The sequence below is a fragment of the Myodes glareolus genome, chromosome 12 (assembly GCF_982192425.1).
Source record: "Myodes glareolus chromosome 12, mMyoGla1.1, whole genome shotgun sequence".
Lineage (NCBI taxonomy): Eukaryota > Metazoa > Chordata > Mammalia > Rodentia > Cricetidae > Myodes > Myodes glareolus.
The window spans coordinates 32,570,869-32,715,047 of NC_142037.1; the positions used below are offsets into that span (position 1 = coordinate 32,570,869).

The 144,179-nt window shown below is 43.1% G+C and overlaps 2 protein-coding genes and 1 non-coding gene across 4 annotated transcripts; 1 reads left to right on the plus strand and 2 right to left on the minus strand.

Annotated features, from left to right (window-relative positions):
• The first annotated feature begins 2,193 nt into the window (after nucleotides 1-2,193).
• On the plus strand, nucleotides 2,194-2,311 carry LOC125392518 (small nucleolar RNA SNORA17). Its single transcript, XR_007229571.3, has one exon. It is a non-coding gene; the product is annotated as a small nucleolar RNA SNORA17 (small nucleolar RNA).
• A 32,220-nt stretch (nucleotides 2,312-34,531) lies between these two features.
• Nucleotides 34,532-56,519, minus strand: Bnip3l (BCL2 interacting protein 3 like). 2 transcript variants are annotated; one of them, XM_048421742.3, is made up of 6 exons: nucleotides 56,333-56,519; nucleotides 47,350-47,533; nucleotides 43,551-43,623; nucleotides 38,717-38,820; nucleotides 38,449-38,598; nucleotides 34,532-37,111 (listed from the first exon to the last, which is right to left on the minus strand). In XM_048421742.3, exons 1-6 carry the CDS (start codon nucleotides 56,427-56,429, stop codon nucleotides 37,063-37,065), a joined length of 657 nt encoding a protein of 218 aa, XP_048277699.2. In that variant the 5' UTR covers nucleotides 56,430-56,519; the 3' UTR covers nucleotides 34,532-37,062. The 2 variants fall into 2 exon arrangements, with proteins under 2 accessions (XP_048277699.2, XP_048277700.2); XM_048421743.3 differs by lacking the exon at nucleotides 56,333-56,519 and adding an exon at nucleotides 48,223-48,358.
• A 9,106-nt stretch (nucleotides 56,520-65,625) lies between these two features.
• Nucleotides 65,626-121,238, minus strand: Ppp2r2a (protein phosphatase 2 regulatory subunit Balpha). Its single transcript, XM_048421820.3, has 10 exons — nucleotides 120,920-121,238; nucleotides 119,114-119,188; nucleotides 90,059-90,156; nucleotides 79,482-79,647; nucleotides 73,847-73,959; nucleotides 72,948-73,125; nucleotides 72,175-72,339; nucleotides 71,090-71,259; nucleotides 68,495-68,586; nucleotides 65,626-66,608 (listed from the first exon to the last, which is right to left on the minus strand). Exons 1-10 carry the CDS (start codon nucleotides 120,924-120,926, stop codon nucleotides 66,329-66,331), a joined length of 1,344 nt encoding a protein of 447 aa, XP_048277777.1. The 5' UTR covers nucleotides 120,927-121,238; the 3' UTR covers nucleotides 65,626-66,328.
• Nucleotides 121,239-144,179: the final 22,941 nt, after the last annotated feature.

Here is a 144,179-nt window from a genome sequence, read left to right on the forward strand (position 1 = left end):
GGATTGTCAGGGCAGTGGAACAACTCTGTATGATGCTGCAACGGTAACACTGGTCAAGATCCAGAGAACTTGCACAACGCAGCAGGAATCTCATGTAAACGACACATTTCAAATAACAGTGTGTTGATACTGGCCCAGAAATGGAAAACAAGGTACAAGATGTTAGTAAAAGGCCAAGGAGAAGGACATTTGCGCAGATTCCCAACCTCTGAGGAGTCAGAAAGATCAGTGGTGCTCAGGAGTTCAAATCCAGCCTGAGCAACACAGTGAGAGAGAAAAAATGTCCGGCAAGATAGCTCAGCAGGTAAAGGTGCCGGCCACCATGCCTGGGGAAAGGATTCATTCTCTCTCATTGTCACTGCATGTGTGTTCGGTGTGCACACCATGCCATGGCACACAATGGGAGGTCAGAGGCTGACTTTCCAATGTCAGGTCTCTCCTCCTGCAGGTACTAAGGACTGAGCATCACACTGGCCTGCCTTCCAGGCTTTTACAGGGGAAGCTGGTGTTTCCCTCTGCAACTCCGCATAGTGTAACTGCTTTGCACTCTGGCATCTGGACTCTGGTATGTCATGGGGGCGCTCTCTGGTGAGATCTGGGTTCTAAACGCCTCTATTTGGGCATCCACTTGTTGTCTAGCCTGGAAAGTTACCTGCTCTAACTTTACCGAACAGATTCTGGTCTCGGGTTTAAGCACAGCTCCTGTCAGCTGGTTTCTTTCTTTGGTTTCTTCATGGCGTCTCAATTTCTTTTCTGTACTGACACATGAATTCTGTATGTCCTCATCTTTGTCTTCCATTCCTGATACTCCTTCTTCTGCTTGGTTCAGTGCGTTGGAGATATTTCCTACCACGAGTGGGTTTCTTTTGTTTTAGCTTTGGCTTTATCATTTTTTAAGTTTTTCATTTCCAATGTTTCTATTTCGTTTTCAAAATCTCAAGTTCCTTGTTGAATTTTCCTGTCATGCTGTTGATGTCTGTACCCATGCTGGTGACCGTCTCACCCATTTTGCTGACATTTTCCTCTGTATGGCTGACCGTCTTCTCTGGGTCCTGGAGTAAATCCATCTGTTGCTGAATCATCTGGAGTCACTGGTCAGTTTTACTAGTAAACTTCTGAGTCTTTCTGTATCTTGCCTGCCTTAGTGTCTTCAAAAATCAGTGGCTGGGGAGTTAGGCTCTTTATTTTCCCCTTCCCTGGAACTCACTCTGTAGATCCGGCTGACCTCTGACTCCTGAGTGCTGCAATTAAAGGCACGCACCACCACCATCTGGTGAGTTAGGTCATGGTCATGTTGCCTGGCTCTTCCACATTTCAGTGTTGCGGTTTGTGCATTTGTTAGGGAGACCTCTCTTCCAGGATTTCTGGGGAGGGAAGGTCTTCCTGTGAGTAGCCTAGTCTAGAGGGCTCGATCCCCAACACAGTTCAGAGAGAAGAAAACAACAGCAGAAAGCCTACAACACAGAGAACCGACTGAAAACCAGTGAAAGCCACTCCTATGCCGACACTGACCTACGCCAGAAACGTCCAAATGAATGCAGAATGTGAAAGTTTAGAAATTTAGAATAAATGTGAAGACAGTGAATGAGAAGAAAAGACACAGAGAGAAGGAAGTGGGGACAACAGGAGAGGAAAATGAGAGGAGGCAAGGGGGAAGGAGGAGAGAAATGTCATGAAAAGGAAGGGAAAAAAGAGGAAAAAAACAGAAAAAGCAAATACCAACAAAGGTTTCTCAGTAATAATAGAAGTTTAAAAACAAAGTTATATTAATGTAAGAAGGGGAATAAAAAGTAAAAATAGGGCTGGAGAGATGGCTCGGTGGTTAAGAGCACTGACTGTTCTTCCAGAGGATCTAGGTTCAATTCCCAGCACCCACATAGGAGCTCAGAACTGTCTATAAAAAAGTAAAAATGCCAGATCCCTTTTAAAAAATAAAACTAATAAGGTAAGTCAAAACAGCAGTAAAACTGAGAAAAAGGGAGGGCCATCAAAGTGGCTCAGCGGGAAGGGGGCTTGCCACCAAGCCTGATGGCGTGAGTTCAATTCCTGGGATCCACAGGATAGAAGGAGAGCCTTGTCTTCTGAAGGGAGTCCTCTGACCTCCACACTTACGCAGTGACACACACACACAAAACCAATGTAAACAAACTTCAGAAGTGGAGACACAAAAGAAGCAAAACGTTTTGACGAAGTATTGCCCTTAGCGGCACTGAAGGTGTGGCTGCCGGGTGGCAGCGCCTGGCAGGGAGAAGAGACCCTGTGTGCCTGAGTCCTGCCCTGTGAACATCGGAATGATCAATAGCTTGACATTCTCTGAAGCCTAACTGTGGGGTCACCTCTCTTACAGCTGTTGGCTGGCCTAAGGCATTTAACAGCCCTGCACGGACTCTGTAGGCCAGGCTGGCCTCGAACTCGGGCACCAGCCTTCCTCTGCCTCTTAAAGGTGTGAGCCACCACCGCCCACCTAAGCCCTGCTCATACTCAATAGGACATAGAAGAGGAGACATCAGGAAGAGGTGTGACTGAGGCTGCTCATAGTGTGACCAGCCACAGCCCAGGTGAGATCCAGAAGCCAGAAGAACCGAAGCTTGTGCCCTGTAGTTGGTCCGGACAGCTGCAGATCCAATCCCGGGCCATGAGTCTCACGGGAAGGGCTACTGTTACCCAACCACAGACCTGAGGAACCGTTCACGCAAGCGTCTTCCCTTGGAGGCCCAGGCTCTGGCTGTACCATGCTTTTCATCCTAGCAGCCCGGGTCCTAAAGGTGAATCATATTTGAACTGGCCTGGGTTTGACTGTTCTATCCGAGAGGAGTGTAAGGAGGCCTCAATAATCAACAGAATGTGTATCGGTTAAGTACCAAGGGATTGATGGGCCATCCAAGATTCCACTCAACACGGGCATGCGGTCTCAGAAGTGAGAACCGTGTCAGAGGTAGAAACGGACTGCAGATATTGCAGCAAGGGAGCCAAATAAACTTCTTTATTCAAGAAGTAATTGAGGAGGATAGGAAAAAAGGAAAAAAAAATGCCCGATCACAAGAAAAAATGCAAGAGGATCGGAGAGATGGCTCAGTGGTTAAGACTACTTGCTGCTCTTCCAGAGGACCTGGGTTCGATTCCCAGCACCCACATGGCAGCTCACAACTATCTGTAACTCCAGTTGCAGAAAATCTGACATCCTCTCTGGTCTCCAGAGTCAACAGGCCTGGGTGTGATCCACAGACATACATGCAAGCCAAACATCCACACACATGAAATAAAAAGGATCTTTTTAATTTGAAAAAAAAAAGGTCCAAAGAATGGATAAGGAAAATGTGGTACATTTACACAATGGAGTACTACACAGCAGAAAAAAATAACGACATCTTGAATTTTGCAGGCAAATGGATAGAGCTAGAAAACATCATTTTGAGTGAGGTAACCCAGACCCAAAAAGACAATTATCACGTGTACTCACTCATACATGGTTTTTAAACATAAAGCAAAGAAAACCAGCCCACAAATCACAATCCCAGAGAAGCTAGACAACACTGAGGACCCTAAGAGACACATAGATAGATCTAATCTACATTGGGAAGTAGAAAAAGACAAAATCTTCTGAGTAAATTGGTAAATGGGGACCATGGGAGAGGGTAAAAGGGGAGGGGAGAGTCAAGGAGGGGAGTAGAGAAAAATGTAGAGTTCAATAAAAATTTTAAAAAAGAAAAGAATAAGGAGAAAACACAGTAACAAAATTAATCTAGAAAAGGGCATAAAGAATAAAAACATAAAACCTTTTCATTGTTCTTAACACAATAAAATGAGACGACGAATAAAATTAGTAAAAAACAAAATGGGAGAAGAGAAGGAGGAAGAGGAGAGTGAAGAGTGTGGGTTGAACTGGCTCCTGCCCTTCCTAGAATCCACAGAGGCTCTACCCAGCAGGTGCCTGATGGCTCCTGGAGCAGCCTCCTCTTTAGGGCTTCCCTTCTTTGTATACTAGGGGCCTCTGCTGGCCGCACTTAGCTTTGCAGTGTGTGAGCTGTGCAGGCTGCCTGGGCTCCCAGACTCCCTGGACTGCAGCCCCTGGGGTGGCTACCATTCTAGCTGTGGGGTGTCTCCCGAGTGCATTACAGCGGAAAAGCAACCACCGTGCTGAGCTATGCTTACGTCGGCAGAGATCTTATCCTCACAGTGTATAGCTCCCCAAGTGCTGATCTCCCTGGGGCGAGATCAAGCTGTAGTGTAGAGTATTATATTGCACAAGGGTGGCTCCAGAGGTTGCCCACCTGCTAACCTCTGGCTCAGGGTTGTCAGACCGCAGAGTTTTCTCAGTTCGCTAAGATCTCTGTGCCTCCTGGCCCCAGGCTTTCAGCCTAGCTTCTTTTCAGTGGGTTATCCACTCTCCTTTTCTTCTCTCCTTTTGACCATCTTCCATATGTACTTCCCCCAGCGCGTCCCTGCTATTCCTTTACTACCTATGGTAATTCCCAAAGCGCTTTCTTGTTCTCCCTTTAGAATGGAGTCTCATTTCTTTTATCTCTCTGTGTATGCACACGTGTGTATGTGTATGCATGTTCATGTGTGGGGTGTGCATGGATGTGCTACAGTGCATTGTAGAGGTCAGAAAACAGTCACGGGGGGTGGGTCACACCTTCCACATTGTGTGAGACAGAATGTCTGCTTGCTGCTGACTAGACAACCCTCACACTTCCAGGGATTCTCTTGTGGCTGCCTCCATCTTGCCTAGGGATTCTGAAACTGCGCTATGGTGCCCTGCTTTATGTGTGTGCTGGGGATCTAAACTCAAGTCTTCATGCTTACACACCTCCCCAGCTAGAGCAGCATCTGTTCTTTCTCTGCCTAACTCCTCCCCGTACCTAGGTCCCACAGGGATGGCTTCCAGCACTGTGATTCAGGACAGGGCACCTATGAAAATCTTGCTCTAGGGGAGCTGTCGGTGCGGCTCCTTGTGCATGGACGAAGGTCTAACCTGACAGATGCTTTCTGTGATGAAGTAGTTTACTTCCTCCTCAATGTAAAGCAAAGGCCTTGCCCCCAAACATCCCCACCAGCAGGAGGCGCTAACTCCTGTCTGGATGTGGAGCAAGCACGTCATGCTGCTTCATTCTTCCTGACTGGATCAGTGGTGGGTCGGCAGGTTCTTCTGGATACTCTCTGCCGCAGCAAACAAAGTTTCGTCTCATTTCACTGCTGTTTAGACCTTTGCTCAGGATTGTCCTTTTTTTACATTTTAGCCAGCTTGGCTGCTTCCTACACTGTGCATCCCAGGCTACATGTGTGCCCTGGCTACTGCTTTGCCTTACACCGAGGTCTTGATATGTAACAACTTTTGTTACTTTATTTCTAAGTAATCAGCTTTAAGGCTTTCTTCCTGACAACTAGAAAGAGCTTATTTTGATATTATTTGTTGTTTTATATACTTGTTAATTTAAACAACTCAAAATTAATACTCAACAATAAAAAATCAAGCAAATATCTCATTCATGTGACTACATATAAAATTTTCATGTTTATCTACAACTCTTTTTCCAAGAAGTAATCACTATAGTCACCAATAGGTTTATTCATAAATTCCTCTGACATTTGCATTATTATTATTTACTCTTACTGTCGTTTTGTTGTGGTCATCCTGCATTTTTGGAATTAAAATTTTCTCTGTTATCTGTTGGCTATTATCTTTAAGAAAAGATTTAGTTTTATTTATGTATATGTGTGTGTGCATGTGTGCGTCTGTGTGTGTGTGTGTGTGTGTAAGAGATGGGGGGGGGAGAGAGAGAGAGAGAGAGAGATACCAGTTCCAGAGAAGCAAAGACAACTGGATCCCCTGGCCGACCAACCTAAGCTAATTAGTGAGCCTCCGCCCAGTGATAGACTGTGTTAAAACACAAAATGGATAAGTTCTGAGGTATGATCCCTGAGGTTGACCTCTGATCTTCCTATCAGATCACATGCATATAGACAGGCAGACAAGCATACACACACACACACACACACACACACACACACACACACACACCAGCCCACAAAGGACCAAACTTGCCCTCTGCCATCTTTTGTCTAGAAACACATCCCAGTAGGGATGCTGCCCTGCCTCTCTGCTTCCACGCTGTGTGCAAAGTCATATAAGAACAAATGTCTGCAAAAGGTGTTTTTAACTAGCGAATGTACAAGGAAAATCTCACAAAGATGGGCAACTTCTATCCCACAAAACATTCACACTCAGCAGCCCATCTCCATTTTGATGAAGGAAATAACAAAAAGAACTGAGCTAGTTCTGAAAAGTCCAGCTGGCTGCTCCTCCATGTGCTCAAACCCACTTCTCACTGACTGCCGGAGCCAGCTCCCCCTGCTGAGAGCTTCCAGAAGAAGCAGAGAAGAGGCTGCCAGGCCTGCAGAAGGGACACATACAGGCCAGCAGAGAGCATGGCCCTCGCAGCCTCCTCCTCAGCCAAGTCCAGCTGAGACATTAAACAGAGTTCACGGCGACAGGAAGCCAGGGCTGTTTGAGAGCCAGCATCTGACCTCACTGAAAACAACAAGTGGTATCTTCTGAATGCCTGAGCTGCCACTGTCCCTCCCTCTCGGCAGCTGTACTTCAGCGTGAAGACACTCTGAAGCCTAGGACGGCAGAGACTCAGGGAGGGCAGGAGCAAGGAGGGTGCCATTCATGCCTTCTGGGCTTCCTGTCGTGTGGCCAGAGTTATGATGGTTGGAGCCTGGGCCTGGTAGCTCTAACAAGCGAGGCTCAGCCATCTGTCATCAACAGGTCAACTAAAGACAGAGTTAACAGTAAAACGCAGAGAAATGAGAAGACTTCAACATGACCCAGTCAGCAAGAGGCTGGAGCGATGGCTCAGTGATCAAGAGTGTTTGCTGCTCTTCCAGAGGAGTCCAGTTTCCCAGCACCGACATTGGCCGATTACAGCCACCTTAACTCCGGCTCCGAGGGATCCAAATTCCTCTTCCAGCTTCCTCAAGTGAGTATGCACACACAAACACATGCATACACCACACACACACACACACACACATACACACACTGCATACACTCACATAGACACACACATACATGAATAAAAACACATTTTTTTTTATTTTTTAAAATCAACTAAAATGAGCAAAGACTCAGTGACACCCCAACAAAAGCCCACCTTTGGGACCCTGACATGAGGTTTAGGTTTAAATAGAAGGCATGAGGTATGTGTAGTTAAGTAATCCTGGTCAGGGCTTGGTCCCACCCATTGTCACACCATGCAGCCCCTGTCTCCCCAGCAGGTGGTGTGAACTCTCCTTCCCAGAGACAAGCTCCCTTCTGGCCAGCATTCCTCTCCCCACAGGAGATTTCTTGTGAAATTCTAATTTCTTGGGGCCCATTGTTCAATCATCTGGTAGCCAAAGGGGAGGGGCACAGCAGTTTTTTTTTTTTTTTTAGAATATCTTCATCCCTGCCAAGATGGTTACACTCAGGAGAGGTTTTGCGTTCTAAGCCATTTCATAACCACCGCTGCAGGTCACCCCCGTGCCCAGCATGGGGCAAGGGACCCTGACACGTGCAAACATTAAGCCCGGGCTTTGTCCTCCCAGAAGATCACTCACAAGACCCAACAAAGAGGAATGAGTCCCAGAGGGAAACAGCAGAGGCCACACATCCCATCCCAAAGCAGCCATGGCTAGCCGGTTCTTGGACTGGGCGGCAGAGGGCTGCGGGCTCAGAAATAGATACCCCGTCTCCACCCTCAGGTCGGTGGGGATCCCAGGAAGGAATGCAAACAAACACTCCCCCCTCCCCAGCAGGCTGCGCACTGAGCAGAATCTTGTTAAGGACAGAAATAAGAGGTGGCACCCGAGGCGGGTCAGGAAGCAGAGGAGGCTACAGATGTCTACAAGAGCACAGTGAGGGCTGGAACTGGGGCTTGAAGCAGCAGTTAGCAAAGGCCAAGAGGAAAGAAAGGGTGTTGGGCACAAATACAGAGGTGAGAGGGCACTATCGGGTCACAGAGACCAGGGGTGAGGCTACCTGGAAAGCCCGGTGAGGAGATGAGAAGTAGGGGGTTTACTACCTCAGGCTGACTTATTCTTCACCCCACCTGAGAACTCTCTTGGGCTACATGACGTTCTACTCGGCGGCAGGCAGTACCCACTAGAGATGGCCATTCCTACCGTCATGGAACCATCGTGGAGTCTGGTTCCTATAAGTGGCCGGCAGAGCGGGCCTCAGTGGTTCCAGAAGCTCAGAGACTTCCAGGAGAGGCACCACTGGTGGTTCTGTGCCTCCCTCACTGTTGTGTCCTCCAAGTCATGGAAACTTTAGAACTTGGGTCACTGGGGTGGGGCGAGCCTTGAGGTCCTAAGCCCTTCCTCCATCTTCTGCGCTCTCTTTCTCTCTCTCTCTCTCCTTCCCTGCTGCAGAGGCAGTGTGACCAGCAGCCCCCCACTTCTGCCACCGCCTTCTCTGCTATGATGGACAGGGTCCCTCCTTAATCTGGGAGCCAATCCTCTCAGGTATCCGATTAGAGATAAGAAAAGCGATACACTGAGCCATGGATCTGCTCTGCTGTCTGAGCCTGCTCCAACTAGAAACGCAGCTGTCTCAGCAGCCTCGGCTGAACCAAGCAGAGGGAAACAAACCCTGGACCATGTTAGTCCTGAAAGCCTTGTGCATAAAGACAGATGTAGCATCCTCCTCCCTCAGCCCAAGGGATGACTCAGCTGGTGGAGTGTACTCACACCAACCTGACACCCCGAGTCCTGTCCTTGGATCCCACAAGGTGGCAGGAGAGAACTGACTTCTGACCTCTACTGCACGCTTGCACAGATGTGCACATACGTGAAATATCTTCCCCCTCCACTGGGCATTAGCAAATGGTGGCTGTGGAGGCCGTTTCCAGAACACCACTCTCAATCGGCTGAAGGTGGAAGCAACTCCACCAGTGAATGGCTTAGGAAAATATTGTCCCCCAGAGGTTATCCAGCCTTCACCAGGAATGTGATCACTTCCTGCCACCATGTGAGTGAACGTGAGTGAATCCTGAGAACTTTATTCTAAATGAAAGGAGACAGCCACAAATGCACAGACCCTGGAGAATTCCCCTTCCCTCAGGCTCCTGAGGCGTCAGATTCCTAAGCAGAACAGAGAGTGGAGGGTGCTGGACCTGAACAAAAGTTCTTTAATGGTGTCAAGCAACAGCAGTTCTGAATGGTGGGAAGGGATGGCAGGGAAGCTCACACAGCGACGTGAGGGCGATTGCAAAAATGGTTAAAATAGCTGAGTGTGGGCTCATCTGTGATCCTAGCCTGAGCTACATAACAACATCCTACCTTTAGATTAAAACGGTTAAAATAGCTGAGTGTGGTCGCATCTGTGATCCTAGCCTAGGCTACATAACGACATCCTACCTTTAGATTTGCACGGCATTTATCTGTTTAGTGCATGAGTGAAGGTCAGAGAACAACTCTGGAGGCTTCTCCTTCTACCACGTGGGTCTCAGGAATTGAACTCAGGTCAGCAGTTTTGGCAGCAAGTGCCTTTACCTGGTGAGCCATCTGGCCAGCCCACAAGAGTCACAAGAGTCTACCTAAAAACCAAACCAAACCAAACCAAAAAACTAAAGAAAATAAAGTGGTTAAAACGCAAACGTGAAATGTTATGTTATGTATGTTCTGCTGCAACATTCCAAAAGGAAGGTTTTCAGGCGGTGTTAGCAAAGACAGCAATCTTTGGCCTTTGGTTAGACTTGGGCCTTCTGGGTCTGCAGTCTGTTTCCATGGTAACCGCAACAGGCCGATGCGTGCCTGGCAGGCAGGATGTCATCATCAAACTAAGAGTCACTGCACTGCGCTGGCCTCCCGCCCAGCCATTCTCCTCTCTAAGTTGCCACTCTGAGGAAGCCCTGGTGTCAGCCTCTGGCCTCTGTGCCTCCTCAGGTCAGCGACTCCGAAGCTCAGGTGCTACGCTCACTGGCTTCCTGTGGTCTCGTGCCTGGACCTGCACTCTTCCCTCTTCTGTAGAAAAGGCTGGTGTGAGCTTTGGAGCTGCTGGGTTAGAGGATGCAATACACTTCTGTGATTTTCCTGTTTGGTGGCTCTTGTCTGTTTTGTTCTGCCTGCGGTGCTGCGGACCTAACCCAGGGCCTGGCATCTCTCCCCGGTTGACATTCATAAACGTGTACACCTTTCCTCCTCCGCAGCTGCTCCCCTTATTCATTCCTTCAGACCGTCAGAGGATAAAGGGGAGATTTCCGGGTACCCCAACAGGGCTCCACCCACACTTCCTGACTTTCCAGAGTAGCAGCCTCCTCCCAAGGAAAGACAGTCATGGGACAAACATCAGCGAGGATGAGGCTTTCAGTCAAGGGTGGCATGTCCAGGTGACTTTGTTTGGACTAGAGGAGCTTGTGGGCATGGACTTGGAACTCAGAACCTGTAGGATAGGTCACCCAGCTGGCCTCAGCAGCTGTGGAAGTGACGTAACAGAGCTGAGTGGCTCTTTCTTCCCTGTGGGCTGCTGGCATATTTCCTAACCCATCAGGATGGTGAAACGAGGAGGGAAGGGCCCTCATCTCAGGAGCCTACAGCCACACCCCACATCACATCCCTGCCCTGCTTTTCCAGACACCAGTGGATTCCACTTCTCCCCCAATTCATTTCCCAGCTTGCAATCCAAGCATCTTCCCAGACAGAGCACACAAGGAGTAGACCCCATTGGCTGATAAAGTTTACGGGATGTCAGATCACTTTTCTCATTGCTGGGACAAGGCACCTGATGCAAATCGATGTAAGAAATGGCTTGTTTTGGCTCACAGTTGGAGCATACACATCCTCACTGTGGAGAAATCATAGCAGCGGGGCTCTGAGGCAGCTGGTCACATGACACCTGCAGTCAGGAAGCAGAGACAAGGCTGGGGCTCAGCTCCCTTTCTCCTTTTCATTCAGTCCAGGGGGCCCCAGCCTAGGGAATGGTGCCACCCACACTTAGGGTGGGTCTTCCCACCTCCATTGACTAGAAACTCTCTCACAGACACGGTCAGTAATCTGTCATCTAGGTGATTCTAAAACCCAACAAGTTGACGGCCAAGATTAACCATCAGCGGGACTGTTACTATTTGAATTTAAAAAAAAAAAATTGTCTCCAAAGTCTCGTGTGTTAAGGGATTGTTGCTAACTTGTGTCTTTTGAGAGGTGATTAGGTTATGAGGGCTGTAACTTCATCAGTGAGTTGATCTGTTGAAGAATTTCGAGATGGATAAACAATGGCCATCTGGCGCTCCTGCTTTTCGGCCTGTGGCAAAGCAGAAATACCTTTGGAGGAAAACTGCTTGCCTCAGGTCAGACAGGAAGCAGAGGGCAGGAAGGCAAAGGACAGGATGCTCCTTCAAAGGGCTGTCCACCCAGGGAACTACTTCTTGGCTGCTTTGTTCCAGCCCCAGGAGGTCTCATCCAGGGCTTTCTCCAGTGTGCTAACCTGTGCAGCATCCGTTCCTCCTTAGGAACCATCCACACCCGGCCTCACGGCTGCAAGGCCTACTTGTCCCCTCTTGAAACACTGTCCGCCCATGCCAGTTCCGCACACAACTCCTTTATGACCCCAACCTAACAGACTGCATTCCTTGTTAAGTGCAGCTTTGTGTGCACACGTATTCAAATTTATTTTTAATTTTGGCTTTATTAGTATATAACAGGCATATATACTAATACATATAAAGTGTACACTTGGGGCTGGGGCTGCAGCTCATTGGTGGAGTGCTAGCCTTACATTTAGGATGCCCTAGGTGATATCTGGAACTGCAACAAAAAAGAAAAAGAAAAAAGAAAAAAAGAATAAGTGTACACTTGAGTTACAGTTGGTCATGAGCCACCATTTGGGTGCTGGGAACCCAACCCAGGTCCTCTGAAAAAGTAGCCAGTCCTCTTAACCACTGAGTCATCTTGTCTACCCCCTATTACTATTTTTTAGTGTTAAAAAAAAAGACAGTAAAATAACAAGTAATCTAATCAACAAGTGGACAATGGCCTAATCACTTTTCAGAAGACAAAACAAGAAAGTATGCTCACAATTTTCAGTCAACTAAAAAATGAAGATTTGTTGAACTGCCATGAGGTCAGGACAACGCACTTGCCAGATGTCCCTTGAAAGCAAGAGGATATGGAGAGTTATGGCAGAATAATGCTACCTTTGAAGGACCCCTCGTTTTAACCATAGTTATACTGTTTTGCAAAGGATTCACAGTAACAAGCTCAGCTCAGGGCCTCCGGAATGCTGAGCAAATAACAAGCTTAATTCAGGGCCTCCGGAATGCTGAGCAGCAAAGATACCTGAGGTTAGAGCAAGGACAGCCTTATCTGGCTGCAAGACAGGGATTTATGGACTGGCCATAGAAACAAAGAAAGAGAGGATTGCGAGGCCTGAGTCACGTATAAAGCGGGGCTCTCACGAGTCAGGGGCTGTGCAATCAGACATCTGGTCGCCAGCCAGGAAAGGGGGGGGCAGGATAGGAGGAACAGTAAACCGCTGAGTAGTCCCCTCATTGTTACTTAGGTTAAAAATTTACCACCCTGCATCTTGCTTCTGTAAACCTCGCTTTTTGCTCTCCTATAAGAACCCCTCACCCCCAACCTGCAGGCGCGCAAGTCCTCCGAGAGACTTGGTCGCCCCAGGTACCTGCGTATCCAATAAACCTCTTGCAGTTTGCATCCGGCTGCGTGTTTTCGACTGATCTTTGGGCATGGGGTCTCTCCCGAGGGAAGGCGTCCACGGGAGTCTTTCACCTTCACACTCCACCATGTATTTCCTTAGTCAGGCATCTTCCCATTTATCTTCTTGGGGAAAAAGTTCAATAAGTAACATATAAAAAAGCTGATTTTTGCCAGGCAGGGATGGCACACACCTTTAATCCCAGCACTCCGGAGGCAGGGGCAGATGGATCTCTGTGAGTTGGAGGCCAGCCTGGTCTACAAGAGCTAGTTCTACAATATGGAGCACAAGGTTGAAACTTTTCCTGGTGTGTATAAGCAGCTCACAGGCAAGGATGTTAATTTTGAATTCCCAGAGTTTCAATTGCAAAGAAAATTACTGAATAAAGTGTCATTCATAGTGAAAAAAAAAAAGAGCGAGTTCTAATATAGGCTTCAAAGCTACAGAGAAACTCTGTCTCAAAAAAAAAAAAAAAAGAAAAGAAAAGAAAAGAAAGGAAAAAGAAAAGAAAAGAAAAAAGTGCCTTTTTTTTCCAGTAAGAAAAGAGCAAACATTACAGAATGGTGTCTTACACGCTATGTATTTTGTAATTAAAGCTGAAGCAGTGTAAGATAGCTAAGAATAAAGACTCTGCACCCTGTTTCAAGAATAAGCTGAGTTCTTTGCTGTTCCTCGTGTTGGTCTCTGTGGTCTCCTTGACCCCAACTTTTCAAAGGAAGAAGCAAATCAAAACTACCCCAAGATTACATTTCAACCCAGTCAGAATAACTATCATAAAACAAAGAAGTTCCTGTACTGGAAGGTGACTGGACTGCCCAAGCCCTGGTCATTGATACTACAGGGACAGTCAAAAGCTGTTCCCTGTGTTTGGAATGTCCACTCCTGTCCTTGCCAAAATACGGTGATTTGTTTGTATGTTTCTTGAGACAGGGTTTCTCTGTGCATGGTCCTGGCTGTCTTCAAACTCAGTGAGCTCCGCCTGCTTCTGCATCCCTAGAGCTGGGGTCAAAGGTTGGCACGGTCACCATGGTGACCCAGCAACCCTGGTGCTTTTAACACATCTTCCTTCTCACAGCCTCGTTTGTGTCCTGGCTGCTGGCACCAGGCTCGCTGGGTGCCTTCTACCAGCGCTGGGCACTGTCCTCACAGACTTATGGAAGACATTTACGCACACCACAGGGCCGAGGAACGGACAGTGTGACCAGCACAGAAAGTGAAACTGGAGAAGCTGCCCAGGGCATCACGGAACAGCTTCTCACTGCGCTGAGTAGTTGGCTCCGGGATGGGAGGCTCGAGCTACCAAGTCCTGACACCAGCACCTCAGCAGCTGTGTCCTGGCCCCTTGTCCATCTGCTAGTGCCTGGAAAGACCACAGTGACAAGAGCTTTCCCGTTGGATTTGCTGCTAACTTTTCTGCTACCTCCCAATAACTATGCAGGAGACCTCATAGATTAAAAAAAAAATCTCACAACAACAAAAATAAACAAATGATAAATTCTAGCAAGGGTAGAATAAAACAGAAAGAACACACATACAATGCTGATGGGAGGTAAGCTACTCTGGCTGTCATGGAAGTCTTTAACAAATTAGAAACATATGACCTAGCTATACCACTCCTGGGTATATACCCAAAAAACTCCAGGATTTTTCCTACAGTGACCATACACTTATGTTGATCTCTGGTGCATCCTAACAGCCAAAGCGAATGGACTCAGCTAATCAGTCTAGTGATCTCTCTCTCTTTCTCTCTCTCTCTCTCTCTCTCTCTCTCTCTCTCTCTCTCTCTGTCTGTCTTACACACACAAAAAGGAATATTGTTGATCCATAAAGAATGAAATTATGGCATCTGCAGGAAAAAATGAACGGATGGACCTGGAAATCATCATGCTAGACAAGATTAGCCAGATTCAGAAAGATAGGTGTAGCCAGGCACAGTGAGTGGTACACACCTTTAACCCCAGTATGCAGAAGGCAGAGGCAGGTGGATCGTCTCTGTGAATCTGAGGCCAGCCTGGTTTACATAGTGAGTTCCAGGCCAGTCAGGATTATATAGGCAGGACTTGTGTCAAGAAAAAATAGAAAAAAGAGAAAATCGAGTGTCATGCTTCCTTTCACCTGTGGGATCTGGGAAGGAAGGAACAAAAGTAGAAGGGACACGAGGAGAGAGAAAGATGAGAAGGAAGGGGGGCAGACAAGAATGAGACAAAGATACCAGCAAAGCCTGCTGTGTGTGAGCAAGGATGACATGCCAGAAGGGAACTCACTGTTTTGTACATTTAATGCACACTAATTAAAACGAAAGCTGGCGGTGAGATATCCCTGGCATTCAGTCTACGGCTTTAAGCGTGTTTCAGTGTACAATTCCGAGGCATTAAGAACTGTGGGGGAGGAAACAGCTTCTGTCCTACCGTTCACAGTTCTTAGATGGGCAGGGCTTTGCAACAACAGACAAACTAAAGCAAAGTCAACAGAAGCTTTAATAAGGTGTATACCTCACAGACACAGGAAGGGGCCCAGTGAAGGATTTAGCCATGAAGAAGCAGCTTAGAAAAATCAGCCTTGTTGGACTGAGATACAGCTCACAACTGCCTGAAACTCCAGCTCTAGGGGATACAAGAGGCCTCTTCTGGCCTCCACTGGCACTGTATTCAAATGCACACACACACACACACACACACACACACACACACACACACACACACACACAAAATAAATAAATAAATAAATAAATAAATAAATAAATAAATAAATAAATAAAAAATAATCTTAAAAAAAGAAAACCCAGGGGCTGGAGAGATGGCTCAGAGGTTAAGAGCATTGCCTGCTCTTCCAAAGGTCCTGAGTTCAATTCCCAGCAACCACATGGTGGCTCACAACCATCTGTAATGGGGTCTGGTGCCCTCTTCTGGCCTGCAGTCATACACACAGACAGAATGACAGAATATTGTATACATAATAAATAAATAAATAAATATTTAAAAAAAAAAAGAAAAGAAAACCCAGCTTATAAGGAAGTCAGGAAAGTGCAGAGAATGTTCAACAGAATGGGGCTCCTTGGTTTGGGTCATGCAGATGCCCCACTCTGACCTAGCAACCTGCAAGCAACCCCACCCACCTTGAGCTGCATGCACAGCCATGCGGAACAGCTGAGGTGTCTCCTCCCCTCACATCCATCAAACTCAGCTTGTATCACATCATACTCCACTTCTGTCTGGCAGGGAGGCAGGGATGGGCTGCCATACCGGGCTGCGTCAGGGTTTTTATTAATTGCCTTTTAGTGACTACATCTCATCGCATAAAGCAGCACCTCACACATTAGGCACTTAAACTTTAAAAAGGGGCATGTGAAATTAGTGGTCTGACCTGTGTGAATGAAGGCGTGAGCCCACACCCAGGCACAACCTCGACAGCTCTACACCTGTCCTCAGGAAGCCAGGCTCCTCGCCAGGCTGGTGAGTCGGGGACGAGCTGATTTGCCTGGACCTGAGGAAATCAGACACTCCCCTACTTGGGTTTGCCACCCTTGCCTCAGCCTGCTATATCATGGGAGGCCGGGCCCTGCCATCCCTGGGTGAGTAATCAAACAGTAACCCTGGGAGGTGTAGCTGAGGAATTCCTTCCTCAGGGACATGTGAGGCCTACTCATTGCGTGCCACACCGTCCTGCAGCGATGCCACCATCAGCTGCCAGTCAGCTGACTCTGCCAGCTGACCCCTGAGCAGCATTGGGATGTGTCTGCTCCTTGTGAACATCTGCTTTTAGGGGGGTCTTGATGTGGGGTGTCCTGTATGTGTGTTGCTTTTGTTGGTTGATGAATAAAGCTGTTTGGGCTTAGCAGAGTAAAGCCAGGCGGGAAATCAGAACAGAGATAGAGAGTAGGCAGAGTCAAACAGACACCACGTAGCTGCCAAAGGAAACGGTTGCCAAAACCTTACCTGGTAAGCCATAGCCTCGAGGTGATATACAGAGTAATAGATATGGGTTATTTTAAGATATAAGAACTAGCCAATAAGAAGCCCAAGCTATTGGCCAAGCACTGTTGTAATTAATATAGTTTCTGTGATTATTCGGGTTTGAGCTGTCGGGAAACAGAAGTGGTCTCCGTCTACAGGGTTTCACTGTATAGCCCAGACTGACCCAAATTCTGGACTCTCCGTCAGCCTCCTCAGGGCTGAGATGACAGTGGGTGATCTTGCCTATCTAGGATAAGCTTTTCACATCACACAACCCCAACAGAAGAGCCACGCTACCAGAACCGGAATGTTTCCATCAGTTGCTGTTCCATTCTTACATATTTAACTTGGTACAGAGACAGACAGCTGTTTCCGTGGAGTCCTGGCCAACCTGGAACTCACTCTGTAGACCAGGCTGGCCTAGAACCAGTGATTCGCCTGTTTTGAGTGCTAGGACTAAAGGTGTACACCACCACTACCAGGTCAGATGGCAGCTTTCTTAATTAAGAGCCATCATGGATATGCTGGAGGAAACATATGATCCCCCCAACATTCAAGAAGCTGAGGCAGGAGGATCATAGGTTCTAGGCCAGCCTGAGCTACACAGTGAGACTCTGTCCCAAAATAAGAACGAAACCAAAGAGGAGGAGGAGGAGGAAAAGGAGAGGGAAGAAGGGTGGTATACACTGTTAGTACTCAGAAGGACAAGGGAACGGGACCATGAATTCCAGGTCTGCCAGGGCTACATGAGATCTTTCAAAAAAAAAAAAACACAAAGAATGAGAGACTGACATTGCCTCTGATTGCCTGCAGCCCTGGCCCACATCCATGTGTTTCCTATACCCCTGATCCCGAGAATATGAATGCCACTTGTGGTGGCAGTGGGAACACTGAGGAAGTGCTACATTACTTGTGCGGTTCTCATAGCCACTGCCCTCCAGGGAAACCACCAGGGGATATCAGTCTTCTCTGACCTGACCTCAGTGTCTCCATCCAAGCCACTGGCCAAGTCCTAGAGAAGCAGGAATCCAGAGGGCTCTGGAGTGGATGCCAAAGTCCCTCCTCACCTCAAGAGGGTAAAAAGTATGTTTACACACAGAGAGAGAAGACACGGCTTCCTGTAAAGTGTCAGGCCCCAGGCCGAGTACGGGGCAATGTGAAGCTCCCCAGAATCAGGACACAAGCAGAGAAGGACCGAGTGTGCAGCAGTGACAGGGCCCAGAGGCGGGCGTCACAATGACAGCTGCTTCCTGAGAACCCTGAGCAGCCACTCTGTGATACTGTGATTTACAGAGACACAACCACCACGCCATTCCCAGCACAGCGCTCATCCCATGCTTGGAATTCTCTAAATTGTCCATAATAAGCCCTTTCCACCCCAGGGTATGCTAATGAGCTGACTCTGAGGAGGATGGAGCTGGGTCCTGGGAACCCAAGTGTGACCAGAAGGCTGGAAGGTCCAGCCCCACCCATGACTGGGGAGGTGGAGGCAGGCCCTTTGAGTCAACTTCCAGGGGCCAAGAAGCTCATGACTCATGCCCAGGGACTAAGTCTCCCTAAAGGAGAGGTTCGGCTTCCACAGAGATGAACAGATGGAGTGTTGGCAGGATGGAACCCCGGAGGAGAGGCAGTGCTGTGCCCCTCAACTGCTAAGCAATCATCTAATGGCTGAAATGCGAATTCACAGACCTTTCCGAAAAACAATTTTCCATTGTGTACACACATATTCGTGGCAGTCAGAAGACAACTCGTGAGAGCTGGGTCTCTCCTTCAACCACATGGGTCTCAGGACCAAACTCAAGCTGGTTAGCAGGCACCTTCCCTGATAAGCCATCTCACTAGCGTCCCCTCCCCGAGACAGGGTATGAGAAAGAGACAGAGAGAGAGGCTGCGAGAGACACATACAGAGAAGGGGCAGAGTAAGAAAGAGGCAGCGAGAGAGGCACAGAGCCAGGGAGGCAGAGAGAGAGAGAGAGAGAGAGAGAGGGAGGGAGGGAGGGAGGGAGGGAGGGAGGGAGAGAGAGACAGAGAGAGAGAGAGAGAGAGAGAGAGAGAGACAGAGACAGAGAGAGAGGCAGAGAGAAGCAGAGAAAGGGCTGAGGGGCTGAGTTCTGTGGGTGTTCTGGGAACCTCTGATTTGTAGCCAGTCAGGAGGGGAAACTGAGCTGTGAACTAGGGGCAGACTACTGGGATCCGTGTCAACTGTCCGTAGTACAGAGCTGATTTCCATCACAAGTTGCCCGGCTGGTACTGGAAAAGGAGTCACAGTGGGGAAGACCACCCCACACAGGGGCTGACACAGGACAGAGAGACACAGGCTGTTTCCTCTACAAATTTAAGCGCAGCTCTTCTGCAAAGGCTCTGTAAATAGGACAAAACCACCAGCAGCCCAACCACAGTACCCTCGCAGCGGCCACTGCCACCACCCCAGTGCTGAGGATGCAGCCCATGGCCTCCACAATGCTAGCCAAGTCCTGCCATTGTGATGCATCGGCAAACCCACAGAGACATTCCTAAGCAGTGTATTTCTTTTGAAGTAGCTCGGGTTCACAATCAAGCTCAGGAGCCCTTCCCACCCACACACCTTCTTTCAGAATGACTGGATATCATCAGAATAAAGTCTTGGTTGGTCCTGTGGCTTGCTTAACTTAGTACAGTGGTTCTCAACCTTGCTGATGCTGTGACCCTTTAATACAGTTTCTCATGTTGTGGTGACCCCCATAAAATTACTTTCATGGCTACTCTGTAACTGTAATTTTGCTACTGTTATGAATTGTAGTGTGAATATCTGTGTTTTCTGATGGTCTTAGGTGACCCCTGTAAAAGGGTCATTCGATACCCCAAAGGGGTTGTGAACCATGGGCTGTGACCACTGACTTAATGGACACAGGAGTCAGAACCTTGTATAAATCCCTGGCAATAAGAGGCCTCGTGGTGTCTGGCTTTCTGCAGTCATGCTGAGGGGAGCTGACGGCATCTGAGGATGAGTGCTGGGGCCTTCAGTTGAGGACCAGTATCTACTGTCTTCCCCTGCGGAGTTCCCATCAGACAAAGTAGCGGCAAAAGGGCCCTGACCACCAGCTATGTGACCAAAAGGGGTGGAGTCATCAGATTTGGGGGTGGGGTTAGTAGACTGAAGATCTCATTTGTTAAAACTGATCCTTCTGTCTAGCTAGCTCTAATGAGGTATCCTTACCTAGGGTCTCAATCCTTTTCTACTCCATAAAACGACTTGTGATTCGTATAGGGCAGAGGCCAGGATACGAGGAAGGGGTAAAGACCCCCAGCCAGACTTGGAGAAGTGGCGGAAGAGAATCTCACACACCATCATTATAGTTCTAAGTTCTGGGTGGGAGCCAGACGTACCTAACATCCCTTGGGGTACTTCAGGAGTAGAAAGACGGCACTTGGTACCCCTGTCACTAGGAAACAAGAGTCTCCAGATAAGGTCCATAAATCTGGAACAATGATGACCGTGTGTAAGTCACAGGGTGACTGGACATTCTGGAGCTCACGCAGACATCCTTGGGGTATTAGGGAAGGAATGAGTTGGGAGGAGGGCTGGAGCAGGACCCTGAAAACAGAAAGGACTTATTAGGGTGGGGGTCCCTTAGTGTGGTCATGGAGAGAACAAAGTGTGGGGCTGGGGTGGGAAGACTCCACCGTCACTTACCTCATCCAACCCTGCCTGATTCCATGACCTCAGAGCCAACACTAGCAAGGCCTGCTTGGGTAAAGCTGTAGGGAAAACACAGGACCTCTAGGGAAATGTGTCTGTCACCAAAGTAGGGCCCATGAGAAGCAGGGACCGAGGTGAGGCCTGGTCTAGAAGGGCCTTGCTGACACTTGGTTTAGGAGACCAGTGGCTCTGTCCTGACTGTTCCATCAAGCAGGTGACTTACTGGCTTCCGCACACAGCTCCATGCTCAGCCCCATATGAGGCATCACTTGGCCAGTGTTCTCACCAGGCCACAGACACGCTGCTCTTGGGGAAGATCCCGTCAGGAAAGCTCTCTGGGAAGCCACCTTTCCTCAGCCCTTCTCCTCCACTCCCTTTGAGGGTGCCTGGTCCCCTGACAGTTTCCTGGTTCTTCCTGTCATCTCCTCAGTGCCTAGGGGTCGAGTGGAGATGCGCACTCCTTACAGGACACAGAAAGGAAGAACACCCCCACCTATCAACTCTTCAACTCAGGAGCGGTTATCTTAGGCTGCACCTGCCCTAAGGAACGACAAACAGCCAATGTCCTTATTTACATGTGGAGAGGCTGAGTCAAGGCGCTGACTTACCAAGGCATCCTCGACGCTCCAGTGACTCGGTGCAGTTAACATGCCACCAAACCCAAAAGACAACTTCGTGCCTTCGGGCCCTGCTGTGTGCATGGATACGGGGCCTCGGCAGAGCCAACATTTCCGGCTGTGGTCCTACCTGAATGCGGCCCAGCATCATGAGGCTAATAACGCTGGAATCCCAGTTAAGTGCGGTGGTTCAGGGCTGTAATTATAGTATTCAAGTTTAGGCAAGAGGATCTGGAGTCCAGGCAAGCCAGGGCGACACAGCAAGTTACAGGTCAGCCTTTTTCTAAAACAAACAGACAGAAACAGCAAGGGGTATGATGTTGCCTGGGATATTGTTTAGAGTCCCTGCACAGGATGCAAGACCCAGGGTTAAATCTTCTGGACACACAGACAGACAGACAGACAGACAGACAGACGATAGATAGATAGATAGATAGATAGATAGATAGATAGATAGATAGATAGATAGACAGACAGATAGACAGACAGACAGACAGATAGAAGACAGATAGATACTTTTTATAGGCAACAGACTTGCTAACACACGTCTGTGGATTCTATAGTTTTATTTCCCTGAGAGACACAGCACCAAGTGAGTCTGTCCATTTTGTTACAACTGTTAAGTACAACCTCTTTTATGGCGAAGCATCCCTAACAGGGCTCTGTAGAGTTAAAAGTGGGTGCTTGGCAACCCGAGCTTCAATCCAGAATAATCTTCTTTAAAAAAAAAAACATTAATTCTGAGGTATCAACAGGCTGAAACTTCCAGTCTCGCTGCAGATTCGGCCTGAAAAGGACAGACACCCAACCCTAGGCGCCAGGGCCAGGCTCTCCTTGGCTTCCTCATCCCGTCACCCAGGACACCGCCCCACCCACCCATCCATCTTCACTACTCAGCTCCAGCAGCAGCGGAAGCTCATGCGGCAGCTGTGAAGAGCGGTTTGGGAGTGAAGGGCCTAGAAGCATGCAGCGCCCGGCTCCCGGCGCGCCCTGGAAGTCTAGCGCGAGTGCACACACGTTCAGTTTTTATAAGACTCGTAATGAGTGAGGGAGCAGTGTTTACTCCCATGGCTCGTTTGCTCCTATGCTTCCTTCCCATCCCGATAAATACCTTTTCATCTTTTCTCCCTCTTCCTCTTCCTTCTTACTCTGTGGGATCAGGGATCGAATCTAGCCTCACACATGCTAAGCAGACGCTATCCTGGGACGTATCTCCAGCCTGCTGTACTCACCTATAACACATCAGGGTCACTCTGGAGAGGAGTAAGAAGGAAGCAGGACGAGGGACAGGAGGAGGAAGTCAGGGAGGGAGATGAGAGGAAAAACACCGTGGAAACTGGAAATGTACCTGACAATCACATTACAAAACTACATTTAGCATCACCATGGGGATCCCGCTGCGTATAACCAGCAACATCTACATTTCTACTTTCTTTAATAAACACACATCCTGGCTGGTGAGATGGTGCCGCGGGTACAGGTACTGCTGCCTGGTGACCCAAGTTCAGTTCCCAGAAGCCACATGGTAGAAGGAATGAACTGACTCTCTCAGGTTGTACACACACACACACACACAGAGAGAGAGAGAGAGAGAGAGAGAGAGAGAGAGAGAGAGAGAGAGAGAGAGAGAGAGATCCCAGTGAGGATAAACAGAAGTTGAACTCCATACACGGCTAGGGAAAAAGTAAAACAGAGGACCTACTATGACAAACAACCAGGAGAAAGTGAGGCAGAATTGCTGTATGACCCAGGACCAGAAACACCGTAGCTGAGTGGACACTCAGAGGAACTACACGCGTGATCTCCAAGCGGTATCTCAGCACAGCCACTGTCTCTACAGCAGCCGAGTGGGCACAGAAGTCACTACCAGATAAAGTGCTCACTACCCTTCCCTTCATCCACAAAACCTGGACAAAGAGTGTCTCAGACGCAGGGTGTTTGGGGTTTGGAAAGACTTTCAGGGATTTCACTGATGGAACATCTTCAGTCTGGATCAGACACCCCACACACGGGCCAGGAAGATGGCTCGCGGGGGAAGCACTTGCTATCAAGTCTGACAACCTGAGTTCTATCTGAGTCCCACATGGTGGAAGGACCCTGACCTCCACATGCACACTGTGGAGCACACGCACGCACGCGCACACACACACGCACACACACACACACCCCACAGAGAAAGGTCAAACAGTGGGCTGGAAGCTGCCTCCACAGGACCCAGGGAAAAGTCACAACGAGTTAAAACAAAAGGTGGGACTTGGGGAAAATCCCAAAGGCGGTGCCAGCACAGCCCAGAAGCGCAGAGAGAAAGGTGGGTGAACCAAAGGGAAGGAAGCCAACCAAGCACAACTCCAGACACGGCTCCCTGGCAGGGGAGAAGCAGAGGCCACATTCAAAAGGAAAGCCAGGAAACCCTGATAGAGGCTGGCAGTCCACCCTCAGTACAGCCCAGCCCAACAAACCCCAGGTCCTACTGTGAGCTTTGGTGAGACAGTAATTCCTCGAGCTAATGGATCCCATCCTATGGGCAGGAGCCACCTTGAGAGGGAGCCTACTATTTAAAACCGAGCTATCCTGGGGGCCTGGAACAAGAAACCACCACAGGCCAGGGAGATGGACTCTAACCTGTCACAGCTGGTTAGAGTGTTTGGGGCAAGCAGCCCCAGGAGACAGCTGTGTGGAGAATGCAGGGCTAGACACCAGCACGTCAACAGTGCAGGTGGCAAGAGACTCTGCTCAGGCCAGAGGAGGAAAAGGGGGCCTTGATCTTAGTGCCTGGGAGCAGACTCCATCAGCTGAGGAGAACTCTGGGGTCTGAGCCCAAGGCCAGCAGGATCAACCTCTGGAGCCTGACAACTTGGAAACCCCAGGGAAACACTTGGCACCCGTCGCTGACCCCTCCAGCAGGAAGCCTGACATTTAGGAGGTTTGGATATAGGAAGTGAGGCCCTCCACTTGTACACATTACAACATTCTGGCTACTTCCTCCCTCTAAAAACCTTGAAAGAACCCTTTAGTTGTGACATCAGAACCCAGATGGTAGGGTCTGGAGAGTTTCGGGACAAAATCTGATAGAGAAAGGAAGCTACCAAAGTGAAGACCACTCTAGCATCTGATGAGATGCCAGGCCAGTGAAGACCGCTCTAGCATCTGATGAGATGCCAGGCCAGTGAAGACCACTCTAGCATCTGATGAGATGCCAATCCAGTGAAGGCTCAGCACCAACACAAAACTCGGGAAAGGGCAAGAGCCTATACAACTTCCTTCCCCTCCCTGTGTATCTAACTGGCAGTCTCCAATTTCCGAGGGCCCAGAAACCTGCTCCAACAATATTAAAAGCTGTAAGAGGAAAACATCAAATCACTGACAAAAGAAAATATAATCTCGGATTTCTAATCAGCAATGCTATAAATCAGGAGAGCACGCAACAATGGTTCAAAAACAAAAGCCTTGAAAGTCAGCAACTATCAACCAAGGCTGAACGTCCAGCAAAGCTGCTGCTTATAACGTCATGAGACTGGCACTCTGCCCACTGTGCCCAGAGGGCAATTATCTTTTGCCTGGCAGAAAAATAAGGACATGTCAAAGCAAGCACAAACGATGGCAGTTCACGGCCACCAGGTCTGCCCTTCAGAGGATACACAGAGGAACACTACGCAAGGAATCCATCATGACTACCGCAGCAAACCAGCAAACCCCTAATACTAACAGGGGAGAAAGAAAGACAAACAAACTAAGCAAGACTAACCAACCATCAAAACAAACAAGAAAATTCAAGCAACTAGTTAACATTTCTCAACAATAACCTTAAGCGTAAATAGCTCAACTTGCCAAGAGACACAGACGATGACCGGATTGAAAACCAAGGTCCACCTACTGGATAGGTCATTCAAAGTAAAAATCAACAAAGACCTCAGAGTTAAATTGTACCATGGGTCACATGGACTTAACAGAGCCACAAGATGTCCTATTCAACAGATTTGGGATACATATTCACGAAACAGTCTACAGAACATTCTAAAACAGTCCACAATGTAAGTTTCAACAAACACACAACCACGCCTAACTGTAGTCACTTAATCCTTAGCAAGGTGTCACCAGGAGGGTGGGGGGAGCCTCTTCAACCGCAACCGACGGTGCTGGGAAAGCTAGATATTCACACAAGCAAAAGTGAAACTAAATCCGTATCTCTCACCGTGCACAAATATTACTTCCAAATGGTGAGCAAGGCCTTACTGTGAGATGTGAAAACTGCTGGAGGAAGCATACGTAAAACACAGGCATGGGCAGGAACGTGCCACAAAGGACTCTAACGACACAGGGAGGAGTCTCAGGAACTGAAAAACGAGGCTGCACAAAAATAAAGAGCTTCTACCAGCAAAGAAAATGATTGGAAGGGTGAAGGTGGCCTACAGAATGGGAGAAAACCTATGCCAACTCTACATAGTAAGAGGGGTTGAAGTCTAAAATATACTAAGGACACCCAAAAAATTAACCCCACCACCCAACCAACAAATGAGCTGAGCAGACAGTCTTTAAGGGAAGAGACACAGGTAGCCAGGAAATATCTGAAGACGTGGCCAAAATCCTTCACCACTGGAGTAGGGAAAAATTAAATTTACCTGGCGTCCATCTCCATCAAGTCAGATTGGCTAAACAGATGACCACAAATGCTGGTCAAGATGTGAACGGTCAGGAAGACCATTCACTCATGGGAGTATAAACTGAACATGGGGGCTGTTAAAATCTGGTAAACATTGCCAGGCAGTGGTGGCAGCAGCGGTACACGCCTTTAATCCCAGCACTCGGGAGGCAGAGGCAGGCGGATCTCTGTGAGTTTGAGACTAACCAGGACTACAAGAGCTAGTTCCAGGACAGGCTTCAAAGCTACAGAGAAACCCTGTCTTGAAAAACAAAAAACAAACAAACAGACAAAAATATCTGGTAAACACTAACAGGCTTCTGAATTAACTCAATTCAAAATCAAGCATACGATGAATCTAAGACGTCTCTGTGCTGCTCGGTACAACTCCACCTTAGCCTTGGTTCTGACTGCACAACACATGCACTGTACACCCATGGTGTTGTGCCACAGGCGCATGACAGCAAACACTGCCGGAAGCACTTTAGCTCAGACTCGAGACTACTGTATGATATAATCTACAACGGGTTAACTATACATACAAAGTGCTCTATGGGAAACATAGACTTCCAACTATCTCCTACCACCATTCCTTACCATTAGTATCAAATTAGTGTTACCTTTGTTGCAGCTTTAGGATATTAGTTTTTGGGTTTTTTTTTTAATTGATTTATTTATTATGTATACAGTGTTCTGCCTGCACACCAGAAGAGGGCACCAGATCTCATTACAGATGGTTGCGAGCCACCATGTGGATGCTGGGAATTGAACTCAGGACCTCTGGAAGAAGAGTCAATGCTCTTAACCTCTGAGCCATTTCTCCAGCCCAGGATGTTAGATTTTTTTTTTTTAAAAAAAAAAAAAAACTGCTGTCTGTGTTGCTGACTTGAGTTTCACCGAAAAACTGTTAGATGACTTTGGGCAATTGTAGTGGTTAAAGATGGAGAGGCAGAAGAAATGGCTCAAGGGTGGCGAGCGTGCTGTGCAATCGTGAGGACCGGAGCTCAGGCACGGCCACCATATTAACTAGCCAGGCGTCTAACACACACCGGTCAGCACGGCTCTAAAGGCAGAGGTAAGGTTTCTGGGTACTTGCTGGCTTCCGGCCTAGCCAATTAAATGCATTCTAGGTTCAGGGAGAGACCCTGCCCCAAAAGAATACATGGAGTGACAAAGACCACTTATGCCCTCTCACCTCAAGGCTCACATCTCACACATATGCACTCCTAAGTTAGTAAATCATGAAGGAAAAGCTATGTCTGGCTCATGGTAAACACTCCCTCTTGGTTTCTGAACTTACTCTGCCCCCTCGTCACTCAAAATGGAGCCAACTCAGTACCCTCGAACACCTAGTGTCAATGTGTAAGAAGCCAGGAGCCATTTCCTCTGACTTCTTGCCTTGACTTCCCCCAAAGGCTGTCTCTTTTGGCAGAAACAGTACATCACTTAGCAAAGGAAATGAAGATCAACCTGGAGAAACAGCTGATGTTGGCTTCTCCCCACATTTCTTCATGATGAACCGAGGGATGCCCCAATGAATATCTTGAAGCTTGAAGACTCCAGTGTAGTGGTGTCCGGCCTCCTTAGCCGGCAACGGAATGAGGCAGACACTCTTGAGTGTCACGGCTCGGCTGGAAACAGTATCCTGGCAGTTGGGAGCCAAGGACTACTTCAGAGTCACACTGCACAACAAACCTCACACCAGAGATTTACTGGGAGGGGGAAACCCAAGAGGGTGGCTGCCTCTGCTTAGCTGAGAAGCAGCAGAGAACTGAGCAAAAGACAGGCTTTACATAGGGTTTCTTTGGGGGAGGGGGGTGGAGCTTTCTAGGGTGGCCTGGTTTGAAAAGATTATGTGGCCTGATCTTAGGGCAACCTCAGGGATTGGTGGGATTTTTTTTCCTGTAGGGTAGGGCCTGGCCACACTCCCACTTAGAGAAATCTAGAGGGTGAGGCCTAGTTGTTGGAGCTCCTCAGGAGGTGGGGTGGAGATGGCTGCTCATGTGCCTTAAGGGTCAGGACTGGCCACTGGCAGGGAGGGCCATCCCATCCATCCCATGAACAACCAGCATTCCCCCCCTTTCTGTTTATTATTGATAAACAGCCAGGGGTCAGAAAAGGGGGCAATGTTATCATTAGACTACCTCTTGTTGAATGGGGGCACTGAAGTCCTTCAGCAAGCTTGATCTTCACCATCAGGTTATAACAGGGTATTGCAGGCCTCTGACTCCTAATAGCAAGTGGTGAAAAGTCTGCCTAGACTGGCCTACAAAGCTTCTGGGACAACCAGGGCAGTTACAGAGAAAAAACGTATCTCAAAAAACCAAAGACTAAAAACGAAAGAAGGAGAGAGAGAGAGAGAGAGAGAGAGAGAGAGAAGGAGGGAGGGAGGGAGGGAGGGAGGGAGGGAGGGAGGGAGGAAGAAAAGGGAGGGAGGAAAGGGAAAAAGAAAGAAAAGAAAAATTATTTTGGATGTGCTGTTAAAGAAACCTAGACAAGAAGTTTATGAGGCAGGGTGAGACTAGTAGGATTAGGAAAAGGAGAAGGGGGTAAGAACAGTAGCATCCAACCCCACATTGGACTGCTGACTGTCAATGGGTCCACTGGCCAGAGGCATCGAGCTGTTTCTTATGTTTTTGGAGCTCCATCTGGAGTTGTCAGATCTTCCCTTTTACTACACCTGACTGGTTAACACAGAAGCAACGCTCTCTTTCTGCTGTAAGCAAACTTAACCCTCATTGACTTTATAGCTCTATGGACAGCGAGTCTATTTGGCCCTGGAGGGTAAGGATGGTCTGAGACACGCGTTGGAGAACCTGGATGAACTAAGAGGAAATTCGACAGTATAGCTGGGGAACTAGTCAGTTCCAGCAATGACACCAGCAGTCATACCCAGAACTATGAGGAAGGGTACGACCTGAACCGCTCGTTTGTCCACGCAATGCTGCTATAAACCCTGTGATGGGAATCACCAGGTACCTCCCCTAGTTTTGGAAAAAGGTACAGCAGGGCACACTGCAGGGCACAGGTCCCAGACCACCCTGCGGGCAGGTGGTGGTAAACTGAGTGCCACAGAGAGTCAAGGCATTGTGAACGTTTGGGCATAGGAGCTGGGTCTGAAGCGTTAAGGTATTACTGCAGTCTGTGGAACCCAGTGTGCCCTGTAAGCGTGTTCCTGAGGAGTTAGAGCAGTCAGTGTGATATCTGTGATACCAGAGAAAGAGATGTGGGAGAGGTAAGGGATGGTAGCGCTGGTTGGCTGAGAGCAATGACTGAATGTCGAGGCAACAGAGTCTAGTAAGACAAGTGTAGTAAGAAAGACTTTTGGCAAGGCCACAAATGGTTCCGAGTTTGACCCTGGAGGGACACACAACCAACATCCTCCAAAATGATCGGGCAGTGTGTTATTCAACAGGTGACACTCATGGGTTAAGGTCTGAAGCAAGAGATGGTGCAGCAGGGAGGTGGGATCAATACCGTCTAAGAGGGACACTATTCGGGGTGTAAGGACCATCGAGGAGCTTTAGGGTTGAAAGTGGGGTGTGTATTACCTGTGTTTTGATCATGATTGATGGGTGGCAGAGATAAATGCTGTAGTAAAGTTTATTAAAGACCTCTATCTCCCATCTGCAGTGTTCATGGGCCCTTAATTAGGATATAAAAGGTCCTCCATTTGGCATCAATGGTAGAAGGCCTTCCAGAATATGCATCATGTCTCCTACAGAACTAATAAGGACAACCTCCATAAGTCTCTATCGGCCAACATCAACAGTAATCTCTAGTTGGATTACAGAGAAAGCAAGCATAGGGGACAGGTGTTTTAGAAATTAAAGTAGGTGTTATAGGGACAAATATTTCCTTTTAGCAACTTGCTGGTGAGCAGATTCCAGATCCCACCATGCATGTGGTCTGGTTGAACCATTAAATATAGGTTTCCCAAGCCTTTGAAATTAATATAGCATAGAGGGGAAAGAAATCTGAAACATTTTTCATCACCTTAGGTGACTTCCTGAGATTTTTACAATGTGCACACCTTAAAACACTAGTTTTCTAGCCGGGCAGTGGTGACACACGCCTTTAATTCCAGCACCCAGGAGGCAGAGGCAGGCGGATCTCTGTGAGTTTGAGGCCAGCCTGGTCTACAAGAACTAGTTCTAGGACAGGCACCAAAACTTCAGAGAAACCCTGTCCCAGAGCTTCATATCACTTTCTTAGACCCTCACAGCTGACTTAAGTTTTCACAGTCTCCATCCAACCACTTACCTGAGAGATGAGTAGTTATTACTGAGAACAATCATTGTAAATCAAGTTCCTGTAAACCCTTTTCTTTTGTTTTGCTCTCCTCTCTCTGCCACAGTCAGGTGGCTCACCTGGCGTGAGACAGAGATTTTGCAGGAAACCTTTAAACAAACTTGCTTGGGTCTAGAGGAGAGGGAGTTATACCCCAACTCCAGAATTAACTTTCCAACAAAGCAGAACAGTTTTAATATTGCCTATACTCAAAAGACATTTGAATCCCTGCTAAACTGAATCCAGTGACCAGAAAGCCCAGAGATAAATTCTAAGCCCTGACCTTCAAAACAGCCATGGCAAGTAGCATTAGCAGTGATGGCTGGCAGCTAGCAGCGTCAGAGAAAGCAAAAACAAAACCAACAAATACAGAATATAGAAAGCCCACACCCTCAAAGGAGACCAGCCAGAAACAAAACATTCAGTGGCCACCATCACTCACACATTCAGCTGACTGTGACCCATTTCCATCTCTGCTACCATGTTTGCTGCAAGACTTACAGATACACTAGAAAACACAGAACCATTTGCACACACAGAAAGACAAAACTTTCCAAACAACTAGGACCAGGTGGGTGGGTGGTGTCTGCTTTTGTACTGGATGGCAGTGAAAATATTTTGTAGTTGGATGATGAGGGCTTTGTGTTTATTGGTGGGGGGGAGGGGGAGGAGTTGGGTACCTCATACTCAGGGGTGCACCTGAAAGGCCAGCAAAGGAAAAGGTATGTCAGGTTGTGTAACTTGGAGGAAGAGGAGGGGAAGAAGGGTCAGCAAGCCTGGGGTCAAGTGGAATGGGGAATGAAAGGAATAGAGGCTCCCACTTTGGCTAAGAGGTCCCTTCCCAGCAAGGGGTCAGGACAGGCTGGTACTACCAGGAAGGAGTAGGTGATATCCCTAAAGATATAAGTACGTGGTAGGATTTAGTGTGGTTGGTAAGGTTGTCCCCCTACCCCAACAATAGGGGAACAAGAAGAGGTGCATCCCTAAAACTCTGTCAGGACGAGTAGGTGGCCCCAGTGTCCAGAAGGGGCTAGATTCCCGATACTGTGGTATTTGCCTGAGGCTTCCTGTCAGAGATGGCTGTGGTGGGGCCAAGAGAACCCAGGCACCCTGTCATCTGTGGCCAGACCAAGGAAGTCAGCTGAAGGACGAACTGGGCTTGATGTCTTCATACCACAAGGGACACAGAGGCAGTCAACACTCAATGCCCTTCTTGATGGCACCTTGGACATGGTTCAGGTGATTTACGGGGGTTTGGATAGGCCCGGGGCCAGTGACCCCCTGACTCCATTCGAAACAGGGACCCAGAGGCTCTCGGGTTTTGGAAGGCAAGGAAGCCTGGGCAGCTACTATGGCCAGTCCAAAGGCCCTCGCTAACATCAGACATTTTTGCTTTAGGGCTTTTTAATCTCTCCCATTGTACACTTCAAAGACTACGGCTAAGACTTCTACCTGTGGAGTGAGGGGTCCTTTCTTTAGACATTGAGGTTTGACCCCAATACCAGGAAAACTTTGGGAGAAGTAGCAGGTCATGAGAAGTTCTTCCATCTGGGGTCTTGGGATCCAGACTGGTATATTTTAAGAGGCCCTTTGTAAGGCGAGCTAGGAACTGAGTTGGTTGTTCACGTTTGTCCTAGATGATCTCTTGGATTTTTTTCATAATTAGCACTTTAAGGGCAGCCTTGTGGAGACTGTCCAGGAGGCAAATTATAAGTTGGGTTCTAGCTAGAATGCCTTCAGCAATATTGTAATTCCATTCAAGGTCCTGGTCAGGACCACCTCGGTCCCAACTGGGAGGACAGCATTAGTTTGGTGGATTTCATCTGCATGCGTCCTAGCCTGGTCCCAGACTCACTGGTACTTCTCAGGGAGGTTACTGTTGAGAATCATGTAAATGTCATGGAAGGTGAGATTACAAGATTGGGAGATATTCTCGGACTCATTAATGAAAGTGATCTGAGAGATATCACTTAATGAGAAAGGGATATACACCCTGATCAAGTCATCCACCCCAATAATCTCCCACAAAGAACTTGGGCTGGATTAGGCCACGTAGGAGGAGGCAGGTAGAGAGGAGGTCCCACGGTGGAGCAGGAAGGAATAGTGGGATTATTAAGGGCTGCCAGTGGGCTGGAGTTAGGGAGATTTGACTAGGGTGGCCTGTCACTGGATAGGGAGAAAGGGAGACTGGAGGGGCCAGAGGGAGCTGTGGGTTAAAGCCAATAGCGGGGAGGCTCACTAGCTGGATTGGAAGTAGTAGTTTGGATGTCATAACTTGGAAGTTAGGTGGGGGAACAGGAAGAACAGAGAGAGGGGCTTGGAGCAGGGAAAAGAGAAAGCTGGAATGGAGGCAATGGGGAATCTTTCCATTTCTCCAATCGTTCACAGTACTTATAAAGGTTCCAAATAATATTAGGATCTAGCATGCCATTAGGTGGCCATTTGGATTGATTATCTAAGGTGTAATGAGGCCAAATTTGATTGGAAAGGTGAATAAATTTCAGACCCTTCAGGTCGGGTGCTAGGTGGAGGGGCTGAAAGTTTTCTAAAGGCATCCCAAGGGGAAACGGGAGGGGGCGGACAACACCGTTCCCCTAGATGAGGGAAGAAAAATGTCACTGCAGCCTGTAGTCAAAGGTCTCCCCGGGACTCAAGAAGGACCCAATGAGAACCAAGCTGTCATCACCATACTCAACAGGAGTCAGGGGCTTAGCCTGGCTAAACCAGAGGGGAGACTCAGCACCTGACACCAGCGCTTTCAAGAGGACAGAGGCCACAATAAAAACTGAGCTAGAGGGCAAAGGGCTGGGAAATGGAGTTCCAAAAGCCACAAGAACCTAGAAGTTGAGGGATTATGACAGTTCTGAAGGGAAGGCAGAAGAGGGCAGGAAGGGGAGCAATAAATAGCTCAATTAGGCCTAAGGACTCTGTAGGATTGCAGCTCCAAGGATGGGGATGGGGTCAGGTGAAGAGTGTCAGTGGTAGCCTTAAAAACCGGCTGGGATGCTTCCACCTCCAAAAGTACCAGAGGTGGGCTGTACACTCAGCCGTCACTTACTTGAACTCAAAGAAACGTTTACACTGAGCAAAGGAGGAAACTTACCTAACTGCCCCTGGTGGATGAAATGCCGAATGACTGGTGCGTGGGCCAGTCTGTCGCAGCGACCTGGCGATGAGGGATGGGGTTCCAGAGCAGCTCAGACCCCAAGGGGGAGCACAAACACCAGGAGAGTGTACATATCAGCAGTGTAAATAGGAAAGGTACCCCACAAAGTCACACCACACAACAAACCTCACATTAAGAGACTTACAGGAAGGGAAAAACCCAGGTTTGGCTGGGTCTACTTGGGTAAGAAGCAGCAGAGCGGAAGACAGGATTTATACAGAGCTCTGGGGGCGTGAGGGAGTTCTTTCCAGGGTGGCCCGCAATTGGAGGGATTATGTGGGGAAACTTGGGGAAAGTTCAGAGATTGGTGCAATTTTTTTTTTTCGGTAGGACAGGGCCTGATCACTCTTCTACCTCGGGGGCAAGGAGGGCTAAGAACTACCATTCGAGAAGTCTGGGGTGCAGGGCCTGGCTACTATAGTCGTCTAGGGGTGTAGCCTGGTGGCCAGAGGTCTCCAGGGGCGGGATTTACAACAGGAGTCTGAGCAGCGGCAGGGAAAGCTGCCCTGCTTCCCAGGGTTGGTGTTAATAGCCCACGCGGACACTGCCATGTGATCCCAAAGCCACCAGGGCTGTGATGTGTACTTTATAGAATGTACTGGAGTCACGTTGTGTTGAGTGAGTCTCCTAACTACGAGGATACTTCAGAACTGCTTAGGAAAACTGACAATACTTGCTCTTGAGAGGCTGGTACCTGCAAACTGCTTCTTCTTTCAGGCAGCATCTCAACTGATGTGACAGGAGTTAGACAGTCTGAATACAAAGTGGCCCCGCAGGGCTTATGGGCCGAGTGCGTGGTCCCCAGCTGGCAGCACTGCTCTAAGTGGAGCAGCTTGAGCTGATGGAGCGGCGCACTGGAGACTGCCTTTGAAGCATGGTTCCCAGTCCCTTCCTGTCTGTCCTGTCACTACTGATGGTGACTTAATTAGCCCTGTCCGGCCCTACCTCCTTCAGCTGTGAAGCCACCATCCTCTTACTAATTAACAGCGGCTGCAATGCTCAGGAGGGGCGTCCCCAGAAGGCAGTTTCCCTTGGAAGGCAGTACAGGTAACTTGGAGGGACGCTGACCAACACAAAAGTCTGATTCTTTACCCTGCATTGAACACTGAATTTTGTGCAATTCCACCACATTTCAGATTCCAATTTTAACCACAGTCCCATGCTTATGTGGGGGTGAGGGAGTGCTGTGGGTTGAATCCAGGACTTAACAGAACAAGCAAACACTCTTCCAGTGAGCTACATCGCTGGTTCCATAGTCCCATGTTTAATGCTGGGCCAGCCCTAATCATATTACAAAACCCAAATGATCACCCACTACCATTTGGCTTGCTACCACTCGAATGTAAACTTCCCAACAGGAAGGCTTCAACAGCACTTCTTACCCAGTCAGATATTCTGGTCCTAGTGAGTTCTCCATGGGAAGGGCTTCATGCAGAAATAGAAGGGCATTTCAGGCAACAAGAGTGACGTCAAAGTGATATACCAACAAGCAGTTTTTGTGAGAGCTTTAATGGCACAAAATGTTTATAGCTACAAGTTACACGTGTTCTGTAAACTGTAAGGAATGACGCAAGTGCTGACGAGACAGACGAAGGATGTGTATCACTCTGGCTCAGTTAATGCCAGGAGCTCCACCAACTGGTTCACTGTGCGGTTCGTCTCATGGGCCAAGTCTCCACTTCACTCTCTACTGTAACCGAGTGACTCTGCTGCACTGTTCTCTGTGCCGCTTTCCTCTTGACTTACAAACATCTGAGCCAGTTTTCATCAAACTTAAAACGAAGCCTGCTTTTCATTCCAAATTGTAAACAGGAATAAAGCTTTTTAAACATTACCTTAAATTTCAACTCTTGGTTGAATTCTGCTTTGCAATAGGACAATCTGTTTTCATTCAACAAGAATCTGTGTAGGAGCATAAACATCCCGTATGTCAGGGCTGCAAATAAACACCATACAAGCTCCCCGACGGACAGTTGTACTGTGACATGTTCCATGATCTTACTGATACTTTCAAAAACAGCAAAATTAAATTTAGTTTTAATGTTGAAATAAAATCATAAACGTCCCCACAGTTCAATGGCACTGCTGACAGACTGCTACTGAATTTATAAAGAAGGTGTATCTGCCTGTGAGATCACTTAATGAGCCATGTTCTGCTCGCTCACACAGTTTAGCCTCAGCAGTCTTGCCAATTTGATTCAGGCTTTTCGAAAACAAACAAATAGGCCATCAGATTTACTTTCTTCCTAAAGAAATTCAAATACAAACACTTGAAATAAATAAGCGATAAGGTAAATCAAGCGTCACCAGGTTTAAGAGCAAGATAGGAAAAGGGCAAAAGATGCCCATAATCATTTAGACATTAAATGTCAAAAAGAAAATAACTCACAAAAACTACTTTGGATATATTATCTTTCATAAAGATAAACAGCTATGTTCTTAAAAAATGATAGAAATGTCTTCCTATCTGTGTTATTTTCCATTTCATATAACACCAATTTTATAACCCTTTATGTGAGAGAGGAGTTAGTTTCTGCAGACTAGCAAACCCGGTTGCCATATTTATTCAAGTCAACTTGGTACACCATGTAGGTTGCTAGCTTTGAAATTCACAATGGTTCTGCAACTATAGCACAGTCTATATCATAAACAGTAATTAATTATATATAAAACATAGAATCCTTCAGAGTCATGTTATGTTCTGAAATCCAACAAAATCTACTTGAGATAATCTGCAATCCTGATGCTGTCGAACAGTTTGGTCCTAAAGCTTCACATTGTAGAAACAGACAAAGAAAGTCTGCCATTCAAAGGATTTTCTGAGTATTGCGGAACATCAGGAGTTTGACAGAACTGAAAAGACAACTGCATGAGAAAGTCACCAGGGTCTGGGAGATCCTAGGGACACACTGGGAAGACCGTAGCCAACAACAGGAAGTAAGGGACCACAGAGAATGAATGGCATCTTTCCAGAACTTTGTCAACTGTTCCCACACCCCAGATCTGCTGTTTGAAGTTACACAAGTGCTTGAAATAACTCTGAAGTTACTCTTCAGAGTGTAAAGGCTCCAGGGTGTAAGCAAAGCTTCCTAAAACAAGAAGCCTCTATTAACACCATGAATCAGACTCGTTCCAAGTCTCTTCTGAGAAAAAAAGAAAAAGAAAGAAACTAGAAAGACAAGTAAAGAAAGTTATGAGAAATTCACATGCAGGTAACACATGAAAATACCAAACGCACAAAAATCTCAAAAGCAATTTCATGTATGTCTAGATCTGAGGCATTCCTTAGAAATAAAGATTCTCTATCATAGAAAAGATAGCATTGCAACATCCTAATGTTAAAATCTGCCAGTATGTTCTATTCTTCTATATCCTATCTGTCACTCATACAGGCTGCCTCCTACGAATTGAAGGCGGACAGGAGGCTTAGGAAAAGAGCGGCTCCAAAGCTGGTTTAAAGTAATTTTTATTGCCCAGGATATTTTTTTCCTTATGTCTTGCTTTTTTTTCTTTTTGGTTTGGTTTTCTTTTGTTTTTAATAACTATAAATTCAAGCTTAGGGAAGCTTGTTTTTGTTCTGGAAAACAAAAACTAAACAAAGCTTTTATAGTACTGTTCGCAAACCTGACCTCATTTAGAGAGAAATGTAGTTACATGGCTAGAATTCAGCTTCTAGCATGAATGATGCAGGTGTGATTCTGGTGGTACTAAGAGGAAACGATGGCATTGTTGACAAGGTTATAATCTGCTGGTGGCATTGCTGAAGAAAGCCCTTGCAAATTTCTAAACGACAGGAAATTCTGTTAGGAATCTCTAAAGTGTCTTACAGGCCAAAAAGGGAAGAAGGTTAGTAAAATGCCTCAATAGAGTTTGAGTAAAATACTGGATTTGAGAGTTACTGGGATTGGGTATGTAAAAATAGGGTTGTAGGTTGGGGATCATGCTTACAATAGGTCTCAAATTCAAACTACAATACACCACTTCACAGGCCACGCGCATTTCCAGGTGCTTTTCGTTTCCCTCAGTAGGTGCTGGCAGAAGGTGTGCTCAGTCGTTTTCCAATATAGATGCTGAAAGGAAGCAGAGTGTATCATGTTCCATCTATCCCCACAATCACACCAGCCTGATCCATAGGGTGATCTCTATCGACCAGTTGGCATCCGAGAGCCTCAGCACACTCTTCCCAGACTCCCTGAGCCACCACTCTTTTCTCCCTTCTGTTGTTAAACAAGCACGCTCCCACTGAGCTCCAGCCCACTGACCAGCTCAGACCAGATGATTTCATAGGATGCTGTCTACTCATTAAGTCAGGATTGGAATCGCAAGGGCAGTGATGTCAAGACCAGGTAGAGCTAGGAAAAAGAGGCCCTTTCAAAGCCCCAAACAGAGTCTTCTCCAGCCCCCATGTGTTTCTATTTGGGTAAAAGGTTCTATTGCTATTCAGATTGAGAGAGATGGTCATAGACAGTGTTTTTAAGATGGGATCTAACATGACTTTCCAACACCAAGCAAGAAAATGACCCCTTTTTTCAGCAGAGTGCCAAGATAACAAGCAGCACAATCCTCAGTGTAGTAACAACAATTTTTAAACCCCTTAAGAACATTCACCTGTAGCAAGAGTTAAAACTTAAAGCAACAAAAACAGTTTAAAGATACATGAAAGCAAGAAACACTGCAAGGCCCCCAAACCAAACTTTCTAAAGTAAATGAACTGAACAGGTGGCAGATATTAAGAGTCCTCCCAAGCTCCACAGTGCCTTCCACTCCACTGTGCCCTTTCTTTACCAGCAGATCCTCTACCAAGGAGACAGGGAAAGATGCCCACACGCCCATGCTCCAGAGCAGGCACTTCCCTCTATGCTGAGCCACTCACAGCAAGATCAGGGATGATCCACTTTCCATGCACCAGACACAGAAAACGATTCACTGGGCATGCTCAGAGTGCATGCAGCACGTAGGTCTTGAAAAATTAATTAAGCTAATGTTTAAAAACTGAAATCTTTCAGAAGTGTATTTTCTTAAATACTCAAATCAAGGGAGAAAAGCCATTAATTGAAAAGACATGCCACAAGTTAATGAATTAAGTAAACATGAGGCTGACATTTGAATATAAATGCCACAAAGTTAAAAAAAAAAAAAAAAGACAGTACCTACAGTAGTAGCCTACCAGCATATTCAAGAATCATCCTCCACAATAGTGTGTTTTACCATCTGGGGGGAAATCATTTTGCATTTATTCCTACATTTATATTTAATAACAAATTACAATTAGCTAAATTTTAAATAACTCAAAAAAGTAATCCTGGGAAGTAGTACCCAGGGAAAGACGCAGGGCAGACGGCTCTTTTCTTCTCAACACCTTGCCGCCCACTACCATTAAGTAATGCACTGTCAATAGGGTACTTACCCCAGCCCCAAAGCCAACACGTGAGAAAGGAAGAGAGACGGGATGAAGACCTTTAGGAACTCTGCAGAGAAAATGCCCCCTTTCTTCATGGCTCCACTCTTCCTCATGCTTAGGGATACAGCACGTTTAGGGTGTCTGAAATGGAACTCTCTGGGGAAGAAGTTCACAGGCTGGTTTCAGAACACAAGTGTTTCACGTGTCCTGGGGACAACACCAGTCCCACAGACAAGCACATAAAACCCACCGCCAAGACACAAGCAGGACTTACTTGGGTGGGATGTTTTCGGGTCTACTGGACCAGTCTGATACCCAGTTTGCACTTTTCTTCAAAGCTTCAACTTCTTTCTCTCCTTCTACAAGTTCTTCTTCTGACTAAAAAAAATTCAAACAGTGAGAGGGGAGGAACAAGTGAAAAGCAGGAAAGGATAACCAATTCTTTTAAATACAAAACAAACTAAAGTCATGCGTCTTCATATAGGAAGCAGTCTATTTTCGGAACGGGCTCAAAACTGCCCTAAGAGCATCCCAGGAAGAGCAAGTGAGCATGATGGAGGCCGCACTGAAGGCTCCCTGCTGAAGGCTGAAGGCTGTATCCTGCAAAAGCCCTCTTTAGAGATGTGAGGAAGCTGTGGAGTTGGTGCTGCTGAACCTGAGGATGCACAGCGGGGTTTCACTATATCCCTCTCTCAACATTATATTTCCCACACTGTACATATTTTCAATTGCATTTAATTTTTTAGAACTAGAAAAAAATAAAGAGAACACATCAAAAAAGACGTGGAAAAAAAATCGATAAAAAAGTTGGCAGAGATGTGGTAAATCATGATGCTGCTAAACACCTCAAAGAGCAGCATCTTCTCAAGCTGCTCACACTCATTAATCTTGACCTTGGTCAATCCCCAAGCAGAAACTGCTCCACTCCATTCTACTGAAGAGGGCAGGGTTTATGTGACTTGCTGAGGGCCTCACAACTGAAGGTAGAGGCCACTGGTTTCCAGCTCAGGCAAGCTGCCCCAAAGGTCCCACTCATAGAACCATGTTTCTCACTTTCTGAAAAGAAGATTGCTTTTAAAGAGGAATTAATGAATGTTTCTCAAGATTCTGAAACTAGTTTTTTATTGGGGGGGGGGATAATCTATTTTGAAGTGAGTCAGAAGTTAATATCTATTAAATAAATGAAAAATATTCTTTTTATTGCTAGTGATAACCTGAGATGTCAGGCCAGGAAAAATTTATTTTTCCACAAGCCTTTTCTTGTTTTTGGTACTTTAGGACAGTGTCTCACTCTGTAGTCTAGGCTGACCTGTAATTCACTATGTAGCCCAGGCTGGCCTTTGACCTCCCAAGTGCTGGGGTTCTAGACTCAAGCCTGGCAAACTCTCTTTTAACAGAAACTAAAGCGGTGAGAAATTCCTAAAAATGACACATTAGCTGTATTTATTCCTAAAAAGGACACATTAGCTGTATTTATTCAGTCTTAAGACTATAAGGCTGTGACTCCACAGTGGAGTCACACTACTGAACACTCTGATTCTGACCAACAGTTGAAACACCTGGCCCACTCACGGGACACTTTGCACAGCTCCAGCTGGCCCACTCATGGGACAATTCCCCAAAGCTCCACCTGGTCCACTCAAGGTCACTTTCCACAGCTCCACCTCCTAGTGACTCAGCTGTCTGGGCTGGGAAGGGAGCTTAAGCCTGGCTCTACACATAACACCATTTACTACCAAATCCAGGTCAAAGCTCAGGGATGTTTGTGTCCCTTTGTCAGCATGGCCCTTATCTGGTTCTGCTGAAGTTGGCAAATTCCACTGAATAGCACAATGCAGCATTTAGGACTGAGCTTTTCCCAGCAGGCACTGAGATCACTCAGAATCATGAGCTGGCCCTCTGTAGTAAGTAACCCTGAAGTCATCTCAGGCAGAAACGAATCAGCAGCCACAGGGCAAGCACTGAGCAGCCTGTGTGCAGCGTTTCTGAGTCTTCAGCCTGGTACAGTCATTCTTTGGATGTTGCCTTTGTATTTGGATTTATTATGAGAGGTGGTGCCTGTGTAGAAGCTGTTTTTCTCCTTCTATACCCTGGTGTCAGGGTTCCAATGTGGGGTTGCAACTGAGGTGGTTAGGTAACCTTGCTGGCCCTCTGGTTCTTTTGGTTTGGTTTCAACAATGCTGGAGACTTAAGCCTAGGGCCTCTGACATGCTAGAAAGACTCTGCCTCAGTAGCTACATGCCAGTCTTATAACAGTTTATTCTGCTTAGTTCCTCCTTGGGCCTCCTAGGATTCTAAGTGCTTGCTGGTTTAGTTCAGATTTTTTTGAACAAGTTCATACTTTATCCTTTTCAGAGAAAACAATGTGAGATTTGTGCTCTGAATTTTTCAAGATAATGGAATTTTCTCCAGGGGACTAAAGCAAAGTTACCTTTGGATTCATACAGTTGTTTTAATTCACAGATATATTTCTCAACTTACTTTAATGTTTACTATAGTTCATTTCCTTTATTAATCTTAAATTTGCCAATCCCAGGGTTTCGGGAGAGAGATGGTAAGCAGCCTCACCAAACACTCCATGTTGGCCGCAAGCTTACTGTATAGTCTTGGCTGGCCTTCAGACCTTGCAATTCTCAGCCTCTTAAATTCAGAAACTACAATAAAGATCTTAACACATCATGTTTGGCCCATTTTAAGGTTTTGAATCATCTTCCTATAATTAAAAAATATGGCAAAAGGGCACCTCATCTAACCATGTACAACTCTGTTCTTCCCTCAACCACCTCAAACAGTCCTGGGAGGTGGGGTGGGTGGGTCTTTATTTCAATACCATTTAATTCTTCATTATCTGGTCCACCTCCAGTTCTCTTTAGGTCTCTAAATAGGGGTATTAAACTGCATGCCTGTATCCATGTACAGATAAACCAGTCTCACAAGACAGAAACGAGGCTATTTCCAAAGACAGCAACTCCATGCTGGACCCATCCTAAAAAACAATGCCTTCATGGACTGTAAGTCTGCGTGAGACTGAGTCTATTTCTTGCTATACAGTGGAGTCGCATGGGTCCCATCATCCTTTGAGGAAGAGGAACACTCCGCCCTGGTGAGCCTGCTTAGGAATCCCCACACTGGGGCTCTGCAGACCTGTCAGTTCATTTGCATGCCTAGTCTCCTGACTAGAGACTAACTCCCCTCAGAGGTCAGTTTCAGTGAAGGACTGGATCACAGGCGCAGGTTTGCTTTCAGTCATGGCTCTAACACTGACTTGCTTTGTCATCTTAGGTGATAACCACATGAGGACAAAGTGTCTGTTTCCCCTTTTCCCCAGTAGAGTAACATTACCCTGTCCCTCTGCTGGACTGAGAACCTTAGCATCAGAACATACTGGTAAGTACTGGTGTCTTTCCTAACTTCTCTGGGTAAAGCTGGATCATGACATCTCATTTATTCCTCACAGACACACATAAAGAAAATGGACAGCCTCGGCCAGTTGTTCTTAACTTTCTAACAAAAAACTTTCTCATTCATGAAACTCATTGTCCTAATCCCTAGTGACTAGCTTTTCAATTACTTCTTCAATCTTAAAAATATAAATGCTTTATATGCAATTTATTAATATATCTCCTTTATTTTAAAATTTTTACTCCACAGACCCAACTTTGTCTTTATAGGCATCAAACTACTTGGAAAAACCCATGCTTGTCGCCACTGGTCAGTCTGAAAGCATAGCTTATCCCCTGCTTAAAGTCAACCTCAGACTATCAGAATCTCACAAGCTCGCTCTCTCTCGCAGATTTCTTTCCAATTTTATAATGGCTGCATTCAGTCCTAAAATCGCAGTTAAATTCAGTGACCTCATGGGCCTGATCACACTCATTTTCTTGAGTCAGGGCTGCACACCTAGCTTTCACTGAGCTAGGAGGAGAAATACTCATGGGGGTGGGGGAAAACAGAGCTCTGAAAGAAAAAGAACTTGGAAAAGACGTAGCTTCAGCTGATGTCTTTCCCTGGACTCTGCACAGCCTGAAACAGCAACTCATGGGGCAAGGACACAAGACTGTCACTTATTTGACTTCAGAATAAGTTAATAGAGAACCGGGCGGTGGTGGCGCATGCCTTTAATCCCAGCACTTGGGAAGCAGAGACAGGCGGATCTCTGAGTACGAGGCCAGCCTGGTCTACAAGAGCTAGTTCCAGAACAGGCTCCAAAGCCACAGAGAAACCCCGTCTCAAAAAAACAAAAAAAACAAAAAAAACAAAAAAAAAAAAAGTTCATAGAGCTTCCCAACTGAATAGTACTCTTGAAGACACTCTTTGGAAAATGTCTAAACAAAAGCAATTAGACCAAAGACCCCCTACAGCAGAGTATCAATTCCCTTCTCTCTTCTGTCCAGGGAATACCTACTTTCCATGAACTTCATGTGCCTTTTCCACACCAGTTACAGCATCCTGCATATGGCCAAACTCACACACACAAGCCAGAGATTTGAACATTTCAGCCAATTATCACCAAGCCTCTTTAGAAAACAAAGTGCACCACACAGAGTAAACTGGTATTGCAAGTTTCAGCATGTGAGCAGCTAAAGCGAGCTTAAATAAGCCAGTGTGGACTGCATGGATTTTCCAGCTTCAGAAAATAGCAAAAGGCAGAGTAGTGAGGTGTGGAGAAGTGGTGCATTCTTCTGGCAGAAGACTAGAAGCATGGCACCAGACACACAGCTCCAGCACAGAGGCCTGGGCCTATGCCGTGAGGGAACACCACAAATAAGACATCTACAGCCTCACTCAAATATTCATCAGTAACTTTTTAAGAGTTGGCACAATAGGAAATTCAAGAAACAAGGAATTCCTATGTTCACTTTATTGCCTGTATGCTTGCTGGAGCATCAAGGAGCAGCCTTATACAACTGGTACCAGGCCCAACAGTCAAAGTGATAGGTCCATGAGCTCACAGACAGAGCTGCACTCTGGGCTACAGACACCGATCTTGTTAGAGAAACACTCCATTGGTAAAATGCAATCAGGCTTGGAGCCCAGCACCCTATTTTAGTCAACAAACTTTAGAGACTCTTGTGTGTCTTCCAAATCAAAATAAAACACACACCCACCTGAGAGCTATGGTCCCTGCTGGTGTGCATCTCAACATCAAACATGATCTGTCCATCTTCTTGTGGTGAAGGGCTAGAAGAGAAAAAAAACTTAGACATTTTTTGTTTGTTTTTTACACTTTATTCTTCTGGGCATGTATGTTTAAGTATTTCCTGGTGCACATGTGAAGGTCAGTGGACAACAATTGGCAGTCTATTCTCCCCTCCACCCCACAGGCTCCTGGGAATAGAACTCAGGTCATCAGGCTTGGGAGCAATCACCTTTATCAACTGAGCCATCTAGCCAGCCTAGTTCAGTAGTTTTAATTCTTGTTTTGTCACATCTTAAGAATTTACTGAAGATGCAGAAGCACCACACGTTCTTGTTATACTGCTGTCCAATAATGGAGAAATGATCTTCAAAATTCAAACAGACTGAGTTCTTTTGTAACAAGTCCCCAAACCTGACGACATGCTGGAGGCACCATTCAGACCTTAAAATCCAGCACACAGGCCCCAACACCCACCAAAACAGGAGCAAAGACCAAACCCGTCAAAAACCTAAAGCATATAATTCCAGGAGCCAAGAAAGTCCCTAAATGTACTAATCTTGCTTTCTTCTGGCTCCTGTAGTTTCAATTCTTGTTAACTGAAATGTGCCAACCAGAATGTGGGTTTTGTGCATAAACGACAAATGGTGAAGCTCAGGGCTGCATGATTTACGCTAGTTCCCTGTGCAGCCGCTGTCTTTGTGCTGGTAACACGCTGGCATCAAGGGCCAGTCTCATACCGATGACCGGGCTCGACAGTCAAACTGACAGGTCGATAAGCGCACAGAAGTGCTGTTTTCCCTCTGCACTGTGCTGTTGATACCAATCTTGTTAGAGAAAAGCTCCCTTCTTCACTGGTAAGCGGTTCACACCTAAAGATTCACAGTGCCATCAAGCCTGGAGCCCAGCTCCTCTCAGGTTCAGCAGGGGAGCCTGTTTAAACCACCGTGATGAATTTGTCTGTCCTGTACTGACAGGCAAAGGAGGAGCTCTAGAGAGAGGTCCACACTGGGCTTTTAGAAACTGCTTGGGACGGCAGGATACAACACAAAGTAAGGCATGCTGGGATATCTTCTAACCACCACTGTAGTGTCTGTCCTAGAATTCAAAGATCCAAGTGCCTCTATCTCTGGAATGCTGGGATTAAAGATTTGTACCACCACACCTGATATGGGATAACTTTTAAACAAAATACCTTGAAAACAGGCTAGGCCTAGTGGTGTAGTCTGAAATCCTAGCTATTTTAGACCGTGGGGCAGGGAATTTTCAAGTTCATTGCCCAGGCTACAAAGGAAGTTTAAACCCAGCCTGTGTAACTCAGCAGGACAGTTCCAAAACCAGAGAGTCACAAGAGGGCTGGAGATGCAGCTCAGCAGAGCAGCTCTTGCCCAGCATGCTAGAGGCACTGTGTTCAGTACTCAGCACCAAGACGAGAAAGTAGGGGGAAAGAGAAGACAGAAAGAAAAGGGGAGAGAAGAGAAAATGTCAATCAGCTGAGGTTATACCCAACAATCCTAAGAACTCCTCCACCTATAAGAAACACTTCCCGTAACTTCAAACACAAGTCAAATCACACGAATCTTGAAGCCCCCTTTTCTGTTGTACTGTAGTGCTATGCATGTCTGGTGTATACATGTGTGTGCACGTCCTTGTGGAAGTTAAAAGTGACTCTCATTACTTTCCTCTATTGTTCTCCATCTTATTTTGTGAGGTAGTGTCTCTAGCTGGACCTGGAACCCACTGTCTCAGTGAGACTAGATGGCCAGGAAGTCTCCCTGCTAGTCCTCTTCACATTCAGGAACCTGAACTAAGCTGACCCCAGGAAGATGAATTCATAGTTTATCACACACATCACTGTCATCATAAGCTAAACAGGATGCCAACAGCAGGTGACTCCTTAGCACCCTGTGAACAACAGACTCATGTACACATGGTACCAATGATCAGGCTCATGCATGTACATGTACAACAATAGGCTACAGAGGACAGAAACATCAGAAACTCAAAGAGAAAGAAAGCTCTAGAAATCCTTCAGCAAGTCCCTAGATATAAAACTTTATTCTGGCTGGGCATGGTGGCACACACCTTTAATTGCAGCACTCAGGAAGCAGAGGCAGGCAGATCTCTGTGAGTTCGAGGGTAGCCTGGTCTACACAGAGTTCTAGAACAGCCAGGACTATGTACAGACCAACAAGCAAACAAAACTACTGAAAGACAGACTAGTGCTGCAGCCTCCAGAACCGATGACAACTATCCAGAAAGAACCATGTGCTCACTTCTGCTTGTGACAGGAGACATGGCAACAAGGCAGAGATAACACGGAGGTGGCAGGGTGCTCACTGTGCCAAACAGCCATCGGACCTGTCCTCCAGTTGCCTTAGAGACAGAACTGGGTCATAAGGCATGCAGGAAGGTCAGATGTGGTTTAACTTCTTTCTCTATTTTCTCAGACGCCTACAACGTGCTATAGACAAAATTCCTCCTACAGATATAACCTACCCTGCTTCTCCCATTTTTAAATGCCCCTCAATCTTCCCATGCACACGCATCTTCACCATGGTGAATCATCAGCCAGCTACAAATGAGCCAGATCATTGCGGCATCGAGCATCCTATGAGGCTATCACCCTGCAGGGAACTTCTCACTACTTTTGGAGATGGGTTATCATTATGTATTGTTATGTAGCCCAGGTAGACCTTCAACTTGTGGCAATCCTCCTGTTCAGCCTCTTGAGTGATGAGACCATAGGCATGTCTTACCTATATTCAGCTTATAATTGTTAATGCTATTTAATACCTAGTCTCTCAGGAAGTTACAGAAAAAAAGGCTCAGATGAGAGTTAATGACCACTTGTTATCCTTTCCTTTCTACATCTTTCTGTATATTTACTCCTCAGCTTTCCAGAGGCAAAGAGCCATGCAGTGAGATGTAAGTAACATTTCCTCAGCAGGAATGCATGGACTTCAGCACACTGTTTATTGAGAGCCACACAGACATGGCTGGAACCTCCATCAACTTGCAGGTCCTGTAAGCAGAGCATTTACTGAGTGCCTCATGTGTGCCAGCCTGTTACTGTGAAGGGTGCAAAAAGGCCACATGGCCCTACCTCTGGCTGCCTAGAGAGGGAGACAGAATGTTACTGTGACTCATAAGATGGGCTCAAAAACAAAGGAAAATGGGAAACTCAGATTAATTCTGTAAGTTTACATTAATGATGCTAAATTTCATTTTCATTTTAAAATTGCATTTGGTTTGTGTGTGGGTGTGCATGTGGAGGCCAGGAGACAACTTGAGGAAGTCAGTTTTCTCCTCTCCAAGTGAGACCCAGAATGAAATGCAGGTCTACCAAGCTTAGCAGCAAGTGCCTTTATCAGCTTAGCCATCTTGTTGGCCTGCTACTCAATTTGAAACTGATAAACATCTGAAAATAATTCAATCTGAGAATAAAAATGACAATGGGGGAGGGGGCAACAGTGAGCACTCAGGTGCCTATCCATTAGCTATTCGGTTTTTAATTTTTCTTGAGACATGATCTCATCACAAGGTCCTGACTGGCCCGGAATTCGAAATGTAGACCATGTTGGTCTTGAACTCAAAGGTTACCTCTGCCTCCCAAGTGCCTGGCCTAGCTATCTAGTTTAAACATGCATGGTACAATAAATCTGGAGGCCTATTCTCTTAATGACTATTTAAGTAAATGAGCCTTCTCCTCATGAAAATTACCTTCCTACCCACTCAAATCCTGAGTTACACCATCAGCCTTCACATACCTGTCACAGTGAGAGCTGCCTCTTGAGCTGCTCTGTCCCGACTCATGCTGTGCATCTAGAAGGATCTTCTCCATGTCTCCATTGTGGATTGAGGAAGAGGAAGGGACGTGCTCCAGCCCCCCATTCTTCCCGTTGCCATTATCATTGCCATTGCTGCTGTTCATAGGTAGCTCCACCCAGGAACCTGTTGGACAGGTCAGATAACAAGTCATAACCACAGTGGGGCTGAAATCCCTCCTGTGCACACAGATGTCCATATGCTGAGTTCAGATAAGAATTCTGACTTGACTCAAACTGAAGCCAAAGTATTCTGAAGAAAATAAACACACAGAAAGTCAGAATCCATGCTGTTCTGCTCCCAAAGGGACTTATGCATTAAACCCACCCAGAAAGTAGAAATCTAAAACTAAAGAAGATGGGCTTTCCTGCCCATTTTTTTTTTCTGGTTAAAGCTTAATTTATGTCCAATCAACACTCTGGTGAAAACTCAGGCTCTTCTTCAAACACTATATGCCTCTCCTTTACTAGACAGGTCATTACCTTTAACATTTCAGTTACACAGACACGACTTACCATGGGTGCCACAGGATTTGCACCAAATTAAATCACCAGATGACTTAGCAATATTGTACAGCTCGTCTTAACAGGATGACAGCTGTCTCCTAACTAACACAAACTGAAAAGCTCCTGAAGTAAAACCAAAGTTTAATCAAAAAGTTCTCAAACACAGAGCATACATTAATACAGCTAGTCCTTGATGAAACCAAATAAAATTAAAAATTGGGGTGGAGGGAGCAACAGAGGGAGACCACCAATGTGTCTCCCCTTCCCCCTGCTGCACTTTTAAGTTTTTCTCTTCCACGCTGAACATACCTTATCAGGTTGTTTCTTCCCTTTTCTCTCCCAGGACCTCTACTTCCTAGGGTTTTCATTAAGTCCTGAGTGTGTGGAGGAGGGAGAAGCCACTGCAGATGGGCCACAGAGAAGTTTGGGATAAACAGTTGAAGGGGATGGGCCTTTGTAAGACGCATGTTCTTGAAGATTCTTATTGGTCCAATAAGCTCAACAGGCATCAGTAACACTGGCCAATTAATCAACTTCTCAGAAAAGACATCCTCTACATCCCTTCTGCACAGCACTTGGCTTTAGGAAGTGTGACCAACAGCCAGGCAGTGCTCAAACCTGCACTTGGGAGTCTGAGGCACGATGACTGATGATCAAGAGCCAGTCTGAGTCTGACTTGGGCTATGAAAAACATACAAAATCGCTCCCAAACCAAAACCTTACAACCTCCAAAATGTAACCAAGCAGGTGAGCAGGGCCAAATCTCTAAATCCTTAGCAGATTCATCAGAATGGCCAAACAACACCTCAAACCCTAAAATGCACTCTAAATGAGGCAGTGAACCAAGACCCAGCAGGAGGGTGAGCTCACCTGAGGGAGAAGTTCACATGCCTAGCTAGGAATGGGACTTGGCACTTTAACACTTCTTGTCCTCCATCTCACCAGTCAACAGAGCTGGTAACAGAGGGGATCTACTCCCCAGAGCTGTCAGAACTACCCAGCAACATCAACGACCAGCAAACAGCAGACACTTATATGTTATGGAATTTGTATCTGTTGCTAAAGAGTCGCCCTGTCCTCTCCATCAAAGGCAGCCCACCCCACAGCAGTCCTGAAATCACCAATTAATTCCAAACAACAAAGGCACACAACAGCACCTGGCCTCATTCTACACCTACATGAGGATGGGCATGGCTAAGAACACAGGAAGAAGAGCAAATAAAACCAGAATCACTAGAGAGATCTAGTTTAATTAAATATTCAGAGTGCTCCTGGAGTGGTTACTAATGTGCCAGAGCACATCTAAATTTAGAGCTCTGTAAAATATTCTAGATGGAGGGACAGAGAGAATAAACAATCTTCCCCTATTCCCACTGCTTCTAGGGTTTTCAAATGTCTATTAAAACCAATGGATTGGTTCTTGTAGACAGACAGCCCTATGCACAAAATAAGCAAAACCAAAGCCCAGGGCTGCTCTGGCAGGAGCACTAAGCACCAAGGGTTCCAGACAGGACAATCAACATGTGCTTAGAGAATCTAATCAAAGAATGGTGCCCACAGAACCTGGGTTTGTGCTCCTCACTTCACTGAAGGACTTCCAAGCCCACACCAACTCTATTTTCTGCATTAAACGTAAACAGTTACTACCCAAACATTAGAAACTTGAGAAGACACACCTAGAAAGGTTTAAAAGTGACCCCTGCTGTGCCTGCAACAGTCAGGAGTACAATGCCCCCATTCCTACCATAAGGTAAAATGTATTGGCGTGGCATATACCAGCACCACAGTTAACAGCGCAGGTTGAAGTTACACCCCAAACTAATGCTTACAGTTTATACCCAGACAGGTGCCTTAACCTCTGTATCTTAGTTACCTTATCTGTAAACAGGGATAACAGCTATATCTATTTTTAAAAAATTACAGCCAGGCGGTGGTGGGGCACACCTTTAATCCCAGCACTCGGGAGGCAGAGGCAAGCGGATCTCTGTAAATTTGATGCCAGCCTACTCTACAAGAGCTAGTTCCAGGACAGGCTCCAAAGCTACAGAGAAACCTTGTCTTGAAATAAACAAAACAAAACAAAAAATTAAAATAAGAAAATAAAAAAATAAAAATTATTAGGATGGCACAAATAACGCACACAGAAAATTACAGAGAATTGCCACATACAGGTCAGTCACTATGTTAAGTATATTCTTCAAAATCACTGGATTGCAACAGTATGTTCCCTGAACACAGAAATGTCAGCACATAAAACTAAGACTCAGGGCAGGAGGGGTGGCTCAGCAGTTCAAAGCACTGGCTGCTCTTGGAGAGGACCTAGGTTTAATTCCCAGTACCCACATGGAGGCTCACAGCCATCTATAACTTCCAGAGGATCCCATACCTTCTTTCTGGAACCCTTGGGCACCAGGCACATGCAAACAAAACACTCACACATAATTCTTTTTTTAATCTTAAAAACAAAATCCTAATAATTACTCTCTCCTTCCTATTTCTAGTGCCTAGTTTTGGTTTGTTTTTTTTTTTTTTTTTTCTGGTACGGGGGACTTGAACACAGATGCAGCAGGCCTATTAAACAGGTACTCTAACTCTGTATGCATAACCAAAGCTTTGATTTTGATTTTCTGGGAATGTCTCATGTAGCCCAGGTATATTTCAGCATCCCACATTGTGTTTGCTGGGAGTATAGGACTGCACAACACTACACCTGGTTCCCATTCCTATGTGCAGAGGAAATCACTTTGAATAGTTTCACATGGAAATTTCTGCAAGTTTATTGTTTTTCTTACGAAATATTTTTGGAGGCTGAAGAGTAGGCTCAGCAGTCAAGAGCACTGGCTGCTCTTCCAGAGGATCTGGGTTCCCAGCACCCTTATGACAGCTTATAATTTTCTATGAGCCCAGTTCCTGGGACCTGACACCTTCACACAGACATACATGCAGGCAGAACACCAGTGTACAAAAAATAAAAATTAAAAAATAAAGAAAAATTATTTATTTATAGTTTTCTGAGACAGGGTTTCTCTATGTACCCCGGGTTGTCCTACAACTCACTCTGTAGACAAGGCTGGCCTCAAAAGAAAAAATTGTTTTGTTTTGTTTTTCGAAGACAAGGTTTCTCTGTGCAACTGTCCTGGCTGTCCTGGAATTCACTTTGTAGACCAAGCTGGCCTGAAACTCACATTCACCTGCCTCTGCCTCCCCTGTGCTGGGATTAAACAATTGTGCCACTACTGCCCAGCTCAAAAAAATTTAAATAAACAATTGGAATTGTACTGTATATATGGTCCTCTACGTCATGGTTTTCAACCTGTGGGTCATGACCCCATTGAGGCCGTACATCAGACAGCCTGCATACCAGATATTTACACTATGACTCATAACAGTAGCAAAATTACAGTAATGAAGTAGCAAGAAAGGATTTTATGGTTGGGGTCACCACAACATGAGAAACTGTGTTAAAAGGTCACCACGTTAGAAGAGTTGAGAACCACTGACCAACCTAAGTATCAATTTGCACTTAAAATTCTGACGTGCCTTTCAAATGTTAGTATGTGCGCATTCCTTTGAATATCCTGAATCTCATTTTAAAAATTTCTTTTACAATTTCTTGTGTATGAGTGTTTGGTCTGCATGATGTCTGTGAACCACATGGATGCCTGGTGCCCGTGAAGGGTGTCAAATCCCCTGTGAACTGGAGTTAACATTTATGAGCCCCCATATGGTTGTGAGGAATAAAACCTGAGCTTCTTAAGAGCAGTCAATGATCTTAACCGTTGAGTACTCACTTTCCAGCTACTTAGAATCTCACTTTCTATAAAGACAGCACATTTTTAACCATTATCCAATGACAATGGTTAGCAATTACTCAGAAGACTATATTCCAAATATTTTATTATGCTGGGGGCTTCAGGAAACATTCTGAAAGGTTACCTGGCTATATGTAACAAAAGCCTTTAAAAGTTACTCTTAACGTATGTGGGCATGTGTATCTGTATAATTGCATGTATGTATGGAGGTAAAAGGTCACCCTCAGGCACTTCCTCCTTGCTTTCTGGGACAGGATCTTTCACTGGCTTAAAAGTTGATAATTAGATGATGCTGGCTAGCCAACAAGCCATCTTGCTGGGACCTACCCATCTGTCTCCCCAAAGCCAAGATTTCAAGTGTGGACCATCATGTCTGGTGTTATGTAGGTTCTGGGGAACTCAAATCCTCATGCCTTAAGCACTTCAATGATGGAGCCATCTCCCTTACCCCAGAAATACTCTCTATGGAAGCATGCATAGTCACAGGGAAAGCTAGGTACCCATTCCATATAAAGAATCCATTAGATGAGTGTGGTAGCTCACACCTATAATCTTGGCTGCAAGAGTCCAAGGCAGAAGGGTTGCTACAAACTCAAGGCCATCCTTGGCTGCACAAGAAGACCAAGTCTTAAAGCAAAACTAAATAATCTGGTGCTGATAACAGAAACAGAAACTTTGTTTGTTTGTTTGTTTTCGAGACAGGGTTTCTCTGTAGCTTTGGAGCCTGTCCTGGAACTAGCTCTTGTAGACAAGGCTGGCCTCGAATTCACAGAGATCCTCCTGTCTCTGCCTCCTGAGTGCTGGGATTAAAGGCATACACCACCATGCCCAGCTAGAAATAGAAACTTTTAAAACATTAACTTTATCTTCTGAATATGACACAAAAAAAGGAAACAGGTGGAGGAGTTTGGTTCTTTTATTACTGTCTTTCACTACAAACCTAGACTGCCCAGGATCTCACTCTAGGTTACCTTAGGCCTTGACCTGGCTTCGGCCTTCCCAGTGCTAGGATTATGTCTTAACAGACAAATGACACACATCTTCTCTCCACCTAAGTTGCTCATTTACAATCAGGTCCCCTTAATGTGCTAACTCTGCCCAAATCTTTGCAAAGTCCCCTGTTACTTGGAAAAGAAACACAGCAAAGATTTCATGTCATCCAAGAAACACGCAAAGGAAACCACCTCCAAGTCAGTACTCTTCCTGGCATGCAAGCTTTAAAGAAAGAGCTGAAGCTATTATAGTCAAAGAACTGTTTACATGTTGGAAGTGGTTCCTTTGTCTGGTTTGCACAAAGCCATGCTGACTTGTTTTCTAGCTGAAATCTTCTAGAATGGCAGAAGTGGGCATACAAGTTCCTGACCAGTAACTGATCAGCTTGCAGACCCTGAGCGTCCACCAACAATTAAATCCTCATATCATCCCAGGAAACATTTATTTTCTTCCAACTTTTCAAGGCTTCTGATGTCACTGGCACATAGTTAGGGGTCCTCCGAGCCTTTCCTCTGCCTGCTTGTTTCAGGTAGTTGATGCAACACTCCCTAGCATTCTTCTGCACTGTGGGCACAACACGCCACAGACTGGCAAGGCAGTGCCATCTTATGTGCCACAGTCCGAACTTCTTACCAGCAAGGACACTGTGAAGAGTTGTCAAAAGCAAAGGTAGTAAGTAACTCCAACTACACAAGAATTACAATACTCTGATCTTCCTTATGACATTTCTGCAGTGTGTCTCACTCATCTCTTGAGAAACGTGACAGTTTTTTTAATCAGAAAAGTGACTGGAAACATTCTTTTAACTTTGGAAGAAGTTTGGGTATTTGTCTTCCAATTTGTAATAAAACTGAACAGTCCTGCTACAGTAGTAAACAACAGAATCGGAGAAAAGCTTCACTGTTCCATATGCATCAACAATTTGGGCTGGAAAGATGGCTCAGCTATTAGGAGCATACACTGCTCTTACAGAGGACCAGAGGTTTTTTTTGATTTTTGGTTTTTCAAGACAGGGTTTCTCTGTGTAACAGCCCTAGCTGTCCTAGAACTAGCTCTGTAGACCAGGCTGGCCTCAAACTCACAGAGATCCTCCTGCCTCTGCCCCCCTCCCCCGAGTGCTAGGATTAAAGGCACATCACCCAGCCTAGAGGACCAGAGTTTGATTCCCAACCCCTCAGTTTGTATTCTACCTCCCAAGGATCCAACGCCCTCTTCTGGCCTCTATGGGTATCTGCACTTGATACATAGGTAATTTAAAATAATCTTTAAGAAATTTCAATATTTGCTATTAAAACTCTGCTGTGGGGCTGGGTGGTGGTGGGGCACGCCTTTAATCCCAGCACTCGGGAGGCAGATGGATCTCAGTGAGTTCGAGGCCAACCTGGTTTACAACAGCTAGTTCCAGGACAAGCTCCAAAAGCTACAGAGAAACCCTGTCTCGAGGGGGGAAAAAAACCCTCTGCTGTGGGACTGGAGAGATGACTCAACAGTTAATTAAGAGAAGTGTCTGCTCTTCCAGAGGACCGGAGTTTGATTTCCAGCATGACACAGAGCTTACAACCATCTTTAACTCCAGTACCAGTCAATCTGTTGCCCTCTCCTGGCCCCGGTGGGCACCAGGCAAGAACACGGAGCACATGCATACAAGCAGGACATCCATACAAATATCCCTCTGCCGTAACCCTTAAACTAAAGACAAAAATCTCAAGCCAGAAATAATCTGCATTCATTTCAGCTCCTGTTTTTGACAATTGTGGAACTGCAGCCAGCAAAGTACTTGGACTTATCAGGAATTCAGATAGTATTAGATGCCTGAATAAGTTGTTAAAAAAACAACTCAGCAAAATCAATAAAGCTTGTTTTGTTCAACTCGGGGCTGTGTGATGCTTCAGAAGGCAAAAACAAAAAAAAGAGGCAAGGCCAATAGTTAAACCTGGCATCACCCAGCAGATCTTTGACTTTGAGAAGTGCAGCCTGCCCTAAGTATAATACTTTCTATCTAGCAGACTTCCCAAAGAACATCTAGTATCACATGGAGACTGGGGCTTCACCTGCTTCTGTAAGAACCACTAAAAAAGAAGGTGACTGGCCCAGGCAAAAGGTCCACACAGAAATGAGCACGCCCAACACAAGAGAAGGATCCTGAAAGCTCCATGGGGACTCAAAACAAGAGCCACCGCTTCTAGAAGTAACACAGACCAGGGATCTCTTTAGCCTAATCATTTCTAAAAATGTATGCTAAAGATGGGTTAAAAAAATTAAATTCTGTATTGTGTGATATGAGTAACATTTAATGACACATTGATTAAATCTTTTTTAATGTTAGCATTTAGAGACGAGGCCTATCAAAAAGATGAGACAGGGCAGGGCACCTTAAAATATCTTATTTCTTTTTATTTACTTTTTTTTTTCCTTTGGTTTTGTTGCTTTCTGAGACAGTCTTACTCTGGGGCCCACGACAGAGCTGGAATGATAGATACATGCCACTACAATGGGCAAAAATAATTGTTCTTCCCATCCTGGAGGCTCAGCAACAGCTCTTACCAAACTGTTCTGGCTACGCCTGAAGCACCCCTCTTATGAAAGACACTGCCTGACCTTTAAGCATCCAAATGGCTTTTAAACTTCGTCTTGCCATATGCCAACCCCCGCCCCCCACTACCTCTTTCATAAGACACGAAGCACATACAGAAAAGTTGGGAAAGAAGGACAGTAGATATCACAACAGGGGACACTCTGGGGACAAGATGTCTGTTAGAAGGGTACTACATTTGACTGCAACTTCATCCTGACCGGCAGCCTTCAACTGCCAGTGCCTCTGCCCTGGGTCTGTTGTGTTGTTTACTGTATTTCCTGAAGTCCACTGCCCAGACCTGATGGTGTGATCTGAGGGGATGTGCTGGGCAATCCACTTAACACAAAAACAGCACTCGAAAAGTCCCTGGTATGGTGGCTGTCATCCCAGAACTTGGGAGGTGGAAGGCAGGAGGATCAGGAATTCAGATCATCACCAGCTACACAGAGAGTTCGAGGCCAGCCTGGGCTACATGAGACTGTCTCAAAACAGAAAAGTTGTAAAATAAAATAAAAATTCATGGTTAACCACAACAATAAAAAACTAACTTAAGAAACTTCGGAAATTTTCAGGGAAAAAAAAGGGGGGGAGGGGGACGGAACAAGCACCCTACACAAAACTCCAGTGACCCCTGGACTGGCGTGGGGAAGCAGGCGAGTCCCGCACACCTGCGCTGCCGCACGTCCACCCGCCACGCCCGGCCAGCCGCGTCCATCTCCGGGAGTCCCCGCCGCACGTCCCCAGACCCGCTCCGCCCGCCAGCTCCAGCCCGCCGCCCTCCGCTGCGCGCGCCGCCCGCCCGCTTCCGACGCCCGCCGCGACCCTAAACCTCAGCGCCCAGAGCGCAGGCCGCGAGCCAGCGCCGAGCGACTGCTCCTGAGCTGAGCGCGCCGCTGTCAGTCACACGCGCAGCCTCGGCCTCGACCAATGGGGCTGCCGTCTGCTCCCGCCCCCTCCCCTCAGGCACGGCGGCGGCGGCGGCGGCCGAACGGCTCCTCCTCCCCCATCCCTCCGCCGAGCCCGGCGGCCCCGCGCTCACTGTTGAGGCCGGCGGGCGGCGGCAGGGGTTGCTCCCCTTCTTCGCAGTTGTTGTTGTTGTTGTGCAGGGGTGGCGGCGGCTCAACTAAGTGAGACATGGTCGGGAGACTGGGAACGCCGCGGCCGCAGCACGACAGTATCCGGCTCTCGGGCAGCAACACAACAAGTCGAGTCCCCCCGCCCCCTTTTCTGCGCCTGCGCAGTCCCTCCCCGCGTGACATCAGGACCCTCCCGGACCACGTGATGACAACACAGGCGGCAGGGGGCGGGGTCTGGGCGGGAAGGGGGCGTGCCCGGGTCGAGCTGGGGCGGAACATTCGAGGGCTGGTCCGGACGTGCGGGTGCCGGATCAGCGCTGACACCTGCGCCAGGAACTAATTCCTGACAGTCAGTCGCACTAGCCAGGAGGGATGAGCTAGGCAGTTGGCGTCGTGTCGAGCATAGGGAGGGCAGTGCAGTCCGGAAGCGCGGGGCGTGAATGGAGCCCCTCCCACGCCTGCAGCGTACACGTAAGAACTCAACCCTGACTTTAAAGAAGCAGAAAACCCCAGTTCCTCCCTTTGGTGAAACATCCATTCCTGCCTCCCACAGGACACCGTGTGAGGTACCTTGGAGCGAATCACCTTGCGGGAATTTCTGAAATTTTAATTGCAAAGGAAACACACGATCCTAGTGAAGAAGAATCAATAATAGCTGGGCGTGGCGCACACCTGTCATTCCAACCCTCCAGCAGGCTGAGGCAGGAGGATAGCGAGTTCCCTGCAGCCTAGGCTATACAGCAAGCCCTTACCTTCAAAGACAAATTAAAAAGCAAACACAAACAAACAAACAAACAAACAGATTTTCCCAAACCCTGACACTTGCCGGGCTGTGGTGGCGCTTGTCTCTAATCCCAGCACTAGGGAGGGAGAGGCAGGTGGATCTCTGTGAGTTCGAGGCCAGCCTGGTTTACAAGAGCTAATTCCAAGACAGGCACCAAAGCTACAGAGAAACCTTGTGTCGAAAAAACAAAAACAAAAAAACAAAACCAAAAAAAAAAAAAAAAACCTGACACCTATCTCTGGAAATGACCTACATCTTCTATTCTCCCGACTCTGTTACTTAATGTTCCTGAATACTCCTACATCGTATCTTTGCCAAGTTTCCTTGACCCTATTTTTGTATAGGAAAAGTTTCTCTCAATACGGTACTTGTCTTTCGTTCCAGTCTGCAGGAGTTGAAATTTTTCAAGTACTTGTCTTTTTTTTAATGGTCTGGGAATATCCACACACCAATATTTTTTTTCCCTAGACAAGGTTTCTCTGTAGCTTTGGAGCCTGTCCTGGAACTAGCTCTTGTAGACTAGGCATCGAATTCACAGAGATCCGCCTGCCTCTGCCTCCCTAGCACTAGGATTAAAGGCGTGCCCCACCACCGCCTGGCTGTAATTTTTTAAAATAGATAAAGCTATTATCCCTGTTTACAGATAAGGTAACTAAGATACAGTTACTAAGATAAGGCACAAAGATCCGCCCGCCTCTGCCTCCCAAGTGCTAGAATTAAAGGCGTGTGCCACCACCGCCCCTCCACACACCAAGTTATTAAAGCTAAGACCAGCCAGGGAGATGGCTCAGCTGATAAAGGCGCATGCTGTACAAACTTGGTACTGAGTTCTTTCCCCCAGAACTCAGGGTAAACGGAAAGCTAACTCCCCAAAGTTGTCCTCTGACCCCCACATATGCACCATAGCATGCGCCCTCTCCCTATGATCTCACACACACAATTTAAAATTTTTTTTTCAAATTACGCATGTGTGTGTGTTAGAGTCGAGGTACTTTTCAAGGTCAGAGGTATCAGATCATGCTAGCAGTAGACTTTCTGGAAGTTGTGAGCCGCTCCACTGAGGTGCTGAAAATGGAACTGCTCTAAACTGCTCAACCATCTCCTGCCCCACTAGTAGTAACTTTTTGTTTGTTTGTTTGTTTGTCTTTCAAGACAGGGTTTCTCTAGTTTTGGAGTCTGTCCTGTAAGTCCCTCTGTAGACCAGGTTGGCCTCGAACTCAGAGAGATTCACCTAAATCTACCTCCCAAGTGCTGGGATTAAAGGTGTGCACCACCACTGTACCGCTAATAATAACTTTTTAAAGATTATGAATTTATTATAAAATCCTAATTCTCGCTTAGGCTTAGTTTTTCATTAGATGCTCCCTTAATTCTCCTGAAATTAACTTTCACGTTGTAATCTGCCTTTGATTTTTCCCAACTTCGTAGCCAACTGACCCAATGATATCTATCTATTGATCTATTTCATTTATTGGCCTTTTTGAGACAAGGTCTCACTTTGTAACCCATTCTGGTCTGGAACTCACTAGGACGTCCAGGCTGATCTCCAGCCTTGACTCCTCTCCCTCGGACTCCTACGCAACAGTATTACAGGTGTGAGCCACCATGCCTCTGTGTAGGCCTGGCTGTCCGGGAATTCTCTCTGTAGAGCAGGCTGCCTCAAATTCAAAGAGCTACCTGCCTATCTCCTAAATGCTGGGATTAAAGGTGTGTCACCACGGCCGGGCTGAGACACAGCCTCTTGAACAAATGCACATGACTTCCCCTCATATTTTTCAGCATTTGCTAGTTTTTTAAAGTACTCTACCACGTTAGTTATATCGCCAGCCAGTTTTCTTTTAGATACTTCTCATTAAACGATTTACTTTTAGCCAGGCATGGTGGGGCATGCCTGTAATCCCACCAGAAGCTAGCCTGGCCTACAGAGCCAGTCCCAGGACAACCAGGACTACACAGAGACGCCATCACAAAACAACAAAAACGAACAAAAAAAAATTGTCTTTTTAAATTATGTTTGCATGTGTGGGGATGTACACTAGTGCAGGTACTGCGGAAGTCAGAGGCATCAATGGCGGATGCCATTAACTCCTTGAACTGGAGTTAAAAGGAGCTTGTGATCATACCCCATTATGTGTGCTGGAACCCCAACTCACGTCCTCTGCAAGGAGGGCCACTGTAAGAGCAGTAGGCAATCTGCCACTGAGCCATCTCCTCAGCCCCCTTTTAGATGCTTCCTTTAAAACGCTTAAAGTATTTTTAAATGTTTTGTTTTTCACTACCCACTGAACTACCAAACCATGATTTTCAGGTGTAAAAAAAAATACTATATTTTGATCAGAGGACATATACACAGATCAATTCCATTCTACTGGAGCTTGTCCTACCATTTTGTAAGTGTTCTGTGTGAGGACTTGGCTTTTTGTAGAAAGACGGGTGGGGATGGAATGAGAGTGAGCTCTCTTCTTAGATACAAGACTGAATAGACACTCCAGCTTACACTAACCACTCAGTTCTTCACTATTTGAGATAATTCCATTACCAAGTAAAGGAGTGTACAACAATTCAATTTAGATAAGAAAGGAAAATATCACCAGGTATGGTGGCACACGACTTTAATTCCAGAACCTAAGAAGCATAGGCAGGTAGATCTCTGTGGGTTCGAGGCCATCCTAGTCAATATAGTGAGTTCCAGGAAAGCTAGAATTACATAGTGAGATCCTGTCTCAAAACAAATAAAAAAAAATTTGCATGAAGACATACTTACAATCGTAGGTTTGTTCCTCAGCATTGTGGGGGGGGGGAACTCAAAATAATGCTAATATACATTTTTTAAAGCTGTGCATAGAAATATGTAAAGAAGCCTACACAGTTGGATACTTTTCTGAGTGCCTCTCTCTTTGGGTCTATGCCTAAATCTACTGAAACCTTTTGTTTTAAAAAATTATGACTATACATGCATATCTGAATATGAGTTTGTGCATGTAAAAGCAGTACCTGTGGGAGCCAGAAGGCATCAGATGCCTTGGATCTGGAATTACAGGCAGTTGCAAGCCATCCCACCTGGGTGTTGAGAACTGAACATGGTCCTCTACAAGAGCAATCAGTGTGCTCAACTTCTGAACCATTTCTCTAGTCTACATGAAAAAAAAAATTATGAACCACCTCCAACTCTGCAAAGAAAAAAAAGAAGCCTAAAATAACAAAACAATTTTTTTAAAAAATTATTCACATATATTTTATTTCCAGATTTATTTACTACAGTAATCAAGACAATATAGTGTTGGGGGAAACATAGACCTATCTATATATTAATGGAATATTTCAGGCCGTCTCACAGGTGGATAGTTAATTGAATTTGAAAACATTGTGAAGAAAAATGACCCTCCACCACTTTTCTAAACTTTCATGTTTTATACAACATATCAAAAAAAAAAATCTCAAATGAGTCATAGACCTAAATGTAAAACCTAGTCTTTCAAACCCTGAATTAGGCAAAAATTTTAAAAGACATCCAAAAATAGTCCATATGAGGAAAAAAAACGAATAAGCCCTGAGGTTTAAGAACTCCTGTTCAGGGCCTGGAGGGACATCGGGAGTTAAGCACGCTAGATGATCTTGTAGAGGACTCAGATAAACATCCACACAATGGCTCACAGAGGATTCAATGCTGTCTTCCGGCCTCGGGAATGAGACACCCACATGGTACACAGACACACATGCAGACAAACACTTATGTGCATTTAAAGACAAAAAATCTTCCTCTGGTGAGATACCTGCACTTACTACCTGAGTTCAGGCCCCAGGGCCAACATGGTAAAAGGAGAGAACCCACTCCCACAGCATGTCCTCAGACCTATACACACACACACACACACACACACACATACACAATGTAATAAGCATCAACTTCTAGGTCTCTTTTCTACATAGTGTTATAAAGGAATACAAGCATAAGAACATTTTTCTGGTTTTCCTCATTGTGGGCTAATCTCACTGTTTAAACTGTTTATGCATTTGAGACTTACTTAGTATATATTTCAGGACACCCTCACCTTGTACTCTTTACTCCACAGGCATGCCTCTTTCCTCAAATAAATAAATAAACATAAAATTAGCATAAAGGCCCATTTTTCTTTTCTCTCTTCCTTTTGGTTTTTTAAGACAGGGTTTCTCTGTGTAGCTTTGGAGCCTATCCTGGCACTAGGATGACCTCAAACTCACGGAGATATGCCTGCCTCTCCCTCCCGAGTGCTGAGATTAAAGGTGTGCACCACCACTGCCCGGCTAAGGTCCATTTTTTCAAAAGACTTCATTAGGAATGAAAAGAAACAAACCTCATACTTAGAGGATGCACTTTATGAAGCACATCCTATGAAGGTCTATCCAACACACAAGAGTGACATTGTTTTCTTTCTGCCTTATGATTTTTTTTGTGAATGGGTGTTTTGCTTATATGTATGTATGTGTACCATGTGCATGCTCTGTCTCAAAGGCAAGAGGACATTGGTTGCTCTAGAACTGGGATCACAGATGGCTACAATCCACCACGTAGGTGGCAGAAGCTGAACCAGGTCCTCTGCAAAAGTAAATACTCTACAGTTGAGCCATCATCCCAGCCTTCGCCCCACCTTTTTGATAGTGGCTCATGTAGTCCAGGCTGGTCTGAAACCTACAAACCCAAGGATGACTGAACTCCTGATCATCCTTCCTCTTTCCAAGGCTACTGTGATTATAGGTCTGCACAACTATACTGAATTTATGTCACTATTTTCTCAAATTGATAAAAATGAAAACACAGGTGTGTGCAGTTAATGAGTATGAAAACATGGGTGATATGATTATGATCCAGATTTTGGCATCTTAAAAAGTATTTTTAACAACATGCTCCAGATCTTAAATGGCTGTTTCCTGTAAGGTACTAATTCTGTCTCTAGCACCGTACACTAATAGTTTAAACATTGAGACTGGCATACATACTATTCTAGTATTTTCTACTTGCAAAATAAAAACAAAAATCAATTAACTGAAGCTGGCCCTGGAGCATGCACACAAGTGAGGTTGTGTAGACAAGAAAAATCTGTTCACAGAAAGTACTTGAAAGTCAGGCATAATGGCACACACCTGTAATTCCAGCACTTGGAAGACAAAGAAACAAGATCATGAGTTCAAAACATGTCTCAAAACAAAATTCTCAACATGGGAATCTGCTGAAGAGGTCAGGTAGAGAAATAAGGAGACAATATGATTGGATGATTCCAGTTCCTATAGAAGGACAAGTCTAAGAACATGTGAGTGAATGGCCTCTCTGCTAAGGGATTTTTTTTAACTATCCAAGGAAATCATATTTACACATATCGCTACTATACTAACACAGTACAAGGGACAAATACTAAGTTCTTTCCCCGAGGCTGGTACATTCCAGCCATCAGATGGCTTCAGGGTCTCCACTTACTACAGGGTGGCAGTGAAGAGGGCATTCATCTGGACACGAGCACCCTTTAGATTTGCCCTTCATCTGATTTGGGTTTTAATGGGTCTCTCCTAGATCAGAAACCTAACTCTCCTATCTATAGTTTCAAAACCATACCACAAAGACAGGTCAAAATTTAACTATTGCCCCCTAGTGGGAAATTACCCAAATAACCTGTTGCTGGTCATATTTCTTAAGTCTTTTTATGCTTGGAGAATTCTTTGTAGAATTCGAAGTTTTGCGGTTTAATATTTGAGAAGTGAGGTGTTATGGAGGGACATTTTATGTTAACTTAAAGTCTGTAAAGTGTCTAATTCAAACACAGACAGGGCTAGTGGGTCACACAGCCTCATGCCATTAGAAACACTGAAACCCAAATTAGTATCTTATGCACTTGAGAACACTGCCAGGCTCTATGGACTCACTAGACACCCCACCTAACTGCTCAGGTGCAATGTTTCTATTCCCATGCACAGATATAAGATAAAGTAAGGCAGTTGCCAAGAGTTGATTAAGAGTGCTATATAAGAAACTTGGTTACATGGTTTCAACTCTCCATGTTGACAGATCATTAAGACACCTGAGACAGATTCTCAAATAGTGAGGAAAACTTTTAAGATTCATTACTTAGAACACACTTCATTTGAAAAACAAAAACAAAGTCTCCATATGTAGCTCTGGAATCTGCTATGTAGACTAGGCTGACCTTGAATCCAGAGATTACCTACATGTCTTTCATGTAGTGGAACTAAAGGTGTGCACCACATCAGACCCAATATATATGTTAATGTGTTTGAAGGAGTGGACATGCAGGTGTGGAGGTTATAGGACAAACGGGTCACTTCTGTCTGTTCCTAGCTGGAACGCAAATCATCACATTTGGTTCTGAATGCCTTTACCCACTGAGACAGCAGGCAATTTTCTTTATGGGGGCTAGGGTGACAGTGGATGTTATTTTTATTTGAAATCATGTTGGGTAGAAAAGAAGATGGATATTTCTAAATAACCAAATGGTTTAAATTTTACCAAAATTGCTTTTGTCAGTAGTACTTAGCTCTACATGCACACAATTTTCTAAAAAGAAAGTCTGAGAAGTTACAAATGATTTCTTGTATTTCTCTAGGTTTGGTGGGATGGTCTGTGAAAGCCTGATGACCTGCAGTTTGGTCCCAAAATCCACAGTGGAAGGAGAACCAATTCCGGCAAGCTGTCTTGTGACCTCTCACACATTCTGTGCCAAATGTGCACCCACATTCATACATAAAATCAAAACAAAAAACTCTAGCCATGATTAAGTCTCATGTGTAAGAAAGATTTGGGGATTAAAAAACCCTTAACAGAAATTTTAAGAAGGGTTATACCACTTAATACCTAGAAGTTAGTTACCTAAGTATACTGTAGGTTTATAAACTACCTCTTCTTACTGCCCAGCCACCAAGTGAATTCTGTCGTAACAGAATGAGAGCTCGCCCATTCTAGCATCAAAAACACTGAAAGAGGATAAAATATGTGTACTGGTTTTTAAAAGAGTAGGAAAATACAAACAAGTTGACAAGACTATGTTTATTCTGTAATTTTTATTAATAAAAGTTGACGATATAAAATGAGTGGCTGGGCTTATAGTTTGCTACACCAAAGAAATTAAAAAGCCACTTAAGATGTTACAATAGTTTATGATAGCAATCCTGATAGAAGCATCTTAAGTTTGGCAAGTAGGTTTTGACTATATAAAACTAACCCTTATAGTTATGAATGAGAATAACAAGACTACCATTTGAATAATTAAAAAAAAAAGTTCCTAAGAACTGCTTGGTGGTTTCTTCAAGGCCAAACTGTAGGGAAACCGCCATCCCAAAAGATCCGTAAAGTTGCCCAACCAAAACTGAGTAAAGTTGATCCTTCTGGTGGACAACTATCTACTTGAAAGCCAAAGAAATAAATAACAAGACTAGGAATGCACCCAAGATCCCAAAATAAATTAGTAAAAGTGCCATTAAGAATCATCAGACATACCATCATTGTTTAAATACAAATTCAAATTTAAGTCCAAAAGATACAGTAACTTTATTACATAAAATTTCTCCTGTGTGCTAAAAATGTTAACGTACAAGACATATTTATGTAAATGTAGAGGGAACTGTGGAGTTGTTTAATCATTTTTCATTACTGAAGAACAATAGGCAGTGGAAATATATAAGCACGCAGAGTCCTCTATATTCAACATTGTTATATTACCGTTCAACCAAAATATACTACCATTCTCATATAAATGCCTGCTCATTCATCTTTTAAAAATAAAGTCCATTCTCTCTCCATAAAGCTTCCTGCAGCTCCACACTAACTGGGGCACTCTCCATCTTTGGCTAGGGCCTCAGCACTGGGACAATGTGGGTAGACATACATGTGGTACTATGTAGCTGTTGCAGTCCGTGCAGCACTGTACCTTTAGAAGCTTGTCCCGAATATACCTTTGGAAAACCAAAAGAAAAGGTGTATCTATGGCAAAATACAATTCCTTCTGATTCCACAGCAAGCAGTACAAAACAGCTCTTCAGTGCAGCATGGGGTTTCATCTACCAAGTTACTTCCAGATGGAATTCCACTCTGCTGTGCCACAACAGCGAGAAAAGTCAGCTTGTCTACTTGGTATTTCCTAAGGCAGAATGAAATTAAGCGCTGGAAGAAGACTTCAAAGTGAAGCTCTACAACCGTGGTTCTCATTTACAGCAACTTCATTAACAGAAGAATTAAGCACAGACACAAAACACAGAACCCTCTAGCATCTCTAGACTGTGAACCCTTAACAATAATGTATGTTCAACATATGGGTGAACAGAACCATATCTCTTTCTGAGGCTCCATGGAAAAGAACACTTGTTAAAAATAGTTCATAAATATACCAAGGAGACAATAGAAACCCATTTCATTTCACGGCACCCAAGGATATGACACAAAATATTGGTGGTTTAAAGAGGTAGAAGAAAAAGAAAAAGAAAACCAGATTCTCCATTCTTTGTCACTTTTATTCAGTAGTAGGTTTTTTTCCTTATTTTCAGTGCCAGACATGGCAAGGAGTGATTACAGCCAACTGTTATTAAAACATTTGTTCGCAACATATACCCCCGTTACCACTGACCCCAGACTGACTCATTTTGTGTGCTTTCTTTAGTTCTTCCTTTTTTTGATATGCCACCACCGAGACCAGGTGGAAAGGGCAAGGGTAAGAGATGGAGGGGGAAGAGTCCAGGAGGCCAGAGAGGAGGAATGCTACAAGCCACAGTAAGAATGAGCTGTATTTAATTTAAAAAAGAGGGGTGTACCCCACAAATGATACAGTAATGAGGATACACAAATCCCATAGCATGACTGAAGGCGTTCACTGTGTTTGACGTCATCACAATGGAAGGCATAAAAAGTGGAGTACAACAATGCTGACACAGTCCAGTCCAGTCCACCAGGCAAGATGGTGCAAGAAGTCATTAAATTAAAAGTGCCCTTCCCTTCCCTAAATGGCTAGCAGACATGGAGAACAGCCCGGGAGGCATCCACACAGCTTTCTCCATGTGGCTATCAAATGTGTTGTCGAATGGCACACTGTCAAACACTGGAAAGGGGCGCCACAATGGACCGCTCTCTTATAGGTATGAATGCTAGATTCAACTATCTCACTAAGCAGGAAGTGGCTCCTCTGCTAGGAATGCCAGCCTAATTCACTTTGTCTTGAAATATGTACAGATTGTTTGTAGTTGCTACGGCAATGATGTTCTCCTTGGGGTGCCAAGCTGTATGAAGGATTTTCTTGTTGAAGTCTAGGCTGTCAACACTTATTTCATCTTTCTTTCGTTTACCGCTTGCACAGACTTTGCGTGGCTTCAAAACTGTGCGAGGCTTATTGTTTTCTCGTGATGCTTCTAGAGTTATATCCCGCTTTGTGTTCCTGTCGAACATTCTGAAGAAATTATTGTAGGATCCAGTCATGACAACGCTGTAAAGGTAGAATACCCAATAAAACTGTTAACAAGGGATTGTTTACTTTAACAAATCAGTGAGCAACGTGGACTAGCACTCTGCAGGAAGCAACTTCTTTAAACTTATCTGAATTAAGACAATCAAATTCAGGATGGTGCATGGCGCGGACAACCATAAAACTGTTTTTCTTTAAAATTGATTCACACTAAGTTGGTGGTAGCCCCTCGATCCAGGTTTGTAAAGTTTGTATATAATCTTTATTTAATGAGCAAATGCAATGCTCACACAACCTACAAAATAACTGTTATTTTGTAACACAAAATGCCCAGATTATGAAAGCCAAGAAACTGAAGAACTCTTTTAGAATAAAGAGAACAAGTTATGATGCCATGTCACTTTAAGACAAGAGCAGGTTTTACTCTGCCACGAAAGGACTGAGACCACTTGGTGAGTCTCTGAGCACTGGACAGCACTGACCAAAACTAGCTTTGAGGCCATGGTTGTGGCGGATGGGGGTCTTTCTGCTTTAGGAAGTGGTAAGGGGGTTGGGGAGGGTTTAGTAGTTAAAGACACTTTCTGCTTTTATAGATGCCCAGGTATCTGTTCCCAGCAAGCCTTGGTGGCTCACGACTATCTGTTACTCCAGTTCCAGTTAAGTTCCTGCCCTGTTTTGGCCTCCGTGGGCACCAAGCACAAACATGCTACACAGACATACAGGCAAACATTCATACACATAAAATTAAGATAAACATCAAAAGAAATAGTTTGAAAAATAATTTTTCAATACGTAATTTGATAGGAATTATCCCAAAAGCCTTTCGTGTGAGTGTGTGTGACACACAGAGTCAAAAGACAACCTGTACAAGCTGGTTCTTCCTTTTACCATGAGTACCAGGAATCCAACTCAGGTCGTTGTTTGGAAGCCTTCCTGCTACATCCATCACCCTGTCTGCCCTCAGAAAGTATTTTTAATGTTGAGAATCACCATACAGCTACCAGACATGGGGAAAACTGGCTGTATAAAATGTCATACCTACACATCACTACGTTTTCTTGACATCTGTCCTTACTGGCCTCACATTTAGCAATGACAGCACAAGTGCTTACCCTGCAGCAGGCATCTGAGTAGTGTAGTTAACCAGCTTACTATTGGGCCTCATGTAAAACTCGGGTACTTATAACTTAAAAACCAGATAAAAGACAAGCATCCCAAGTTCCAGAGTTCTCTGTAACATCTAACACCAAGAAATCTGAATCATATCAAGTATTTTAAATTCAACTAGTGCCAAATAAAGCACCTGTAATTGCTTTAGATACGGCTTATAGTAATTTCAAAGCTATGCTTTGCTTTAATCGGAATACAGTACGGAGTGAGTGCTTATGATAACACTTGCAATAACTTCTGTGAAATGAGTGGAGGGGTAGGAGACACTGAAGTACAACACTGCCCAAACACTAGAGTAGCAATCAAAAACAAAATCCACCACTTAATTAACTGTTGGCACATCAGAGTTGTGATTTTTGATTTAAATGTTTCTTGAAACATGGTCTGAGTTACTCAGGCTGACCTTGGACTTCTGAGTGTAAACATTCTTCCTGCCTCAGCTGGGACTACAGGCACACACTGTCCTGGCTAGCAATGTCATTTATCTGGCTCATAAAAATTGGGGAAAGATTTTAAAATGATAACCCCAGTATAGATTTCTTATGCTTTGCATTTACTTTGAAAATCAATACTTTGGTTTTGTCATTATAGCTCTATCCATGATAACTAGGTTTATTTTAAAAGTACCTGGAAGAAAATGACTCATAATTTCTGTTTAAAAAAAAAAAAAAGAGGTCATATTTTTACCTAGTGTGTGTGACAAGAGGGATGAACACATAGCAAGTTTCTTTCCTTACCTGTCAGACCCATTCCAACAACATTCAAATTTGTCAAATATGCAGTCATTTTCATACAGTGAGCAAAGTTTACTTCTGAGGTATTCATGTACCTGGGGAGAAATAAACATGCTTAGTTTATTTCAATCTCTTTTCAAATCAGGAAAATAACTAAAGCTCCATTTAGAGAGTATATATACAGACTAGTGTGTATACTAGTCCTCACATACTCTTAGGCAGGCATATTTTCCATGGCACAACTGAGGAAAACCACCTTTCCAGACATTGTAATAAACCCTGACAATCTTAACCAAAACACCTGTGATTATTCAAAGAAGAACGTACAGCCCACCACAGGTTCATATATCTGATGTTTGGTCCAGAATTGGTGTCTATTTAGGAAGGATTAGGTGATATTGCCTTTATTTATTTATGTGTTTGTTTATTGTGGCTACTGTTCCAACACCATGCCTGACTGCTTGCTGCCCATATTCCCCACCACGACGAAATTGTAGGCAAGACCCCAATTAAATGCCCTCCTCACTTTTTCCCCCCGGGGACAGGGTTTGCTCTGTGTAGCTCTGGCTGCCCTAGGACTCACTCTGTAAACTAGGCTGCCCTCAAACTGAAGACATCCACCTGCCACTGCCTCCCAAGTACTGTGATTAAAGGTGTGTGCAACCACAACCCATTTTAAATGCTCTTTTGTAAATTGCCCCGGTCATGGTGTTTCTTCACATAAATCAAACAGTAACTGAGACATCTAAGTCAGAAGGTATTTGAAAATGGTAGATAAGACACAAACAAAAGAATGTTGCAGAGGAATTTAATTTTCACTTCTTGACACTCATTACATTACTGCTGACCTGCTTCCTTCCCTTTAAGTACTATTTTATTTTAAATTGAATATACAGCACAGCAAGGCTTTTGGCTTAGTGACACACTGATTTCTCTTGGCTGTCTGTTCCCATCTCCTCACTCTCACCAATATCATTTAAAAATTCAGTAATGGGCTATGAGATATGCTGGTCATCAAGCCTGAGTTTGAATCCCAGGATATGCACATTAAAGAAAACTGTCCTCAAAGTTATTCTCTGACTCCCACGTGTGCTATGCATGCACACACCACACTCACTCTCTCACACACACAGACACACACACACACACGATAAAACATTTGAGAGTCACTTCCTGTTTTTATTCAATATAAAGTCAATAAAATGTATCTCTTTTTTGAGTTATAATATTTCACAAAAAGGGTAATTTTGGAAACTATGATGGCTAAACTACAAAGTAAATCTGCTAGTTAAAAGGCAATCAAAAAGCATAGCACATCTCCACACAGATGGTACCAACAAAGACATTTCCCAGTGTTTGCTGAGATCAGAGGAAAAAGAAGTATTCATCAGCCATTCCCTTTTTGCAGAATGAGAACCTTAAGAAGTGACAGCCACCAGGTTGGTATCAAACTTGGGGACTCTATAACCAATCTCTGCATCATGTTCCAGAGTTCTGGGATTTTATGTGTATATTAGCACACTCGGAACTACATTCATAGTAAATGTCCACTTTACTTGAAGTATTGATAGATTTGTGTCTATGACATTAAGTATTTTAACACTCAAGAATTGAAACTGATGTAGGGCCAGGACAGGATTAGTAGACAGAAAGCAAACATCAGAAATAGCCTCCAGTCTCAGAGGCCAGCAAGATAACCATACAAATTCAGATGATCTGTTATAATGTGACGTCATCCTCAATGGTTAATCCAATTCTATAGGCAGAACGGCAAGTCAAGTAACATGTAAGATAGGAACCAAACCGAGCATTCACAACGGTGCAGAGTCTCTCCCTCAAACAAAGGGAGACTGAAACTAGCGTCTCCGTGTCAGGCATGGGGAAGACAACTAGTAGCTCTCCTGGATATTGCCAACACTTATTTTGAGAGTTGAAAAATTCGATTCTTGAGGTGTGTGTTTGTCCTACTTCTGTAAGCACCGTGCATTTCCTAAGGCTGCTCCAGAGCACTGCTTTCTACACCCTGGTCCACAGGCTCTGCTGGCCTGTGCTCAACTGTGTACCTCAGTCCCGCCTACCTCTGACACTGGAGACATGGGTCAAGGATAGTAGCTCTCTGACAAGGAGAGAATACTGAACTTGCATTCTGCACTGAAGAAACAAATCCAAAAGCCATCAATCAAGATTTCAGGCCTTTTTAAACTTGAAAATGAGCCAGGAGGTAGATGAGTCGTGTTTGGTGGGTCAAATTTAAGCTCTGGTTCACTGTCATTCTACACTACACACTACCTGGAGTACATTCTCTGCTGAGAGTATTCGCTAGCTCTGCTCCAGCCCACACTTCTGTATACAAAGCAGCATACCAAGTGGCCAGTATTAAAACACATGAATAACAAAATTAAGTTCCCCTGCAATCCTAAACGGACAACATACACTTTACACAGACAGGAAGAGTAACACATTCATACACTTAACAAGGCAAAAGTAATATGTTCATGGCTCTCTGAGAGAAATGTACCACTCCAAACAACCTGCAAGAAGCACCTCTATACACTGCCCACAGACACACACCCTTCAAAAGAAACAAACTGTGAATACCTGGTATGTCTCCACAGGCCTGTCTTCCATATTCAAGTCCCAAATTTTGACTGACAAATAGTCTCTAGTCATCATATAGCGACCACTATGGCTGAATTTTACATCAGAAATAGAGGAGATGATTTCAGAAAAAAATGACCTGTTGCTGGGATCTTCAGGTTCTTCAAACACTGAAAACAAAGGGGAAAAGGTTTATTAATATTTGGGATTGAATAAATAATTTTCTAAAATAATCACTCAAGAGAGGGGAAAATAAAAATCACAGGCTAATTTAAAAAAAAATCTGCCTGCTTTGGGGGACACATTTCCTTGCAAAATTTCTTAAGAAAACGAATGATTACTACAAATGCAGAACCCTGATGATGTAGGGTCTGATTTTGCACAGGAAGACTCAAGTGGGCTGTTTTAGCTCAGTGCACAATCTGCTGCACTGTCTCTTATTATTGTCACTCTTGAAAACCACCTCCCACCTCACCCATCCAAACTTCCAGTGCCTTATAAGAGGATTTTATTGACTGGTATATATCTGAGCTTTTTTGTTTTTTAATGTAGCCAAAGACAAGAAAATAACTCTATAACTCCATCCCTTTTTTTTTATGTGTATGGTGTGCTGTATATATGTGCATGTATCTAAGTGTATCACATGTGTGTAGTGTTAAAGAAAGCCAGAAAAGGATGTTGGGTTCCCTAGAACCGGGGCAAACATTTAGACAGTTGTGAGCTGCCATGCTCTTAACTGCTGAGCCATCTCTCCAGCTTCACCCATTTTAATGCCACTGTTTTCCCAACACTTTATAAAGATAAGAGAACCTTTCATGGGGGGAAGGAGGGTTTCCTAGTAAGTTCCAAAGGTTAAGGAAAGAGAGATGAGAAAGAAGGGAAAAAAGAAAGAAAGCTCTGCTTGAATACACAGTTGGAGAATTTAGCCACACCTCCACCCCCAACAGACACCCCAACCCTATGTGCTTCCTGTGGAATAAGTGAAGTCTCATGAGTCGGGAAGCTACCCACAGACACACAGGCCCGGCAGAGTCTGAGTAGACCATTTTAAAGAAAGGGCAGACAAAGGGCAGACACAGACTTACATTTAGAATGCCTGTCGCAGAGTGCAGATGCCCTCATGTCACATAACCGAATAGTTCCTTTACTGCTGCTGTACACAAATGTATTACAGCTGTTGGGATGGAATTCTGCTGCTGTAATCACCTCTGTGAGCTCTTCCATATTGGCAGGCTTGATATCCACAATATCTACACAGCATTTCATTAAGGAATCTCCACTCAGAAAAGAGCAAATAACTACAATCAAGTATTTCATCTTAACGACACTCTACTCCTACACAAGCAAACCCAGAAATGTTAAAATGTGTTTTGTATTTTTTTTCTTTTTATTGAGAGGTCTCATCAATTATATAGCCTGGGTTGGCCTGGAACTCCTTGTCTGCTAGCCTCAGTCTGCATAATGTTGAGACCGTTAAACAGTACTATCACACACAGGCAGTAACAAATCTTTAGATCAGTTTCAGGTTTCAATGTTAATATTTTTGCAATTAAAGCCTTAAATATCTTACAAGTATAGCAAAACACACAGATTCAATATTCAGGGCACAAAAGAAATTCCCTAGAATTCCATAAATCTATTTTGGGATCAGCTCATATGATATTTCTTTCTATTTTCTCATGAAGGTAACTTTTGCTCAGTTTTAATTACTTAAAAGAGGGACTGGGGAGATGCCACAAAGATGGAGATATTATAGAGCAAAGAACTCAAATACATTAAGGAGAGAGAGAAGATAAATATAATATGACACAATATGATTTCTTTACCAAACACCAAACTAAACAAGTCAAATGGATACTAAAACTCCTGTCTGTAATTTCCAGATGCCAGAGATTAATCCGCAAATCATCCGCTGATAAGTAGGTTTCATAATCACTATTGATAGAAATTGAGTTGATATGGTAGGTATGGGCATTGGCAAATATTCTCCGTGGACTGGCCTCCACCATTAGATCCATGGGTCTAAACACTGGCACCTGTCAACAAAATATGAAAAACCAGATTCACAAGACCATCAATCTACTTTTGAGAAAACGAAACGTGGGAGAATAAATTAAGAATGAGTTTTTTAAAGCCACTGATGTTGGTTCTGTGTAAGCACCAATCTGAACTCCCCTATGTCCAAAAACAAAAAACAGTACTAGTTTATAAGCAGTATTTCTGGCATAAATTAGTACATTTATAGTTGGAATTAACAAGGCTAAGAAGGAAACGAAAACCCGGTTTCTTATTCTTAGCATCTTTAGCATAAAACTCTAAGATTCTGCCCATTTCTACTCTCTGACTCCAAAGAAGCTTACTTTGCAACGACTAAGATTTCAATTCTGAAAGCCAAAACTAGTGATAGAATAGTGTTAAACAGTCTATGTGTGTCCTAGCTCTGCCTCTAGTAGTGGTAAGACCTCGGTAGAGCTGTTTCTGTTTCAATGAGAAAGATGCAATGTCCCATAAGAAACTGTCCACCAGTGAGGGCGGGCACAGAGGCCATAATGGTATCTGTTTGGAAGCCAGGTTATACAAATAACGACAAAAATCCCATCAAAGGCATTTTCCTTTCTTTGAAGTCAGGGTTTCTTTATAGGTCTGGCTGTCTTCAAACACACACCATGTAGACCAGGTTGGACTCAAACTCACAGAGATCCACCTTCCTCTGCCCTGCTGTGCTAGGATTGAGAGTCATTTTTATTAACAGCTTACCCGTAATGTAGTGACTGTAGTAGGATCTCTATACCTTCCATCTTCCTCTTTCAAGTTATAGCCTTCTGGTCTTTTGTCTCTTTCACTGATTTTCCATAATTTTATTGTTTTATCTGGGGAAAGAATTAAGAAAAGTCTTCAAAAATCCAGGAATTACTTTAATTCTGATAGAAAGGTTATTTTAAATATGCTATTTAGTAATTCACATAAAGGAATTTTTAACTTTCCTCCCCACCCCCTTTCTTTCGTGAGACAAGATTTCAGTAGGTACCCCTGACCATCCCAGAACTTGCTATACAGATCAAGTTGACTTCAAACTCAAAATGTTTTTCCTATCTGTCTCCCAGCTGCTGAATTAAAGGCATGGGTCATGGCAGGCTCTTTTATTTTGTTTGTAAACAGGGTTTCACTCTGTAAACCAGATTTCCAAGAACTCTTATGAGGCTCGGGTGCTCAAATTAAAAGAGCCCCCCCCCACACACACACACACCAACTACTCGTAACACCAAAAAGAACCCATGTGCTTTTTCATCTTCATCAAGTTGAAGTCAGGTCTCTTTCAAAAACAGAACTGTTTCATGTGTAAAATAAAGCATGTGTGTGCATACTTGCCCAGTATTCAAAGTTAAACATAGAAAATACACAATGGACTCAGCACTGTCTATTCCTGAGCTCAACTGGTAAGGTCCAGCTCTTTGGATCTCAACCCAATATATCTTATGGAAGACCAGAATCCTTGATGGCATGGAATGATTTCTTTAAATTTGTCTTTTCTCCTCTTGAATCAGTGATTACCAAAATACAAATGGAGGCCTGGAAAACAGTGTTTAAATGCAAATCCTCACCAGGTAATAGTGCAATAATCCCAGCTCTTGGGAGGCAGAAGCAAGTAAATCTCTGTGTGTGTGAGGCCAGCCTAGTCTACAAAGCTAGTTCCAGGACAGTCAGAGCTTTCACAAAAAGAACCCTGCCTTGGTATGTGTGCGCATGCAAACCCTCTACCCCTTCAAGACAAACATTCCTATAATTCAAGGATATATATTATAGCCCATTTAAAAAATTTTTTTCATCTTGGAATTAAGTTTAGACATATAGAAAGTTTCAGAGATTCTCATATACACTTTACCCAATCTCTCTAATGTCAACATCTTAAGCAACAATGACATACTTAGATTTAACCAAGTTTCCTACTAACTCCCTTTTTCTGTTCTAGGATTCAAACACCACACAGCATTTAGTCATCGATCCTCCTCAGTATTTAAATTGCCCCTTAAATTCGATCATTTGTCTTTATCTAGATAGCTGTAAGCAGTGGTCCCTCAATGTCCCTCTTTGGATGTTTGGAAGAACACAATGTTAAGCTCACTATACAAAGGTCTTATAGACTCTGTCAGCATAACTTATGGTTGGTAGCTCATGTTGCCAAGCTTCTCCATGGCACAGTGGCACACCTGCTCACTATATTCTTTGGAAATAAAATCTACCCATGTATTGTTTGTAATTATTTACTATGGATTCAGTATGATTATACTTTGTTATAATTCTAAAACCGTATTTTTATTCAAAAGCAAGACATCTCTATGTTGTCTTTAAATTAAAAATGTAATGTTCTTACATAAGCAAAACTGAATATCCTAGCTTTAAAATAGCTCACAAGTCATTTAAAAGCAGTGCAAGTCAATTGCTAAAGGGAGATATCACTGACAGTGTGGCTATTTCTACTGCCTGCTTACAACTCGATAAGAAATGAAATGTAAACAGAAACTGCTAGCTTCAGTAACCTACAATCCTAAGCTCTAGTGTAGATCTTGTTTGCAATTCTCTTGTATCTGTTATGTGTTTCCAATGCACTATTTAGTTCATAATCTGACAGTTAAGAAATAGATGCTCAGATACAAGTCATATATATACATACTTTCTTTTCTTCAGAAGATGTAGACATCTGCTTAGAAATCCCCTTCTGAAGATGAGGATGACAAATCTGCCCCACCCCCTCAGCTGTCTTCCGCCTACTGAAATCCATCAACTGTATAAAAGGTCCAGAAAGGAACCTTGCCAAACTTTCAGATGAGATGAATTAGTTAGTGTTCTTTTTTTTACATTTACAAGGGAAAGCAAAACAATAACAAAAAGCCCCCTAAAGCAAACAAACTACCCTGACAAGGTTGGATATTCTTTTTAGGCACATTTTTTCTTAACTGTGAAGCTTGTAACTCAAAATTTAACTATTTTTGTTTCAGTAAAAAGACACAAAACACTGAAGTCCTACGGTGCGGGACAACTGGGCAGGAAGTATAGGTGGGACAACCAGACAGGAAGTAGAGGCGGGTCAATGAGAACAGAATTCTGCAAAGTGGGAAGCTCCCTCTGCAGTCCTGTTCAGACACAGAAGCAAGATGTTACTACACCACTGAAAAAGGTACTGAGCCATGTGGCTAACACAGATAAGAATAATGGGCTAATGTAAGTTATAAGAATTAATAAGAAGTCTGAGCTAATGGGCCAATCAGCTTATGATTAATGTAGACCTCTGTGTGATTTCTTTGAGACTTAATGACAACAGTAACCGGGCAGGCCAGAAACCTCAGACAACAGTCCTAGGATAACTACATGGTCTCAATGTAGTGCTCTGGGGAGCAGGCAGACAGGAAATAAATCACCACAGAAAATCCACTTTTACCTAACATTTCTGCCCCACAGCAGGTATTGTGTGAGAAGGATCAAGTCCACAGAAGTACACTATGGAGCATGATGTTATAGCTCTCAGCAAATGACCATCCCTCAAGCTCTCTTCTTTCTAAAATGTCTCCTCTTACTATTTCCCTAAACTGCCAACAAATAACTCAAGGTCTCTATAACTTTCCTGCTACAAGCAGAGGGCCAGAGTAAGGAAAACCATGTGCCAAAGTTTCTTTTGTGGAAATGTAGCTTTATCTGCAGTTTAAAACTTCTTTCTTGCCAAAGGCCGTGAGAGCAACCTATTTACTAGTGGCTCTTGTTCAACATGGTAATCAGGTATCCTGGGTGTAGAAGAATTAGCAGAACTCAGTAGAGGCAAACAAAGTTTGCTTTTATATTTGTGCTTCATTTTATGTGTATGGGCTTTGTCTGCACACTTATTAGGCGCACTGTGTATATGCCGGATGCCCATAGGATTCAGAAGAGGGTGTTGGATCCCCTGGGACTAGAGTTAGAGATGGTGTGAGACACCATGTGGGTGCTAGGAATCAAACCGTGGTGTTCTTAATCACTGAGCCATCTTTCAGACTCAAAGATTTTGTTTGTTTTTAAACACTCAAAGAATATAAACAAAATGCAGCTATTCCAAGTAATGTGATTATTGGTATAAAGATCCATGTTGGGCGAGGGTTAATGGTGTATCCCACATTAAACAAGGACCATACAATGTATAGGATGCTGACATCTTTAAAGCGTTGGATGTAACAAGTCCTACTCTTTCTATACCTCCTCTATCCCTTCATACTCAAACACAAACATTTATAAAATGCTAACCTTTTTAATACTGTCATATTGAACTCTATTTTTAAATATATACACTTAACTCCCTGAAGTTATCTTAGTTCTTAGAAATCAGCAGTAATGCCCCCCCAAACAAACAAATAAACTGTTCTATCAGGCCTATAGTGGTCTGAATTGAATAATCATGGCCCCCATAGGCTCGTATATTTGAATGCTTAGTCACTAGGAAATGGCAGTGTTTAAAAGGATTAGAAAGTGTGGCCTTGCTGGGGGAAGTGTATCGCTGGAGGTAAGCTCTGAAGTTTCAAAATTCCATGCTCAGTCTGTTTCTCCTCCATTCCCCCACAAACCCTAGCTTGCTGATCAGGATGTAGCTCTCAAATACTTCTCTAGCACCGTACCTGCTGCCACGCTTCCCACCATGGTAACAGACTAAACCTCTGAAACTATAAACAAACCCCAATTAAATGCTTTCTTTGTAAGAATTACCTTGGTCTTGGCATCCCTTCACACAATAGAACAGTGACTAAAAAGGCCCTTAAATAATATGTAAAAGTAGTATTTTCAAATGTAGGGATCCAGTATTTAGAGATATTCTCCACTGTCTACAGATACAGAATACAGACTACATACCCCTGGCCAAGCCATGGGAGTTCCTATTAGCCTCAACCTCAAATGGTTCCCTAAATAAAGGCTCATCACAGTTGAGCATAGTGACTACACCTATAACCCTCATCTCAAAGCCAATTAAAGGAAATGCGTATTCAGTGACACTTTTGCTAGAAGAGTAAAAAAGGCAGTCTATGGAAGCTGCACCTGGACATAGTGAATGATAACTAATGATCTGCAATGAGGTAGGGAGGGAGTCCTGAGCACTCACTGGGCCTCATTACTCTCTCTACTTGAACACTTGAAGGCCTGTACTTGATCCTTAAACTTAGAAAAAGTAAAAATCCAAACTGCCATGAGGTAGGCCTTGTGGCCAAGCTTGCAACCCCAGTCTGGGGGATGCTACGGTTAGCCTAGGCTAAAATGCAAAACTGTCTCATTATCTCCCTTGCCTCATATGTGCAAAGAACCATTCATATGAAAAGACAGGAAAATCGGTGTGTGTGTTGAATTGGGAGAAAAATAAGTTCCCGAGGACACAAATACATGGAATCATGAGTGGTAATATTTTATGGGCTGCATTTCCCAAAATTAACACAGTAGACTACAGGGTACAATGTGGATAAGCTAAATCATCATTAATGATCTAAATATTTCCCACTGTGTTATCCTAAGAAGTCATGAGTCTACACTCCACAAATAGAAAGGTTTAAGTGCTAAGGTTTGCTTCTATTAATAGTTAGATGAGAAAACATGAGATTTCTGCTAACGTGTGTCAGTCTCAAAAAAGTTTTAATCTAAATTTTTATAGGCCATGTTACCCAGATCTCCAACCACCACCCTCATCTCTTTAATCTGAAGGTCCCAGTATAAAATAAGTCACATTTTAAGTGGTGGGGAGGGGGGGAGAGAGAATCACTCAACTTTAACTTGTCATACAAGGCTTCAAATTTTGGCCTCCATTTCACCTAACTCTAACCCCCATTAATAACTTTCCTTGCAGTTAATATGAGAAGATACTTCTTCCAGGCACGTGGTTTTGTGAGAAGAAAGTGATATGCTAATGTAAGCCAAGGAAACAAACTCTCCCAGAGATCATCCTGGCACAGAAACTGTCCTCTGCCCAGTTTCGCAATGAAGAGGAAGGAAATGAACATTTTCTGAACCCTGGCTCTGTGTGCCAAGGTACCACATTACTATTTATTCATACCAGTACTGCAATAGACACTGCTGTCTCTAAGTCTACAGGTAAGGAATTGTCACTTCAATATTCTGGATCAGCCCAAGAACACAAGGCTGAAAGGAGGCAGAAAACAAAACAAAACAAAACAACAACAACAACAAAAAACCTAACAGGCTAAATAAAAATTGGTACTCTAGAATCTAAAACTTGCTAGTAAACAATAAAAGAAGCTAACATAGTAGACTTTACATCCTGTACAGGGAAGGGGTTCTGCTAGCATTTCTTCACAAAGATCTCAAGCAGAAGTCCTTCTTGGAAGGGCACGGCCACATGAGTGCCTAAAAACAGAAGATGCACACTTACCATTGGTAGACAATAAAAACTGGGCAGCATTTTTCTGGGGTAACCACCTAATTTTGTTGATCTTCTCTTCTATTTCTAAGCTTTTCAAGTAGTCAAATTCTGGCTCATGGCTCTGGAAGGTGCTGTAAACATTGTATTCTCCTCTGCTATGAGACTGGATTTTGTTCTACAACAGAAAGAAAAATATTTGGACTATATTGAGAAATATATTTAACCATAATCAACTCCAACAAACTCTGAAATTGTCTATTAGCTTACTAGGCAGCTCTACTGTATACGTTATTACACCACTTTCTGTATTTAAAGTCCTTTAAGAAGTAAAAAGCCTTTACAAAGAATAGAAAAGAAACACTTCATAAGTTCACTCAATAGGCAAACAGTGGACCAAATAAATACAGACTAGTTTGATTAACTTGCCTACTAAATAGCACAGTTATACTATTAAGAAATATGAACACCCACAATAATGAATCCCATGTAAAATGTAAAAATTAGGGAGACAATGCTCAGAAATAGTTGGCTGAAGCACATTGTCTGTTATCTAATGCAATAATTGGTCTTGTCTTTTCTGAAGCCTCCTTTCTATATTTCAGTGCTGAAAAACCCTTTAAAAAGATGCTCTCATAAATCCACAATGTGACCCTTACGTAACGCCTAACCTAAGAACACTGTTAGGGACAACTCTGCTACCAATCGTGTCTGCCTGTATCAGTACCCTGGCAATGCCTGCCTGAACCTCTGCTACACAGCCTACTCTCCTGATCTCATCACAGGAACCCTCCACCCTGACGCTTATAGTTCACTTAGTGTCAGTCTGCTGACATATCAACTGAAGGGATTAATATGAACACTACTTGAGAAGGGATACAGTTAACACCAGCAGTCCAGCAAAAGTGAAAATTATAACCACACAAATAGAAACACTTTCATGAAAACCATCTTTTTTAAAAAAAAAATCTTATTCAGAAAAGAACTATTGGAAACTTAAGTAAACAGTTTGCACACATCAATTATTAGTGAGTGGGTTGACCAATGTTAAGAATGCAGAGCATACCATTAACATACCCAGCTCTGGGGATATGTTGATGGAAAAGTCAATTTTAGTGTTTGTCCCACTGTCATACTCATATGTCAAATTCCATAAGGTAAATCATTTACTTTGTATACTCAAATATCATGTTAGAAAGAATGCTGTCAAACTTCCACCTACACTGATCCACCAGCATCATATGAAATAATAAACGAGACTATAATTACAGTAGTAAGTATTGTTTTAGTTTTTATATCACATTTAAACAAGAAACAGTGGTATATAGTACTATGACTATCTAAAGCTTAAAGGGGATAGTTAGCAGAATCCGGAGTGTTGGAAGTATACACTTCAAGTACACAATGTACAGAATAAGGAGAAACTACACACTACATAAAAAAAATGCAAACCTATGAAATCAAAATTTGCAGAAACAGAACCAAAATACTATTCTATAGATTGTTCAAGAATCACACAAGGTCCACAGAAAAGACCCTGTCCTAACAAGACTCGGAGCAGAGTAAGGAAAAAGGCGGCACACTGAACAAGGACAGGAATAGATGCAAACAAGGCACATATGCCAGGAGGCAGGCTTGGACTCTGACCATAGCAGCCTTGCTGTGTAGCATCAGGTCTACTGGCAACTCAGTCCCTATCACGAGTCATAAGACATATTGCAGAGACAAAAATAAGCAAGTATAATTCTAGAACAACTCTATTTTCTACCTGCCACATGTTAACCACTGGCCTCACACTGAGCACCTACAATACGGCTACTAAAATCAAAGGGAAATTCATTCACTCCAGTTTTGCTAATATAAACCAGGAGAGCCTCAAACCTGTAATTCTCCCACACCAGCCTTCCATGTGGTGGATTACAGGTTTGCACTTCAACCTTGGATGGGATTAATGTCTTAATAGTTCATTCATTCATTCATCTTCTAGCTTTTAAAATGCATCTATTGTTTATTTGCATGAACAACTACACCGCTGAAAAATCCAAGCCCATCTACTTCTACATCTTACATACTCGAGCATTTCTAAGACTGCATCTCCATTGGAGCAGAACATATTGCTGAGAATCTCAGGGAGAGGCCGTGGGAATATCAGCAGTCTCATTACAACAGCCCTAGCAATCATATGTTATTTTCACTTTATTTCACCGCCATGACGATAGGGAACTTATCCATTCTTTAATAAACCTAACTGAAAATGGCCGCATAACCAGTGGCTACATACTGAATACAGCCATACTTAGAGAAGAACCTTGTTCTAAAGGCACAGAAAATATTCTCAAAAGATGAGAAAAATTTTTCCGTTAGGAAGAGATGATACAGGAGACATTCACAACAGACAGACAACCAAAAAAGAAAATCCCTCATCAAGCCATAATTCAAATACCAAATAAAGAAAATAAAGAATCTCAGCAGCAAGAACGAAAACATTAAGTCACTTATGGAGGCAGGCCCATCAGTTGCAGAACAGCAACTGAAACTTGCAAAGCCAGGTCTCAGTTCTGAAAGTAACAAACGCCAACGCAGACTACTACATCCAGCAAAACAATCTGTCATAACAAAAAGAAAAAGAAAAATTTTTCCCACAATTAAAACAAACTAAGCTGGGCTGGAGAGATGGCTTGGGGGTTATGAGCACTTCTAGAGGTCCTGAGTTCTAGTTCCAGTAACCACATGGTGGCTCACAACCATCTGTGAGATCTGGCACCCTCTTCTTCTGCACACAGACAGAAGGAAAAAAGGGAAGGAGGAAAGGAAGGAGGAAGGAGGGAGGGACAAGGGAAAGAGGGAGGAAGGCAGGCTAAAGCAATGTATGACCACAAGGTCAGCTTTCCAGAAGATATCTAAAGGGAGAGAAAAAGCAAGCCTATCCACAAGGCCACAGGAAGAATAAGTAACACTAGAGTAACAGTTAAAACAAGATGAAAAAAGCAACACACACACACACACCAAAATACATGCCTTTTCATAATGATTCTGAATATTAATGATCTCAATTCTCCCTTCAAAAGCCACAGATTATGACTGAATCAAAAAAATCATCTATTTGTTGACCCCAAGAAATGAAACTCACCACAAAAATCACCTTAAGGTGAAACAATGGTAAAAGGTATTCCAAGCAAGTACAAGCTTTAGTGCTGATAAAAATGGGCTTCAAGCCAGGTGGTGGTGGCACATGCCTTTAATCTCAGCACTTGGGAGGCAGGGGAAGGCAGATATCTGAGTTCAAGGCCAGCCTGGTCTACAAGAGCTAGTTCCTGGATAGGCTCCAAAGTTAGAGAAACACTGTCTCGAAAAACAAACAAAAAAACCAGGCTTCGAACCACAGCTACTGAGAAAAGATAAAAGGCCACTTCACACTGACTGGGAGACAATCCATCAAGGGGACAGTGTGATTCTAAAATCATATGCCCAAACACAACTGCACACCCAACTTCCTAAAACTACTAACGTGAAGTCACAGGCTAATCCCCGCACAACAGTCCCGCTGTCCCAAACTGACAAGTCACCCTATTATGAAAACAAAAACAGCACAGATCAAATGAACTCAAATAGACACCTATACAACATTCATTCCATACAAACACTGTAGGATATGGTTTCTTAGGAGCCCATGGAACTTTCCTTGAAAACTGATCACCTCTCTGTTTCAGACAGGAAGCAAGTCTTAACAAACACAGGAAAACAAAAACAACTCATTGCTTTCTATTTGATCACACTGGAGTAAGGTTCAAAGTTAACAGCAAAAGAAACTCATGAGCATAGACAACCTCATGAAAATTAAGTAGCACACTAAAATCAAGAAGAAAAGCATTTCTAGGGTCAAATAAAAAAAATTGTGGTATAATGTCCCGCAAGCCTTGTGTCAGAGAGATGGCAAACAACCTCTCACCTAAGAAAACATATAGTCAATAACTTAGAAAAGTCTCAAGGAAGTGGAAGAATTATCAGATGACTGACTGTTCTACCAAAGAGATGAGATAAACAAGTTTAAACACATCTACGAGGAGCAGTGAGACTGAAGTAGTAATTGAAAATCCCAACAAGGGACTAGGAGAGAACTCTCAAGTTGTCCCTTGACCTCTAAAAGTGTATACGGCGTATGTACACACACACCTAGAAACATATATAAATGGACGAATAATATTTGTCAAGATTGTTGGTACATACCTTTCAGTAGGCAGAGATAGCCAGATTACATAGTGATACCCATTTTGTGTCAAGGCGCTTAAAAAAAAGGTCTCCCAACCAAAATATGCCCAGTGCCAGATGGATTCATTGGAGAATTTTGCTTTGCTAATTATTCCATAAAATAGAAAAGGAAGGCACAGTACCTAAGTCTTTTTATTATAATAATATCACCTTGACACCAAAATTGTAACCCAGACCAACTACCCTGATATAAATCAGTAAATGTTATTAACTGGATTAAAGGACAGAAATCATATGGCCATCAAAAGAGATACAGAAAGGGCTTTTGACAAATTTCAACATCCCTTCATTCTAAAAGTCCTAAAGATAACTGGAATAAAAAGAATCTATCTCAACATAATACAGGCTATATAATACACACCTATAACCAACATTAAATGGGGGAAACCCTCAAAGTATTTACAATAAAATCAGAAATAAGACACTTCTATTCAATACAGAGATGGAATTCGTAGCTAGGGCAATATGACAGGAGAACCAGGGGCTCAGTGGTTAAATGCACTGGCTGCTCTTCTAAAAGGATCCACAACCAGTCCCCACCTCTTTTAACTCCAGATCCAGAAGATCTAATGCCCTCTTCTAAGCTCCACAGGCATCACGTATATACATGATGCATAGACAAACCACCCATAAACAGGGGCTGGTGAGATGGCTCAGTGGTTAAGAGCACTGGCTGTTCTTCCTGAGGTCCTGAGTTCAATTCCCAGCAACCACATGGTGGCTCACAACCACCTGTAATGGGATCTGGTGCCGTGCAGGCATACTTGCAGACAAGAGCACTCATAAATAAATAAATGAATAAAACTGCAAAGAAAAGTAGAAAAAAAGTATTAAAACAAAAAAGAAAAAAGACAAGAGGACCAAATAAAAGGAATATAAAAGGAGAGAAAAAGTCAAAGTATCTCCATTTGCCAAAGAATCTGTATCTAAGAGACTCAAAAATCTCCCCTAGAATTCTCAGATCTGATAAACACTTTGTGCAAAGTGGCAGGATACTAAATTAACATATACAAAGCAAGGACAAGCGTACTGAGAAAGCAACAACCCCCCTCAATTGCTAACACCAAGGATGTATGAAAAAGTTCCAGAACTACTTTGTAGGCTAATTTAAAAATGTAATTTTAATCAAGAATGAGTTTGAAGGACAGTGCCATTGAATGGACAATGCTGCTTCCAGAAAATTTAAGTTATGAAGTGAAAATCTCAACTCAAGGACTGGGTTATCTCCCAAGTCATTTGTTGGGGAGGTCCCAGAAACACCCAAAACAACACAGGCAATTGTCATTGCTCTTCATTATCCACCATAACTGATGGAAAGATCCTATTGCCAAAACACCACCAACTAATTGAAGGACACAGAAATGAACAGGAACTGATAGAGAAACTTCGCTGCTTCCTTACAGGGGAGGTGCTAGATATCAGTGTTTTTTTGTTTGTTTGTTTGTTTTGTTTTGTTTTTTGATTTTTCGAGAAAGGGTTTCTCTGTAGTTTTGATGACTGTCCTGGAACTAGCTCTTGTAGACCAGGCCTGCCTTTGCCTCCCGTGCTGGGATTAAAGGCATGCGCCACCACTGCCCGGCAACATCGGTGTTCTTAACCAGCACTGGGCCTTGCATGCTATACCACCAACCTTAACAAACATGATATGCCTACTTAACACAATGTCGTGGCTGTTACACAGGTAACCAACTACTTTGCAGTTAATTTAAGGTCTGTGTCACAGGAGGTAATTCATGCCTGGTGCTGTAAACTTGGTCAGAGGCCCATAGTTTGGAAGGTTATAGGTTGAAGGTGGGAGGTCAGGGGGTGGTTCTACTATGCTGCTTGGCTAAATGTTCATGCTGTCAAACAGCCTTCTAAATGTTTGTGCTTACACCCATAGGTTTGTTACACTCTCAACAACTTTGGTCAGAGAAGCTTTTTGCAGTGGGCAGAATAATATAGACTAGCTGTTGTGAAATATTATTTTAAGATGTGTTACATTTGTTTATGCTGTGGAACATTTGTTTAATAATGCAAATGTGTTGCATTCTTTTATATTGTATTTGTTTAACTCTGAAGCAGTGCTATTTTGCCTTTTTAAAACACCAGATTACTCCAATAAAGAGCTGAATGGTCAATACCTTGGCAGGAAAGGATAGGTGGGGCTGGCAGGCAGAGAGAAATCTGAAAGAGGAAGAAGGGAGAGGAGGAGGATTCAAGGGTCCATCACCCAGCTACACAGCCAGCCAGGGAGTAATAAGTAAGGAAAGGTATACAGAAACAAAGATAAAAGCCCAGACGAAAGGGTACATGGGATAATTTAAGTTAAGAAAAGTTGGCAAGACACAAGCTAAGCTAAGGCAAGGCATTAATAAGTAAGAATAAGACTCCATGTGTGATTTATTTGGAAGCTGTATAGCGGGTTCCAAGAGAAAAGAGTAAAGGAACAACTTATCACAATTAGTAACTGATTTAAGGGACTATGAGTTTCAGCCATAAATATATTCTCCTCACACCTACCCTCGCCTTAATAAACATCCCAGAAAAGATGGAAAAAATGTAAGAGCCAGAAGTTGGGGAAGAATGTCATGAAATGTTTTCTGGACATGATCAGACCACTGTACCAAGTAAATTCACAGTAGAGTGGAGGTTACATGCACAAGATTTAAACAAATCAGTCAGCATCCAGCACAGATGAGAGGACACTTAGATTCCACCTCTAGCTGAAGATCTATTGGCAACTGGTGAATGCTGGGGGAGGGAGGAATCAGTTTTCTTTCTGGATATAGCCAGCGGTAGGTTGCACAGAATTCAGTGGATGGACCCATGCACTAACTGGACTTTGGTCTTATAAAATAAGGAAAGAAGAGAAAGGAGACAGACAGGAAGGGTCAGAGGGAGCTTGAGGGAAGAATGCAAGGTAGAAATGTTCAAAAATATGTATGCAAGAATGAAATTCAAGAAATAAACAAAAAACATTGATTAAAAGAAAGAAACCAATAAGGTGTAGTGGTGCACACCTTTAATCCCAGCACTTGGGATGCAGAGGCAGGAGGATCTCTGTGACTTCAAGGCCAGTCTGGTCTACAGCTAGGAGGTCAGCTAGAGTGTCAGTTAAGACAAGACCCTGTCTCAAAAGAAAACAAGGAACCCAGTTACTCCAACTGCTCACCACCTCACCTGAGCATCCATGGAAACAATAAACCCATTACAAATCAAAAGGCAGCTAGCTGTCCAGTCTTCTAAAACTTATACTGTTAATATCAAGAAAGGAACTTTCAGATATCTTCTTTGATGTCAAAACCTATTTAAACTTGTAAAAACAGATTAGGAAGATGGGTCATCTATTTCAGGACACACCCAAGAATTTGTTGAACATACCATGGCTGTGATTGCCTCAAGGAAAGCTCTTTACTTTTGTGCCTCAATTTCCCTACTAAAATAAGCAATATGACCCTGTTACAGAACTTTTTAACATTTAACTTAAAAATTAGGAAAAGATTATCTTAACTTTATATGAATCCCTCAGATCTTGCACATAAACACAAGAGACCCAAATTTATCCCTTAAGACACAGCTTAAAGAATGCAAAATTAATTAGCAGAAGTATCTCAATTAATACCAACAAGATAAAGTTTCAGATGAAAAATCACCACTGTTACATAACCTATAACTTAAAAACATATTTCATACTAAGTAATTCTGAAAATGCATATTAACCAATAAATTATTTTCTTATCACGGGGTCATTACCAAAAGTTAGCAATTCTGCTTATTCATTCGTACAACAGTACTTAATTCCAAAAAGCACTTTAGAATCTTCACAGAATTTTTAGAAAATTTCTTTTCTTAAAAGAACATTAGTCAGCTGGGCGGTGGTGGTGCACGCCCTTAATCCCAGCACTCAGGAGGCACAGGCAGGCGGATCTCCATGAGTTTGAGGCCGGCCTGGTCTACAAGAGCTAACTAGGACAGGCACCAAAAACTCCAGAGAAACCCTGTCTCGAAAATCCAAAAGAAAAAAAAATTAGTCATTTCTTTTTATTGTGGGTGTGTCACATTAAAAAACCAGAGGAACCTGTAGGTGTCTGTCTTCTCCTCCTGTCATGTGAGTCCTGAGGATCAAGCTGTCAGTCAACAAGCTTGGCTGAAGGACCTCTACTCACTTTGCTGTCTCACCAGGCTGAAACTACTCTCTAACATGGATTTCTGGGGCATTTCCTAACATACTTATACTATTTAAACAATTTCCTGTAAGTATGTCAGGTTTTCAATACCCATCACTATCACTGGGGCTTTTAGAAAGATTTTAGAATACTTTGAAAACTAACAAACTCACATAAAAGCAAACATTTGCCCCACTTTGTCCTAAATTCTCACCTTTTTATATCTGACTTGACTTCTATAACAATTTAACACTTACAGAAGGTGGAAATGACTTCACGCAAAATATTTCCCAGTTAGCTTTTAGCTGACAACTTCCACTTTAAAATAGCAGTGACACAGTGACCTCAGTGAGGAACCTAAACCCCAGAAAAGCCTAGATACATTACCCTTTGCCATCTAGATTAAATATAGTAATCATTATTGATTTTGAAGTTTCTCTTTAAACTGGCTGTAGTGGCACACATCCACAATCCCAGGACTTAGAAACTTAGAAAATTAGAGTCAGAAGACTCAAGGTCAAATTCCCTGCCAAATTCATCTTGGACCTCAGCTGTATGATATACCATTTCATTAATAATAATAATAATAATAATTTCTTAAGGGCAAAGAATGCCTACTATAAGGTCTTAAAGTAATAAAAGTAACATTCAAATTTTGGGGGATCTACCACAAAGGCAAAGGAGGGGGGGAATGAAAAGATATGCCAGAAGTACTGGATATTAGCTATTCTATTTCTAACTTGACATTTTTATTTGTGAAAAATAAAAGAAGCAAGTTCCATCACACCTCTAAGTATTTAAAGATAAATATGGTCAAATCTCTAGCTGTTTGCAGCATAACAATGGGCTGGGGAGTGTGGCTCAGTTGGCACACTGCTTGCCTAGCATAAAGTCCTGGGTTCAATCCCCACCACAAATAAAACTGGGCATGGTGGCATAGACCCATAATCACCCAGAAGTGCAGGCAAGGTCATCAGAAGTTCAAAGTCATCCTTGGATAACTTTAAGGCCAGTCAGAACTATCTGACACTCGGCCTCAAAACAAAACCAGAAACAGAAAATTGATTAAGTCTCCCTTCCCACCAAGATCAGGCAAAGGCTCTTGAATATCGTTTTTCTTACTTTCTTCCAACCAAAAAAAAAAAAAAAAAAAAAAGATTAAATTTAAAAATAAATAAAAGGAGACATTTAGTGTTTGTGCATCTTCTATTCAGACACTATTAATCATTTCTTTTAAAATTAAATTACCTACCTCACGGGGGTGGTTGTGAGGATTAATTCATTAGTGTTTCTAAAGCACTTTGAGATCCTCAGGTCAAAGGCGCTATAGAAGTGCAAAGTAGTAGTATTATTACTAGATTCTTTGCTTATTTAAGGAATTTCACAATCCTTTAAAACCTTACCCTGAGTTTTGATTTAGACATTTATTTGTAATATCCTGTAATTTATCAACATTAAATTCTTTTGAGTATGTTATAGACAGACAGGGACAGATGTTTCAAAGCCAATTTTCTTAAATGTTACACCTTGACCTAAAATGGCTGGAACAAGCTTGGAAATATCCAGTATGACAAACTATGAGAAACCCTGTCAGGAAGATTTACAAGTGTGCATAAGTTGTGAGAAAAACAAAACCGAAATGTACTTAACTACAGAGTCTGTTTTAAATTTTCATTCATAAAAGAGAAAAGGAAACAGTATCCAACTTGTAAAAGCTAGCACTGTGATGATACATTAATTACATTCACATATGTGGAAGTGCAATGCAGACATTTAAGATCCAGTAACAGTTTTCCTATGAACTGAGTAAAATAATTTGGCTGAATTTCTTCCAGTCAACCTCACTCTCAATTACACAGAACAGCTAATCCTTGAGAGAAGGTCAATTTATCACTGAGGGAAAAGCCTTCAAATCTAGTTCAATCTTGGATTAATGAACGACTTCCTACTTTCTGTTCTCTAACCAAAGGTTTTTTTACAATTAAAGTGGGTTTTCAAATAAAAGCAACAAAGGCATACACACACACACAAAGCTAAGAGACACCATGAGCTATGTGCACACAGAATATTTACTCAGGGTTTTCAAGTGTCACTACCCTGAGGGATTTCTACAACACAAACTTCAGTCTCAAGATCCAACTGAAAAGGGGACAGTGAACTTTCACCACTTACCTCCTGCTCTTGTTGAAAGATGACAACTCTCCCACCTTTATCTCCTGTTGCTAGCAATTCTCCAGAATGATTAAACTCTACTGTAGAAATTATATCTGCTGTATAATTGAAACAAAACAAAAAGACATCAGTTTTTGTCCCCCAACTCGCTGAGGGTGTTCCTAACAACACTCTAGATCTATGTATCAGCCTGGTATCACCAAAAATGAGATCCAAGGTTCTTTTGTAAGCACTTTCATTTGGGGGGGGGGGGGAAATCCCCAAAATAAACCGACACAAAACCATTCCACCAATCAAGAACACATTAATAAATGCCAGATTTGTAACTATTTCTCTTAATTTGTGAATACAAAGAAATCAACCACATATTTGTGGGATTGTGTTTTGTTGGTCGGGATTATTATCACCATGTGTTCAGTGACTTGTAGAGGAATGAACATGCCAAGTTGTGCATGTGGAACTCAGAGGATAACTTTGTGGAACAGGTTCTCCCCTTCCATCTTCACACAGGCTCCAGGGACTGGATTTAGGTTTCCAGGCTTGCACTACAAGCGCACTACCCACTGAGCCATCTTGAAAGTCCAGTTGGAGAGGGTTGTTTTTGGTGGTAGTGGCAGTTGTTTTTTGGTTTTGTTTTGTTTTTGTTAACACCATTGAACAATGATTATTTTGTGACAAAATATTGTTTGTTGGTTTTGTCAAGACTAGAAAAGTAGCTCAAAGCTGGCCTTAAACTTGCTATCCTACTCCCTGAGCCTCTTGAATGCTGGAGTTACATCACACATGGCTTATTTATATGCTTTTGTTGAGCATGAGAATTTTTTTTTTTTTTTGGTTTGAGACAAGGTTTCTCAGTATAGCCTTGACTGTTCTGGAATTTGCTCTGTAGACCAGACTGGCCTTGAACTCAGAGAAATCCACCTGACTCTGCCTCCCAAAAGAGCAATGGAATTAAAGGTAAGCGTCACCATCTTTTTCTTTTTATTTATTGTGTATACAATGTTCTGCCTGCATGTATACCTGCAGGCCAGAAGAGAGCACCAGATCTCATTACAGAGGGTTGTAAATCACGATGTGGTTGCTGGGAATTAAACTCAGGATCTCTAGAAGATGCAGTCAATGCTCTTAACCACTGAGCCATCTCTCCAACACCCCATTTTTGCTACTGTTATGTTGGAGGGGTTACTATGGATCAAACTTTCAAGATTCAAGTATGTGAGGCAAGTGTCTATCTCTCCTGCTAGGCTTGCTTATACAAATCCAAAGCCTCCAAAATTAAGGCAGAAAGAGGCCAATGTGGCCTACATGTCTCAAAAACAAAGAGCCAACAAAAATTTAAAATACATATGGGGGAGGGAACATTTTCAATGCAAAATTAATTTCAGATGGATTTCTAAAAGACATAAATCCAAACAGTATTCTCAAATATCAGCAATACACTCTTGGATACAAAGAAAATAAACATGTTTATTAAAATACATAACATTATGACAAAGAATTATATCATGAAAGCTACCAGCATGAGGAATACCTTTACGATTTTAAAACTAACTATTCCATGTTTTATAAAAACAAAAATAATGGCAGCACTGTCAGAATCATTACATTAAATGTGATGTATGGTCCAGCACAGAACATTGAGTTATGTTCTCATAAATAAGAAATGGCAAAGACCATAATACTTTTTTTAAAGGGAAGGAATCTAAGGACAATAAAAATGTCACTTTACAGCAAAGACTGTGTTGTCTTACTAATCTTAGAACATTCTAATATGGTTAAAGGTGAGTCTCCCAAACATTTAATGAATGTTAAATAACACACACTTAACACACAGAAAAATTTTAGACAGTGATTTTCAAATTATGCAACAAAAGAAGTCTTTAAAAGACATCATTGGGTGGGAGGTGAAAGGAATCGAAGGGGGTAAGGAGTGAGAACTGGAATTTGATAGCTTAAAAAAAAAAGAAAGAAAAGGCATCATCAGTTTGTACACCAACTCAAACTGAGGAGTTTATAATTCTATGAACACAGCAACTCCTTTCTAAACTCATCATCCAGGTTTGCCCTTTGCAAATGGAATAATCACTCTTTTGAGGGTGATATGCAGACGGTGAGACTGACAGCAGCAGCAGTAGTTGCTGCATTAGTGGCCTGTTTTGACCTTGTCTGTTCTTGCTTTGTCGTCTACGTCTCTGAAGGTCTTATGTGGCATAATAAACAAAATACAATGATCAGATAGCCAAGAATTCAAAATTTCAACGCTCGTTTTAAAACCCAAGGGGAAACATACACTTGTAGCAAATGTAAACTATAATAATTAGTGACAACTGCTGCACAGTAATGGACCAAACTATCAGCCTTATCATTTTTAAAGTATTTCAGTTCTGAGTTGTGAGGCAAAACAGGTTTTATAATTTTAAGTGAGGATTACTTTCCAAAGAAGTAATTTGAAAGAAAGCAAGAAGTACAGACATGTAAGATTTCTATAATGGAAGAAAAGCTGAACATATTTTAAATATCCAATACCTAAGAGATGAAAAAGGCACTTCTATAGTCACAGGCTGGAAAGTATGGACTACCAATGTCTTTATAAGCATATATAAAAACTGGAATCCAGCAGCAAATTAAAACCAAAAGCTATTTACCAGTTAGCCATTTTCAGAGAATGTCTGACAACTCTAGTTCTTATATAAAAATAACTGGATACACATTAAATCAATAAAATAAACAGCTTGTTGATACAAAATGATATTAAACACATTAATAGACAGATATGTGAAACTACCATGTGGGCATGAAATATGTTCATTTCCTATTCATAGCACTATTGTATTGTTTTTGTATTTTCCATGTACAGATGAACAAAGGGAAAATCTAGAGATAATTAAATTAGGGAGTGGTGCTATAGATAAGCATCAAGTGTCAAAGCCAGGATTCAAATTTAGCAGCCATAGGGTTACAGTAGCAGCATAGGATTCTGTAAATCGTGGAATGAAGGTAAAGGAATACTGGGTAAGTATTTATTCATTTGCTGCCCCCCCCCACACACACTAAAGTGCCTGTATTCAAAGCACTTAGAACCAAACAAATCAACTTCTTACCTTTGTAATGACTAAGTAATAACTAAGCACTTGATGTAGCACCTGCTACAGAGTCAAGGTACTGAGGGCACAGGGTACTTAAACATCCTAAATTCTACCTCTGCAAGAAAGTAGGACACAAGAATGTATCCACAAGGAAGAAAACAAAGAGAGGTAGGCAGGTGCGCACGCACACACAAACACACCAACCAAGGAGTTAGATAAACAGCTCAGTGGGTCAAGTGCCAGTCTAAATGAGTTCAAGGTTCAGTGAGAAGTCCCATCTCAAAAATAAGACAGAGTGACAAGACTAACAGCATTGTCTAGCTTACACATGCACATGCCACATACATGCACACACCACATACATGAGTACACACAAATAAATATAACATACACAAAATAGGAGCCACGCATGGTAGAACAAGTCTATGATTCCAGCCCTCAGAAGGTAAAGGCAGGAGGACTGTCCTGTTTGAGGTCAGCTTGGTCTACCACAGGGAGCTCTAGGCTAGCAAGTTACATGGCTACCCTGCTAAAAAAAATAAATAAATGAAGCCAAAGGCAAAATGAATCCTATCACATGAAGACCAAATATAGAGATGCCTCCTCATTTTAAACTTAAACAGGACCGAGTGTAGCTCAGGGGCAGAGCACATTCATAGCACACAGGAGCCTGTGATCCCCAAAAGCAACAGGTAAAAAGTACAAATGGCCAGCTAATAGTGGCACATGCCTTTAATCCCAGCACTCAGGAGGCGAAAGCAGGTGGATCTCTTCCGAGTTCGAGTACAGCCTGATCTACGGAGTTCCAGAACAGACAGGGCTACATAAGAAAAACCCTGTCTTGAAAACCTAAATATTAAAAAGTACAAATAAAAGGAAGAAAACTCAACTTGGATAAATTGCTGAAGTGTCTAAACATCTAGGTTGTAGGGTCCCACAAACTGCACTTCAAAATGGAAAATAAGGCCAAGCTCATGTTGAGCTATGTTCCCAGCTATTTTTGCTTCTTTAATTGTACTTTTAAATCTCATAAACTTCAGGGAAGATAATTTTTAATCCTACTTCTGGGAACTATTATTATTTTAGTATCTCAGCAAAGGACACTGTGTGATTGTGTACGCTCAATACCAAAAGGCAGATATATACCCTAACCCTGCCTATAATACCAGTTGTTCTAAAAATGTTACAAAGCAGGTTTGATGCTTTTTGGACAAAATAAAGACAATCAGGAAACTGGAAACAAATGACCAGAGTTTAGACAAGTAGTTAGGTAATAGATATGAAAGTCATTACTATACCATTTCCATGGAAACACCAGAATACCTCTACATACTACCAAAATGAGAAAGAAATCAAAAAGTTTTCTGCTGACAAAGCAATCAGCACTTATAGATACTGCACAACACTGCAAACCCACAGGAGGTACAGCATTTTTGGCACAGTGATTGTGAACCTTCAGTGTTAACCTGATCAAATTTTTAAACATTACCTCCCAATGTCTGTGTTTTCAGAATAGTTTAACTGAGGAGGTAAAACCCACAGGTGACAACCATCTCAAGGGTTGTGTCCCAAGCTAAATAAAACCAAGGGAGAGGAAATGTGGACTTTGATTCCTGACTGTGGACACAGGATTAACAGTCACCATTGCCTTCCCTAGTATGAGACTATACACCATAAGCCAAAGCAAGCAAGTCAGTAACCAATAGGAATGACACGACACTGAGGATATGGTCACTGTTCTGCTCTACCAATAGGCAATGGTATCAGTGTTAAGGCCTGGATTTTTCTTTCACAGAGCATGTGCTTTGATAAACAAAGAGGTAATTTAATTAATCTAGGAGAAACAAGAATACAATGACTGGAGAAAAACATCATTTCATTAGGAAACTTCTAATACAGAAAATTAAAGTCTTAAAAGACCACATATCTATGGGGCTGGAGAGATGGCTCAGTAGTTAAGAGCATTGCCTGCTCTTCCAAAGGTCCTGAGTTCAATTCCCAGCAACCACATGGTGGCTCACAACCACCTGTAATGAGGTCTGGTGCCCTCTGCTGACCTGCAAGCATAATGCAGACAGAATATTGTACACATAATAAATAAATAAATAAATAAACAAACAAACAAACAAATAAATAAATAAAACCACATATCTGCAGAAGTGCCCAGTTTTTCCTAGGACCATGGCCTTCACTAGATAAGCTGGAGTTTAACTATACTCATCTAGGGTCTCACATGACCTTGGTTAGCCTCTTTCAAGAGTGTGACGTGACAATAATGACCCATATCCCAAGGTCCTCTTTTCACACGGTCATACTTGGGTACCATGTAGCCAGAGCATGAACCCCTAGAAGACAAACTATATTCAAGCTACCACAGGCTTTCCTCCGCATTGCTACAGAGCAGCCTGCTGTTGTTGCTCGACTGTAATAATATAATAGCAGTGATTCACTTTTCAAACATTTAACAGTAACTAACCACATAAGCCTCTTCAGAAACTTGCTTTCAGTTTTAAACGTAGAGAAGGTCACAGATGCTATGTGGGGAGATCCTGGAGACACCTTTCCGAGCTCCTACCACTGCACTGCTAGGGTGGGTTTGGCACATTTCAAATGAACTTGATAGTACTGTTATTCAGAATTTCCCTCTTGTACCTTTTCTTCAATACGTCCTTCAGGTTACCCTATTACAGTGTCATGTCTCCCTAGCTTCCTCGACCTATGAGTTTCTCAAATTACCTTGTCTTTGACGAACTTGACAATTCCGGGAGTCCTTGGCAGTATACAACAGGATACCCCCCAATCTAAAATTAAAATGTATTTTATTTTTTCATGGTAAGGCTACAATTGTGGGTTTCTGGCACGAAGATCAGAGATGTCAGTGTACCAATTCATGCCACAGTGTTACTATGGTACATCCTCTTAATGGTCAGAAAATGTCCCTAACAAGTATTTGAACATATAGTCCCCAATTGGTAGCACTGTTTAATAAGGAGGTATATTTTGCTGGACCAAGTATGCCACTGTAGGTGGGATTTGACAGCTCACAGTCTCACATCACTTCATTCTCTCTACTGGAGGTAGCATTGGAAGCTGAGGACATGCATTTGACACCATGACTCCCACACCATTACAACTCTCCCTTTGGAAATGAGATCCAAAATAAACTTTTCTTCCTCTAAGTTACATTGTATGATGTTTATCACAGCAACAGAAAAGGAACTATCCCAATCCTATTAGCATGAATTACTATCATCAAGTGAACATGATAGACACCTGTAATTCCAGCACTGGGAGATAGAGACAGGAAGGTTCTGGGGACTCACTGGCCAGTCAGTCTAGCCAAATTGGGAAACTTTACATCAAAAACTAAGGTGGGGAGCAACAGATGAGGATACTTGACCTCAATCAATGGCCTTCTCTAGCATGCACATACAAACACAAGCATGTATACATGGCATACACACACAGTTTTGTAAGAGACTGTTCTTTCCCTGCTGCCCAGACTTGAAATAACCACACAGAAACTGTATTAATTAAATCACAACTTGGCCTATTAGCTCTAACTTCTTATTGACTAGCTCTTACATCTTAATTTCACCCATTTCTATTAATCTGTGTATCACCACATGGCTGTGGCTTACCGGTGCCTGTCCCCAGAGGGGCTACATGGCTTCTCCCTGACTCTGCCTTCTTTCTCCCAGCATTCAGTTTAGTTTTCCCTGCCTAGCTGTTCTGCCCTGCTATAGGCTCAAAGCAGTTTCTTTACTCATTAACCAATAAAAGCAAGACATATAAAAAACTTCCCACACCAACACAGAAAAATTTTTATTCAACCATCAGTACAAAATTAACTTCATCTTATAGCTGCATTTTTAAAGAACTGAATCCACAAAAGTTCAGCAAGGAGGAATAGAAAAAGAAAAAGGTAGACTACAATAAAAACTACAAAGCTATGCACCTCAGAACATCTGACCATTGCTAACACTTCTGTACTGAACAACAGCTCAGTAGTCAGCTAGGCTCTAAAGCTTAGGCAGGTAAGTGTCAGCTCATTCACATGTTTAGTTAGACATAAGCCTATACCTTGCTCATCATCTTGTTGATCTTCCAGTACTTGTTCTTTCCAGATGGAAAGGTGGAGTGAAAACATCAGGTGAACAGATGATCTATTTCTCTGTTCATTTTTACTAGGTCCACTTAAAACACAAATCTGATTCCTGATCTGCTGTTACATACTCATATTCCAATTAAAGCACATGATCCACTTTCATCAGCTTTTCATTGACCCCAAATAACTATTTAGACACGATTAACCTAAAATTTTTCAGAACAACTCCTTTCTCCCTAATGTAAGCAAGCACTCAGAATGGGGTGAAGTTAAGTTAGCATTTGTGACGCTTTTTGTCCTGTTTGCTTCCTAACACCAGAAAGGAAGGATAATATAATTATAAGACAGTAGCTTCTTACCTAAAGGGAAGGCTAATCAGGTTCTTTCCCTAAAGAACTTTAGGAGGCTCTATTTTGACTGTTGTCCTCTAGAGGGAGCTCAAAGTCCTCAATAATTTTTCCAAGATAAGCAATGTCTGCTATGCCTTGTAGAGGAAATTAAACACTGTCTTTTGGAAAACTCTTCCCTTCAAAAATGAAAAGTCTCGACCTACTACAGACACTCCCAACCCCCAAGAAACAGGCCACAGCATTTTTTTTCCTCTTTCTTTTCTCTGCTTGGCACTGACTAGAACATTCTCTTATACTTGAGAGGCTGAAAGAAGACTGTGGTAGTAATCAAATAGGAGATAAATGCCTCCCCCACAGATGACCCCCTGCTGTATCCAGGGAAGCATAAGTTACTGAGTTCCCATTGTCTTCATGTCAAGGCATGGACAGGATGAGATGGTTGGCATACTTTTCCAAAACAAAGTTTCTCGTGTCTTCCTAGGAAACCACTCAAGGGCTGAGATATCCTCATCTATAACATCTTCTCAGGTTCACTCATAGGGAGCACATATGCCTTTGGGGCATAGGAAATACCGCCAAAGTAAGACTAATTCCTGCTTTGCCATTATCTGAATGACCTAGAGGACCTGGTAGCTTAACCTCTTAAGAGACTCTTTAACCCCAAAACTCAGAAGATAAGGCAGGTAGGCAGACAAGAGTTCCAGTCCAGTTTGCTCTACCTAGAGAATTCCAGCCCAGTCAAGGTTACACAATGAGACCTTTTATAAAATAGTAAAATAAAACAAAATATAACTGTTCCTAGGGTGTTAAGGTCTACTTTAGCTCACTAAAATAAAGTCTGAGAGAGCCTAAAGCCCAAGCAAGTAACAGTATTAAAACTGCCTTTAAGAACAAAGCAAAACAAAACAAAAAACACAACTGCCTTGTCTGTTGCCTCTTGTTATACACGCACAAGCCTGGGACTATACCAAGATGGTCATGGTTGGGATTCCAACTATCTTTTGGCTAAAATATCACCCCAAATTCTCTGTGATTTCCAACTAGATTATAGAGAAATCTGCACAGAACAAGTGTCCACAGCTTTCCTCAACTCAACTTAGTGAAAAGGACTGTTTTATTGTAAGTGCAACAAAAACCACTGGCTGTCTATACTCAGAGAAAACCTTTATTGTAATGTTCCCATGAGAATTAGGGTCCAGACTGTCTCTTTCAGAGATGTAAACTGGAACTAGTCTCCCTTAATTATGTTCCTGCATAATCTGGTATCATGTTTGAATAAACAGAATGCAACTACATATCCTCCTGCAACAGAGAGACATAAACAATACATTAGTCTCTGGGTATGATTTTTAACAGGCACGTTTCGGTGTTAAATTGTTGTGTAAGTTACAAGAAGAGTTATAAGCTGACCATTCTAAACCTAAAAAACTAGTAACTTTTAACTGGTCCATAATTAGTTCCACACATTAAATTAGTCAAGTTGTCTAATGCAAAACCGTAAGTGATGGTTCATACATTAATCTCAGCACCAAAAATGGGTGCTGCAAGTTGGCATCCAGTCTGGTCTACAAAACAAATTCCAGGTCAGCAAGGACTACTAAATGATACCCAGTCCCAAATCACCAGTAATATCGATGATGCTTGTGCAAACAGTTCTGGAGTCTATGCAAACAAACCACACTCCACATCTATGGATATCTTAGCCACCAGTTGAGAACGTTTCCACTTTCACTTTTGAGATAGGGTCTCGGTGACCAGTCCTGGTTGGCCTGGAACTCACTAAACAGACCAGATTGGTATTGAGTACAAGAAATCTGCTTGCCTCTGCAAGGATTAAAGCCATGTGCCACCATATCTGGCAGGTTTTACATTTTTAAATGTTTTAAAACTTGTGATGCACACATTTACATATATTCAAGCACACACATAAAATAGGTTTCTTCTTTTTTGGGGGGATGTGTGTTTCGAGACAGGATTTCTCTGTAGCTCTGGAGCCTCTCCTGGAACCAGGTTGGCCTCAAACTCACAAAGATCCAACTGCCTCTGTCTCCCAAGTGCTGGGATTAAAGGTGTGCGCCACCACCGCACAGCCTAAAATATTTTTTCAATGGGCAATGGTGGGACATGCCTTTAATCCTAGCAGATCAGAGTAAGAGGCAAGAAGATCTCTGAGTTTGCAGCCAACCTGATATACAGAGTGAGTTCCAGAACAATGAAGGCTACACAAAGAAAACTTGGGGGGGGGGGGGTGGCACGCGATGACATTACTTTCAAAGTCTTTATTTTTCATTCAGAATTGATTTTTATTGATGTCTATACAGAAGCTTTATGAACTGCAGATCATACCCATGCCATAGAAATCAGAACACAATACACTACCCAGTTGTCTTGATGGTTATTTGTAATTTAAAATTTATTTCTCATAGGTTACAGACAAGATATTTAGATGAAAACACTAAAGAGATTTTTAGACATGTTATAAAAATTTTACAGGTCTTATTCTAATGCCCAAAGACAGATTGTTGAGTTTTAACTAAAAAACCCAGTCAGCTGTGAGTCCGGGATTACTCAAACTGCAGCACAAAAGATTGGGAATGAGGAGGTAGGTGAGCAGATAGGAAAATTGGAGATCAAAGCAGAGATGCTTCAGAAATCCTGGTAAGCAACCCTGGAGTCAGAGCCAGTGCAGTGCAGTGCAGTACTGGTGCTGCTTTAAGCCACATGCCATGTACTAGCATTTAGTCCTCACCACAAACACGTAAACTTGTTTACATTAACACACAGGTTCAACAGATGAGAAAACTAAAGCCAAGAGGGCAGAACAAATCTTCAATCAAACATAAAAATTAAAGATAAATGTCAAGAAAAATGTCCAGGTCTTTCTGCAGGTTCAATGGACCTCATCACTAGTAGGCAGGTATGTTAACTCCACTTAACAGCATCTAAAGGGAAAACTTGAAAGGAAAAAAAAAATACATTGGATAACTAATCCAAAAGATTATACCACTGATTTCCTCAAAACTCCTTAACTAAAAGGAACACCACACATACTTTTATAGGAAGAACAACCTAAGAATAACAAAATGGTAGTCTACAATCCCAACACTTAAGAGAGGTGGAGGCAGGGGATCAGATCAACATGAACTTTACAGGAGTGTAAGGGATGTTCTAGGCTAGCCTGAGACATTCAAGAGCCAAATGTTAAGGGGAAAATAGCAATCACGTTCATTCTGTGAATTCTTTCTGCTTATATCTTTTTAAAAATCCCCCTTCTTCCCAATTTTGGTAGACAAAACATCAGGTAGTCCCTGGCCTGGTCTGCAGCCATATTTAAAATTCAATTCCTCATCTCCATTACATTTCTTTCAAGGGATGATCAACTGTAAATGTGTTCTTACTAAACAAGTGATGAGAAGGGTCAGAGCTGGCTGACAGTAAAGGCAGCACTGCCAGAAACAGAATGGATGGATGGACCAAAGTCAATACAAAGACGATAAAAACATACCCAGCAGGAGAAAAACAAAAAACAAAAAAAAACCTGTAATCCATTGTACATCTTTGATTGGACATTCGAGTAGAAGAATGTCATGTAGGCAGTTAGACTGATTTGGCAGCAAGAGTTCTCAGAAGACATTTAAAGTCATGTAACATTTCAAGGTGATGTCCTTGTGGGTAAGCACAAAGAAAATCCGGGTTGTGGGCTGAGAGCCTTGAGGATCTCCTATCCTTGGCAGCTAAGCAGAAACCATGTAAGGAACAAGATGAAGGGCTGCTGATGAAGTGGGATGTTTTTCCAGGAGCCAGGCAATGTTTTGAAAATGCAGTAGTGATGGATTGCATTTAAAAGAACGTAAAAAGATATGAGATGAGCAGTAAGGGGTGTAAATAACTGTAGGCTTAGTGGTATCTTCAAAATAAAAACTGTTGTTTCCTGCGGCTTCATTTTTTTTTTTTTTAATTTTTGGTTATCAGGTGAGAGGATGCTCCAGAGGTAAAACTGCAGGTGTCAGCACAGACTCGCTCCCATGGTTACTATCAGACATTGGTTTTCCTGGACGCTGGCCTGAGATACCAGTTTTTTGCCACATTGATTCCAGAAAAGTTCACAATAGTGGTAGCTGGTTTCCCTCAAAGAAAACGAAAGAGAGCAGCCCAAACCTTTTTGGTAGCCTCATCTCCAAGTGTATATCACCACTTCTGCCATGCCTGTAAGAGCCAGTTGCTAGGTCTGTCATAGTCAAGGTGAGGGGCTTACACAAGGACAAGAACACCAGAGAACAGTATTCATTTTGGGGCTGCCCGTACAGTGCCTTTGTCAGTACAGAAAAATTGAGAAAACTGCCTGGCCAGGTGGTAATGCTATGAGCCAAAGAGAGAAACCTAGAACAGTTTCAGTTGAGCTTCAAAGTTAAGATTCTCTCCTAGCTGTCTCTGCAACTCTCACCCCTAGCCCCACCCCCCCCCAGGCAAGTGTGCACATACACGTGTATGTGCAAGTGTGCAGGAGGGGCAGACTTGTGTATGTATTGCTGTTGTTTGCAGTACTGAAGAGCTAACACAGGACCTGTGAAGCAGGCATGCTATCCTTTAGTTATAGCCTCAGATCTCAAGCTATTTAGCTTTTACTCGCTGCTTCAAAATATGAAACCTAACTACCTGCCACTAGTCATTTCTACTCGAGCCACTCAACACAGGTTCCTTCTCTTACTCTCCAGGGGGCTCTCAACCCTGTAAACAAACACTAACGCAGTCAGCAATGTCATCTCTAGCAACTGCTGGTTTGTACCTGCTTGTTTCCTGCCAAGTGCTTCTCACAGCTTAGCTAGGGCACTCTTCCAGGGTTTCCAAGGATACTGAACTCCTCCCTCCATTATGCTTGCTGGACATTTCAGAGTGCTTGTCTGTTTGTTTTAACACTTGAGTTTAGATCACCATTCACCACAGCAAGTCAACACAGCTATTTGCTCAAATAAGGTACTTTGCACATCCTTTCAAAGCCTCTTTTGATAAAAAGTGATAGAAATGTGTACTGGCTTCCTACCTGGATCATCTAATCCTACTGTTCAACAAAACAATGATTTTCTCACCTACACCAATAATTCCCAGGAAACTTACTTCTATGGTACAACTGCTACTGAATTAAAAAAAAAACCCTTCAGTGTCAAACTCAATTTAAAACATTAGTTTAGGCCAGATGTGGCAGCACACAGGTAGAACCTTAGTACCCAACAGTCTAAGGCAGGAGAATTACAAAACACAGGCAGCCTAGGTAGCCACATAGTTACTTCTATCTAGTCTACAAAAGTACAAAAAACAAAAACTACAAAACAATTTAAACTTGGTTTTTTTGTTTTTTGGGGTTTTTTTTTAGGGGTTTTTGTATTTTTTTTTCTGAGACAGAGTTTTACATTGTAGCCCTGGCTGGATGGTACTCACTATCTCCCCCATATAACCTTGAACTTTGCAGCAATCCTACTGTCCAGGCCTCTTGAGGACTGAATTTTAGTGTTGTTTTTTAATTAAAAAAAAAAATTTGTAGCCGAGCGGTGGTGGCGCACGCCTTTAATCCCAGCACTTGGGAGTCGTGCTATAATAAATATAACTCCTCTACCTCAGGCCTCAATATCCTAAAGATAATTTAAATACACATTCCACCTTCTGAGAAGAGAGATTAAGAAGTGAAGGTGAGGCAAGGTATGGTAGTGCACACCTTTGATCCTAGCCTTTCTAGAGGCAGAGGCAGGTGGATCCTGTGAGTTCAAGGCCAGCCTGGTCTACATAGTTCTAGGAAAGCCAGAGCCTGCTTCAAATAAAAGGAAGGTCCTGCAAGGGGGGGAGGGGGACCCACTGAAAGTCAGAGTCAATTAAGTGATAGGTACAAATGTACCACCTATTGGGTAACAAGTTTTAGATTCTTTGTCTTCTGAAGGTGAATATTTAAAAACAGAATTAAGAAGGCTGTTAATACAGAGAGAGACACTAAGCTCAAACAGAGCTATCTAACAACCTAACTCCACAAGCAGCTACCCTGTACAGAAATGCACAATACAGTGCCAAAGAGATCAATTTCATCACTCGAGCCCTGGGTTCTTAAAGGGATTTTCAAATATCCTAACACAACATTTAAGCAGCAACAGTGCTGCTCCATGAAGTTACAGAATACAAAATCAATACACACACACACACAAAAATCTGGCATGTTCCTACAGAGTAACAATGAACAACCAGAAAAGGACATTAGAACAACTCCATTCACAACAGCACAAAAAGCAAATAAGAATTTGGGAAAGAGCTTGTGCAAGGAAGTAGACAATTTCAACACCAACAGCTATAAAGTGCATAAAGGGAAGACAGTCAGACATAGGAGCACATGTCTTTAATCCCAGCACTCAGAAAGCAGAGGCAGGGGGATATCTATAGCCTGGTCCACACAGTAAGTTCCAGAAAAGTCAAAGCTACACAGTAAAAAAACTGTCTCAAAAACAAACAAACAAAACCAAACAAATCTCATATGTACTTTTACTTCACATTAAAAAAAAAAAACCCAAAGTAAATGCAGGCTACTTCACTAGTTTCACATTATCAAATATCCAGATTCTGTTTACATTCTAACAAAGACGGCTGCCTATAGGGCTGATAGGCATTTCTAGAAGAGAAAGCTACAAACACAGACTAGGAAGAAAGGTAGGATCATGTGAATCTGGATCTAACTGAAACAGCATAAACTTCTATTTTAAATTTTGTATTAAAGAGCACTTCAACTACTTGGAAAAGCAGGAAGAGGAGTAGAGAACTATGAATCCCTATGTAGTTGTGCCGGTTGAGTTTTGTCAGCTTGACACAAATCTAGAGATCCACAAAGTCCACTCAACACCACACACAACAAAAATCTCTGTGGTGGGGTCCCATTCACAGCTGAGGACCCTGAGAACTACAGACTTGGACATGACTGACTGACTAGCTTCCAGTTTAGTGTGGTACACGGGCAGTCTTGGCTTGTTACCTTTTCCTGGCTTCTTGAAGACACTGCTTTTGACTGCACACTGCTGCAACGCATTTGAGGAGCTGGGGATCTTGGTGCTATCCTGCTGCTGCTTTCTTCCTTTCTGAGGAGTATGCCTTGGTTATTTTGTGTAATTTATTGAGATGGTGGTCCATGTTGGACCGTCTCAACTTGTAAGGTAATCAATCTTCTCTCTGGAGCCCCCCTGATATGGCTGTTATATCTGATCCCCCTCCCACTTCCCCTTTTCCTGGTCTACATTTTGGAAGAATTCTTAAAACTTAGTCAGAACTACTAATTCATTTGGTGTTTGCTTCCTGCTTCTGAAAATAGAGTGAATTAATAATATAAACAATACATTTTATTTTAATGTATTTATTATCCATACTATGTTTAATATATAATTACTTATATTAATTCACACTATTCAAACAAAAATATTTTTATTATGTGAAACAATCAGGAATTTGACTTTCAACATGAACATGCTCATGAGAGTCCTTTAGGAGTCCCCGATGAAGAATTTGTGGGTGAATAATCCAACATCTGAGTGTGAATGAAATAATATTACAGTCTATAAATAAAAGACTGCTATGAGTTTAAAATGTTAAAAGTTCCTGTCTTTGCATTGGCACAGGAGACCACTTCCTAAATATAACTCCAGTAGCAGACACTAAGAGCAACAGTTAATAAATGGGACCTGCTGAAACTAAAAAGCTTCTGTAAAGCAAAGGACACAGTCAACAAGACAAAACGGCAGCCTATATAGAATGGGAAAAGCTTCACCAATCTGACAGAGGACTGATCTCCAAAATATACAAAGAACTCAAGAAACTAGACATCAAAAGAACAAATAATCCATTTTTTTAAAAAATGGGGTACAGACCTAAACAGAAAATTCTTAAAAGAGAAATCTCAAAATGGCCGAAAGACAACTTAAGGAAATGCTCCAACATCTTTAGCCATCAGATAGATGCCAATCAAAACAATTCTGAGATTCTATCTTACACCTGTAAAAATGGTCAAGATCAAAAACACCAATGATAACTTATGCTGGAAAGGATGTGGAGTAAGAGGAACACTACCCCATTGCTGGAGGGAGTGCAAACTTGTACAGCCACTTTGGAAATCAATATGGCAATTTCTCAGAAAATTAGGAATCAATCTACCTCAAGACCCAGCAATACCATTGTTGGGCATATATCCAAAGGATGCTCAATCATACCACAAGGACATTTGCTCAACTATGCTCATAGCAACATTATTCATTACAGCCAGAACCTGGAAACAACCTAAATGACTCTCAACCAAAGAATGAATAAGGAAAATGTGGTACATTTACACAAGAGAGTACTACTCGGTGGTAAAAAACAATGACATCTTGAAATTCACAAGTAAATGGATGGAACTAGAAAAAAAAATAACATATTGAGTGAGGTAACTCTGACCCAGAAAGACAACTACAATATGTACTCATTCATAAATGGCTTTTAGACATAAAGCAAAGGATATCAGCCTATATAGTCCACAAACCCAGAGAACCTAGACAACAAAACCCTAAGAGACACATACATGGATCCGCGTAGGAAGGAGAAAAAGATAAGGTCTCCTGAGGAAATTAGAAGCGTGGGGGACAGGGAGAGAGAACGAAAGGGGAGAGTGGAGGAAGGAAGGGAAGTGGGGGAAAATGCATAGCTGAATTAAAAAGTATAAAGTATAAAGAAGACTGAAAAAAAGTTCCTATTTTACTTTATTCACTAACATACCATCACTGATTGTGAAAAAGAGTTGTTATGGCACATACTTCACAAATATAAAAACAAAGAACCAAACACTTGAGGAATCTGAGGACATTCAAGATTAGGAGAAGTCAAAACCAGAAAATTTCATTTCAAACTATGTACAACAAAAAAACAACCAAAACTAAATCCAAAATTAAAAGCTCTGAGAGAGAAACCCTGATCAAAGAGAGAGTTCCTAATTAACAAAGCAACGGAAAATCATCAAGATGTAAATAAATCAGGCATTGTGGCTTATACCTGTAATTCCAGGACTTAAGATGTTGAGGAAGGAAAACTGCCAAAAGAGAAAGGACAAGCTGAGCTAATTAGTAAGTTACAGGCTACACTGGGCTACAGGGAAATTCTGTCTTTTGTTTTGGTTTGATTTGGTTTTGGTTTTCGGTTTTCAAGACAGGGTTTGTGTAATAGCCCTAGCTGTCCTGGAAGTCGCTCTGTAGACCAGACTGGTATCGAACTCACAGGTATCCGCCTGCCTCTGCCTCCCAAATGCTGGGATTAAAGGCATATGTACCACCCAGCAAATAAAAATTCTTACTCTAAACGTCTAAATTACATACGCTAGCTAGACATACAAGTATAGCTACTTTATCACTTCAGACATAACTAGAAAAAGCATAGTACAAAGCATACATTTTATGAAATAAGTGTCCATAGCAGAAAGACCTAGACCCATACATTAACGGATGTGTCTAAAAATAGTGACATTACATTTCTGGTTTTCCTTAAACTATAAAATGAAGGTATCAAGTTATCCTCAGAGGTTGGCTGAATGGATTATAGAAGCTCATAAAGTGCTATAGGGAGACAGGCTAAAGTTAGCAGTTTCCTCAACACAGCAGGCATTTTATGCTTATTAAATTTTATTTATTTAATGTGCATATATGTGGCACCTGTGTGCCAAAGATTGAGTGGAGGCCAAAAGACAACCTTCCAGCATCTTTCCTCTCTCCCTACCAGGTCCCAAGATTGAACTATGGTCTTCATGCATGGTGATAAGAGCCTTTACTAACGAACCCACTTCAGTAGTCCTATTTTATTCTTACAGGAGAGCATGGCCCACAGACATCAACTAAGCAGGGCTCACATAGACTGAAGTAACAATCACAGACCCTAAATGGGTTTGAGTTAGGTCCTCTGTATATGTTATAGTTGAATAACTTTAGTGGGGCTCCTAACAGTGGGAATGGTGTGTGTGTGTGTGTCTGATTTCTTTGCATGCTCTTGGAACCCCTTTTCTCCTACTGGGTTGCCCTGCCCAGCCTTAATATTCAGGTATGTGCCTAGTATTATTTTAACTTGTTGTGCTGATTGGGGGTGAGGGGAAAGGACTGGGAGGAATTGAGGGAGGGGAAGTTCAATCGGGGTATAATATATGAGGGAAGAATAAATTAATAAATCAGAAAATTATTTTTCTTTTTAGGTAAAGTGGCACACGCCTTTATTTCCAGTACTCTCCAAGATAAGGTAAGAGGATTCTGAGTCCACAAACCTGTGCTCAAAATAATATAAGGAAGAAAGGAGATTGTTTTCCTTCTGTTTCATGTTTTGGGGTCAGGGTCTCATTATGAAAGTTGACCTCAAACCTGAAGAGATCTTCCTGCTTCTGCCTCTACTTCAAGACACTGCCTCAAAAAATAAATCACAAAGGAAAAAAAGTGTTTTTTAAAAGATTTATTTTCTTTTATGTTTGAGTGTTTTGTACATGTGTACCACATGTGTGCTACCACACAAGGAGGCCAAACAAAAGCATTGGATCTCCTGAAATTTGAGTTACAGATGGTCATGAGCCACCTTGTGGGTACTAAGAACTGAACCCTAGTTCAAGAACAATTTGCTCTTAACTTCGGAACCATCTATCTCTCTAGCCTCACTCAGGAGGAAAAAAAATTATTAATATTAACAAATTACTATGTGGAATGAATTTAATGTAGCTTTATGCTCAGCTACCCAAGAAGTATATACATTTTAGCATTTTTAACAATGCTTTAGAAACTGATCAAAGCCAGGCTGTGGTGGCACACACCTTTAACCCCAGCATTCGGGAGGCAGAGGCAGGCGAATCTCTGTGAGTTCGAGGCCAACCTGGTCTACTAGAGCTAGCTCCAGAACAAGCTCCAAAGCTACAGAGAAACCCTGTCTCGAAAAACGAAAAAGGCTGGAATGATGATTCAATCATTAACAGAACTTAACTCTTCCTGCAGAGGTTGCAAGCACCCACAAGGCAGCTCACAACTGTCCCGACTCCAATTTCAGGGCATCTGACAACCTCTTCTGATCTCCACAGACACCAATGCATATGCTTGCTGTGCAGGCAAAACATTTATAAATATTAACAATATTTTTAAAGCCTTAATTTAGGATAAATTAAATGATACAGAAATGAAGACGATATCATGATGATTTGGACATGTTAGTCCTTGGCTATAATCCCAGACTTTAGAGGTATAAAAACAGGAGGATCATGAATTGAAGGCCAACCTAATCTAAGTTTAGTACTAGAAAGTGAAGCTGGGGTCTTAATGCTTGCTAGGCACTTGTACTGAGTTTAAGCCTAGCACCATGACAGTTTTAAATGTGTAACGGTCCAAATTCCATGAGAGACCCTGAGAGTAAAGTGGAGTGATTCTGAATACCTTTAAGCCCATCTCTTGAATGGCAATGAGAAGCAGGAAGGTCTCTTGCGTTGCAGGCCAACCTGATCAGAATAAAGTATTGTGAGACCTGTACCTAAGTAAGTAAATAAATGATAAAAAAAAATAAGGTGGAGAGTGACTGAGCCAAAAAAAAGAAACAAACAAACACAACAACAAAAAACACCATCAAGCTATTAAACTCAGGTCTCTATGCATACAGGCACAGGTTCCTGTGTACACTCATACACTATACACATTCCACCTGAAGAAGACTAAGCAAAAGCTAGGCAAATTTTATGGGCAGCAGTTTCCTTTAGTATGTGCAACCAAAAAAGCTTTAGATTTTAAAGTATTTGTTTCATGGTAATAGGCTCTACATAGTAACAAAAATGTCATGGAGACTCTACAGGGCTGAGGACGTAACTCAGTTGGCAGAGTACCTGCCTAGCAAACATGAAGCCCTGGGTTCAATACTCAGTATGTCATACACAAGGTATGGTGGAACACACCTGTAATACCAATATTTGGTAGTTCGAAGCAAGAGGATCAAGAGTTCATGACCAGTCTCAAAAAGAAAAAAAGAAGGGAGGGAGACAAATTTTAGGAGTGATATATACTGCTGCAAATCTCTCCAATGCCTGCCCTAACAAGATTCTCTTAACAAGACATGACAAATCAGCATTGAGGCTAAGAGGATGAGAATATTTAATAGTTTTGAAGCAGTCAAACTTGACAGCCCATAGTTTCTTAAAGCTCTGCAACCTGTACATAGAGCAGTGGTTTGAACCTTCAGTTCCAAAGTTCTTGCTTACACTTGCTCCAACAGTTTCTATAACATCTCATGCACTGGTCATCTGTACAGCACCACTTCATTCAGGCACTGATTTCCCAAAATGTCAACATAGTTATTACACAGCACAAAATCTACATTCATTAGTATTACTGATTTCATCTAAAAGACCTTTGAAAACCCAGAACAGTTGAGTCCACTAATAGCATACAAGTATAGAATTACCAACCTGCACCATTAATCAACTCTTTGCTTATTTACGAAACCAGATCTTACTATGTAGTCCTGACCGGTATAAAACTCACTATGTAGACCAGGCAGGCTTCAAACTCAGAGATCCAAAAGTCTGCCTCCTGAGTTTTGGAAATAAAGTATGTACTAACACACCTGGCCTCATCTGTCAGTTCTTGAAATGAAGAGAGCAGCTAGCTCAGTAAATAGCCTTAATAAAGTTCTTTCTTAAAAAACAAAAATAAAACGAGCCAGGCGGTGGTGGTGCACACCTTTAATCCCAGCACTCGGGAGGCAGAGGCAGATGGATCTCTGTAAATTTGAGGCCAACCTGTTCTACAAGAGCTAGTTCCAGGACAGGTCCCAAAGCTACAGAGAAACCCTGTCACAAAAAACACACAATACAAATTTATAAACATTAAAACCTTTATAAAGCATTCGAACCCATCTATATATATAGTTCACATCTCAGCTTCAAAATGGCATTTTCTGAAAATTCACTAAAATCTCCAAACTGAAATAATATCAAAACAAAAATTAGGGCTAGTGGGTCAGCGGTAGAATGCTTGCCTAGTACATGCAAGGTCCTCGATTCTAGGTTCCATTACTGGCACCATCTTCTCCTAAATTAAACCATAAAGCATATGTTTTTTGTAAACATAAAGCAAAAAGACCAGTTGTGGTCATGGTGGCCTATAATCCCAGTATTTGATGGACTTCAAAGTCTACCTCTTCCTTGACCAAAAACAAAATCAATCAAACAAACAAATGCAAAATACTTTCTGAATTAAAACAAGATCAACTTATCTTTTTTTGAAATAGGATCTTACTCTGTATCCCACAGTGGCATCAAACTCATGGTCCTCTTGCCTCAGCCTCTAGGATGCTATTACAGGTAGAGCCAGAGCTCAGGTTGGAGATCAGCATTTGAAATAAAATTACATTAGGAAAATGAAGGCAAGATAAGCATCTTAGTAGTTCTACATGCACAAGATTACAGCTAATACATTAACCTTCTCAACAAGGTCTGCTTACTTCACAGGGGTTTGTGAAGATTAATGAACAAACACACACAAAGTAATGATGATACAGGAGTAATGGCTCAAGCCAGTCATCTTGGCACTTTGGGAGGCTGAGGCAGGAGGCAGGTCATTCTGAGTTCTAGGCCAGCCTGGGGAGCACAGTAAGACAGTATCCCTACACACAAAAAAAAGACAGACTAGTGAGATGGCTTAGCGGTTAAGACTCTTCTGACTGAAAATGTGTGTTCAATCCCCAGGGACCCACTCAGGACACTGAGTTCTCTGATCTCTACCATGTGGGTCATCACACAATATATATACATAAATGCAATTTCTTAAAATTTATTTATTTTTACTTTATGTTTACTGATGTTTTGACATGGATGTCAGTTCCCCTGGAACTGGAGTTACAGAGTTGTGGGCTGCTATGTAGGTGCAGGGAATTGAACCCAGGTCCTCTGGAAGAAGTCAGTGAGCTCTTAACCGCTAAGCTATTTCTCCAGCCCACATAAATGCAATTTTAAAAATAAAAAATAAATGAAACAAAGTATACCACATGAAAGAGTATTATTATATAAACGCTCAATAATGCTAGCAGCTGTTGTTACTTAACAGCCAGGCCAACTCTTCTACACACTTGGCATAGAAAACTCTAATCTATGTCCAGGTTTTTATTTCTTTCCTTCTATTAAGGAAGCAACTTGGAACTCCTTAATGACTCAATTATAATCTCTGTCTTCACCTCAGGTAAGACATAGGAAAAATCAAAACTGAGGATATTAGCCAAATATCTTCAATATTTTAATTTTTCCATTAAAGAGCTAACTTACAACAGTCATATTCTTGTAACTAAACCTGAAAATGAACCAGACAAGCACACACTGAAAAATAAGGAAATTTGTCTACTCATTCAAGCAATTTTTCATCTCTCACCATTCTAATTACTCCACTATTTTCAAGGACTTGACTTATTTTAAATTGATTATAAAATTACTATTAGAGTATTAAATAATGTTTAATTTCCAATTTATTTTCAAAGCTTGAGACAAATGTCAGTTAACTCACTTAATAGTCACTACTTCTTACAGGTTTTTATCACTAAATGTATAAAAGCAAACAACATACCATCTTAAAACACAACAAAGAAATTGTCTGATACCACAGATGCCACTGAGGCTATTTACTGGGCAAATCTACACTGCATGACAGTGATAGCACTTTCCATGAATGTGACTACATCCAGTCAGTAGCAAAGTTAGTGCTGAAAGGTATCTCATGTCAAAGGAAGAATGCCAAGTAAGACCACTTTGTTATTGGTCATCTGATTTTAGAATACGGCCCATTTGTCAATCAATGCTTTGAAACCTACAAAACAGGCTTCTACCATTTTTTATCTAACTTACCTTCGAGCCTAAACCTAAACACATACACTACTCTAAGGAACAGAGACTATATTAAATTTGGTTTATATTCTACCATTAACCATATAGAATAGATTTTTAAAATATGTTTTGGTATATCCTAAAGATTTTGGTTATTTCTCAAAAGATTTTTTATGTCCTTATTTGCAATATATTTAGACTACCATTTAAGAAATATTTTCCAAGAACCAGAACACAAGTCTAAACCCTACCAAAACAGGAAGCAAAGAACTGAAAAGATGCAATGCTTTTGATTCAGGTTTCATAAAATTAGATGTTAGTAACAAAATTCTACCCTAAAATAATTTCCTATGAAACAAAACTTAAGACTGTCAAATACGCAAACCAGAAAAATACACTTAAGCAAAGTGAAAACTTATATTTAAAAAATAATTAAATAAGTATGGTGTAGTAGTGCCTAAGGTCCTACCACTTGTGAGGCTGAAGCCAGAAGATCACAAGTTCCAAGGGAGTCTCTGATGCACAGGGAGTTTGGGATTTTGAGTTCAAGAGTGCTACAGAAGGCATTTGAGGCCAGCCTGAGCTACATGAGATCTTGTCTCAGAATGAATGGAAGGAGGGGAATCCCTGTTGCCTCATTTTTTTCTATTTTGTAGAACTCATACTTTAAAAGCAATAGATGGAAAAGGATCTAGTGGTGGGAGTATAAAAATGGGACAGCTTGTAGCCCTCTGTTGATGCCATGGGTGGTACAAGCTCATCATACTACTCCATACACTTTCTATAGAGCTCAGAAGCTCTGTAATCACATTTTAAGATGCAAAAAGATGCAGATAGATACACAAAAAAACGGCAGTCAATAATTAGGGAAAACAAAGCAAGTGATAGCACAGAGCCCCCCCCCTACACACACACACTGGTTCAACAGTAAACATGAAAATGCTGCTAACAATGCAAGCAGACGTCCAAATGAACCAGATGTGCTATAACATCGTGGCACTATCATGGCACTAAGGGCAAAGAGACGAGGCTGATGATAATGTAAACTAAACAGCTTAGTCTTCATCTTCTGGAGAAAACTGAGCTGGAAGCACACAAAATTAATACACACCTATCATTTTACTATACATACCTATTATTTTACTCCTCCCCAAATGCAAATAAGAACAAGAACATAGAAGTGTTAGTAAGAAGAGTTAACACTTGACTTCAGATGACAGACCAGGGAGAGGCTGGTATTACCACATTTCATCCTAAAGCCATTAGCAGGGCACTGGTTTCAAAAATAAACAAAGAAGGGGCTGGAGAGATGGCTCAGAGGTTAAGGACCCTGACTGTTCTTCCAGCAGTTCTGAGTTCAATTCCCAGCAACCATATGGTGGCTCACAACCATCTACAATGAGATCTGGTGCCTTCTTCTGGCCTGCAGTCATACATGGAGGCAGAACACTGTATTGTATACATAATAAATAAAATCTTTAAAAAAATAAATAAATAAAAAAAATAAACAAAGAAACCTGTATGTACATGCCACCTTCCCCAAAACACTATGTTTTAAGTTTTAAAAATCAAAACAAAAAATGTCCAAGTAAATTAAAAATGACAAACATCTATCTATATAGACCTCATAAGAACTCCCTCCCATCTGCTTAGAGGGCTGCTTTTATGCCAATTAGTACCTTCCTTTTGTGATCTTACCAGCTTCATATTTTTCTCTAATCTACAGTTCAGTCTTCTATTTGTTTAGACTTTGCTAGTGTACTCAAAGAATGTGTATAGTGAGAGGAGCAAATAAAAACAAAGTACAATGTTACATACATTGAAGATGTCATAAACTCATTACACTAAAGACTTTTTAAAAAGTCCAAGCATAGTGGCATTGGTCTATAACCCCAGCATTCAGGAGGTAGAAGCAAGAGGATCAGAAGTTAGACCATACACAGCTGTATAGAGTTTGAGGTTTCACACATAATATTCACCATGCCTTCACTTTGGCCAACAAAGCTTAAGTAGCTATTTTAAAGACTACACATACTCTAGGAGCTATAGAGATGGCTCAGGAGATACGAACACTAGCTACTCTTCCAGAGAACCCCAGTCCAATTACCAGCACCCACATAGCAACTCACAACTATCTACGACTACAAGTCTAGATTGTCTGGCCTTCATATACTAAAAGCACACACATAGTACAAAGACGTATGTGCAGGCAAAACAGCCATACACATAATCAAATAGTAAGACAATCCCCCAGTTTCCTCACACTCTAATTATGCCTTACTTGTCCAAGCACTGAAGTAACAATAAATCTTTACAAGACTCTCAAGAAGGGCACGTTCATGGACACCTGTAATACCAGCAATACCAGCACTGGGGCAGGAAGATCTTGAGTTCAACTCCTGCATAGACTACACCACATAAGAATTTAAAGTCACAAGAGACCCCAGTCTCAAAACAAACAGGCCAGTAGGTGGAGATGGATCTCTGTAAGTTCAAGGCCAGGAAGCAAGTTCCAGGTCAGCCAGACCTGCATGTGAGATCATGTCTCAAAAACAAAACAAGTCTGCCTATTCTTATAAGCCAAGATAGTGTTCTGTTTTATAGGTATAAGCTCATTTACACATCAAAATAGCACTAAGGTAGGGTTTACAGTAAGTCTTTTATAATGGAGGAAGAAGCACAGGTGAACTGATGTGCCCAACACCACAGTGGTGTTACAGATCAAGGAAAAATCAAAGACTTAAATAAAGTACAGTAGTGTTATAGTGACCTTAAAGACTACCTGAAATCCACAGCACGAGAAAACCAGAACCACAGAGTTTAGTGTCTCAACTGCCTCTCAAACAAGGAGCTATTCCAAGGTAAAACACATACGCTGCATGCCTGCAGACCAACGTAGATAGAACAAACAGTATTGTAGCATGGGTATCCTGCCTTGAAGACCTAAGTGGGCCAAAGACAGCAAGAGCCTGTGGATGAGTGTCAAGCTCTGTTCTGTACTAAAATTCCTGGGCCTTGAGAAGTCAGTCCAGTTCGAACTTATTAATTAAGGTCCCTATCGAGTCAGCATCATTAGACTTATCAGTAGTAATAATATAGGGCTATCTCTTTCAGACATTGTAGGAAACTAACAAGGGCAGAAAGAAAACAGCAGAAATTACTTCATCCAGTCCTTGTCTTTTTAATGTCTAAGTACAGGAACTCAGAAGGGCCCTGATCCAGAGCAAGACTCCTGACTTTTCTGTATTACAAAACTGCAAACCAGAAACAGAAAGGCTGCCAAGTAAATAAAATGTTCATCCCCAACTATTCTATATTCTATATCTCTTCTTTTCCTTTCAAAAACCTAGCAAAAGTAGCTGGGCAGTGGTGGCACACACCTTTAATCCCAGCACTTGAAGGCAGAGACAGGCAGGTCTGTGAGTTTGAGGCCAGCCTGGGCTACAGAGCAAGTTCTAGGACAGGCACCAAAGCTACACAGAGAAACCCTGTTTCGAAAAACAAACAAACGGGGCTGGAGAGATGGCTCAGAGGTTAAGAGAACTGACTGCTGTTCCAGAGGTCCTGAGTTCAATTCCCAGCAACCACATGGTGACTCACACCCATCTATAATGAGATCTGGTGCCCACAACACTATATACATAATAATAAAATTTAAAAAAAAAAGAAAAAGAAACAAAAACCTAGCAAAAGCGGCACTGACTTTTTTACTCAAGATAGTCAATCCCTACTGTGTGCCAGGCATTGTTCTAAGCAGAGCAGTTTACTTAGGACATTTGCAGAGAAGCAAAGATCAGTCTGGATCTAGGCTCAGTGTAACAGTAAAGGTTCAAGGCACTAAATATAGTATTTACTTAACAAAGTGCTGTAAGAGAGATTTTAAAAATGATTTCCACAAGAGGTAATTAAAAGGTTATAGGTGTGACTGAGGATGAGTAGGATTCTGATAAGAGAACAATTGTAGGAGGATGTCAGATATATCAGTATGGGATCAGCAAGCTGGGGATGTACTTGAGTGGTACAGCAATTGCCTAACATGCACAAGGCTCTGGTTCAATCCCCAGAACAGCAAAAACAATCACAAGTACAGTGCATAAAGTTTGCTTATACAGTATCAGTTCAGTGACGTCCTTAGCTTAAGAGAAACCTTACTGAAGAAATGTCACATTTTACCAGCCGAAATTTAGTTTCTAATCCAATGGATTCAATGATCCACTAAATATTTCTGAGAAAAATGACAAAAAGGATTGTGTTTCAAATTAACTTAGAAGTAAAACCATGAAGAAAATGAGACTTATTTAAGAGTTACGACAGCTGGGTATGGAAGCCACACCTTTAATCCCAGCACTGAGGAGGAAAAAGCAAGTGGATCTGTGTACAAAGACAGCCTGGTCTACGGATATAGTTCAAGGACAACCAGGACTATGGAGAAACCTTGTGTCAAAAAAGCAAAACTATATTCCACCCAGAATGGATCAAAACTGGACAATGATGAAGGCAGGTATAGAAGATGAAAGCATTACAGGTAAATCAGCATGCCCTGGCAGATGTCTGGCTGCAAGGGGACATTCACTCATCATAAGCCACTGACAGCTAAAACATTAGAAGGTATTGTTAGCAGAAAGAAGGCTATCTAAAGGTGGAGCTTTTTTCTTTAAAGATTATAATCTATATCTATGGGCCCTGTATAATAATCACATTCTATGTTAGAAAAGCAAAACTTCCTTTTGATAAACATAGTAGACAAAGATATATAAACTACAGTTTCCAAGAATCTGCAAATCAAAGCAGAATAACTTGAAACAATGCTATTTATGTACTTGTTAAGACATGGTACTAGAACAAGTCCTGTTCTTCCCAAAGCACACACTCCAAGTCTTGACATTTTAAGATATTAAGAATGTGTTGTCATTACAGTATGTAACTTAGAAAGCTACTTAATGAATCAAGAGTAAAGTGAAGCTATTAAGTACTAACAAACAAGAATTAAAACTGATCTGTCATATATATTTGTGTGTACAATCACAAACTATCACTTGTTTCAGTTAGGTGACTGATGTTCAGCTTAGAAAATCAATTTCTGCTGATTAACGTGAGGTCTTCTGCCCCACGATTAACAAGCAACTGAGTTTCTTAAGGGCAGACAGCACAAACCCCGGCTCTCAGTATTCAAGAGACCTTTGATAAGGGGAATAAACAATGCAACCAAGGACTGTTTTCCAAGTGCAAAGCACTTTCATAACGTGGTGAGTATTACACAACACAGAATTGAAGATCCAATATCTGAGTGTCTACTGCTCAACAGGTAATGGAGTTACAAAATCAGTAATACTCGACTCCTCCCTTGAACACAGATTTCTTTAAATGAGTTCAAAAGAAAACCAGAACACACTGATTGTGTGACCATCACTGAGTCACTCTATCAAATTCTTTAATTTTTCCGAGTTTCTGGTTTCTCATGTGATAAAGGAATGAGGAACCACCAAAAAAAACAAAGGTGGGAGACTCCGTAAAATATGATAAGTACGCTAGTGACTTTCTATAGGACTCACAGTACTGAGCACACACCAGTGACAAATGTCACCACACAAACATCTGGTTAGTCAACAGTCTTCACCCTACCACCTAAAAAAAAAATCCTCACAAAAGCACTCCGTGGATAGCAGGGAGGAACCACAACCTCACCAGAGAAAGGTACAATCTAGAGAAAAGGTCACACATTTTCACAGAAGTTCAGGCTTTAACTTTTCTCTGTTTAGAAAAATTCCACAACTGGGCAAAGAGAGATCTGTGAGTTCAAGGTCAGTCAGGGATACTGTCACACTGTCTGTCTGCCAGTCTGCCTGTGCCTCTCTCTCTCTCTCTCTCTCTCTCTCTCTCTCACTCACTCACTCACACACACACACACACACACACACACACACACACACTCCAATCCTACAAACTTCATAAATATTTCTGAAGAAAGAAATAATGTAATCATTCTTTTGCAGATTATCTGTCTCTACCACAAAAGATCATCTCAAAATGAGTGGAAGACCTTCACACTCCAAAACTTCAGAGAAGTTCTGAAATAAATTAGCAAGGTTCTATCTCAAAAAATCCCCTAGAAAAGTGATTTACTATTCTATCTTATCTATGTTAACCACACATACAATCCCTGCAAGATAATAAAGTAAATAATTTGAGCCAGCATTTTCTTAGCAAACATGTAACCAATATTACAATCCCAAAGTATTTAAGTTCAAAAGAACCTCAGTTTCCCCATAGAATAAAGGATGCTGTCGGAATATTTCTGAGCTAAGTGTTGTTGGCATCTATTTCTACTTAATTATCTAGAGATACAACACAAACATGACCAGTTATCCGCACGTACAATTTATGTAGCAGGGAAACCTTAATTACACAAACCTCAGAGCACTTACTGCACACCATTTACTTCATTAACTCAATGAAAAAATATAAACAAAACGACATAAAAAGATATAAAAACTTTTCCAAAAAGGTGATTTTTAAAAGTGTTGTCCCACCTCTTGTACAACAAACAGAAAACATTCTTCCAGTGTAACAAGCTCAGTTTAATCCGTGTTCCTTCAGTATCCAGAACGCCTAAATCAGTATTCAGTTGCCATTGTTAAACTTTCTTACCTTCTGCTACATCATCATCTACGGCTCCTTTCACCTGAGAAAAACACCACTGAATGTCATTCCCTCCTCCAGCTCCTGAAGAAGAAAACACAACAATTAAAACGGAGTTCTGTTCTGTTTACTCTCATAAGCACAGAGATGGTATCTGAAACTAGCATGATGATACTCCCCACATACACAGCCAGCAAGGAACCCACGGACTTGGAACCAAATTAGGCTCCAATAGTTGGTAGAGCATTAAAAACAACATGGCAGGTATGAAATATTCAAAGACGGTCTATCAAACATTATCATCGTACAGATATTCAAAACCTCACTTTCTCTGCCCCTTTAAGACAGTCAGAGCCTTTTAAGTAAGACCCACCAGAAGAAAACTAAATCTACCAAAAGTTAGATTTCCTTTAAGTGTACAAAGAGTTATAAGGCTAAGCTACCATGAAAAATAGAACGAAGAGAAAACTTCGGGAACATTACTGCCTGAGAGGAAGAATGATTCATGCAAACCCTACCACCGAAGCACACACACAGCAAACACAACACCCATTTCTTTACATTCATTAGGAGCAAATCACTGGCTGCACACACAGGAAAAGGGGGTGGCAATGAATGCTTAGGAAGAGCTGGTCAGAGGATGCTGCTTCAGCCTCCCTTCACCTAGCAGACACCCAAAGCGCCCGGAAAGACCAACTTTGGCCATTTGTCATCTACAAAACAGTTCCAATTTTCATTTCATTGTTCGGCAAGGTCAAAGGGCAACTTGTTTGCATGGCAAACTGTAAATCGACCCAACTTAACTTCTTTAAAAATTCTATTATCTCAATAAGTATTGAAAAGACGAGGAAGATTGGTTTAATCTCAGAAACTGCCCATGACTGAAGAGGAAATGAAATGGGGGGGGGGGGAATACTCCCGGATTTCTGGGGAAAAAAGAAAAAAAAACTGAATCTCAATCTAGAATTACTCTACTAGCTGAAGGACTTCAAGACAAAAATGTACAAAGATAACTGCCTCTCAAAGGCCATTAACCCTCACTTTTCCTTTACCTAGTTCTTGCAAAATAATTCCCAACCGGGTAGTCTCCATGCATTTTCTCCCCTGCAAGCTTTTATGAAATCCCTCTCTCTTTGGCTATTTATATCACTGAACTCCACAACTATTTTAACTCCGAGCAACCCTTCTGGGAAAAGGACATCTGCACAAACGATCCCGTGCAAAATGCAAAGTTTAAATGACCTGTTTGCCCCCACCCCACCCCAATCCTTACAACTTCTATTAAAGGCCTAGCACCCGGGAGTGGCAGCGAGGAAGTCATGGAAGGGAGCACAATCGCCACGAAATTCAGGCTTACACCCTCAAAACCTCAACTACCCAGAATGGGGGGGGGGGGATGAGTAGGGGGAGGGGGCCCGTATGCCTCCATTGTATTTTAACTTGCAAAGCGCTCTCATCAGCGCCGAATGTGTTTCTACAGGAAGGCACGCAGCAGCCGGGGACGAGGAGAAACGGGTGTGTGCGGAGGAGCGGTGGGAGCAGGATGCAGAGGGGATCCATCTGCACGCCCGCACCCGCCCCACCCACGCAGGCCCCCACCCCCACCACACCCGTGCCCGGCTTCGTGCGGTGCCAGGCCCCGGGCCCAGCCTCCAGGCCCCACCGTCCCAGCCCAGTGCCAGGCCCGCCCGCCCGCCCCGCACTCGGCCAGCGCCCCAGGCCAAGGCCCCAGCCGCCACGGTCGCTAGGGGGTGACGGAGAGCGCGCAGAGGAAGCGGCACCCTGTCAGCCGGCCGAGGGCCGTTTCTTCTTTACCTGCCATGTCGCGCTGCAAATGATGGCCCTGCCGGGCTCCTCGGGGTCTCCGCGACCGGGGCTCAGCCCCCTCACCTGGGGATGGGGGGATCGAGGGCGCGGATGGAGGCGGATGGCACCTGAGGGGGGAGGGGACGGGGACCGGGGCGGAAGGGAAGCGGCCCGGGTGGAGAGGCCGGCAGGATGGTGGCTTTCACTCCGGGGCGTCCCCTCTCGTGCTCCTTCTCCCGCGGTGTTGGCGGCAGCAGTAGCGGCGGCGGCAGCGGCTACGGCAGCGACGGCGGCCGCGGCGGCAGGGGTAGGCGACTCCACTTTCAAAATGGCGCCCGCTGGCAGGCCGGTGACGTCACTCCAGGGGGCGGAGCGCCTTTGGGACGGGCCGCGTTGTGTTGGCCACGCCTCCTTCCTGCCGCGCTCTCGCCCCGCCCTGCCCGCTGAGACCCTGCGGAGAGCCCTGCGCTGAGCCTGGGCGGTGGTTAATTGCTCTGGCGGTGGGCTGTGCCAACCTGGTCCACGGTGCCCACGTGGGCCACGGCCTGGCATGTCTGCTCCTCACTCTGTCCCAAGCCCTTGCACCAGAGCTGGGACTCAGGGATGGTCTCATCTGTCCACTTATTCTCACCCACAGGGTGAGCTGGCTCTCTCTGGAGAGAATACCCCTTTGATGCTCCAGTGACACTGTCGGTGAGCCCCAAGGACTCACCCACAAAGTAAAGGGACAGTGATGCATACTCGCTGCCTGGCCAAGGTTAGAGTTCACAGAGCCCAGAAGGACACAACTGGGCAGGTTCCATCTGGGTGAATTAGGTTACCTTCCCGTGGATGAGAATTCTTGGCTGCTGCAAGCAGTTAAGAATGGCTCCAGACAGGAAGCTGAATGTGTTGTGAATGGCGCAAAAAAGCAGCCCGGGTTTGTTTAGATAAAAGTGGTAAAATCAATGATTAAGAAGCTATGTTCTGCTGATTGTGGTGATACATGCCTACAATCTCGCAGCACTTGAGAGGTGAATGCAAGAGGCTCCAAATGTCAAGGATGGCTGAACTGTGTAATGAGTTTGAGGCTAGCCTAGGCTATCTATATGAGACCCTGCCTCACATACAATCATCAAACAAACAACAACAACAACAACAAAAACCCAACTAAATCTATTTAAATGTAGCCTCTTCCAATCAGATTTCTCTGACAGTTTCTCTCATTTCCTACTCACGGTTAACTAGGTTGGATACCCTCGTTTGATACTGTCGGGGTGATGGTGGTGGAGGTGGTGGTACACTCCTTTCCCAGCTCTCAGGAGGCAGAAGCAGGCATATCTCTGTGAGTTCGAGGCTAGCCTGGTCTACGGAGCGAGTTTCAGGACAGTCAAAAGTATACAGAGAAACCCTGTCTCATCTGGGGGGTGGGGGGTGATGGAGGGGAATGAGGGGAGAGACTGTCAGGTCCAAAGGAAACTCCAATTCCCCAAACTCCAAAAGGCAGCCCAAATATCAGGAAATGAGCTTAATCTGGACTATAGGAGGATTTCTGGCAGTTAGATTCAAGAAAAAAATCAAACAGACAGCATTCCCAAGGAACTTATAAAGTCAGTTCCCCTCTACCCAAAAAAAAAAAAAATGTCATTTCCCTCACGTCTGGCAGAAAAGACATATGGCTACCTGTGGTGCCTATCAGCATAGCAAAGCACATGCTGGTATCACTGGTACATCTTACCCAATTTCAGAGTCCATGCTAGCATCCTAGCCTTTCTCACCTCTCCCCTACCCTCAGTCCCTCCAGCTCTCAGGGTCTCCTTGCCCAGCTACTCCCTCTCTTCACAACCCTGTTATTCTTACCAGGCTTTCTCTAATCTCCATTCCCTGTTGTTCTCCCCTCTCTGACCTTGTTCAGTCTACTTCTTTCTCCTTCTGCTCTGGGTTCTTCCAGATGCTTCTGGCTGTGTGTTCTCTCTCTCATCTACAATAAAACCCTCCTCTTAACCATACTGTGAAGCGGTCATGTTGTCAGTTTATACAAATAGTCTCATAAAGTATACTGCGCTTTTCTGTTTTTGTAAACCACATTAAAATGATCTCAGTCTGTGTCTGTTATTACACTGAATACTTTGAGGCTAGGAAGTATGTTCTTCGCTTCCCTATCACCAGCTACATAATTCATGGGATTAATGGATGAATAAATAAAGTCTTTATGACTTGGGAAGAAAAACCACTTGAATGTCAGCTCCTTAAGGTTTACCATATTGTAAAAGTTTTCACTCACTCATCTTTTTTCAATGTTTTTAAAATTTTATTTTATGTGTCTGAGTGTTTTTCCCTCGTGTATGCATGTGTACCTTGTACATACCTGGTGCCCTCAGAAGTCAGAAGGGAGGGTCAGACCCCCTGGAACTGGAGTTACAGACAGTTGTGAACCGCCAGGTGGATGCTGGGAACCGATTCCTGTTCCTCTGCAAGAGCAGTAATTGCTCTTATCTGCTGAGCCAACTCTCACTCCTAACTCTGGAAGGAAAAGACATATTATAAATCATCTTGGTGGTCTCACCTACATTTATTTGTTTTGGGGGGTTGTTGTTGTTTTGTTTTGTTGATTTTTCAAGACAGGATTTCTCTGGATTGCTTTGGAGCCTGTCCTGGAACTCAGTCTGTAGATCAGGCTGGCCTTGAACTCACCTGCCTCTGCCTCCGGAGTACTGAGATTAAAGGCTTGTGCCATCAATGCAGGCCTTTTAAGAGACTCCGGTTTCTTAATCATAGCTAATTTCTCAGCTACAGCTGACAAGCCCTGAGCACCCCAACAAAACAAAGGTTTCACTTTAGCGGTTCTTGCTAAGCACAGCTGATTCTTCAGCCCCAGAAGAATTCGGTTCCCAAAGAAACCAGAATCACAAATTCTTCACAAAATGGCAGTAGAGCCTTTGCTTCCCTCTGAAATGTCACAAGCCAGTCCTCCATCATCTACACTGCTCTCAAGGCTCGTATCTTCCAGGCTCCTACAAAACAGCCCCCTGAGCTCTCAACATACAATGGCTTTTTCCAAAATTCCAAAGTCCTTCTACAATTCTCCCCAAACCATGGTCAGGTCTGTCACAGTAATACCCCCACTATACTGGCACCAGTTTGTTGTAGTTGGGGTTTTAATTGCTGTAACAAAAAAAAAAAAAAATCATGACTAAAAAGCAAATTGGAGAGAAAAAGGTTTATTTGGCTTACACTTCCCACATCACAGTTCATGACCAAGGGAAGTCAGGACAGGAACTCAAGCAGGGCAAGATAAATAAAAGAGGCAGGAACTAATAAAGAGGCAACGGAGGGGTGCTGCTTACTGACTTGCTCCATATGGTTGGCTCAGCCTGCTTTCTTATAGAACCCAGAACTACCAGCTCACGGGTGGCACTGTCCACAATGGGCTGGACCCCCCCCCCCCATCAATCACTAAGAAAATGCCTTACAGGCTTGCCTACAACCTAATTTTTATAAAGGCGTTTTCTCAACTGAGGCTCCCTACTCGCTGATGACTCTAGTTTGTGTCAAGTTCACATAAAACTATCTAGCATATATGACCAGAGGAGAATCACTGAAGAGTTATTACTTTACCTGATGAAACAGATTTGGATTGGGATTAATGCAAGCCCTTCCTTATTAAAGTTGTGGTGGGACTGGAGAGATGGCTTGATTTAGAGTACTGGCTGCTAGCACTTCCAGAAGACCTGGGTTCAGTTCCCAACACCCGCATGGCAACTCACAACTGTCTGTAACTCCCGTTCCAGCGGATCAGACACCATCACACAGACATACATGCAGGCAAAACACCAATGCACATAAATAAAATATCAAAAAAAAAAAGAAAGAAAAAAGAAGTGGTATCCTTTGGTGGCTTCTGTTCTCCAGGTGGTTACATTAAGAGTGTCCAAGTAAGACCGTGAATGTAAAACTAACAGCTGACATCCCAGACAGCTACTAGGACATTCTTGAGCTCCAGACCAGCCTAAGCAAAGTATGAAGGCTTCTATTTCAAAAATAAAAATAAAAAAACAATAGAAAATAAAGACATTAATCTGTTTTAAAGCCAAACACAGCAGGGCATACTTGTAATCCTAATACTTGGTAGGTTCAGAAGTTCAGAATCATCTTTGACTACACAGTGAGTTAGAAGGCAACATGGACTCCATGAGATCCTGTCTATTAGAAAAATAAATTTAAAGAGAGGGTGAGGGGGGAAAGGGAAAAAAAAGAAGAGAAAAGAGGGAGGGAGGGAGGGAGGGAGGGAGGGAGGGAGGGAGGGAGGGAGGGAGGGAGGAAAGAATGAGAAGACAAGGGGAAGTGTGGGGAGTAAAGAAATTACCAGAACCAGGGAGATGGCTCAGTGAGTAAAGTGTTTGTCAAGCGGGCATGAGAACCTGAGCCCACATCCCAGCATCTACCTTTACAAAAGCCAGGCCTGGCAGCAGCTTGCATGTGTCTATAACTGAGCACTGGGAGGTGAGAAACAAACGAAAACTTACTGGCCAGCCTGTCTAGCTGTATTGGTAAAGCTAGGTTCAGTGAGGAAAGCCGGTCCCAAAAAATAGAGGACAATTGAGAAAGATACCCAATGTCTACCCGGGGTCATTGTCCCTCCCTCCCTCCCTCCCTCCCTCCCTCCCTCCCTCCCTTCCTCCCTCCCTCCCTTCCTCCTTTTTTCCCCCTCTCTCCTCCACAGGCACACAAATTAACAAAGCTTAGAATGCTGGCCAAGCCAAACTTAATGCTTGGAAGGCCTGAAACAGTTGCTAGATCTTTACAGGAAACAGTATCAACTTTTCACATCTTTGTTACAAACTTGGCCTGGAAGTTGCTCTCCTAAAGCTAGGAGGAGTCTGCACTGTAACAGTAATCATACAAAGGTATTCAAGACATAGGATTCACTTTTTCAAAATCACTGGTATTCTACCCAGAAAAGTGTTTAACAAAAACAACAGTGAATCTACCAGATTATAGTCAAATGCTTGTTTAAAAAAACAAATAAGGAAGTTGCTGAGACTCAGAAACAGGATACAGAACTCGTATACAATATGACTTCCCCAGTATGTACAACCAACTCAAAATCTGTAGATTCCTTGCAGGAAGGAAATTCACGACCATGTTCACAACAACATCTCTGGGCACAGACACCGATGGGTGGTCATTTCCTCCTTAGCCAGTCGGGTTCTCTAAATAGTGCATATTTAGTGTATATCAATGAGAAAGAAATCTCTTAATTTTAAAGTTCATTCTAGGAAAATCAGATGGCTCCTGCAGTGTAGGTCCTTGCCACCTAGGCTGATGACCTCCCTTGTATCCCTCAGACACATATGGTGGAAAGAAGGCAACTCCTGTGAGTTAACTGTTGACCTCCATACATGTATCATACTATGAGCAAGAACACACACACGCACACACAGATTTTAATAAGCATTTAAAAAATAAAAGTTCATTCTACCCAGACATGGTGGCATGAGCCTGTAATCTCAGCATTTGGGAGGTGGAGACAGGAAGATAAGTAGGGATGTATTGTGAGAGTATATTTGTGTTTGTGCGTGTGTGTCTAAGGCATGTAGGTGGTATGTGCACCCACACTCCGTTGCTCCAGTGCGTAGGCACTTGAGTGTGATGGTCTGAGAACTCTTTTCAGGAGTTAGTTGTCTCCATTGTGATCAAACTCAGGGCAACAGGTTTGGAATCAAGCGCCTTTACCTGCTAAGCTATGTCGCTGTTCTTCCTTTATTGCTTTTGTTATTACTATTTTACGTGCATGAGGGTTTGCCTGTGTGTATGTATGTGCACCGCATGCATGCCTAGCATATGCCAAGGTCAGAAGAAAGTTTTGGATTCCCCAGGACTGTTGTTAATGGATGATTGTGAGCCTTCACATGGGTGCTGGGAATCAAACCTGGGTCCTCTGCAAGAGCAACAAGTGTTCTTAACCGCTGGCCCCCCAAGATGTTTTTTGAAAAGAGGATTTCAGAAGCTGGAGAGACAGCTCTGTGGCTTAGAATGTACACAGCCTTATAAAGGACTTAAATTCTTTTGCCAGCACTCACATCAGGTAACTTACAACCACCTGTAATTCCTGTGCCAGGGGAGCCAAAGACCACTTCTGGCTTCCAAAGGCACCACACTCACATGGTACACACACACACTTTAAAATAAAAAATAAATTTGTGGGGGCTGGAGAGATGGCTCAGTGGTTAAGAGCATTGCCTGCTCTTCCAAAGGTCTTGAGTTCAATTCCCAGCAACCATATGGTGGCTCACAACCATCTGTAATGAGATCTGGTGCCCTCTCTGGCCTGCAGGCACACATGTAGGCAGATATTGTATGCATAATAAATAAATAAATATAAAAAAATAAATTTGTTTCTTGTTTTTCGAGTCCAGATTTCTCTGTAGCTTTGGAACCTGTCCTCGAACTAGCTCTTGTAGACCAGGTTCACTCGAACTCACAGAGATCCACCTACCTCTGCCTTCTGAGTGCTGGGATTAAAGATGTGAGCCACCACCGCCTGACTGAGGCAGCCTATTCTTGTAGTCATAATATTTCTATGGCAGCCAATATGGTGTCCGCTTTCAGCATAATGAGTTCAAAAGTCCTATTTTAGACTATTTACTAAAATAGAGCGATACATTGGTTGGGAGTCTTTTTCTTATTGGGATGACAAACTAGCCGTGCTGGGATGCATGTGGATAGGAGAGACCAACTAGCATGAAAGCAAAGCTGTGCTCCCTAACAAAGGCTATCTCTGAGCTGTGGTCAAGAGCAATTTAAAAATGCTGAAGGCCACTGCCTATTATTTCCATCTGACTGCTAGACAGCCCTTGCTGCCACGTTTTCCCCAGAAGGCAGCCTACAGTTCAGCTCCAGTGACTAATGCCTCACAGGACTGACTTGACTATTGTTTGTGTTTGACCTCTTTTCAGACATAAACTGTATTAGGCCTATTTTCGCTCATCTCTAGCTTGGGGTATTCTGTAGCTATCTATACATTCAAACAGCTCTTCCTAAGCCCCATGGCAGGAGAGTCTGCTTTATTCTTCACAGTCCTGTTAGGTTGATTGAGAAGCACTGATAAAGCAAAATATTTCCGTGAGTCCTAAGATATTATCTCTTCATATTCATAGCCATGGGGCACTTGGCCTAAATACTGGATCCTTTGATATGATTTTTCCAGACTTTCTTTACAGTGCTTCTTGTGTCTCATGGACTCAAGAATTCAGGAATATGACTGAGGATGTGGCTCAGCTGGGAGAGTGATTGCCTAGCAGATACAAAGCCCTGGGTTCTAACCCCAGCACTTTATAAATGCATTACACACCATTGGAGGTGGAGGACTTGGAGGTGGAGGCAGGAGAATCAGGAGTTCAAAGTCATTCTTGGCTTCCTAGCAAGTTTGAGACCAACCAGGGCTATATGAGACTCATTCTCAAAAAAAAAAAAAAAAAAAAAGCAAAACAAAACAAGGGGCTGAAGAACTGGTCCAGTGGTTAAGAGCACTTACTGCTTTTGCAGAGGACCCAAGTTTGGTTCCCAGCACCCACATCAGACAGCTTGTGACAACCTGTAACTTCAGTTCCAAGGATGGAAGTACCTTTGACCTCTGAGTATGCCTATGTTCATGTGTGCACTCATACATACATGCAGGCACACACATGGAGGCACACACAAATACACACAAATAAAAAACAAAACCTTCGAAATATTAAACATAACAAGCAAACAAGAGCCCTCGAACATCGATGACTACATCCTGGTCTACCTTATCCTTGAGACTTCAAGTTCCTTTTTTACACTCAAAAGTTTGGAGTAACAAGCTGTTTGCTTTTCATTTATCCAAACAGAAAGGAGCCTCTAGAATTGACTCACATTTTTGTGGGAGACTTTGAACTCTGTACTACAAAAACACAATTGCACTTCATATTATTTAGTGGAATCTGAGTGTGGATCTTAATACTAGCTTACTACCGGTGTGTTATTTATGGTTTGTTTGTTCTGAGTTAACCCCTTCCCAGCCAGCGTGGCCTGGAATATTACAAGGTTGATAGTCAGGTGCAAAGGAAACTCCATTTCCACAAATTCCAAACAGCAGAAGGGACAAATGGCTATCTGTGGTGTCCATCAGCATACCAAAAGCTGACTTCCAGGCTCTCTCAAGTTCACAAGTGCCTGTTAGACACTTCAGAGGCTTAGCTCTTCTCACCTCCTTCCCTCACCTAAAACTCCCTCCAGATCACCCCCCTCCCCAATTCTCCTTATAACACTGCTAGTTTGGATATATTTGGTAGCACTCTCTCTTTCTGCCCGCATCTCTCTCTCTCTCTGCCTGCGTCTCTTTGTTCTGTCCCTGCTTCTCTCATGGTCGGGTCCAGTCTGCTGGCCATGTTCAGCCTACCTCTTTCTCTCTCTGCTTCGGACTCTTCCAAACTCCTCTGATTGTTCTTTCTCTCCTATCTACAATAAAAACCTTCCCCTTATGCCAGGTGGTGGGGGCACACACACTTGCCTTTAATCCCAGTACTCCGGAGGCAGAGGCAGGTAGATCTCTGTGAGTTCAAAGCCAGCCTGGTCTACTGAGTAAGTCCTAAAACCTTGGTTTTGAAAGGCTCCAAAAACCAAGAGAGAAATCTCTTAACTATACCATGGAGTGGTCATGTCGTCAGTTTATACAGATACCATTGCCTGAGCGCAGATAGCCACAGAATAAGAATAGAGCTCAGGGGATGAGAACCACAGAAACACAAGACACCACAGAGTCTCAGAAAGTGGCTAACCACCACTTGACCAGAGAGGCAAGAATGGTTGACTCCCTTTGTCCCCACCCTACCCTCACTCCCTACAAAGCCTGCTGGCTAGAGAAGAGATGAAAGGTAGGGTTTGAAGGATTTTGTAGGATACATATTGGCTGCCTTCTGAGATCACTGGCTCTCAGAGATTCACACAGCTTTAAAGATTTGGTTCGTGTCTCTCTGCTCCTTGGCCTTTGTGGTGACAGGCACCAGGAAGTCCTGGAGTCTGGCTGCGACTTCACAAAGTGTCTCTCAGCAATAGAACTTCTAAAGGCAAGCCATGTGCCTTCAGTAGTGGACTGAGCACTGAGCGCTACGCACTGGTTCAGAGAGCACAGGGTATGTGGGGGTGGGGGGATAGGGGAGCACATGGGGAGGGGCAGTCTTTCTCTACTTTCTGAGATTTCAAAGAAGCCAAAGCCTGCTCATTTCTTTTCTTTCTTTCTTTCTTTCTTTCTTTCTTTCTTTCTTTCTTTCTTTCTTTCTTTTTTTTTTGGTTTTTTAAGACAGGGTTTCTCTGTATATCTTTGGCTGTCCTAGAACTCACTCTGTAGCCCAGGCTGGCCTCAAACTCACAGAGATCCGCCTGCCTCTGCCTCCCGAGTACAGGGATTAAAGGCATGGGCCACCACACCTGGCTGATTTCCATTACCACAGTTTGCGTTTCTAGGATCATCGGATTATTTCAGACAACAAAGCCAGCTAGCACATTCTGCATTTGGATAGCTTATTCCCTTCATCAGGATGCTTGTTATCTTAAAGATCTTCCTAAAGTAAAGGCGCAAACTAGGGTTTGAAGAGATAAGTAAGGCATTTCTTGCTTAGTGGGGATAGATAGTTGGAGGGTACCCAGTTAGTTAGAGGCTTGAGAGCAAGGGCCTGTTTGGGACTCCCCATCAGCTCAGCTAAATGCTCCCTTCATTGTCCACCGTTGTACTACTGTCACCTTTGCCATTGCATTCCATTCTGAGCCAGAGCACTTAAAAGAGATGCAGTTTAAAACACATTTTAAAATAATAATGGGAGCCAACACAATGGCTCAGTGGGGGTGAAGTGCTTACTACCAAGGTCAGCAACTTGAGTTCAATTCCCCCAGAGCCCAGGGGTTCTGAGCCCCCATATTGTGGACCTGCTTTTGCGTGCACATACATATATATATATACATAACCGAATAAATAAACATTTTATTTATAAAAAAAAAAAAACCCTACTGAGCAACTTAGCAAGACCCTGCCTCAAGACAGAGAACTAGGCCTGGTGATGTAGAGTGCTTGCCCAGCCTTCCTGAAACCCCGTGTCTCACTTTCAGCACCTGATAAACGGCATGGGGTGACTCTCACCTGGATTCCAGTACTCCAGAGGTAGAGGCAGGAGGATAAGGAGTTCAAAGTCATCCTCAGCTTTGACTACACAGGGTTCCTGGAAACCCCACCTCAAAACAAACAATAAATAGATACATGAGTAAATAAAAAAAGGAGCTGTGGCTAGAGAGAGCTCTGTGGTACTACCCTTGCCTAGTAATAATGCACAAGGCTCTAAATTCAGTCCCCAGCACTGCCAAGAAGAAAACAACCCATCAACAATTGTCAAGATAAAAAAGAATCTTTGAGAATAAAACAAGAACACTCATTTATGAACCACAACTATGTAATGGTATGGCTTGACTGTATGCCTCGTCTTTGGAGCAGAATCCCCAGTCACAGAGGGGGAAAGGTGATAACGGATGGAAAGGCATTTCAAAATGACTTTATGGAAAGTCGAAAGTTTAATGAATCAAGTTCGGCTTACGTTTAAGAGACCAAAAAAAAAACCAAAAACAAAAACAAAAACAAAAACAAAACAAACAAACGAAAAACCTCTGCTGTGGTCGCTTATGCTGGTAGCATTGCAATAAGAAAAATTGAATTTAATAACTTCTAATTTGGAAGCCAATAAAGCCGTAACAAAAGTGAAACTTCAAATTGCTTTTGGTAAGGAGAATGAGACGAGGCAAAACCGGCAGACGCTATTTGCAGCACCGCCTCCACCATCTAACCTCCTCCACCGTGTCAAAGTTCGAAGCCCCTACTAAGTAATGTGTGACTTCTTCGGAAGGTCACATGAGGACACTAAGAAATTCCTGGCTGAGCTCTTTCCAAACCTAAAGTTTCCCTCAGGCACAGGTGCCCACCCCCACACTGCATCTTTTTTTGTCACTGCAGGCTTTGTGGCCTCAAGCAAGTTGCAGAGGGGGAAGCTGTGCTTTGCCCCTGGGAGACTCATAAAAAGCAAGACACCACAGTTGAGAGAGGAATGAGTCCAAGGTCCTGACTCACAAAAGACTAAAAGGATATAAACAAGAACCTTAAAGTAACAGCCAACCAACCAAGACCAAGCTGGTGAGCCTCTGGGAATTCAGATAATTGGATTAACCAATTGACCTGTAAGGAAACCCAAAACAAGGCAGAAGCAGCTGAGAGGACAGTGGGGGCACTAATAACACACACACACACACACATATATACACATATATACATACACACATATATACATATATATACACACATATATATGTATATATACACACACATATATATTCATTTATTTATTTAGTGTTTCTTTTGATGCAGGGTCTCTCTGTGTAATGCTGGAATGCTGGTTGTCTTCTTTAGAATTCTCCATGTAGACCAGGTTAACCTTGAATTTACAGAGATCCACCTGCCTCTGCCTCCTGAGTGCTGGAACTAAAGGTGTAGACCATCAGGCCCCACCCTGTGTATGCGTTTAGTAGTGCTTGGGTAACTCTAACTGTATCCTGTTCTCTCGCTGTCTCTGTCTACATATGTCGATGTCTGCAACCCAAGTTGGTCTTCAATTTACAGTCCTCCTGTCTCCGCTTTCCAGTTCCCCAACATTGTATCGTGTGGAAATGGAGTTAGGGCTAGGAGTATAGCTGAGTTGGTGATATTTGCATGAGGCCTTGGGTTCGATTCCCAGGACCATGTAAACTCGGGGCATGAAGGCGCATGATTCTAATCCTTGTGCTTGGGAGTTGGGGTTGGAATGGTCGAAAGTTTAAGACCATTCTACGCTTCTTAGTGAGGCCAAGGTCAGCCTGAGCTTCATGAGACCCTGTTTCAAACAAAAAAGAAAAAAGTGCCAAGAGCTTATAGTAAGAATTCAACATGGAGAGACTGAGATGGGATTTCCCCTATCTCACAGTCTGGAAAACAACATTCTGTTCTTGTACATTGCTTGCTCAACCTGCATTCTAAAAGAACCCAGGCCTACCAATCCAGGGTGGGTAGCCTTACCCACAATGAACTAGACCCTCCTACATCAATCACTAAGAAAATGCTACAGGCTTGCCTACAGTCCGATCTTATGGAGGCATTTTCTCAACTGGGGTTCCCTCCTCTCTGATTATCCTAGTCTGGGTCAATTCGATATAAAATTAGCCAGCAAAAGAGGCAAGTTCCCCCACGGAACTAGAGTTATAGGCAGTTGTGAGCTGAGGCGTGGGTGCTAAGAACAAAACTCAAGTCCTCTGCAAGAGTATATATGCTTTTAACTGCTGACCCATCTCTCTAGCCTGACTGCATTGTTATTGTGTGATGGAGAGGATTATTATTTAACTGTACAAAATCCCCCATGGGCTCATGTGTTTGAACATTTGGTTCTTTGTTGATGGGGTTGTCTCTGAAAACTTGTGGATATGGATTTGGTTTGGTTAATCTTAACTGACAATTTAATCCAATTTAGAATCACCATGGAAACAAGTCAGGGGATGTTTATGAAGACTTATTAAGACTGAGGAAGGGAGATCAACTCTAAATGTGGGTTTTACTCTTCTGTGAACTGGGGTCCCCAATGATGGATAGAAGGGAAAAGGTGAGCTGAGCACCAGCATTTGTCTCTCTCACCTTCTTGACTGGGGAGGCAGTGTGACCAGAGACATCAAGTCCCTGCACTCATGACTTGTTTGTTATGATGAACTGTAGTGAGGAAAAAAAAAATAAAACCTTTCTTCTTTTTAAAAATAGTATTTATTTTATGTGTATGTATTTGTACCTGAGTGAATGTTCGCCACATACATGCAGGAACCTGCGGAAGACAGATGAAGTATCAGATTTCCTAGACCTAATGTTACAGGTAGCTGTGGGCCACAGTGGGGATGTTGGGTACCAAATCCAGGTCCTTTGCAAACGCACTCAGTGCTCTTAACCATCGAGCCATGTCTCCAGTTCCAGACCTTTCCTTTTTAAAATTGCTTTTCCCAAGTAATTTGTCCCAGCCACGAAACAAGTAACAAATACAGAGACCTGGTTGTCAGGTAATGGGTCATAGAGATGGGGTTAGAGGTTATTAACCAGGCCTGGTTTCTGCCAGGGTTCTCTGTTTCCTGGTCATCCAAGATATGAGTAATCTCACACCACAATCTCACATGAACTCTTACATTTTTTCCTCACTGACTCTACCCTTTCAAACCTTGAGCCAAAATAAACCCTCCTTCCTGAAGTTGCTTCTGGTCAGTGCTTGGTCTCAGCAATGAGAAGGTAACCACAGAGGAAGTCCCAGTCATTTGGGGAGTTCCAAATGCTAAGGATGCCTTACTCCCACCCTCTAGAAACTCTGATAGAGTCGACCAGGGTGTGGTTTGGGCCTGAAGAGTTTTGAAAACCTTCATGTGATTCTAGTATACGAGCCAAGACAGGGAAATACTGCAAGAGGAGAAGTTAAAAATAATAATGAGAATAATTGGATCCCGAAGTTCATCAAACTAAGACGTGGCCCTGGAACTTGGCATTTGAAACCGTCACCATGGAGACAAGCCTCAAAGAATTTTGGAAAGAAGCTTCTGTTCCAGAACTTTCTTTTTTTAATTTTCTCATGTCTACAAGCAGGGGAAATCTTAAATTGAGGTCAGTGAAATATATTATATACAGTGTGTGTGTGTGTGTGCGTGTATGTGTGTGTGTGTGAATGTAGTCTGTGGTCTGTTCCACCAGGTAGCTGGTATGCATCTGAGTTTTGAAGGGCTCCATGTCCATAACCCAAAATCTTAGGAATCACTGACTGATTGGGAAGGAAGGTATGACGTGAGATGATTTATCTGACATACAGTACTGACCTTGTAAGGTCCTTTGAAATCGGTTCTCACAGTTAGAAGTACTCTTGTCCTTTGAACCGGAAATACACCCTGTAGGCTCATGTTTTGAATGCTTGGTCTCCAGTTTATGGTGATTTTTGAGTTTTTTGTTGTTTTGTTTTGTTTCTGAGATAAAGTTTTACTGTTGTAGCTCTGGCTGGCTTGGAACTCATGGAGATTTTCCTACGGGGGTTAGAGGCATGTCACACCTCACTCATCTGTGGTACTGTTTTGGAGTTTTTGGAACCTTTCAGAGTTTAGGCTTGCTGGAGGAAGTAGCCACTTCTAGCTCCACATGAACATCTGTTGCTGCTGTGAGCGTCACCGTGTCGCGTCTATCTTACCATGATGAACTGAAATCCCTTTGAAACTGCGAGCCAAAGCAGGCCTTTCCGCCACAGAGTGTTCCTGTCGGGGCTTGTGTCACAGAAGTGGAAAACGGAATCCTAACAAGTGCCATCTGCCACGGGCTGTCTCACTTTTACGAGACGTTGGGCCAGTCTGCCGCTTGATGTGTCATATCTGTCGGCATCGCCGGTTTCAATTCTGGGGTCAAGTGAATCAATGTTTTCAGATGACCGCGGCACTAAGAGCGCTTGCTAATTGCGCCAGACACCGAACTGAACCCTGGACAGCGACAGTTGAGTGTGGCTCAATAACAGGAAGCTTTCTGAGAAAGGTGGCGTTAGGTGCTTCTGTGCACACATCAATATCAGAGTGCACTTAAGCAAGCCTCGATGCTATCAATCAACCAACTGATTTGGTGCAATCAAGAGATTCAGCCTCCAGGTAGGGTGATGCAGGCCTGTAATCCCAGCCACTTGAGGCGTTGATATATGGAGGGTTTTTTTTTTTTTTTAACTTTTTGAGATAGGGCTTCTCTGCAGCTTTGGAGCCTGTCCTGGAACTAGCTCTTGTAGACCAGGTTGGCTTTGAGATCCACCTGCCTCTGCCTCCCGAGTGCTGGACTTAAAGGCATTTGCCACCACTGCCTGGCTGATATGGAGGCTCTTATATTCAAAGGCTGCCTAGGCTATAGAGTAGGTTCAAGGTTGATTTTGTAACTTAGTGAGGCCTGATCTTAAAGTGAAACATTTGAAAAGGGACTGATGATTTAGCTCAGTGGTAGAGATTAACATATGTGAAGACCGAGTTTCCATCCCCAGCAACACACACACACACACACACACACACAAAGTGATGTGGCAAACATGAAAGGTGGATAAGGCCACTGGGGGTAGGACATGTCATGCTGCTTTATTGTCATTTAAATTGTGTGTGTGTGTGTGTGTTTTGTTTTATTTTGTTTTTGTTTTATGAGACCAGGTTTCTTTGTAGCTTGGGCGCCTGTCCTGGAACTAGCTCTTGCAGACCAAGCTGGCCCCAAACTCATAGAGATCTGCCTGCCTTTGCCTTCCAAGTGCTGAGATTAAAGGTGTATGCCTCCTCCGCCTTGCTGTCATTTAAATTTTTAAAAAATAATTTATTATAAAAATACTTATTTTACTTTATGGGCATGACTGTTTTGCCTGCATATATGTACATGCACCATGTGTGTGCCTGTTTGATCCCTGAAACTGTGGTTACAGCTGGTTGTGAGCACCATGTAGATGTTGGGAATGAACTCAGGTCCTTTTCCAGAGCGACAAGTGCTCTTAACCTCGGAGTCATCTCTCCAGGCCTGTTTTTATTTATTTATTCTTTTAACAAATAGGAGTACAGTCTAAAACAGAGATAAAAATATAACAAATGCATAGACCAGTTACATAGTCCTTTATAAACATTATCAACTATTACATACTATGCATAACTGCATGTGCTTTGCTTTATAAAGCTTAATTTTGTGTGGTGTGTGTGTGTGTGTGTGTGTGTGAATATAGACACATACATGTCACAACACATGTGTGGGGGTTCCAGGGATTAAACTCAGGTCATAAGACATGTACAGCAAGTACTTATTTTTTCACCTCTGAGCCATGTTGCTGGCCCTGAGTTAGACAACTAGGCACAAGGAAATAGTCTTGTGCCAACATCGCTACAAACAAGAGAGGAATGTGTTCATTTGTTTGGGACAGGGTCTCACGCTATAATGCAGGTTGATATAGAACCCACTGTGTAGCCCAGTCTGGTCTCATACTCTGAGATCCTCCTGCCTCAGCCTCCTGAGTGCTGGGATTCTAAGAGTCACAACTCCTGGCTGAATAAGGAGTTGTGCCTGGAAGTCGCCAAGGCCCTACTGTCGTTAGGTGAAAGAAACTTGTCAGCTGTTTTAACCATCAAGTGGGTCCGTGTCTGAATTAACTCCTTCAGCATCTCAGTATCCCTAGGGTAGATAGATACACTGTTACCCTCTATGTCACAAGCAAGTTTTCTCGGCTAATGAGTACCAGAGCTAGACTCAAACCCAGACATTGCGATGCCAGGGTTCATCTTCAACTGAGCATTCGGAAAAAAGGAGGCAGGCTGCCCAAGGACTAGAGAGTGTCTCAAAGGCAATAGTCTTTGAGTATTGTTTTTCATCCTCATTCCTGTCATCAGCGGTGAGAAATTCAGGACAGCAAAAATAACTGAATGTGTTAGAACAATAGAGGGAACGGGGATCAGGTGCAATGCCACATGCTTTTGCTCTTTTCCTTGCAGACGATTTCAGCGCTCTAAAAATGGCTGCTGAGAACACACATTCTCTCTTGAAACACCCCTGGAAGAAACTTTTAAATATGATATTTTATTTTTCTTTATCTCCTGAGAACGTCATACATGTGTGCAATGTATTTTGGTTAAATCCACTTCCACTCCCCACCCAAAAAAAATCTCCTGAACCCCCTCACTCCCACATCATAAAAAAGGTTTTTTGAAATTACATTTATTTATCTATTTAATGTGTGTGTGTGGTTGCACACATGTCCCTGTGAGTCTGTGAAGATCAAAGGACAACAACTTTTCCTCCTTCCATTATGTGTGTCCTGGGGATTGAACTCCGGCAGGTCATGAGGCTTGGCAGCAAGTGCCTTTATCCATGGAGTCATCTTCTTGTCTCCCTAGACATGGTTTTGAAGAAAAACAGTACTGAGACAGGAGTTTTCTCCTTGGAGGAAGTAAGAGCAAAGCCCATGGTGGATCAGGAACCAGTCACGAACACATAGCATGTTACCACTCTTTGACTGGATGAATAGTGACCAAACATCACCTCTCTTGTTGGCCATTACTCACCCAGCATCCCAGCTCTCTGGTTATATTCACCAAGAGCAGCGAACAGCTCACTTACTATCAAATAATTCATCTCAGTATTGCCACCTCAAACCCTGAAGATGACAGGCAGGCTTTTCTGGCTTACCTAGAAGATCTGTCCCCACCTTTGTGACTCCATTGAGTCTCTCTATAGAAGTCAGAAAGAGGCTTGGTACAGTGTGTTTCTCTTGCCCTCATTAGTGCATCAGTAAACTCCACGCTAAGCATGAGTCTTCTTTCTTTGGTTGGTCTTTGTTTCGGGGGTTTTGAAACAGGGTCTCCAGATGTGCATCACTGGCTAGATTGGAACTCTCTGTGTGGACCAGTCAGGGTCTCAAACTTGTAGTACTCTTCCTGCCTCTACCTTGGGAGTATTGGGTCTGTGAGAACGCTTGAGTAGTGCTTGTGTTACCCTTGTTGTGAAGCTCTGCCTCTCTAAGGACTTTCTTTGTCCTTTAGGGTAAATATCTGGCCCTTCCAGGGAAATAGATTCTGTGACCGAATTCATGAGAACGCCTACTGCTATCATGTTACTCAGGTTCCTAAAAACAGATAGACGGGTCCACTGTAGCTTTGTGTTTCAGCACTTGGTGGTTTAAATCCAGAACCTTCTTCAGCTGAAGGCTGTTATTTGCTTTGCCAGTGACTTAGTAGAGTCCTCTCTCCAGGACCCTGTTGGGGTGGTGTGAAAGGAAGCACTCTTCCCAGTTACCCAGCCCAATCTCCTGGGAGACCTTTCAGTTACATCATCATCATCATCATCATCATCATCATATCATCATCATCATCATCATCATTTTGGTTTTTTGAGACAGGGTTTCTCTGTGTATCAACTGTAGCTGTTCTATTATTGATTTTGTATGGCTTCATTGGCACCAGAAACCACATGGTAACATGGATAAAGCATAGGGGATGGAAAGACAGATGTGCAGCACCTCACTGTCTCAGAGGGCTTAGGCATGTGTCTGAAAGCAACAGACACGTGCCGAAGCAGTCAGTTTTATTAACTTGCTGTGCAGTGAAATGCCACAGACTTATTGGTGTTCAGTGACAATGTCCAAGCTACAGAATTTTTTGTCAAAAATTGAGGGGGAGAATGCAAACCAACAGTCTCGATATAGCTCAGTTGGTAGAGTGCTTGCTTTGCACACATGAGGCCTTGAGTTCAATCCCTAGCACAGTCCACACTGTGGTAGCTCAGGTCTGTCATCCCAGTACCCCAGTACCAGGAGGTAGAGGCAAAGCAATCAGAAATTCAAGGGCATCCTTAGATTTGCAGCAACTTTAAGGCCAGACTGGGCTACATGAGACCCTGTCAGAGAGAGAGAGAGAGAGAAAGACCAGCAAGATGACCTCAAGGGTGAAAGCGCTTGTTGCCAGGCCCCAGGACCTGAATTCAATCCTTGGACACCACATCTTGGAAACAGAGAACTGATTGTTTAAAGCTGTCACTACGATCTGCCTTTCATACACATGCAAATAGGAAAGGTAAGGACGAAAAGAGAAGAGAAAGAGAGAACAAAGGATAACTAAGTATACTGGCAGAAAGCCCCGATGGTCGTGCCACCCTCACCAAACCTCCACTTGGACGGTATTGGACTTGGCTCTCTGGCATCCATGTGTTTGGTGACATATATGCACACAGGCTTTGTGTTTGTGTACTTGTTTTTGACCTTCCTTCTTGTCTCCTTTGTGAAAAATGGTAGAAAATCTACAAGTTCTTTACTGAGCACTTCCCAGTTTATTTTTTAGGGTGGGGGCAGGGGAGAAGCATTTTTTACTGGAGGCTCTGATTAGTGATTGAATGGGTAGGAGCCAGATTGATACCGTGCAGAATAGACCTGCTTCTCTCCTCCCCTCTCCACTTCTGGATTACACAATAGGTGAAGTCTCAAACAGTGTCCTAGGAGAGATAGAAAAGAATATAATGATGGAGGAAACGTGACTGCTTGTCATCTATCTAGCTTGTTCCAAGATCAAAGAGAACTGATGGTGTGCACTTGCACACACCTGTGACAGAATGAGTACACACACACACTCACACACACACACACTCACACATATATGCAGGAAATTAGCATTAAAAATGAGGAGACTGGAGAGATGGCACAGAGGGTAAGAGCACTGGCTTTTGCAGAGGACCTGGGTTCAATTCCCAATACCCACATCTTTATCTCACAACCATCTGTAGCCCCGGTTCCCATGGGTCCGACACTGTGATCACAAGACAGGCTCATGGTGCACATACATATGTGCAAACACTCATACACATAAAAGAAATGTCTTTTATAAACTTGAAAAGTTGGTATATGAGCGTAACAGGTGGCAAAGAGAAAGATCACAAACTCAGCCCTGAGTCTGATTAAATCTGGCCCCAGACACGGACACAGAGGCACTCCAGTGTCTGGAGGAGACTTGTGACTTGCTGTCATTCTAAAAGGATCACCCCTGGGTGGAGATTTAAGATGCTGATGAGGCATTATGTGTATGAAACTGTATGTAGAACTAAGCATAATAGAGCGTGCCCAGAAAAGCCAGCACTATGCAAGTAAGCCAAAAGGCCTGCACTACACAAATGGCCACCAGAGACCCTGCCACAGGACATGAAAGCCCAGTGTGTGTTATAGCATGGGTACTGGAACTCTTTAACCTGCTTTCTGCCCTGGCCCACTTCCTGCCTTGGAAATGTATCTTTTCTGAGCAGCATTCCCCTTCTGCCAGATTCTCAAGCCTTTGTTCCTCAACACAAGAACCTGGAACTCCTCCAGAGGTGCCCAGGGAACTGATAGCCACCCATCTATATACATGCATATGCACTTTTGTTTTGCATGCACGTGTGTGTGTGCAAATGTGTGTGTATTCATGTTCTCACAGGTGGGTGCAAGTGCATCAGAGTGTTTGAAGATGGTTGGAATATCTTCCTCAATTGCTCTTTTTATTTTTTAAAATTAAGATAGGGTCTCAGGCTGACCATAGCTCATGTCAGTTTATAAAAAGGATCAGTTTTGCCCAGCTACGGTGGTGCACATCTTTAATCCTAGCACTCGGGAGGCAGAGGCAGGCAGACCTCTGTGAATTCAAGGCCAGCCTGGTCTACAAGAGCTAGTTCCAGGACAGGCTCCAAAGCTACAGAGAAACCCTGTCTCGAAAAAAGCCAAGAAAAAATTGTTTTGTCAATAATAATAGTGTATTGCATATTTAAAAATAGCTAAAAGACTTGGTCTGTTCTTATCATCAAACACTAATAAATGGGGAAGTAGAAAAAGACAAGCTCTCCTGAATAAACTGGGAGCATGGGGACCTTGGGAAAGGGTTGAAGGGGAGGAGAGAAGCAGAGAGGGGAGCAGAGATTATTACGTGTGAGCCAGAAATTAAAGAAGGGGCCAGTGAGATGATTCAGTAGGAAAGGCACCTGCTGTCAAATCTGAAGACCTGAAACCAACAGGGTAGAAAGAGACAATTGATTTCCACAACTTGTACTCGGCCTCTCTAGAATGCCATGGCACATCCACTTTCATACACAAAATAACTAAATAAATAAATAAATGAAAAATCCAATTTAATAACTGATTTTTTTCTTTTTAAAAAAATTGGAGACTAAAAGCAAAGTGTGGTCTCCTTGCCTTTAATCCCAATACTCAGTTATCCCTGAGTTTGAGGCCATCCTGGTCTACAGAGTGAGCACCAAGGCTCCAGAGAAACTCTGTCTTGAAAGAAGAACAATAAGGAGGAGAAAGGTAGAAGGCTGAGGCAGGAGAATTGTCTGGACAACATATAGTGAGATTTTTATGATAAAAAAAATGCAAGTGTAGTTGCTTACACCTCTAATCCTCACACTTGGGAGATGGAGACAGAGAGATCAAGAGTTCAAGGCTAGCTTTGGATCTACGACAAATTTGAGGCTAGCTTAGACCCCAGGACACTTTGTCTCAAAGAAAGAGAGAGAGAGAGAGAGAGAGAGAGAGAGAGAGAGAGAGAGAGAGAGAGAGAAGAGCCAGGTGGTGGTGGTGAATGTCTTTAATCATTAATCCCAGCACTCGGGAGGCAGAGACAGGCAGATCTCTGTGAATTCGAGACCAGCCTGGTCTACAGAGCTAGTTTCAGAACAGCTGGGGCTATTTTGTGAAATCTTGTCTCAAAAAATAAAACAAAACAACAATCCCCCCTCAAAAAAAACCCAAAAAGATATTTCCAGGACAGGCTCCAAAGCCAAAGAGAAACCTTGTCTCGAAAAAACAAAAAAAAGAAAAAAAAACCTCAAAAAGAAAGAAATTTAAACCACCAGGTCCCCACTAACACTACTAAGTACACAATTAGGCTTTAATTCTTTAAAATTACATTTATTTGTGTGTGTGCATGCATGTGCATATGTGTGTGTGCAATACAAACATGTAGATGTTGTGTCACACACATGGAGGTCAGAGAACACCTTTCAGGAACTGGTTCTCTCCTTCCACCTTATGGGTTCTGGGAAGGGAACACTGATTATCAGACAAGCAAGCACTTTTACAAGCGGAGCCGTTTCTGTAACCCTATTGTTTCTTATTGTTTTGTTCCTACTTTTTTTGTTTTAAGACAGGATATGCAGCTCCGTCTGGAGTCTAATACATTCAGTGATATTCTGGTGTCACTGAACCTGGAGCTCATTGATTGGTTAGATTGGTTGGCCAATGAACCATGGGCATCCTGTGTCTCAGCTGCCCAGCACCAGCCTAGAACTCACAGAGATCTGCCTACCTCTGCTTCCTGAATGCCAGGACGAAAAGAGCTGCATATTTGGATCATATGCAGCTTTCACATGGGTACTGGGATCCAAACTCAGGTGTTCATGTTTGCAAAGTAAGCCTTTCACCCACTGAGCTTTCTCCCTGGCCCCCCTATTTTGCCTGTGGGGACTAAGTACGTCATTGGTCAAAAGAGAGCAACGTTTGCTAGTTCAGTGACTGGTCCAAGTAATTCAATAGGCATCATAACGCTATATTCTGGAGATACACATATAAAGGAAGCGTGGATCTAACTTCAAGAAGCATCTAGTTCTAGGTGTGGTGGCACAACTCTTTAATCCCAGCATTCAGTAGGCTGAGGCAGGAGAATCCCTGTGAGCTCATGGCCAGCCTGACTTACATAGTGAGTTCCAGGACAACTAGGGCTCCATAGTAAAAGCCTGTCTCAGAAGGAGAGGACGATGAAACAGCAGCCAGCAGCGTTTCCAGTAAAGACCCATGGCTCGCAGCTGTAACCGCACTCTAGAGGCTAAGGCGGGAGAACGGCCCTAACTTCAGAGGCCAGCTTGGACCACACAGGGAGCTCCAGGTAAGTATGGGCTACAGAGTGAGACCTTGTCTCGAAAATCAAACTAAAATAATCACAACAAATCTTAAAAAAAAAAACCAAAAAACAAAAAACCAAAAACTTCTATTCTAGTACAAGATCATAGAAACATAATTACAATCCAAATGGGACGGGGGCAGGCTAGAGAGACAGCAGGGAGAGGACTGGAGGCCTGCTCTGGGCTGATCATGTGCTTTGAACCACCTTCATTTTGTTTGTTTGATTTTGCTTTGTTTTTCATGACAGGGTTTCTCTTGGCTGTCCTGGAACTCACTCCGAAGACCACACTGGCCTCCAACTCACAGGGATCGGCCTGCCTCTGTCTCCTGAGTGTTGGGATTAAAGGCATGCACCACCACCACCCGGCATGAATCTTACTCTTTATTTTACTAAGTTTTATTATCTTGTTAGTATTGCATCTAGTGATTCTGAGAGCTACCAAAAAGACTGAAACAATTTTAGCATTTGATGCCAATGAAAGACACACAACAAACAGCATGAAAATTAGGAAAGGGGGCCGGGGAGAGAGAACTTGCTCTTCCCACACAGTACCCACTTGGCAGCCAAAATCACCTATGACTCCAGTTCCAAGGGATCCAATGTCCTTTTCTGACCTCCACAGGCATCGGGCATGCATGTGTAACACAAACATACATGCAGGTAAAACCATACATGTAGACTAAAAATAATAAATCTGAAAAGTAAATAAAACAAGCTGGGCAGTGGTGGCACACAACTTTAATCCCAACACTTGGGAGGCAGAGGCAGGAGGATCTCTATG

Bases quoted from the DNA above. Each gene is read 5' to 3' on its own strand.
- Ppp2r2a (XM_048421820.3), bottom strand. The intron at 73,960-79,481 runs GTAAGTGTGCAT...TTCTTTCCCCAG, and splicing joins GTTTTTATTGTCTACCAATG to ATAAAACAATAAAATTATGG. The intron at 71,260-72,174 runs GTAAGTCTGTGT...CTTTGTTTTCAG, and splicing joins CTGCGACAGGCATTCTAAAT to TGTTTGAAGAACCTGAAGAT.
- Bnip3l (XM_048421742.3), bottom strand. From the start codon at position 56,429: ATGTCTCACTTAGTTGAGCCGCCGCCACCCCTGCACAACAACAACAAC. The intron at 38,599-38,716 runs GTAAGTCCTGCT...CTTCTTCCCCAG, and splicing joins CCCGAAAACATCCCACCCAA to AGAGTTCCATTTCAGACACC. The intron at 37,112-38,448 runs GTAAGTACCCTA...GCTTCCTTTCAG, and splicing joins GTGTTGGCTTTGGGGCTGGG to CATCTATATTGGAAAACGAC.